The sequence below is a fragment of the Elephas maximus genome, chromosome X, assembly GCF_024166365.1.
Source record: "Elephas maximus indicus isolate mEleMax1 chromosome X, mEleMax1 primary haplotype, whole genome shotgun sequence".
Taxonomy (NCBI): Eukaryota; Metazoa; Chordata; class Mammalia; order Proboscidea; family Elephantidae; genus Elephas; species Elephas maximus.
Genome location: NC_064846.1, coordinates 161,648,184 through 161,770,079, shown reverse-complemented (window position 1 = coordinate 161,770,079; position 121,896 = coordinate 161,648,184). Strand labels below are relative to the sequence as shown.

At 44.5% G+C, this 121,896-nt stretch overlaps 1 protein-coding gene across 3 annotated transcripts; it reads right to left on the bottom strand.

The window, feature by feature from the left end:
- Positions 1-3,983: 3,983 nt before the first annotated feature.
- Positions 3,984-83,472, bottom strand: RAI2 (retinoic acid induced 2). 3 transcript variants are annotated; one of them, XM_049872098.1, is made up of 2 exons: positions 83,243-83,472; positions 3,984-5,958 (listed from the first exon to the last, which is right to left on the bottom strand). In XM_049872098.1, exon 2 carries the CDS (start codon positions 5,932-5,934, stop codon positions 4,345-4,347), a length of 1,590 nt encoding a protein of 529 aa, XP_049728055.1. In that variant the 5' UTR covers positions 5,935-5,958; positions 83,243-83,472; the 3' UTR covers positions 3,984-4,344. The 3 variants fall into 3 exon arrangements, with proteins under 3 accessions (XP_049728055.1, XP_049728054.1, XP_049728056.1); XM_049872097.1 differs by lacking the exon at positions 83,243-83,472 and adding an exon at positions 82,767-83,050; XM_049872099.1 differs by lacking the exon at positions 83,243-83,472 and adding an exon at positions 35,032-35,853.
- Positions 83,473-121,896: the final 38,424 nt, after the last annotated feature.

Sequence of the window (121,896 nt, the reverse complement as noted above, 5' to 3'; positions counted from 1 at the left end):
ATTTACAATATTTTGGAATTAATTCTTTCCCTTACCTTAGATACACCACTTACTATAGGATCAAGCATTATGTTAATTACAATGAAAGATCAATTTATCAAAATGGGCACCCTGAGGACCTCAAATCCACCCTATTTTGTCTCGCTGATGTGGAATGACAGCTATTTGACCTGGTAGCAGTGAGCTGTACTGGAAAACTGACTTTTTGATTTAATGAGGAGTAAAGTCTTCCAGAACCACCTCTAATGCTTTTTTTCCTTGCTGTTAAAGTTTTCAGCTTAGCAGCTTTTGAGTGCGGCTTTTAGAGGCTTGGCATTCTCACCCTTCAGCTTGAAACCTCCCCTTTACCATTGTACCAAGTGCTCTAGGTGTACCAGTTAACTGGGATGGGCTTGAAAATGATTGGAAAAAAATCAGTAATTCAGACTCTTCACTAATTCATACTGGCTTTTTTTGTTGTTGTTGTTCCCAAACAGTCCAAATTCCTATTGGTTCATTGGGCTTCAAACCCAATATTAAAAAAATCATTGTAAAGTCTGTATTTTTTGAGTTGTAGGTGCTTAAAAACTGAAAGCAAACAACTCTTCTGAGCCTCAGTGTCCTCATTTGTAAAATGGAATCTAAATTTGGACCTTCTGCTTTATTAATTGTGCTATTTATGAAGATAATGACTTTCTTAACATGTTGATGTTGTTAGGTGCCATCAAGTTGATTTTGACTCATAGTGACCCTATGTACAACAGAACAAAGCACTGCCTGGTCCTGCACCACCCTCACAATCTTGACATACCCTCTCAGTAATTGGCTACCTTCTTTGTCCTTCCTTCTTTCCTTCCCCCACTCCCTCCCTCTTTCCTTCCCTCCCTCACTCCCTCCTTCTTTTCTTCCTTCCCTCTTTCCTTCCTTCCTCCCTCCCTCCCTCCCTCCCTCCGTCCTTCCCTCTCTCTCGGTTTTTGTTTGGAGTCTTCACTGTTGGAGACATATTTTTCATGCTTTAAGTGTGAGAGTTTTGCCTTTGAGTTTCAACTTTGTCCTCACTGCAGAATTTCTACTCACTGTCAATGTCTTAAAAAAAAAAGTCAATGTCTTCCTTAGTTAGGATAGTAGCTGCCTCCCCTTTGAAGCGTTTTTTCCCTTCTAGATCAGCTAAGTTGTACTTTACCGGGAGAATCACTACCCCCAAAGATGGATCTTCACAATTTGTCCCCATTTTTATCACTTCTAACTGAAGTCAGCTGAAGCCATCTTGACAAATCTGAGCAAACGGCAACATTTCCAGGGGACTAATCATATTCCTAAAAGACTCTGACAGACTGTTCTTTAGGCTGGTTGGCCCAAAGCATTCTTGAAAATGAATGAGAAATTAAGTCACGAGAAAATCTGATGGCAACTCTGCATGGCCCAAACCTGAAGGTAGGTTTACTGGAGACAGTTGCGAAGGCTGGGCAATAAGAGTGGCCATGGTTGATTGACTCAAGCAGAAAAAATGATGGCGCCTGAACATTTGCCAGTGGCCAACCTTATTAACACTTTGTGAGCCCCACATGGATCACATGGGTCAGGCCAGGAACCACGGTTCCAGGCTGATGGTCCTTCTTTATAAGGTTTGCATGAAAGGCTTCCAACTTCTGACTGAGGGGTGGGGATGGAATTGAATCACCAGGAAACCCTAGGCTCACTCTAGCGACAGTCATCGACCCTTTCCCCTTTTGGCTCCCTGGCCTGCATGTAGCCAAGCAGATTCCAGCTTCCATCAAAGGCTGAAGGTGGGGGGCAGGGGCACGCAGACAGTGTCAACCACGGTACCAACACAACACCCTCTGTGTGTGCAATCTTCACAGATCTCAATGGGTGAATCTCCCAACCTGGCATCCAGTCCCCACAACTACAGCCTCTCCCCAAAGGGCCCTCAATAGTGAGGGCATGGCTGGGTGGGTAGGAGGCCTGTTCCAGAAACCCATCCCAAGGCTGGGAATGGCACATGCTGGCCAGGGTTGGCTGTGGAACCAGCCTTTTTCACTCAACCAGAGCTGACATCTGGGGAGAAAAGGGCATTTCCAGAAACAGAAAAAGGGAATTTTGTGGTTCAAGGTTTATTAGGTAATTATAGGCTACAAATGCCTTCCTTTCCACCTCTATGTCACTCAGCTTTAAGCACTTGCTTCTAAAGGGCAAATTATGAGTTTCATTCTCTCAAAGTCAGAGAATCAGCAGCTCTTCCCAGCACATTGTGAGGACAGGGGCCCTGCTGGCTGGTATAAAGGGGCTTCCTAGCACTGCAGCGGCAGCAGAAACCACCAGCATAGTGAGAAAAGGCATCAGCAGAACGGGAAACTAGAGCCCCTAGGCACGTTTGTGTTTTATTTGAAACTAGAATACGCATGCCATGCTCAGAAAACATGGCCAGAAACCCACACTGAGAATACAAATGGAAAACAACTGCACCATTTCGAGGCTGAAAGGATGGAGTCTGGCTGTGTGCTGCAGAGCTGGAAGAGTTAGCCTGACAAGAAACAGCGATCTGGTTATTTACCATCACGTGACACTTCGAAGATGAAATTTTTAACAACACAGGAAAAGAGCACGAAAAAGCAAATCCATTCTGGGTGTATGGTACGGGACCAGCTAGAAGTGTAACCCTATCCACAGAGGGCCTGGTAATAAAAGAACAGTCTCACAACTGCTTTTCCTCCTGTTCATGTTCACAGGAACAGCTGGATACATACTAATTGCAAGATGTGAAAGAGCGAGCTTTAAGTTTAAAAGCAGGCGTGCAATAATCAGCCTCTCACCAGCACAGCTTCAGACACAAGTGCGATGTGCCACCTCGCAGGCTTATTTTAAATGTACATTCCCAGTTCTTCCTTTGTGTGGGTGGCTTTATCCTGTCAGGTCAGAGCATCGCAACGGTGTCTCCTTCCAGGTGCCTCATGGCAATCTAGCAAGGAATGGCTAAGCCAGGCTTTCTCAACCACGCACTACTGACATTTGAGGCCGGATCATTCTTTACTGTGTGTGTGGGAACTCTCCTGTGCCTTGTAGGATGTCCAGCAGTACCCCTGGCCTCTACCCACTAAATGCCGGTAGCACTCTTTCAATTGTGACAACCCAAAATATCTCCAGGCAGTGCCAGATGCCCTTGGGGGCACAATCACCTCAGTTGAGGACCACTGGGCTAAACTAACAAAGAATGGCTTTCTCTTCCTTTCTCCACCCCACCCCTATCCAAGCCTGAGAAATTCATGAGACATCTCCTCATCCACCAGCAACTAACTTTCCTCCTAACCCACCATCGAGTGGCCTTCAGGAATACTTTTGACCTGCAATACTTTTCATCATTCGGAACAATGTTTTTATTGCCCTTAAAAAGAAGGTCCTTTCCAGCTAAATTCTGGATGGGGGGCAGGTTCATTTTAGAGACATTTGTTTTAGTCTATGGAACATTCAGGCACAGTATTGTACATCCAAGGGCTGTCTTGAGCTGGAAGGGGCCTCAGGTACTTGAAACTCACCTCCTCACCCCCTCCTTTTGCCCCATTTTTACAAATGAAGAAACTGAGGCCTAGAGGGGGAAGTAATTTGCTCAAGGTCGTACATACTCCTTATCCTCCTTTTATGGTGGCAAAGGAGTTCCAGGGTGGCACAAATGGTTAAGAGCTCAGCTGCTAACTGAAAGGCTGGAGGTTTGAGTTCATCCAGAGGTACCACCGAAGAAAGACCCGGCAGTCTACTTCTGAAAAATCAAGCACAGTTCTACCCTAACACACATGGGGTCACCATGGGGCAGAACTGACTCAATGACAACTAATGGCAACTAACTGGGTAACGTTATTCTTCTTTGCCCAATCAATATGCTAGAAGAACTTAGGGGTCTGTAACAGATAACTTGCTGTGCTTTACAAGCAACAGACTTTGGGCTGAACCATCCCAGTAAAGGAATGGAAATTTTAGAAATGATAGAATACTGTAGCCAATTAGTGCAAACAAACATTTATTGTGAAATATTCATCCTACCCTTTATTAGGTATTACATCATCAAAGCACTTTGTGGCAATGAAAATAGCTTTTTTTACCCCCTCTGATTCACCCAATATTCCATTAAAGCTGCAAAAAATGTGCAATCTGCTTGAAAAATAGGTTGCTCTTATTTATTCATTTGTGAAAATTCAAAAATTAAAAAAGAAAATGCTACTAGCTTACAGGGCTTCTAGAGCCAATTCGCCTTCCCTCTGCCCCACTCCTCCCCAAAATAATTAACAAAGATAATTTGTTTTAAATGCCTTTTTATAAAACCAATGCACCTTTCCCCATATTATAATCATAAAAATTTTAAAAAGCCATTATTTACTTTCTTGGAAAAAAGGTGGCCAGCCGTTGTTTTTTGATCGGGAGCATGTGGATTTCCTGGGAGTTCACTTTCTTTAACTTTATGCTCCGGTTTTTGATGGGTTTCCTAAGGGGCTCCGTATTTTCTACGGCCTCTTCTCCTTGACTGTTGATGTTGTAGCCCTGAAGCACGGAGTCTTCTCTTTTGATGGAGAAGTTTTTGGTGGACACTCCCGAGAGGCCTTTGATCTTGCCACAGAAGATGGTAGGCACAGCGTCTTCGACAGAGACAATGACCTTGGCCGCCTGACACTCGCCCACAATCTCCATGTTATTTTCGGCCTTAACCTCGCCACTGGGGTGGCTGGGCTGGCTCAGCATCTCAGGGGCATTGCTGCTGCAGATGCGGTTCTCCATCACGGTGGAGGCTTCGTGGGGTGTGGCCAGGGGGAAGGGCATTTCGGCACCACTGGGAAGTTTCTCCATCCCTGGGTGGCCTGGGCTGTCTGCTGATGCACTGTTGTCGTACAGGGTCTCAGGGGGAGGCTCAGATTTCCGGTGGGTTGCCAGTGACAGGTCTAGGACTGCATCTTCCTGGCAGATTGGGGGACTGACTTCACCGGGTTTGATCCAGGGCACTGACTTCATGGAGAGATCCAGGGCCTCATTCTCACTCCCCATCTTGATGACTGTGTGGCGGCTAAGCTGGAAATACTCTCTGGACTGGAGGAGGTCAAAGGGCTTCAGTTCCTCCTTTTCCAGAGGGGGCTGGGGGCCTTTAAAAGGGTGCAGGCTGAAGGAAGATGGTGGCTTGGGGAAACTGGGGCTGAACTTGGATTCAGAACTCTGAGGCACCGGGATGGGGATGGGAATGGGGACTGGTACAGGCAAGGGGACGATCACAGGGTAGGGCACCAAGAGGGTGGCCGGTGGGACCAAGGGGGTCAAGGGGGAGTTAAAGGACTGGGGGGGCACGGAGGGGTAGCCCGGAGGAGGCTGGCAGGGTGGGGGGCCGAGAGCACCCTGGGCAGGAAACAAATTCTGGAGCACAGCTTCAAAGGGCAGTGTGGGCTCCTGCGGCTGGCTGGGGATCCTCAGGTCCAGGAGCTGGGGCTGGGCCTCGGGGTCCTCGGCTCCCTGGAAGAGGTTGTTGTGGATGGCATTGGAGGAGCACGGGGCCTCCTGTGGCAGGACCAGAGGAGAGTTGAGGTGCTGAAAGACGTGCTGCTCAAGCACCACAGGCAGCTGCACGGGGCCCTGCGTGGTCATGACGTAGGTGGCATTCGCATTGGGGTTGAGCTCAGGCGCAGAGCTTCCCTCTACCTGCATGTGGATGGGCATCACCACCGGGCTCTCCCCGAGGCACAGGGGCTGCAGCACTGTGGCTGCCACCTTCAGAGCCATGCCGCTCTGGGATTCGGCAGGGGGGTTCAGAATAGATGGGGCTGGTACGGTCACCAGGGCCTTCTTTACCAGGTCGGTGGAGTTGATATTCCAGGCCTCGGTGGTTATTAGCTGGGCCATGCCATTCTCCAGTCTGTTATTGGCCAAGGAGGGAGGGGAGTCGGTCATGTCCATGGGGAGGTTCTGAGACTGCAGGTTGTCCATCACTTGGTGCTGAGATCACTTGGCCTGCAACACAGAACACATCACATGAGTCCTCCTCACCAGAATATTTATAATTGCCTTAAGAGCTCTCACCACATCTTTCAAAAGTTTCCGTATTTTAGTTAACCGGGAGGCACAGCCCATCTCTCACTGTATACAAACCCATTACAGATACAGCCGAATATATACGAACACACCCATAGGATCAGCGGTGAGCAGATAGTCCCAATATAACAGACAATTATGTTCTAAACACAGATGATGTAATGACGAAAGAACTAAGTGAGGTTAAACAGAGTATTTTTAAGCCTAATACTCAGCTTATATGTTTAGCCTTCAACAAAAACAAAGCTTCATTCCACATTGCTGTATTGGACAGTTAAAATATGAAGAGATTTGACTTAAGTTCAAATAAGCAGTGCAGACTTCCTTGCATTTAAGGAAATAATAAAACCCTCGTCACATCAGAATTCTATGAATATGGAAGGGCGCAATCCAAATTATTGGAAAGCACTGAAAACGCTCTCTGCAGCAATAACTCTTCCAAAATTTGATTTGATGAGCGAGATAGTGGTGCAACAGCACAAGGGCTGTCCCGGTTGTCCCATTGTCTCCCTCCTGCTGATGACATCCCCTTTCCTCTCGATCATATGAAAAGCCACTCCCTGGAGCAGGTGATGCAGGTAAGAATGACCATTGGGTCCAGTTTCCATGATCCCCCATCGGCTCATCTGTCTGCCCTGTGATCCCCTGGAACTTCTACTTGTCAAGAGGAGGGGAAGGTGATGATTCCAGGACTGGGGAGATGAAATACTGGTTGGAAACTGCAATCCTCAAAACTGTGAGAAGCGTGCTTGATGTTCGAGGCACCTCCTCAGACATCTGGCCACCTCCAGAAAGACCAGAGGGACCCGGCGCGTGTGCTTCCTGGAGGAAGCATGGCTGCAGCTGCCATGTGGCTCTCCATGGAAACGCGTCCGTATTTAGCATTGTTACCATGGAGAAGGCAGGCACCATGTCTAACTCAGGGTTGTGAGCAGCCCTGGAGTCTGGTTGGGGCTCAATAAGAATTCAGTAGTACTCAGTTTTGCTAGGTGGGTCTTGGGCAGCTCAGATTCTGGACCACACCTGTCTGATCCTTGGACAACTTTAACCCTATGGCCATCTCCTCCTCCTCTCCCCAGCTCCCAGTCACCAACACAGGCTCCAAAAACAAGGGAGAGAGGCAACCCAGGGCACCATGGACTTGGAAACAAATGCAGCCTCACTACAGGGAGGCAACTTGAACAAATGAACAACTCTGTGATACTGCCAGGCTATTAGAACATGTCAGATGCACAGAACAAGGAGTTTCTCTGATGCAGAACGAGGGGAGGGGAGGGGAAGGACGCTATGCAAACAACTTTGTGGAGACTGCCTGGTAGAAGATGCTCTTGGCAGAGTGCATGGCGGTGCCTCCCAGAGAGGGCTCTGGGGGTCTGGCTCCCTATGGGCACAGTGCCCTCTGGAAACCACTAAGGGGCCCAAGTGTGTTGACCAATAATCCCCTTGGGGCAGACAGAATGGACGCAGCCCACCTCCTGGAGGCTGACAGGGCTTGTCCCAGCTGAAGGTACTGGTTCTTCCTAAGGTGTATGCTCCCTGACTCAGTCCAGAAAATGGCCATACCTCCAATTCAGCATTCATTCATTTGCTTATCCAACAAATTGATTTGCTCAATGCCTCTACATGCCAGCACTTTGCCTGGGGGTTGGAGATGCTGTCATGAGTGGGACATGGCAAGCTCCTGCTTTCATGAAGATTATAGTCTAAGGAGGGGAGACGTCTTTGATGAGACAGAGATTTTGTTAGCATGAGAAGGCATCAATGTTATGCCAGGAGAGACCTCCCAACAGTAAGACAAAGATTTGTTGGCCACTCACACATAGTCCTGTGAAGGCCCTGAGGACCTAAGGCCTCCTCCAGCAATGAGGGCTTTCAGAAGCATCTGGCTTGTCCCTCAATGGCCAGAGCCCTTGGGGAGGGGTGAGAGAAGGCTGAAGGGGAGCTGGGTAGGGCTGGTGAAGACAAGGGCAGCAATGGTTGCAGAAGGCTCTGGCAGCCATCCCCTGGAAGTAGATTCTGAATGGCCTGAGCGGCCACTCAATGGAAGAAGTCAAGACATGTTCTGTGTCATCTCTGGGCTTCCTGTGGGTTTAGGATTGTCCAGCTGTGAGACTGTGCTTTCATAACGGGCTGCATCTGTCCACTTTCCGGAAGTGGTGGCCTCCCTCTCTCTCTGCCTCCCTCAAACTCAAGTTTCTGGATGCCTTTTCTACCTGCTCCTTGAATACACCTTCAGCTCAGGTGCCAGCTCTTACATCTCCCTGCAAATCTCACTCCCCTGCCTAGGTTCTAGGCCTTCTATTTCCTTAGAACACTCCTACTCAGAGTGTGAGGAGGGGTCCCTGGGGCACCTCCCACAGGCCCCTGTTCCTCCCACAGACGGCAAGACCTAAAATTCACTGAGCATTCACTATGTTTCAGCCCCTCCAGTAAGAATTTCCATGTACTATCTCACTTAACCCTCAGAACAACCCAGTGAGAAGGGTCCTATAATTATGCCCATTTTAGCTATGAAAAAACTGATTCTACAGGGAGGTTAAATAGCTTAAGGTGACATCAAGGTGGGATGAGAGCCCAGGTCCGATCCCAGGCTCCTTCTCCTTGGTGGGAGGTGTGGGGCCCACACTTCCACGTACTTTGCTCACTGGCAAGAGCGGTCCCTACAGCTTCTCCTTGAACACCAATGCATGTGTGTCCAGAAGTGTACAAGAGAGAGCACCTGAGCCTTAGATTCCTACAAGGCAGTGGCCATGTCTTTCCAGCAAATTCACTGAAGTGTTTGTTCTTTTATCTCCACAAGAGGCCTCCACTGTCCCCCTCACAGGGGAAGGTGCTGGAAGGTTACCAGAGTTCCTGTCCCGGGGAGTACAGCCCAAAGCAGCGATGGTTCTGTTACCTGCCTCTAGCTACCCACCCCACCCTGTCTTCCTGAGGCAGATGTCACATGGGTGGGAGGATACATCACACCCACGAGCTACAGGGAGGCCGTTAGATCTCCAGCTAGGGTTTCCCGGCCTCTGAGAAGAGGGCCTGGGTCAGATGGGAAGCAGGGCCGGCTGGGGTGCAGTGCGGTGGACAGCACATGGTATCTGGGGAGTGAAGGGAAAGGGAAACTATGGGCCAAAGGCTCACTTCCGCCTCCTCCAACCTGACAGCTTTGGACCTGCCTGACTCCTCAGCCAAAGTAGGCCCAGAAGAGCCTGTGGAGACATGGCTTGCATTCTTTCCGCCACTGACTAAGCATCACTGCCCACCAGGTGTGACACCAGGCCAGGGAGGTACCCAGATGAAGAGAGGAGCCTCTACCTTCAAGAATACACCCATTGACGTCCCCTCTTTCTCTCTGTACCTCCCTCCCCTTGCTGTCCAATCTGTCAGCAGGCCCTCCCCAACTCTGGGTCAGCACATGAAGGGGCCAGAGTGGGCACAGTGGAGGCACAGCCGAGCATTGCTGCACAGGAGCCAGCCCTAGAAGCCGCAGAGGCGCTCTGAGAATACAAAGCCACTAATGAAGTGAGGGTTCAAAGGGCAAGTCTCTTTCCCCGAGGAGGAACTGAGAAGGCAGATAATGACTAGAGAGAAGGTGGCAGCCAGTCCTCCCCACTCTGTAGTGAAGCTGCTTATTAGTGTGGGTGGAGGGTGGGCTGGGGACCTCTTCAAATCAAGGAGTGTCACAAGGGCCACTGACTAAGGCTCATGCAGAGGGGGTGTGAATTTCTTCAGAGGTGGCAGGGAGCGTTTTGTTTGGGTTTTTCAAAACATCATTTTCAAGTGGGTTTAAGTGAGGTCATCCACCCACTCTGCCTGCTACCCATGATCACTGGGGTGGGGAGGGGAGCAGGCAATCTGGATCTGTGGGTCACTGGAGACCATCATTTCCTTTGCCCTTGGCCAACTGCTGGGGCTGGTGGACTAGTGAGGAGGAGGCACTCAGAGGTTTGCCATCTCTTCCCTGGGAGGGGCTGGAGGGAGGCAGAAAGAGAAGGAGGGCGGGAGGCAGCCACTTCTGGAAGGCACAGCCCGTTATGAGAGCACAGTCTCACAGCTGGATAATTCTAAACGCACAGGAAGCCCAAAGATGGCACAGAACATGCCCTGACTTCTCCCACCGAGTGGCCTCTCAGGCCCTTCAGAATCCACTTCAGGTGGGTGGCTGCCAGAGCCTTCTCTGACTGACTGCTGCTGCCCTCGTCTTCACCAGCCCCACCCAGCTTCCCTTCAGCCTTCTCACCCCTCCCTGAGGGCTCTGGCCACTGTGAGGGACAAGCCAGAGCCTTCTGGGAGGTGCATGAACTACACTGGGGCTGGATGGAGCTTTGGGGGAAAGCCTCAGGTTCCAGGGCAGGTGGGAAGGGACTGTCTGGGGCAGTATTTGGTCTTGGAGACTTGTGGGGTCACAGAATTGTTATAACGTATTATGAACTCCCTTGTCTAATTATCATGAAAATATAATTATACGAAACCCCGCAAAGCAGCTCAAGGGGACCATGGTCAGGCAGAAGGTGGAAGGTCAGAAAACTGGTAGCCCTCATCCTGGAACTCTCTCTAGCCCCTGCCTTCACCCAGCCAACTCCTGCTCATCTGTCTGCTGAGATCTTCCCCCACCCCCACTCAGCTCCCTCAGGACCCTGACTTACCCTGTCTAGTCCTGACCCCTCTCCCCCCATACTGGGAATGCCTATTGTTTCTCCAGGAGGGAGGGACTGTCTCATCTCTATATCCCTGTACCTGGCACCCCACCTGGTGAATAGTAGGTGCTTGGGAAGTGCTTTCTGAACGAGCGAATGCATGAATGAATACCTAGGCCTTCCTGAGCCTACTGTTCTCGTCCTCAGGCTCTTGTCACAGGTCCATTTATAGACTCATGGCACGTCACGTCTGGAAGGGGCATTAAGGTTTACAATATCTCTATCCTCTTCCTGACAGCCCCTTTCTGACCCTTTTTACAAAGGAGGAAACTGAGCCCCAGAAAAGCTAACTAACTCACCCAAGGTCAATTATTATAGAGGTCACCACAGTCCTGGTGTAGAAACAGCAAAAGGCCAGGCCCACAGGCACCATGCAAAGGTAGCATAGCAACCACCCACCCTCCCTGGCCAACGGGAGACTCTGATGAGGCAGTAGGTGTGGACGGTGAAGACCCTGACAGAGATGGGGTAGGAACGAACTCACCTTGGGTTCCTGTGTTTTTTTTTCACACACCCAGAAAAAGAAAGTCAAAGGAAAGCCGCACGCATGCTGTTTTCTGCGTGAAGAATTCTGTTGGTAAGAAGCTGAACTTGGGACAAATTCTCTACTGGTCGGTCAGTGACTCGCCCCACGTTTGTGCCCTATTGGGTGCCCACTTGGTATGAGACCCTGCCCATGCCAGCTGTGCCTGCCTCTGAAGCCTTCTCCTTCCAGAGCCTTATACAAAGCACGCATTTCACCCTACAGGCTTCCACACAGATGGACATTTTATAATGAAGATTCATTTATGACTTAACTTACAAAGAGAAAATACTTGACCACTCAGATAATTTAGACTATTCTCCAGGTCCTAGAGCCCATCTATTTCCTTACTGTGGACATTTGTTTAACAGTGAGTCACACACACACACACCCATTGTCTTAGTCATCTAGTGCTGCTGTGACAGAAATACCACAAGTGGATGGCTTCAACAAACATAAGTTTATTTTCTCACAGTCTAGTAGGGTAGAAATCCAAATTCAGGGCATCAGCGCTAGGAGGAGGCTTTCTCTCTCTGTCGGCTCTGGAGGAAGGTCCTTGTCATCAATCTTCCCCTGGAGTAGGAGCTTCTCAGTGCAGGAACCCTGGGTCCAAAGGGAAGTGTTCTGCTCCTGGCACTACCTTCTTGATAGTATGAGGTCCCCTGTCTCTGCTTGCTTCTCTCTTTTTATATCTCAAAAGAGATTGGCTCAGGATACAATCTAATCTTGTAGATGATTGAGTCCTGCTCATTAACATAACTGCCTCTAATCCTGCCTTATTAACATCATAGAGGTAGGATTTACAACACATAGGAAAATCACATCAAATGACAAAATGGTGGACAATCACACAATACTGGGAATCTTGGCATAGCCAAGTTGACGCACATTTTTGAGGGACACGATTCAATCCATGACACCCATATAAGTAACCTGATACCCTCACCGGTAATGCTCTCAGCCACATCCTAAAGGTCCCAGTTGGGGTGGGAGGATCCACATTCCCTGCAGACCCTGCACCAACTCCAACTGAAGGAAGCTCTGAAAGTGGCTGTGAACACCACACTGACCTGGAACAGGGTCCCTGAAACCACCTCAGGCCAAGCCTGGTTTCTGAGATGGGAATTCAGACAAAAGCCCTGCAGCATGCTGGGAGCCCCTCTCAAAAGCCCACATCACCTCCTAGAGAGTGGCTTAATTTTATTTTGTGAATTGCAAGCATTTTCACAACAGATAAAGCTGTAAAGACAGTCACTGCTCCTGAAGACATTTTTTAGGAATGGGTACTTAGGGTACTGTAGGGAGAGGTTTAACTCATATCAACTCAAGCCAGGGGACACCGCCAGCTCTGGTGCCCCATGAGGACCTTGGGACTACCTGAGGTCTGGGCTGGATGGGGCTGGATCCCACCCCCAGAACCAGAATGTTCTAGTGCAGGCCTTAAAGTCTCCATGCCAATTCAGGTCCTAGGAATGTTCCCTTCAGCCCCAACAAGCTGGAGACGTGGCCTGCTCCCTTCTTTCATGGCTATTAGCCTCAACTTGATTTTTATATCAAGATAAATTTATTCCCCTAAAACATTCGCTTTCTTGTTTTTGTTTTTTAATATATCCTAGAAATTCTCTCAAGGTATGTATTTTCCAATTGTAAAATACTGATAGCTTTGGTTTTTGCCTATAAAAAAAATATAGACACTATCAATTATTTCAGGTCAAAATTGGATTGTTTATGTCCTTGTTAAGAAGCTCTGGTGGCACAGTGGTTAAGTGCTTGGCCGCTAACCAAAAGGTCAGCATTTCAAACCCACCAAGCGGCTCTGTGGGGAAAAGGCGTGGCAGTCTGCTTCCATAAAGATTTCAGCCTTGGAAACCCTATGGGGCAGTTCTACTCTGCCCTACAGGGTTGCTATGAGTCTGAATCGACTCCAGGAATGGATAGATGGATGATGTTTTTGTTGCTTGGGGTGGGGTCCTTGGAGCAGCAGCAGCAGCCGCCGCCCCCAGAAGCTTGCTGGAAATGCAGAATCTCAGACCATGTCCTAGACCTGCTGAATCAGAGTTTGCATTTTAGCAACGTCCCCAGGGATTCCTGCGCACATTAGGTTCTGAGATGTGGACTAGAACCCGTTCTCAATCCTGGCTGCACATTGGAACCGCCAGGGAGCTTTAAAAATACTGATAATTGGGACCACTCCCAAGATTCAGATTTAATTGGTCTGGGGTGCAGCCTGGGCATCAGGGTTTTAGAAAATCCCCCAGGTGATTCTAATGTGCAGCTCAGGGTGGGAACCCTTGGTCCAAAGGCCAGAGAACAATGCACCTGGACAGCCAGCCTTCTTCTTGGTAGCTGATCTTGCTTCTTACTTCCCAGAAAAGACTAAGCCATCAACACCCCGAACTCCCTCCCTGCTGCCTCTCTCAGCCTCTCCCAATGTTCTCCCACCCCCAGGAAGAGGTGAGGAGATTCTGGCTGACTTCCCAGAGACCTCTGCTAAGAAACCTGCCCACTTCCAATCCCACCCGATTCTGAGTCCATTTTCTGATTTCAAGTCTGTACTTAAACCACATCCTAGATGATTGACCTAATTCTGTATAAAAATCACCAGCCACTCATTATGAGTCAAATGAGAAAAGAGTAATTTTGTCCTTTAATACAATGTGAATATGGTTTTCACCATTCAGGACCTAAGCTGCACTAAGTAGCTAAAAAGTAATTCCAGCTGGGTAAAAAATGGGTTTTCTCTCCCCACAGGGTGTAATAATTGTCAATTACTTGCCCCGGTGATTAAATTTTCTGAGCTTTAAACATTAGCACAGGGCCTTTCTAGTGGAGCCATGAACATAATTACCACACGAATGTATTCCCACATTGGTTAAAATGCACAGAATACACAAAATAGTCTCCTGCCTTATGGTAGACTGCCTTTGACATCCAGAGGTATACGCAGCCCTCCAAAAGGAATAAAAAAAAAAAAAGGAATACGACTACTCAAATCAGCTTTTGAAATGAGTTCCCCAACATGTTACATCATCTATTCGAACAGTGGTGTTCATACAATTGACAAGTGCATCTAATATTTGTGAAGACGGGCTATGGAGAAGCTCTGTCAAAGAGGACAGTGTGAATCTTAGCTCTCATCTGACCTGCCCACAAATATTGGTGAAAATGGAAGAGGTGGACCCGAGCATCATAAACTGGCCTTGGACATCAGTATACTCCAAGGTTTCCCTGGGGAGCAGGGGTGAGGTCATTCCTGGGTGTGTCATGAAACTTTCATTTCTGTTCATCTTATCCGCTTATCCTTTTTTTAGGCCCATTTTTTCTGTTTCATATACAGCATATGCAATAAATAAATTTAGAGGACTTGTATATAATTTAATAATAAATAAATATACATCTGTTGAGGGAATGTTCCAAAAACAAATTTTTTTCTGATAGGAATGTAAGAATGAAAAAGTTACAACTCAGCAGGAGTGATGAAGCTCTCAAGGCCCAGCAAGACTTCCAGGGTTCCCTTGCCTGAACAAGTCTTAAGGTCACTGGTTCAGTCCAACCCTCCCATTTTGCAGACAAGGAAGCTGAGCCTCAAAGGTTAAATGACTTGCCCAAGGTCACACAGCATAGAATGCTCTGACTTCCAGACCTCCTTCCTCCAAACCACATTGCCTCACTCATGGCCTTTGTTTCACAATCCGAAGGATGCTGAGGAGCACCTGGGTCTAACACACTGACTATGGAGTCCACAGAGTCAGGCCAGGAGATCCTAAAGGGTTCCTTGCTACATCTCTATTATAACGAGCATCAAACACCAAAGTATGCTGAATGGCCTTAACCCATAAACTCACCCCAAAAGAGTTTGATGGGTGAGGAGCTTGATGAAAAAGAAGAAACACACCCTTGAGTCAGTGATGCCTAATAGACAAGTCACTGAAGTAGAAGAGATGAGATTCAAGACACACATGAACTTTTTGTGACTGTGGAAAAGTCATTTGATGTCCCTGGGACTCAGTTTCCTTATATGTAACATGAAGTACTTCTCTACTCTCCAGTAGGGTAGAAAGTCAACCCAGGCCTCCCAGGAGAGTTGTGCTTGCTGGGATGGATTCAAATGGGCCTTCTGGGAGATGCCATAGGAAGACTCGCTGGGGGCCATGCAGGATGGGTGAGGTGTGGGCAATCAAGCAGAACTGGAGGGAGCAAGGAAAGTAAACAAAGGGTGTGGGGAGATGCAGAACTGGGCTGGGGAACATTTCTGGGCTACTCCCATAACCACTGAGAAGGTTCTGCTCCCCATCCTCCAAACAAATCCACCTGCAGGGGTCTGGGGGAAGTAGTTGGGAGGGATGAACCAAGAATGGTGGGGAGGGATGAACCAAGAATGGTGAAGAGGGAGAGGTTGGAGAAAATGTGGTGACTTCTTCTGGGTGTTCTGGTTCTTCTTTAAACGAGGCCAGGAAGGAGTGAAGGTTGACAGGAAAAGAAAGGTAGGGAAACCTCTTCAGCTTCAGTCAGAGGATGGTTTGTCTCTCTTGGGGACCGAACTCCCCGCAGCAGGGCAGTGTCTGTGGTTAAAGACATTACAGCATTGGCTCAGAACCCACTACATGTCAACATACCTACTATGTGGTCTCTGCAGGATCTCAGGTTAGGCCTGGGCCTTGCCAAGTAAATAGCTGGTTGAAAAGAGAAACATTAATGCTGGACAAATCTAAAGAGTACAGAGAGAACTTCATGACTTACACAAACACTCCACAGGCTGGTTTTCTATCTGTGGCCTTCGCTGGGTTTTACCAGAGCACAAGAGGGATCTGAGAGACTGATAGGGAGGGTACCATAGGGTTGCCCTGGCTCCTTTCTCACCCAGGAAGAGAATGTTAGGTGCCTTAGTCTTTATGATCTCATTTCGTACTCACCGCTAACTTTACCCTGCCCACAGAGGACCTAATGGTGGTCCTTGGAGACTCACAGGCCTGAGTGAGGGCTGGCAGCCAGGCTGGAGTAGGGAAGTAGGTTTACATCTATTCATTTATTCATTCTTTCTAAAGATATCTCTGCAGTTACTGTGTGCCAGACATGCATATCCTATTCCTCTACCCTGATACTTTTTTCTCCATCTTTCTCGACTCAATTCTCAAGGTATTAACCAAGTCCATTTTTGCCCAGGGTTACTGGCTTTTCACAGGGCTGTTTCATGGCCCACATTTCCTACAGAGGTAAAGGAGTAAGCCTCTAAAGGAAGAATCCCTAGGCAGCTGTGGGGGAGATGTTAGTGCGAGGATGTTTCTAAGGAAGAGAAGAAATGCTTATTTCCCGGAAAGGGCTGAGCCTGAAACTAAGAGGAAAGAAGTCCCCTCCTTATGTCTTGGTCAGCCTCAGTGGAAGACAGAAGGCACACTTCAGAAGCCCAGGAGGGAATCACTGAAGAACTGCTGCTGGGGCAGAAGACACTCACCTGGACAGTGGACTGTGAGATTCGGCGAGTGCCTGCCCTGCATTCCACCCCCCAGCCTTCCACCCGATACCCAGAACCCACAAACACCATCAGGTGCTGGTGCTGGTGCCAGAGCAGCCATCTTATTCGAAGGTCTTAAGCCAGGGTCTATCATCTTAAAATACTATGGTTTGGGGAAGTTTTTTCTGGTTACAAAGAAAACTCTTAAATTTGGAATAAAGAGGGGGAAAAAAACCTACCTCTGGAAGAGAAAATACTTCTAATTAGACTGAGATACAAAGGTTACATTTTTGTTCTGGGAAAAGGACTGTTTATAATCCTGTGTCATTAGCGGGACATTTTCCAGAGACCAGTGTGCCAGAAATAGACCCTTTGAGGGGTCACTGGAAGGAAGGGGTGTAGATTTCTGAAGTACAAAGGACTGAGGTTCAGATTTTCGCTTTCCTCTAAAGCATGTGAGCCCCTCACCAAGCACTGGCATGGAGACAGTGCCAGCTTCATCCTGGGTACTGGGCCCCACAGGCGCTGTGAGAGTGGTTAGGAGGTACACGTTTTGAACCCAGGCAGGCCTGGGTTCAAATTTCAGCTCTGCCTAACTTTCCTAGTTGTGTGACCCTGGGCAAGTTAGCTCTAAGTCTCAGTTTCCCTCTGTGTAAAATTGGGCTTAAAAGCATTTGGCACAGTGCCTAGCACATGGGAAAAAAAATAATAAATCACGGCTATCAGCAGCATCATCATTGTCATTGTCATCACTGTTGTCACCACTGTCATTGTCTTCACTGTTGTTTTCATCTTCATCATTATCATTCCCATTGTCACTGCTGTCATCATTTTTATCTTCATCATTTTCATTCTTGTCATTGCCATCATCATTATCATTGTTGTCATCTTGCCGCTGGTGTCCTCATCAACATCAGATCCTTTTGGTTTTACATCCATTGGCTATGATTCCTGTGAGCATCTTGGGTAGCATTATACATGCCCTCTTTGCATCTGAATGGGTTTGTACATTCAGTTCCCAAGTTAAAACTCATTTCTTCAAAGGTTAATTTTATAACCAGTTCTTAAGGAAAGGGGAAGGCATTTACCATAGAATTAGTGTCACACTTGATGGTGAGGATTCCAGGCCAGCCCACAAAAACCCACCAAACCTCCAACATAGCTGAAACATTGAATATTTGAAATGAAAATAAAAAAACAACACTTGCAACATTAGAAATTAAAGACAATGGAAAATAATTTAAATAAATACCAAAGCCTATTTCTCATTTAGGCTAGAAGGCTAAGGGAGAAAGAAGAGGTGGCCAGAGTCTTTTACAGCTTGAATGTGGCCTTATGAGGTCTTTCAAGGGTTCTGAAATGACCACCACTGATTGGCTACTATGCATAATTTCATTTCAGATCCTATAGTTTTCCTTCTCCTTGACATAACGGCCTATGTAGCTTTCCTCTCCTACTTACCAGCAGTGATTAATTAGGGTCATTTTCTCACTCACGAGAGGAACAAAAAACAAGAGCATGGTGGAGGAGGAGAGAAAACAGGGTAAGACAAGAGGGAGACCGAAAGTAATGAGATTTTCTGAGACAATTAGGCAAGAATTGAAGGAGAGAATGGGAGGAAGAGGATTCAAAAGTATGTATAGACCCAAATGAGAAAGAGATTGCTTGGCTGGAAGAGATAAAACACAGAGAAACTGGGGAGATTGGAGGGGGCCTAGAACAGGGAAAGAAAGGATGCTGTGAGGAAAACACTGAACCAAAGGCATTCACCTGGCCAATAAGGGGATGCTACTGAGCTACAACAGCTTGGTTGCTGGAGGGAGAGGTGGGACTGCTGAGTGAAGTACTAAAACCAAAGCCAAACCTGTTGCCTTCGAGTCGATTCTGACTCATAGTGACCCTACAGGACAGAGTAGAACTGCCCCAGGTTTCCAAGGAGTGCCTGGTGGATTCGAACTGCCAACCTTTTGGTTAGCAGCCATAGCACTTAACTACTACGCCATCAGGTACATAAAAACGCGATCCAAATTTTGCGAGTTTCTCCAATGCTTTTAAAATCACCAAGTACATTCATTTGCAACTTGGCTGAAGTATCTGTCAGCCCTAGGAAAACAACATAAATGTATCTCCTTTTGATGCCTGATCTTCATTTTTGTCTTCCCCCTGCCACTCCTGAGCAGTCAGAATTTGGTTTCCTCCATAAAAATTGGGTTTTCCAGACAGAAGCAGAAAAACTCATTCTCACTGAGGTATATGATTGATAAGGCTCAAGTCAGTGATAAAGCTGTAGACAAAGAAATGAAACTTTAATTGAGGAATTTCAGATATCAGTCATGGAGAGGAAACTTTCTAACTATCTTGAGATCCTTCCACAGAAACAAGAGCCTACAACTATGACTAAGTTTCCTGGCTCCATTAAAAGGTACCTGAGGTTTTAAAAAAGGAGCAGAGGGGACATGACCTTAACCCTTAAGCACTCAGAGCTAAGAAAGGAAGTGAATGTGACCTAATTATTCATTCCTTTATAGACTCATTCAACAACCACTTCACGCACAGCCAACGGGAACCTCATGAGTATGTGCCTCCTGGATCCACAGATTTTAACAGCATAAAGACTTGTCCTTACTTTATGGTACAAGGCCCCTTACTGAATTGGCTACCTCCTGAATCTACAATTTCTGCCTTACCAGGTTTCCATACAGAAGTTACCGCCTCTTAAAGGGTGGCATCTGCACACGCGTGTGCACCCATATACATACAAATGTCAAGACCTTTGCAGTGCCACAATGAAAACTTAACGGCCATCACCAATGGTGATGAACATGGTAAGACAGGTGAAGCAGGAAGTCTGCTGGGTTTTGATGAAGTTAACTGGCTAGTTATCTAAGTTTGGGTTCCCCTACAAGCAGACTCTGAGGCAAGGATTTGACTGAAAGTAGTTTATTTGGGAGTGAAGCATTGAGGCAGGAGAAGGAAGGAAACAAATGTGTCAAACAAGTTACCAGGGTGGGCAAGTGGAGCTCAGTTCTACTGGGGAATGCTGGGAGACAGCGAAGAACACACGCTTCAGTCATCTCAACTGAAAGGTTAGGAAGTTGGATGTTGATTTACCAATCTCTCTCTATCACTGGTCAATGGCTGCTCCTGGAGAATGTGTTAATTTCTTGGCACTTCCAGCTAGCCCAGCTTGCAGGGCTGGTGTGCTCCTGAGACAAAAAAAAAGAAAGAAAGAAAGAAAGAAAATATCCTCAGGGAGAGTCATGGCTATTTGCATTAAACAGCCTTTTGTGTACACAGGTGAGTCTGAGGGGACATGGGCAGGACACCAGCAGTGCCTGCTACACCAGCCATACCCCAGAAAGTTCCTGCTATGCTTATTATACAAGGGCCTAAATGTCACTAATCCAGGCCATCACGAAGAGGTGTTTCCCCAGTGAGTGGCACCTTCTAGGACCCTGTGAAGAAGACACTGTCTTATAATCTCCAAGCGGCAGAGGAATCGGCTAGAAAGGCGCGTGACTCAAGATCTCATAAACCAGGAACACAAGGAGGTCAGAGATGACTATCTTCCCCAATGCAAAAACAGTCAAGAGATGCTCAGCTTGGCTAATGTGTTCAGTTGCTAGTATATGAGAGGCCCTCAAGAAAGTTCTCTTCATCATATTTGTACTGGCTGGAATGCAAGATGTTCCTGAGATGAGTCACAGAGGGAGTTTCTTTTCTGGTGATCATCTGTTCCAACTCAGGGACCAAAACACAATAAATAAATAAATACCACTTCTTCATCAGCTGCATCCAGCCTAATAATAATAATAATAACCTCACCCTGAGAGGTACACAGACAATGCAGGGGGAAGAGGGTAGAGAGAGTGCTCATCTTTGAAACAGGGAGCCTTCTTTCTGGAATGCTGTTTTGTTCAAAACATCTCTCTGCCTGGAGGCAAGCTCTCCCAAGAGCAAAAGAACACACTGCAAAATCTTAGGGCTGGTGAGGCTTTTGAAGTCCCTGTAAATTCATGATAATTATCTTAAATCAAGTGGTGGGAGCTAATGTAGCATAAACAATACAAAGTTGAGGTGGGGGAAGAAAAAGATAGGCTTCGAAGCCTCTGGTTAGTTGACAAGAAAGATCATAGGTGTTATTTCCTATTTCTTTATGGAAAGACTTCTGGAATGCATGTGTACACACACACACACACACACACACACACACACACACACACACACACACAGGGTAAGTAGGAATGAGACCACCTGTTGTCTCTGTAATACTCAAGGCAAATCCTCAAACCAGGATTCCCGTTGATTCCTCTTCTTCCTCACCTGCTCTACCTCATGTATTTTCTCTCAGAATTCCAGTCATCAGACCTTTATTCCTGGAGGAAGTGACATGTGAACTGTCCTTGCCACACGGGCAGGATTGCAGTAGAGGAGATGGTGGAATGGGGGGTTTTCCAGAAGCACAGGAGGAAAGGCACAAGAGGAAAGGTGTGTTGGGGGGCTGGCCAGCAGGCCGGGGTAGCCGGAGCCTACGGGTCCTGAGAGCTTAGGGGAGAGACAGGGATGCTGTGAACATCAGAGGGGTGTCAGGCTCTACCAAAGGGTATTAAAAGTTGCCCCTCAGCAATTAACCTTCTGCCTTAACAGACTAACAATGCATGTTGCCAACTCAGCCAACAGCATTCTGATGTCATCAGAGCCCCTGATGAGCAGGAGGCCATCAATTCAATAAAGAGACCATTAGGGTGGAAGGAAAAGAGTAAGTAGATTAATTTGCAGGGTTTTGCTAGCATCCTCTTCTCTCTCTCCTCACCCTCACATACATTCACAAGACAATCATAATAAACCATTTACTAAGCATTTACTTATTATGTGCCAGGCACCCCGCTAGGTATTTTCCATTCATTTTCTCATTTCAACTTCTCAGCAACCCCAGCAGATCGGTACCACCTTGGTGAGAATTGGTTTGTCGGATTCTTTGTTGTTTTTTCCAGGAACTGAGCCGCGAATCCCCAGGGAATGGTTGTTTTGGTGGGAGGGAGGGGCAGAGCTTTCCAGAACAAGAACAACATTCCCTGCAGGGAAGGCAGGCCTGAGGGATGTGGGGAAAAGAGGGGCAAAGTTTCCTGGCACCATGGAGGGGGGCAGGTGAGGGTGGGGAAGGGCACGGAGGGAGGGAGAATTGGGGGGAGGTCTTCTTATCTCTAACCAGAGCCTAAGATCCCTTCGCTGGCTTCTGCATCTGGGGCAGGACTGCCTAGCTTTGCTTTCTTGGCCTAGCTCTGCGCTTCCCCTCCAACATTTCCATGGCAGGTCAGTCATTATTGGCCCCTGAAGGAAACAGTCTGAAACAGGTTGTTCCCACTTCTTTCTAGAGCCCAACTCTTTCTTCCTACATCTCTGGACCAGCTTGCATCCCAGGCAGTAGTTCATTCCCATCCTTCCCAGGAATATTTCATCTGTGGCCTACTAGCTGCCTGTTCACTGAACTCATTGCCTTTTCTTCTTGGACTACATTTTCCAGCATCCTGTAGGTGTGGCCATGTGACTGAGTTCTAGTGAACAGAATGTGGGAGGAATTGATGTGCACAGCTTCCAGGCTTGGCTCCTAAAAACTTTCCATACGTGATCCCCCAATCTCTTTTCCCTTCCTTCAGCTTGGTGCACAGTGACCTCTTGGAAGCCACACACTGAAGCTAGTGGAGCCACAAGATGGGAGGGGCTTGCATGCCTGAATCATGGCTGGGAGGAGGACCACCTGCCATCAAGAACATATATTTTGGACTTTACGTGAGTGAGACAAAAACTTTTGTTGTGTTTGAGCCATACATTTCTTTTAATTTGATTTAACAGCAGCTCAGAGTTGACTCGACAGCAATGGGTTTTTTTTTTGGGGGGGGGGGCGGCTAGCATTACCTTAAGGAGCCCTGGTGGCCAGCATACCTGAGAACATGGCATCTTGCCAACCATAGCTCAAGGGTCTAGGGCCAGCTTTGCCTTGGTGCCCTACATACTTGATTTTCTAGGTAAAGATTGCCCATTCAAAAGTATCCAATGACAATTTAAGTTCCACCATTACCAAGTCCTTGCCTTGCATTTAACATTATTGTCCTCTTTCTGGGTTTCTCCCCGCCCCAAAAAAAATCCTTCTAAGGCGCACATTGGGTCAATGCTGTATTGGGGTGACTGTACTTTCTACACAGTAGAGGCTTTCATGTGCAAAGGTCTCATCCAAATATCTTCAGCAACCTTCACAACCAAGGAGCCCTGGTGGCAGAGTGGTTAAAGTGCTCAGCTGCTAACCAAAAGGTTGGTGGTTTGAACCCACCAGCTGCTCTGCGGAAGAAAAATATGGCAGTCTGCTTCTGTAAAGACGACTTGGTAACCGTATAGGGCAGTTCTACTCTGTCCTATAGGGTCTACTATGAGTCAAAATTCACGTGATGACAATGGCTAACGTCCACATCCACCTCAGAACATAGGCAAGGATCAAGCCCACTTTATAGATGAGAAAACCGAGACCTGTCTCAAGCCCTGCAATAAATAGCAGCACTGGCTTAAACCCATATCCACTCCCGCAAGGCTGATAAAATTCTCCCTAGAGGACATCTAGGTCAATTGGCATAATAAAATCTACTAAGAAAACATTATGCATCCCACTTTGGTGAGTGGCGTCTGGGGTCTTCAACACTACCAAGCAGCCATCTAAGATGCATCACTTGGTCTCCACCCACACGGAGCAAAGGAGAATGAAAAACGCCAAAGACACAACGTAATTATGAGCCCAAGAGACAGAAAGGGCCACATAAACCAGAAACTGCATCATCCTGAGACCAGAAGAACTAGATGGTGCCCAGCTACAACCGATGACTGGCCTGACAGGGAACACAACAGAGAACCCCTGAGGGTGCAGGAGAGCAGTGGGATGCAGACCCCAAATTCTCATCAAAACACCAGACTTAATGGTCTGACTGAGACTAGAATGACCCTGGAGGTCATGGTCCCCAGACCTTCTGTTAGCCCAAGACAGGAACCGTTCCCAAAGCCAACTCTTCAGACAAGGATTGGACTGGACTATAAGACAAAAAATGATACTGGTGAGGAGTGAGCTTTTTGGCTCAAGTAGACACATGAGACTATGTGGGCAGGTCCTGTCTGGAGATGAGATGAGAAGGCAGAGGGGGGACAAAAGCTGGGTGAATGGACACAGGGAATACAGGGTGGAGAGAGGGAATGTGCTGCCTCATTAGGGGGAGAGCGACTAGGAGTACATAGCAAGGCGTGTGTAAGTTTTTATATGAGAGACTGACTTGATTTGTAAACTTTCACTTAAAGCATAATAAAAATAAAAAAATTCCCCTAGGCCGGAGTTTCCTGACATTGGACTAGGGGCTATGATGTCTGTAATTTACGTTAAAATACATCAGCACCGACAGTGGGGCGTTTCCTGTTGGGAACTTATGTGAAGCTCTAACCAAGTCAGCCAGGATTCTAATCATGAGTGCACACCACAGGGGTGGTCAGCTCAAGTTCTATTAGGAAGCTCACATCCCATCAATACTTGAGGCTTGGCTAATGAGCACAGGGAATGGTAGAAATGTTTTTTTTGTTGTTGTGAACTTGATGACTTTAATTAGCATGATGACTGCAAGAAAAGGGTTAGGTTAGTGTTAGTCAAGATATGTGAATTGGCTAAAATATTTTAGAGGCAGTTCCCACCCTAGCGTGAACAGGGTGGAAGGATGGGGGGAAGCCCATATCTGGCACCCTCATGAATGGTTCCTGACGTTTGCCACCTAACTGGTCCCATGCTTGGCCACCGGTTTTGGAGGATTTCTGTTTTTTATGCTGACTAGAAGGTAAAAAACCTTGCCTCGGAAATGTCATATCTGCCTCGAGTGAAGCTTTTATGCAGTGTGTGGTCACAGCAGCTGAAAGGCCAGATGGCCAGGACCCCCTAGAACAGCCTTATGAACTGCTTTGTGCCTGCTGGCTACTAACGTGTCAGCTTATCAATGTCCGTATTGGTGGCACAATCTGCCTTGAGACTTGCTTCCATTATAACCAGGTTGCCAGGCTGTGGGGAAATTGCTATCCCTCCGCTCCTCAAGTTCAGGGCCTGACAGCCCATGGCTGCCCTTGTGGCTGTCACTGTGTGACTCTAAGCTCCCCATGCAGGACTTCCTCCCTTTCTCCACTCTAACCTTCATGCCTGCTCCGTTTCTCTTCCCTTGCTTTCCCTCTATGGGCCTTTGGCCTTGAGCTTGCCCTACAGCAGCTTGTAGACGCCCCTTGGGACAGAGATGATGAGTGGCAATCACGTGTACATAAAAATTGAACACTTCATTTTCCCTCCTACGAGACCTTTTCAGTGTCTGAGCAGGCGTTGACTGTCATGCTAGAAAATTCTTTAAAGTGACCTTTTTTTAAAAAAAAAATCTAACTAGGCAACCATATCACATCCATTGTTGTTAGCGGCCATCGAGTCGGCCCTAACTCACAGTAACCCAAAGCACAACAGAACCAAATACTGCCCAGTCCCGCACCGTCCTCATGGTCGGCTGCAGACTGGACCTGTGTGATCCACGGGGTTTTCACTGGCTGATTTTCAGGACAAGGTCACCAGGACTTTCTTCCTAGTCTGTCTTAGGCTGGAAACTCTTCTGAAACCTGTTCAGTATCATAGCAACACGCACACCTCCACTGACAGACAGGTAGTGCCTGTGCTTGAGGTGCATCGGCCAGGAATCAACCCTGGGTCTCCTGCATGGAAGGGAGAATTCTACCACTGAAATCACCAATGCCCTAATCCCATTTATTGTTGCTGTTATTTAGTGCCAACTCAAACAGAACGAAACACTGCCCAGTCCTGCACCATCCTCACAATCATTGTTACATTTGAACCCATGGTTGCAGCCACTGTGTTAATCCATCCTGTTGAGGGTCTTCTTTTTTGCTGACCTTCTACTTTACCAACTACATCCATTAGAATGACTAAAATAAAAAATACTACAACATCAAATGTTCGCAAGGATGTGGAGCAACTGGAAAGCTTATACACCGCTGGTAGAATGGTATGACCACTTTGGAGAACTGCCTGGCAGTTTCTAATAAAGTTAAACAATTATCTGCCTATGGCCCAGAAATTCCACTTCTAGGTATCCCCGCCTCCCCCCACCCCCGCCGCCAGGAGAAATGAAAACATATGTTCACAAAAAGACATGTACACAGATGTTCCCAGCAGTTCTGGTCATACAAGCCTCAAAATGGAAACAACCCAAATGGCTGTCAACAGGTGGATGGATAAACACACCATGGAAAACCCATACAATGGAATGATACTCAGCGATAAAAAGGAACAAACTACTGCTATACCCAATGACATGGATGCATCTCAAAAGCATGATGCTGAGTGAAAGAAGCCAGACCCAAATGTGTACATACTATAAGATTTCATTTACCCCAAGTTCAAAAACAGGCAAACATAATTTATAATGCTAGAAATTAGAAAGTAGTTGCTCTGTGAAAGGAGGAGGGGGAATCAGTTGGAAAGGGGCCTGAGGAACTTTCTGGGCGATGGGAGTGTTTTTTTTAGCCTATTTCAGGTGTTGACCACACAGGTGCATATGATTGTCAAAACTGATCCATCTGGGGGGAAAATGCAGAACAGAATTTCAAGTTCTCATGCACTCCAGACTTCCTGGAGCCATGAAGGTTGGATTAACCCCTGAAACTACTGTCCTGAGATAGTCTTTAAACCTTAAACTAAAAATATCCCCTGAAGTCTTCTCAAAACCAAACAATAGTTTAGCATAACTAGTAAAGAATGTCTGCTTTGAGCATTGTGCTCTTTTAAAAATCTATATGGGATCAAATTGACAACAGCAACTCAAAAGATTAGATAGCACCTTTAGGAGACAGTGAACTTATGTTAATAGGGGAGAAATAACTCAGAAAAGAAGGGTAAGGATGGTTATACGACTCAAAGAATGTAACCAATGTCACAAAACTGCACATGAAGAAACTGTTGAATTGGTGTATGTTCTGTTGTGTATATTCTTAACAACAACAACAAATTAAATAAAATTACAAAAAACAAACAAAAAACCGATCCGTCTGAACACTTAAGGATCAGTGCCCTGTATTTTATGGTGATGCAATGCTTAAAGCATTTGGCTGCTAACAGAAAGGACAAAGGTTAGAACCCACCAGCTGCTCTATGGGAGAAGGATGTGGCAGTCTGCTTCCGTAAAGATTACAGCTTTGGAAACCCTATGGGGCAGTTCTACCCTGTCCTATAGGGACGCTATGAGTTGGAATTGACTCGATGGCAATGGATATCCCTCAATTTAAGAAAAGAGACGCTTAAAATACTATCAAACTACTGCAAAAAAAAAAAAGAAAAAGAACCTGTTTCTGCACGCTAGCATTGTAGGTTTTGACCACCTTTGAGGAGAGATGGAGTGGAGACTGCTGGGGGCAAGGGGGTACAGGGAACTCCCAGCGCACCTGCCAGGGGCCCCCTTACCTCAGGTACCAACAAAGGAGGCATCAATGTCAGTCCCCAAACACAAACGCCCAGTGCAATAAAATAACAGAGACTCCAAAGGAAGCTGGTCCAAGAGTGTGGGATAGATATCAGGCTCTGAGCCAAAACCACTTTCCAGGAAATGCCAATATTTTCTATTTGGGAAAGGAGAGGGAGTATTAAGGCGAGCATGAGCCAAAACATGTTGGTCTTTGGACAACAATTGCTGCTCAACCGAGGAGGCCCTGAGGGAGAAGCTTCAAAGTGCTGCTACTGAGCCTTCCTCCGTGGGTCCCTGGGATGGGGCACCCATAAAAGCCCAGATGGAATGGAAAGTTGGAAGCTCCTTAAAAGGCAAAAGTCTCCTGTTTTGCATGGTGAGAGGAATCTTCTATTTCCCTTGTAAGAGGCTGGCCACAGTCTCACCCACTCTTCGTGCTTAGCCCTCAGGTAGCCAAGGAAGCCTTTATGATCTACTGACATAGGCGCGAGCTTGTGAGTCATGCCTGCTTACAAACTCTGGCATTACCCGTTGAAAACTGTGCTGCCTTGGGAAAGTACTCAGCCTCTCTGAGCTGTAGTTTTCTTGTCCATGAAACGGGGAAAATAACAACCACTTTGCTGGCAAAGGAGAAGCTGCCTGGCGCCTAGTAAATGCTCAACATAGAATCTTGTCTGGGCTCCAAAGGTCTTTCCAGATTGTCTATGCCAATTTCTCAGGTAGAGTGGGAATCCCCTCCAGCCCCATGAGCATTCATTTTGTAATTCTGAGCTCATGTGCACAAAATTTGCATAAGCACGACCCTTGGTTCATGACACTATTCCACGCATGGCCTACTTTTGTTTGTTTATTTAGTTTTAATAATGTACAATTTAAAATAACAGTCAAAAAAAAAACATTGTGGACTCATCATCCACCTCAACAACCCATGGGTCTCTCTCTGGGTTCCCTATTCTATCAGTTCCTTTGCCCATCCCTGCGCCAGGGCCACAGTGTCCTAACATACATTCTGATGGTGCTAAGTGCTAAGAAGAAAGTGTTGTTGTGTGCCGTCGAGTCACTTCCTACTCATAATGATCCTATATGACAGAGTAGAACTGTCCCATAGGGTTTCCTAGGCTGTAATATTTACAGGAACAGATGGACAGGTCTTTCTCCCATGGAGCCACTGGATGGGTTAGAACCACCAACCTTTCAGTTAGCACCTGAGCGCTGAACCATTGCACCACCAGGGCTCCTAAGAAGAAAGTAAATCAAGGTAAATGGATAGAGTGACATGGAGGAGGGGGTGGGGAAGGGACTACTTCAGGTAGGGGGATCAGGAACAGCCTCTCTGAAAGAAGGAGACATAGTGGCATAACGGCATTCCAGAGCTCCAATGAGACCTCTGTGTGTGTGTGTGTGTGTGTGTGCGCGTGCATGCGCGTGTGCATGTGCAGGAGGGAACTGAGCAAGTTTCAGAGTAGTAGGAAAAAATGGCAAGGGCTAGGTCATGTATGCCCTTCTAATTTTCATTTTACAAAGACTATCTATGTACAACCCACTTGACAGATGAGGAAACAAAGACTTAGAAAAGGTGGCTTGTCCCAGGCCACACATCTAGTTAGGGGTAGGTGTCTTAGGCTGGGTTATCTAGAGAAACAAACCAATATATGTATATATATATGTGTATATATACATATATATATATATGTATATATACACATATGTAGGTGTCAGGCTGGAAACTTCTCCTGGCTCATGTAGCTGCAGGGGTTGACAAACCCAAGATAGACAGGTCAGATGGCAGGCCAGTGGCTCACAGGCTATGGAGCCTGACAAATCCAAGACTGGCAGGTAAGACAGCAGGCTGCTGGCTCACAGGCTGCAGAGACTGATGAATTCCGAGATCAGCAGGCAATACGGCAGGCCGCTGGCTCAAATGCCAAGAACCAGAGGTCATACGATGATGAGACAAATGCAGGATCAGAGCAAGCTAGCGAGCTTTGCCAGAATGTCCATATATATACTGGATGCAGGCCACACCCCCAAGGAAACTTCCCTTACAACCGATTGGCTGATCTCATCAGATCACATCATGGAAGATGACTACATCATTATATAACTGCCAAATCTCTGATAATCACAGCCCTACCAAGTTGACACACAATCTTAACCATCACAGTCCACCCCTAGTCAACTTGGCACCTGTACACATCTACTTAAACCATACACAATCTCTAAATAATTATAAAAATTATAAAGCTATACATGCATACAATGAAAACACACTAGCCCTGTTTACATCTTATATTTTATAAGTGAAGAAAACAAAAATACATGATGTACACATGCAAGGAAAAAAATACTCATAACAATTATAGTTCTGATTTCTGCAAGTGGTCACGTGGTCATAACTGGTATTTAAAAAAAAAGTTGCCATCTAGTTGATTCTGACTCATACCCAGCCCAGTGCCGCTGAGTCGATTCCGACTCATAGCGACCCTACAGGACAGAGTAGAACTGCCCCATAGAGTTTCCAAGGAGCGCCTGGTGGATCTGACTCATAAAAAAAAAATAGTGACCCTATAATACAGAATATAACTGTCCCATAGAGTTTCCAAGGAGCACCTGGTGGATTTGAACTGCCTGATGAGCTTTTGGTTAGCAGCTGTAGCTCTTAACCACTACGTCACCAGAGTTTCCAACTGGTGTTTAGAATCACCTTATTTCACCACCCGTTCCACATTCCCTTTACCCTCAGCAAGCACCTCAGCTGGTCATGGTTCTTTGCCTGGTGCGGTGACTCAAGCCTTCATTTCTGAAGGGTATGGGCCATTAGTAGTCATATCGGAATTGGGTTGCTGTAGTTTTCCACTGACTTTAATCACAGGGCATGGTAGTACTAAGAGATACCCTAAGGTATCTCCTGTATTCCAGACATAATCTTCTTTACCTCTATTATGCAACACCAGTCTGTTTCCCCTTTGGTAGTCGGGATCAATCACATCAGCCAATATGGTAACTCCCTTCTTTGTTTGTTGATCCGGAGGCATGAGGAGCCCAAAGTGGCATTCTTAACTTCCACTTCAATGGAATCCATGTTGTGTCACCAGGTGGGAGTATTCCTTCCTTTAGAACTAAGACCTCGACCCGCAGAGCATAGGGTCGCAGGAACAGAAAGCAAAAATTTTGTGAGTGGGCCACTAGTGGAAATAGTGAGCGGCACCATTCCCATTTCCACCCCTTGATTCCCAGAACCGTGACTCCTGGTTATGGGAGAAACAGCACCATATATTGGACGCTGGTTTAGATCATACACTGCCTCCTGGAGAACACTGTCCCAAACCCGTAAAGTACTGCCACCTAGCTGGCACTGTAACTGTGTCTTTAGTAGGCCATTCCATCGTTCTGTCAAGCCAGCTGCTTCAGGATAATGGGTAACATGGTAAGACCAGTGAATTCCATGAGCGTGGGTCCATTGCTGCACTTCATTTGCTCTGAAGTGAGCCCCTTGATCCAAGGCAATGATGTGTAGGATACCATGATGGTGGATAAGGCATTCTGTGAGTCCACAGATGGTAGTTTTGGCAGAAGCAAAGTATCTATCCAGGTAAGAATGAAACACTGCTCTTTCCATGATGGAAGCAGTTCAACTGAATCAACCTGCCACAAGGTTGCTGGCTGATCATCTCGAGGTATGGTGCCATATCAGGGACTCGGTGTTGGTCTCTGCTCCTGGCAGACTGGGCACTCAGCAGTGGCTGTAGCCGAGTTGGCCTTGGTAAGTGGAAGTCCATGTTGCTGAGCACATGCATAACCTCCATCCCTGCCACCACGGCCACTTTGTTCATGAGCCCACTGAGCAATGACGGGAGTAGCTGGGGAAAGGGGATGACTGGTTTCCACAGAACGTGTCATCCTAGCCACTTGATTGTTAAAATCCTCCTCTGCTAAAGCCACCCTTGGGTAAGCATTCACATGAGACACAAATACCTTCACTTCTTTGGCCCATTCAGAGAGGTCTTCCACATACCACTTCCCCATACCTGTCTGTCACCAATTTTTCAATCATGTTCCTTCCGGGTCACTGACCATTCCGTCAAACCATGGGCCACAGCCCAAGAATCAGTATACAATTGCACATCTGGCCATTTCTCCTTCCAAGCAAAGTGAACAACCAGGTGCACTGATCAAAGTTCTGCCCGTTGGGAGGATTCCCCCTCACCACTGTCTTTCAGAGAGGTCCCAGAAAGGGGCTGCAGCACTTTCCAGTGGTGCCTGCATATCATGCAGAACCATCCGTAAACCAGGCATGAGTTTTCTCTTCTTCAGTCCACTGATCATAAGGAACTCCCTGAGAGGCCATAGATTCAGATGGGCAGAGGGCAGATAATGTGACAGGAGTGGAGACCATGGGTATTTGAGCCACTTCCTCATGCAAATTACTTGTGTCTTCAGGTCCTACTAGGGCCCAATCTCATATACATCACTTCAATTTAATGATGGAGTGCTGTCGTGCAAGTCTGACTCTGTGGGTCAGACAGTGCCCAATTCATGATGGAAGCTCAGGCTGCAGGGTGACTTGGTGGCCCATGGTTAAGCATTCAGTCTCTACTAAGGCCCAGTAACAAGCCAAAAGCTTTTTTGAGTCACTTGATAAACAGGCTGGAGTAGCACACCCAAATGAGGAATATGTTGCCTCCAAAATCTGAGGAGGCCCACCAGGCGCTATGTCTCCTCTTTTAGTTGTGTGGGGGGGGGACAGATGTAACAATTAATCCTTCACTTTAGAAGGAATATCTTGGAATGTCCCCCCGCCACCACTGGACTCCTAGAAATTTCACTGAGGTGGAAGGTGCCTGCATTTTTGTGGGATTAATTTCCCATCCTGTAGCACGCAAATGTTTAACCAATAAGTCCAGAGTCATTGACACATCTTCCTTACTAGGTCCAGTCACCATAATGTCATCAGTGTAGTGGACCAGTGTGGCATCTTGTGGAAGGGAAAGGCGATCAAGGTCTCTGTGGACTAAATTATGACACAGGGCTGGAGAACTGATATATCTCTGAGGTAGGACAGTAAAGGTGTATTGCTGGCCTCACCAGCTGAAGCCAAACTGCTTCTGATAGTCCTCTGAAACAGGTATATGGAGAAAAAGGCATTAGCCAGATCAATAGCTACATATCAGGTACCAGGAGATTAATTTGCTCAAGCAATGAAACCACATCTGGAACAGCAGCTGCAACTAGAGTCACCACCTGCTTAAGTTTTTGATAATCTACTGTCATTCTCTGAGATCCATGTGTTTTTTGCACAAGCCAAATAGGTGAGTTGAATGGGGATGTAGTGGGAATCACCACCTCTGCATCCTTCAGGTCCTTGATGGTGGCAGTAATCTCTGCAATCTCTCCAGGAATGTGGTATTGCTTTTGGTTTACTATTTTCCTAGGCACGGGCAGCTCTAATGGCTTCCACTTGGATTTTCCTACCATAATAGCCCTTATGTCACCTGTCAGGGATTCATTTTTTTTTTTCACCTGTCAGGGATTCAATGTGGGGGTTCTACCAGTTGCTGAGTATATCTATTCCAATTATGCATTCTGGAACTGGAGAAATTACTACAGCAGGGGTTCCAGAACCCAGAAGATATACTGTGAGATGAACCTGAGCTAAGAGCTCATTAACAACCTGACCTCCATATGCCCCCACTCTGATAGGTCAGCCACAGTGACGTTTTGGGTCTCCTGGAATTAGAGTCAGTTCAGAACCAGTATCCGGTAATCCCTGAAAACCTGATTATTTCCTTTTCCCCAATGAACAGTCACTCTTGTAAAAGGCTGTAGATGCCTTTGGAGAAGGTTGGGAGAAAGATTAACAGTATAAATTTTTGGCAGTGTAGTGGGGTCCTTCCTCAAAGAGACCCGGCCAGTCCTTCATTCGAGGGGTTGTGGGTCTGTAAACTGGCTCAAGTCTGGGAATTGACTGAGGGGCCATGACTCTCTGTTCTGGTAATTTAAGTTAGACTGCCATTCACTTGACCTAGAATTATTCTGCTTGTAAACATAAAGTAAATATTTAGTAAATTTCCCATCTATTTCACTCTTAGGGTTACCATGACTAAGAAGCCAATGCCATAAGTCCATATGAGTCAGGCTATTCTGATTACTGCTTTGACTCTGCTGTCCATTACGGTAACCATGCACACCTTGTCTTTGTCGATTGAGTGCCACCATTTGGCCCCTACCACCACAGGGTCCAATCAGCCCCATTGTAGTTAAGGGTATTAATTCAGTTAGGGAAGTTCCCACTGTCAAATCTGACTTACATAAAATAGCAATCACAGCAATCTTCAAGGATGCTGGGGGTCACTTTACAAATTTGTTCCTCACCATTGTGGTAAAAGGTGTGTCCTCTGGGCACCCCATGTGTGGGTTTGTGGGTATAACCTGATAAATTCACTCTAAAATGCCAATTTCTCTAAGCCTTTGGATACCTTCTTCCACAGTATACAGAGGAAGGTCTGGTACTTCAATTTGATTTAGTGTAGCCCACCACGTAATCCGTGCTTCAGAGAACCAACCAAATAAACTATTAGATCCTTTCCTAACCTCTCCAGTTGAAACAGTGAATGAAGAATCTGTGCTTAGTGGGCCCATATCAATCAACTCAGACTGATCCTACTTTATGTTCCTTGCACCATTATCCCACACCCTCTAATAGCCATTTCCACACATATTCCCCAGGTTTCTGTTTGTACATAATAGAAAAGTCAAGCAGTTCTTTTGGAGTGTAGCGCATCTCCTCCTGGGTCACACTGTGTACTTCATCTTTTGGGGCTTGCTGGAACTTAAGTCTAGGTATAGATCTAGAAATCAAAATGGGTGGTGGGGATGGGTCCTGGGAACACTCAGGAATGTCTTGTAAGGCATCTACCCCAGGTGATGCCCCAGGCAATGACTCAGATGTTGCCCAGGCTATATCTTAGACACAGGCTCTTCAGACACTGCTTGGTTAATCTCATCAGATGGAGTTGGAGAGGCTAATGGTTTTATTGGGGAGGGTGGCTTAGCAGACAAAGATGGAGTAGTCTCTTCAAATGGAAGAAGGCTTGTTCTGTTGGCAGGAGTGACTCAACAGAATTTAGGGGCTCAATGTCCCCAGCTTCCTGATTATCTGCCTATATGTTCCCATTCCAAATTTCAGGATCCCCTTTCTTCCCAGTCAATTCCCTCACTTTAACTTCAGACTCAAGACTGGAAATTTAGTTGGGATTGTAATTTAGCCACTCTTACGATAAGACTCTGATTCAGTTTTCAGCAATATTGGCTCTGTTATGACAAGAAATAAGGCTTCCTTTCTGGGCCCAAGTGGCAACTTTGAGGTCTTTTATAAGCTGTGACTCTGATGACCTGAGCTCATCTCTTTCTTTCACCACTTTTTCTAGAGAAAGTAGGACCAACCAGCCAACTTCCTTATACTTCTCATTCTGACAAAATTGTAGAAAAGTATCAAATATGCAATCACCCAGATCTTTGTTTCTTGATCTATTGGTGGTGATATTTTGCATATTAATATTGCCATCTCATGCCATGGATTTGCAGCACCTGCTTTACTGCTGGAGGCAGAGTCATCAGCACCTTTAAGACTAGTCAGACTTAAGAACCAATTTAGAAAACTTACCCTTACAATTTTGTTTCTGTAGAGCCACTCTCAATACCAAATGTCTTAGGCTCAGTTCTCCAGAGAAACAAAATCAGTGAAGACTAGAGAGAGAGAGAGAGAGAGAGAGAGAGATTTATCTCAAGGAAATGGCTCACATGGTTGTAGAGGCTGGCAAGTCCGAAGTCCGCAAGTCAGGCATCAGGATAGAGGCTTCTCCTGACTCATATAGCGGCAGGGGCTGATGAACCCAAGACAGGCAGGTCAGATGGCAGGCTACAGGCTCACAGGCTGTGGAGGCTGACGGATCCAAGATCAGCAGGTAAGACAGCAGATTCCTGGCTCACAGGCTGCAGAGGCCAACAAATTCCAAGATCGGCAGGCAATACAGCAGGCTGCTGGCTCAACTCCCAAGAACCAGAGGTCAGGTGATGATGAGCTGCATACAGGATCCAGAGCAAGTGAGTGAGCGTTGCCAGAACTTCCATATATATATTGGATGCAGGCCACACGCCCAAGGAAACTCCCCTTACAACTGATTGGCTGGTCACATCAGATCACATCACAGAAGATGACTATATCATTACATAACTGCCAAACTACATCATTACCTAACTTCCAAACTACATCATTACATAACTGCCAAGCCACTGAGAATCATGGCCCAGCCAAGTTGACACATGACTTTAACTATCACTGTAGGGTTATGGTTAGAATTCAAGGCCTCTTCTGTTCAAGGCTATGCGTACCTTCCCTAATACCACATTTCCTCTCTGAGCCCTCAAATGGTTTGAATGCCACAAAATGCCTCCAAATGGTTTTCAGGTAACGAGTGATCTAGGTGACAAATTGTATATTTAAGTTGTGTTCTTCCAAGCAGAACTACTTTACCATGAGCAAGATTATTTGAAGACTAATTAGGATTCTGACATTCTTCAAGGATAATACCTTAGGACTATGTCAAAATCCATGTGTATATTTCCAAATCATTTTCTTATTATAAGTGTTACATACTTTCAAACAAAAATCAAGGGTATGTTAATGACATTCTCTGAAATTTGACTTGGGTGCTATGATCACATAAGTAGAAGCAAGGCTTTTTCTTAATAACCTACAAATAATTGAGAAATATACAAGTAGTAGATTTTTCATGTATTTTGAAGACTTCCCTTCAGTTCAGTAAATAACAAAAATTCTTATTCCTAATAATGTGGTAATAAGTCTTTAAAGTCAGATTTTTAAAGGCTTGCCTATCCCCTTTCTTTTAAAGCTCTGAGCAAAATAAAGACAGGAGAGAGACCCATGACTAAAAATGTTTAAGTATGACCTGCGCTCCCTCTTCAACCTTCAGAGTAAATGTATTTTTCAAATCTCTTTCTGTCTTTGGCCTGCTAATCCCTTTCTTCCAGGAGGAGATTTCAGCCCCTCCATTCCCTGACTTGTCTATGGCAACAGACCCACGTGCTCTTCCCATCTTGGGTCCCCACATTGGCTCTGATACAATTGCAGAAATTATGACTCAAGAGATCAAAATAACTTGACTTCCAAGGGCCTCTGATTTCTCCCAGGAAAATAAGCAGATGCAAAGTTCTATGTATTTTCAAAGACAGATGAATTCAGGCTGTTTCTGAATCACAGGTCTGCCTAGGCTTTTCTCTACCTCTCCCTTTTCTTGGGAGTAAAGTATGCAGATGTGCCAATGTTAGTGGCAGAAGAGCCTGAAATCCCTTGGCACAGGTAAGAGCTGTCCGAGTTTAGTTCCTTCAGCTGTGTCTTCACATGACCAAAGTGTCTTGGTCATTTAGTGCTGTTATAACAGAAATACCACAAGTGGATGGCTTTAACAAAGAGAAATTTATTTCTTCACAGTAAAGTAGGCTAAAATTCCAAATTCAGTGCGTCAGCTCCAGGGGAAGGCTTTCTCTCCCTGTCGGCCTTCTCATCAATCTTCCCCTGGACTAGGAGCTTCTCCACGCAGGGACCCCAGGTCCAAAGGTCACACTCTGCTCCCGGCACTGCTTTCTTGGTGGTATGAGGTTCCCCTGTCCCTCTGCTTGCTTCTTTCTTTTATATCTCAAGAGATTGCCTCAAGACACAATCCAATCTTGTAGATGGAGTCCTGCCTCACTAACACAACTACCACCCATCCTTCCTCATTAACATCACAGAGGCAGAATTTACAAACATATAGGAAAATCATATAATACCAGGAAGCATGGCCCAGCCAAATTGATACACACATTTTTGAGGCAACATAATTCAATCCATGACACAAGGCAATTCCATCCAATGACTGCAACTCAAGTGAATCAAACTGTTGGCTCATAAGCTGTTGACTGCATCCCTTCCTACTCTCTCTGTCCTAAGCCACTGTTCGCCATCATGAAAGTGAAAATCACAGGTCTACACTCAGTCACTCCCTGTAGTCTAGTGTGAGAAAGAAAAGACAGTGCAAAAGCGTAACAAATCCAAATCCCAACTTGTAGAGAAAAGGCCCTACTAAATGAAATAGGATGGAGCTACCCCAGCTCAGCTACTGACTGGCTGTGTGACCATGAGCAAGTTCCTTAACATCTCTATGCCTCAGTTTCCTCTTCTATAGCATGAGGATGATAACAGTATATACACCATGGGGCTGTTAAGGGGAGTAAGTGAGTTAATACCTGAAAAATGATTAGAATAGCTCCTGGAATGTGGTAAACACTCAGTAGGGGTTAGCTATTGTTATTATGGAGCCCTGTGACACAGTGGTTAAGAACTGGGCTGCTAACCAAAAGGTCGGCAGTTTGAATCCACCAGTTGCTCCTTGGAAACCCTATGGGGCAGTTCTACTCTGTCCTATAGGGTCTCTTTGAGTCAGAATCGACTCGATGACGATGGGTTTGGGTTTTTTATGGGGGAGGGTTATTTTTATTATGGAGTCCCTGAGTGGTGCAAATAGTTAATGCAGTCAGTTGCTAAGTGAAAGGTTGGAGGTTCGAGTCCATCCAGAGGTGCCCAGAAAAAAGGCCTGTTGATCTACTTCCAAAAAAATCAGCCACTGGAAACCCTATGGAGCACAGTTCTTCTACTCGGATATACACAGGGTCGCTATGAGTTGGAGTGGACCTGACAGCAACTGGATTGTTATTATAACAAAAGATAGGGAGCCACAGAGACGGCTCACTGTGGAACACTGAATAAATCAGGTGATAAGCAGTTTTTCTGTGGGAACAAGTGGTCTTCTCAAACATGTGCCTGGCATGGTGCTGGCTTCCCATGGCCCATGGTGGGCAAGACATCCAGGGGAATGGTAACTGCCATCGAGTCCAAAGTGATAAGTGTTAGGTCAAGAGCAAAGGCGGTGGGAACTTGATGAAGGGTTTTCATTAGACCAGACTCCTCAGGATAAAGGATATGGAGGGATAATCAACTCTGGTTGCACAGGAGACTCAGCTGGGAGCTTTGAAAGATCTGGATGTGCAGGCTATACCTCAGACCAATGAAATCTAAATCTTCCATGGTAGGGCCCAGGCATCAGGATTTGTTAAAGCACTCAAGGTGATTCCCAATCTGCAGCCAGGGGTGAGGACCTGTCATGGATTGAATTGTGTCCCCCCAAAATGTGTATCGTGTATCAACTTGGCTAGGCCATGATTCCCAGTATTGTGTGGTTGTCCACCATTCTGTGATCTGATGAGATTTTCCTATGTGTTGTAAATCCTACCTCTATGGCATTAATGAGGTAGGATTAGAGATAGTTATGTTAATGAGGCAGGACTCAGTCTACAGGATTAGGTTTTATCTGGAGTCAATCTCTTTTGAGATATAAAAGAGAGAATTCAGCGGGGAGGAGGGGGACCTCATTACCACCAAGCAGAAGAGCCAGGAGCACATGTGTTCTTTGGACCTGGGGTGCTGAGAAGCTCCTAGACCAGGGGAAGATTGACGACAAGGACCTTCGCCCAGAGCCGACAGAGAGAGAAAGCCTTCCCCTGGAGCTGGCACCCTGAATTCGGACTTCTAGCCTCCTAGACTGTGAGAGAATAAATTTCTCTTTGTTAAAGCCATCCACTTGTGGTATTTCTGTTATGGCAGCACTACAGGACCCCTCTCCCCAAGTTTGGAATGCTGGATGGATGAACAGCTTATCCTGGCCGGTCTGGAGGAGGTCAGATACACAGTCTCCATTCTCTTTGCAGAGACAAAGAGAAAGCTCACTAAGCCCCATCCAAGGTACAACGTGATTATAATTTGTCTGTGAGTTCACAGGGCTGGTAGACAGCCTTGGTGCTGAATCAATCAGTGAGTGAATGAATGAATGAACACAGCACCATAGCAAATGTCTGCTGATACGGAAGTAAAATTCGTTTACAAATTTCTGGAGGGCAATTTAAAAGCATTCATACCCACTGACCCAGAAAATCTACTTCTTGGAATCACCCCAAGGAAATTCAGGTCCTGGCTGGCTTTTCTCCCAAGTGCCTGATTCCGATCAAAGAGAAATTCCTGAACTATAGACGTGGAAGAAGGGATACTCCAGGGAGGCTGTGTTCTTGCAATTCCACTTCTGTGGGGAGGTGGAAGAAGGGCAACCTCAGGCACCTCTCATTAGAGTTTGAGATCTGCCCATATTTTCAAATATGAACTCAGTCGAGCAGTGGCGTCACTAGGGTTGGTGTCACCCAGTGTGGTCACTCACCCCGCCCCCTGTGCTAATTACCACAATATTGTAGCTAAAACACCAGAAAATTTGACAGCATCAGCAACTATAAGAACACCAGCAGCAACGAAAACATCAAAGCATGCTCGTAGCACGTGCAGATGAAACCAAGTGATTTGAAGTATCACGGTAATTGGGTAATAATGACAGCTTTGACCAGAGTACATCACAAGGTTCAAAAAGTAAATCAGCATAGAGTTTTAGCCTATGTAGGTATGTTGCTACATGTAAGCTGGGCTCAAGAAAACGTTTTTTTGTTGTCATTGTAACTAATTTATTATAGAACATATTACATTTCTGCTGAAACACTGCACAAAAATTTTATAGACAGTCATTTTGGTGTCACCCCCTCTGAGAGTGTCACCTGGTGCAGTCCATATCCCCTGCACCCCCTTAGTGACACCACTGCAGCCGAGACTCCAGAGTCCAGCAGCCTAAGCACTGAAGAGACTGTGCTAGACAGGGGAAAGGCTACAGGAAGGTCCTGTCAGCCACTCGCCTAGGTCATAAAGAAATCACAGTAAGGCAGGGCCTAATTCTGATTTTGAGCAGAGCAGTGCTCTACCACCTCCCTCCACTCCCTCCCCCGCCACCAGGAGTTAACTGCAAAATGTGCCCCCCTGTGGTTGATGATGTGATCCAATATTGCCACCTGGTAAGAACAAAGGTATAGGCATTCTGAAGCCTTAGCCAATACACTGAAGATGGGTACTTAAGTTGGGGGAGTTAAATACCCTTGGTACTTAAAGGGTATTTAAAACCCTTTAATACCCTCAGGGTGTTTAAAACTTGGGGGAATTAAAACCCTTCCCTTCCTGAAAATGGAATAAATTTGCCTTTGAGTCCACCCTGAAGGGTGACTTCATTTGTCAAGAACCAGGGCCTGCCCCTCCGGATGGAATCTCTACCTTGCCAAAGATGAAGGACCTTTTCCACTGTGTGTGCAACAGCATTCAAATGATGGGGGCTTTGAATTAGGGGCTGGAATGAAGAAGAAACATATGACAAACATGCTTTAAACAAGTCAAACTATTCTAACTGAAGCTATTAAATGTGTCTGTATGTGTAGGCACTTCTTGGTGCTGAAGAGAAAACAGAACAATCTTTAAATTTAAAAACATTCCCTGGATAAGACCACTTATAAGAAGTTTAGTCCAGAAAAAATATTATTCTTGTGTTACAAAATCAAAGCAGTGGGGGGAAAATCAAAGGGAATGATCAGTCAGGAAAAACGTCTGGGTTCCAAAATACTGCGGGAGACCGCATAAAAAGCACGGTAATATTTAAGCTTGTGCTGAACATACTTTTTTCTACAGTCACTTTTCACCAAGTGTAAGTTAATATATGCTTTGTTAAATGCCCCTTTAAGGGATTTCCTACCATTCTTGGCCCTAAAATTTCAGGCAAGGTTAAAGGGCCGAGTTGACTTTTGGAAGTGAAAGGTCACATAGAGGACACCATCCAAACATGGCACTGAGGAGGTCACGGTTACTCCTCTGACCCCTGCCTGGCCCATTTATAAGGGCACTGTCACAGGCAGCCCCCAGCCTCAGCCATCCATTCACAATAAAGGTGGGTCATGGATCACACAGAGGCTCAGAGGCTGTGTGTGACTGAGCTGGTACTGTCCCACAATGGGCAAATCACCAAAGGGGTTGATGGCAGTCACGTAGTAACGTTTCGGGTACCAAGGACATCATCACCACCACCACCTCCATCATCGTGACCATTACAGCAAGTCTTTCACCGGAGAGATAACAAAACCAAGTAGTTTCCAAAACTGACCAGATCAGTATTAAGAAATGTTACTGAATTACTGATCCCTTTAATGTGAATTTTTTTTAATGTGAATGCCACTTGATAAAGTTCAAAAACCATGGTCTTCAGTATGAATTACACCTGAACATAAAAAGAAAATGCTTACAGTTGGACCAATAAACAACAACATGATAAATGGAGAAGAAACTGAAGTTGCCAAGGATTTCATTTTACTTGATCAACAATCAGCGCATGTAAGCAGCACTCAAGAACTCAAACAACCTATTACATTGGGCAAATCTGCTGCAAAGGACTTCTTTAAAGTGCTAAAAAGCAAAGACTACTTAGATGACTGAGGTGTGCCTGACCCAGATCATGGCGTTTTCAATAGCCTCATATGCATGCGGAAGCTGGACAATGAATAAGGCAGACAAGAAGAATTGATGCATTCAAATTATAGTGTTGGTGAAGAATACTGAATATATCATGGAGTGCCAGAAGAAGGAAAAAGTCTGTCTTGGAAGAAGTACCTCCAGAATGCTCCTTAGAAGGGAGAATGGCGAGACTTCATCTCACATACTTTGGACATGCTATCAAGAAGGACCAGTCCCTGGAGAAAAACATGATTGGTAAAATAGAGGGTCAGTGAAAAAGAGGAAGACCCTCAAGAAGTTGGACTAAGTGGCTGCAACAATGGGCTCAGACATAGCAACGATTGTGGGGATGGTGCAGGACTGGGCAGTGTTTCATTCTGTTTTATGCAAGGTTGCTATGAGTCCAGGCTGACTCAGAGGCAACCAACAACAACGTGAATGCCTATTCCTTGGTGAGACTGTATGTTCTAAAATAGACAGGGACAGCAGTTGCTCTCCACTTTTCCACTGAAACTTCTCTTGTTAAGGTCATGCTGACCTACATGTGGCCAGATCCACTGATAGATTCTCTTGGCCCTCATCTTACTCATCTCAGCAGCTTTCCACAAAGTTGACCACTCCTTCCTTCTTTTAAAACACAAATCGGATTGTCTTACTTATCTGCATAAAACTCTCCAATGGCCTCTCATTGTACTTTGAAATAAAAGCCAAGACCTACAAGCCCCTATCTGATCTGGCCCCATTTTAACCCTTCCCAGTCTCATCTCCTATCATTTTCCTCCTCAATCACAGTACTACCGCTTTTCCTAGAAGCCACCAAAGTTCTTTCCTACCTCACAGCCTTTGAACTGGCTGTTTCCTTAGCTTGGAATGCCCTTCACACAGATGGTTCCTTCTCAGCCTTTAAGAATAAAATCAAAACAATCTCCACAGAGAAGGTTCTACGCCATCTGTAATAGCCTTCCCCCTCCATCCCCGTTATTCTCGCTCCTATCACTTTGTGTGTCTTTTCTTTCAGCACCAATCACATTGGCAAATTATCTTTGTTTGTTTGTTTACTGTTTATACTCTGTTTCCTCCACCATGTCTAGAATGTAAGCTCTTTGGGGGCAGAGACCTGGCCTATCATGTTCACTGCTGTATACTCAGCACCTAGAATAACATCTGGTTCATAATGGGTGCTTAATGAACATTTGGAGGGAGGGAGGGAGGGGGGAGGGGGAGGGGGGAGGGGGAGGGGGAGGGGGAGGGGGGAGGGAGGGAGGGAGGGAGGGAGGGAGGGAGGGAGGAAGGAAGGAAGGAAGGAAATTTAGTGTTTACAACTAGTGTGCCCAAAGGCGGCTATACCTCAAATTTCTCATAAAGATGACACCATATTTTGAATAACGGGTTCAGTTTGCTTTGGCTACAGCTAATGGATACACAGAGTTGGGATGCTGTCAAACAGAATGTTGAAGCTGAGCTGGTTGTGTGATGTGGATAAAGTAACATCCAACTTGTGATGAATAAGAAACGCTGTATGGGGGCGCTAAGGCCAGATGCCGTGTTCATTGACACATTGAGGGCTTGACTTTGAGACCATACAGAAGAGCAAGGCCAGGGCAGCAAGCTCTGCCCCACGCTGCCCCTTAGGGCTGAGAGAGTCAGTGAATACTGTGATCCCCTTGCAGGCCACGGAATGACAGCTCAGAATCACTCCTAACTTACTGCTGGCCCATGGCCAAACTCTGAGTTCCTCAAGGGTAGGGGTGGGGCCTTGTTCAGCACCCAGTAAACATTTGTTGAATGCCTGTATTTAACAGGGATTTTTCATGCAGAATATTTATGCTTTATTTACAAAACACTTATACAAAGTGCTTATTATGTGCCAGGTACTCTTCTAAAGGAGCCCTAGTGGCGTAGTGGTTAAGAGCTCAGCTGCTAACCAAAAGGTCGGCAGTTAGAATCCATCAGTCGCTCCTTGGAAGCCCTGTGGGGCAGTTCTACTCTGACCAGTAGGGTCACTAGGAGTCGAAATCAACTTGACGGCAATGGGTTTACTCTTCTGAATGTTTACAGATATTCAATCCTCACAACAACCCTACAAGGGAGATACTATTACTGTCACAGTTTTACAAATGAGAAAACTGAGGCCTGAAAAGAATAAGCAACTTGCTACTAGGTGGTAGAACTAGGATTTGAACTTATGAATCCTTGGCTCCATAGTGCATGCTCTTAACCAACAGCCTATGCTATCAGAGGTCTCTAGGGACACAGCACAGGGTACCAAGGACAGGTGGGAGCAAGGGTGGCACAGAGCAAGGGTAATTCAGAATGTTGGGTACTTACTCCTTAAAGGACCCTTGGGTGGTAAAGTCCCACACGCTTTACACACTGCTTCCTGGTTCCATCTCTGCTGGCTGTGGGAAGGTGGGGTGGTGGGAACTTTGGGGGTCCTGTCACCATTTTCAACCCAGGCCCCAAACCCTTGCAGCAAATCTCGTCTTCCCTTCCTGTTTCTACTACAGGTCTAGCAAGTGGTTCTCAACCAGGGATGATTCTGCCCCCGAGGGGGCTGATTCTTCTGAAGTAAATCACCAGGCCTTTCTTCTGAGGACCTCTGGGTAGACTCTAACCACTGACCCTTCGGTCAGTAGCCAAACGCTTAACTGTTTGAACCACCCAGGGACTTTTTAATGCACAGAGTAGTCCCCTACAGCAAAGAATTATCCAGACCAAAATATCACTAGTGTCGAGGGTGAGTAACCCTGGTGTCGGACCACAGATCACTTTTCAGAGAATTAATGAATATGGTGGCAAGGCCATCAAGGGCAGGCCGCATCTGTGAATCCCTGAGAAATGCCAGCCCGGAACCTGCTTCACCTTCAAATATCTGCAGGAAAGAAGGCCAGGGCCTTCCTGCTTGCCTGCCCCTTTCTCCTGTTTCCTGACACCACATCCGATCCCTCTTGCTGAGAAGCTAAGAGCAGCCCTGGCCCACGTGGCACATAACAGAGGCTGCTAATACCCACTTCCTTTGGGAGCGTCTGAATATTCTTGGCTTGGAATTTGGTACTCACTCCTTGGGCCCTTTTTCTTAATTACGTTCTTGAGATGAAGGGAAACCTCTGTGTAGTTCAGGAACTGTCCTACCTTTGATTTCTTTCAAACGTGCCAAAGCAGAGTAGAACGGCGCTGTTCCTACAGATTTTGGAGGTCTCTGTAGAAGTGGCCCTAGGTGGACCCTGATGAGCCAGCTGGGGCAGGACCAGATCTCCAAGTCAGACTCCAGGGAAGGACCCAAGAAGATTTAGAATGCTCTTTATGGATAATAGCAAGAAGAAAACTCAGGATGAGACTTAGGATGGAAGAGAGTTGAGGGAACTAGGTGGCATGATCAACGCTGAAGGTCCAGGTTTGAATGCTGGCTCTGACCCCGAGCTCGGGAACGTGGGATCATTACTCCGCTTCTCTCCACCACCCTACTTCTCTCATCTGTGAAGTGGGCTTCACGATGCCCCTCATGAAGGTGCTGTGTGGGTCAGTGAGGGGTACTGTGAAACGGTCACACGCTGCATGTGGATTAGAATAGAGCCTCACTGAACTTCTGTTCACTCACTCGCCAACATTCATCCTTTTATTCTCTTATCACCATTCACTCTTTTAATCATCCCTGGTTAAAGGACCTGAGAGTACACGCCAATGTTCACTGCAGCACTATTCACAATAGCCAAAAGGTAGAGACAACAAAAGTGCCCATTAACAGAGGAATGGACACACAAAATGTGGTACATACACACAACGGAATATTACTCAGCCATAAAGAGAAACGAAGTTCTGATGCATGCTACCACATGGATGAACCCTGAAAGCACCATGCTGAGTGAAATAAGTCAGTCGCAAAACCCAGTCAGTCGCAAAGGGACAAATAATTGCGTGATTCCACTTATATGAAATACCTAGAATAGGCAAATCTATAGAGATTAAAGTTTATTAGCGGTTATCAGGGGTGGTGGGGGGGGAGGGGGATAAGGGGAACTCACTGCTTAGGGGACACTGAGCTTCCATTACAGGTGATGGAAAATTTGGAAATGGATGATGGTGATGGCTGAAAAGCATGATCAACATAACTAATCTCAGTGAATTGTACATATGAAGAAGGCGGAAATGGCAAATGACTTTTTATGGATGTATTTACCACAATACATAAAAAAAAAAAAAGAAAGGACTGAGAGATCCAAAAGCTATTTCTGTCTCTAGGCCACCAGCTCAGGAGTAATCAGACGTCCTGAGCACTCAGTAGAATAACAAACAAAAATATACCTTGAGAAACAACGTGTGTGACGTGATACAGAGTTATTTGAAGGCATCATACAGTTGATTTTATTTTAAAAGTGGGCTTCAGCTAGTGGATAAATGTACAATCCAGAGTCAAAGATACAATTCCATGGCCATCTGCGCAGCAAAAAAAAGAAAAAAAAAAGTCTAGGGTAGTGTAGACAGACTCCTGTCCAGAAAAATGGGCCAGACCAGCAGTTCTCAACCTGAGGAGCTTTCTCAACATAGGGATTCTCAATCTGACCCCCAAGGGCCTGACCAACGAGGTCCAGGCATGTGTGCGTCCAACCCCCCTCATCCCCCACCCCGCTGGGATTCTAAGGTCAGTTGGATTTAGCAACCTCTTGATGAGGTTTCTAAATTGTGTGAAACAATTTACCAAGTGCCAGGCGCTAACCCATGATCTTTAAATCCCTTGCAAAATCCTTAACCAACATGTTTCGCAAGCATTGTTTGAAGCTGCGTTTGCTTTTACATCTCTGAGAACATTTTTCGATACGAGATTTGTTTTACTTCCAACAAGATGCTCTACATCACTACTACCAATCAGGCAAGTTCATTTAACAGCTTTGAATCCATACTTGTAAAATTCCCCCCTTTTCCCATCCAACTTTATGTCTAAACAGTGCGGCTGATGGCCGTACAGTTCCATTTCTGAATTCCACTCTTGTGAATGCATTTCCAAAATTGTTTCAGAGTTGCTTTGTCTGGGAAAGCCAGAACTGCTGGTTTTAATAAGAACATGGTTTAAACATAGTTATCCAGGTCACTGATATTTCATGGCTTCCCAGAACCCAGACAGCACACAGCACCCAGAGTACCTTCTCTTTTTAAAACAAAACCTGCCCCCACCCAACTCCACCCTTTCCTCTTAGGAAAGGACTTGCTCCCCATTCCCTGCTCCCCGCCCGTGCCATTTTTTTGTTAAGGAAGAGTAACACGGCTTAATAGAATGAAAACTGAGGCTAGACCAAGTGAAACGTAAGTCCTGCCTCTGTATAAAACTCCTCCACACCACAAGTGGTCCACAACCGGGGCTAGCAAAGTGCGCGCGCGCAGTAGGTGCTCAACCACTAGCTGGATGGATTCAGTGATTTGAAGGAACTCTTGCACCTCCGTCTAAGAAAACACAAGCAAGAATCCAATGAGCAACTGAGACATTCCACAGCGTTCACATCTGAGAACATGTTTTATTACATAATCAACGAAGTAAAAAGAACTTTTATTTTTAGCTACTGAAGTTTGCAGGGAAGATCCAAGTCCTATTTAAACTTCCCTTTCATCCCTAACCTTCATGTGGCACTCCTATGATTTGCTTTCTTAATTCCTAAAACGACTCACTTAGAGATGGTCTCAAGTATATTTAAAACAATACAAAACAACGAAAGAAATAGGCCAGATGGCAAAAAAAAAAAAAAAAAATCATAAATCAGGACAACCCATGCTGAACAAGCTACAAAGGCAGGCATCATCAAACTGTAAAGGGAAGAGACGCGTAGTTCCTCATGGATAAGTCTCCATTATTGCCTCCTTGCAAAGGAGAGCTTAGAGCCCCTCCAGGGAAGGGCGGCTCATCCCTCCTTAACCTGTCCCAAGTTAGACTGGAAAGAGCTGCATGGATAGTTGGGAAGCCCCATGGGCCAGTACCCGGAGCAGGCAAGGTTGCTTCCCAAGCGATAGAAAAAGAAGTTTGGCAGGATCTCTGTTATAAGTGCATGATGTCAATGGTAGAGGAAGAAGAAATAATAAAAAAAAATTGCCACCCAATGTTTCTAACAGCTGGCAAAAACCATGAAAACTCCCTTCTAGAAAAATCCTGCACTCTTCCCTTTCCTACAGGCATCGATAAAAGGGCACATCTTCTAGAAACGCCATGGACTGGCCGGGGATACAAGAAAAAGAGATGCCAAACCTCAAGAGCCATCCTGCTTGGCTGCGTCTTTCACAAAGGACTAAAGGTTTAGATCTTAGCACGGAAAAAAGGGCTTGAGTTTGTGGGGGAGGGACGGTGTTTTGTTTTACTGGATCTGTCTGATGGCTGGGTGGAAAGGAAAATATTCAGAAGCCTGTTTGTATGTGTGTTTAAATAATATCAATTATTTTATATTTTTGAATTGTACTTACATATTTATATAATATAAATATATGTATATAAAATATATACATGCACACACAACCCTAGTACACTGTCTGATGCAGAGAAAACTCTCAATAGATATCTGGCCCATGAATGAATGAATGAACCTGAAGTGGGCTGGCCTTTCAGCTCTTACAACAGCTGCCATGTATTTCTAGTACATTAAACCAACAATAACTGCGCTACTGGGTTTTTTACAAGTACGTGCTGCTTCTGTTGTAGCACAACATGCAGAAAATCTGGCACTAACTTTTTCGATAATGGTGCCCTGTTTACAAACATACAGAATTATTAATCCCAATATATCATCCCTCCTGCAACACACATTTTATCTACTTGACCTGGAAAGATGCATACAGTTTGCCAGGGCATGCTTGTCAACCTGAATTTTATGGACAACTCCAAGGATTCCTTCTCACTACCCAACTGACTGCTTTTCACTGTCCAACAGGGACTCTGAGTGGGAGAAGAAAGGCAGCAGGGAGATGCCATTGGGGGTCTAGGCAGTGCAAAATAATGACATCAATAGACCAAGTCTGTCCACTTCCTCATCACTCCCCTCTTTAATCTTTGTTCCCCAGCCTTGTTGAATGTATCAGTTCGCTGTAAATTGCTTTTCAGAGCCACTTTAGAACTTTGTGAATATGCTAAGGAGATAAACAACCTGTAGTGGCTTACATGCCACTCCCATCTACTTCCCTCCGCCACTACCAGTTGTCGTACAGCCAACAGATTCATGGTAACCCCACGTGTCAGCGTAGAACTGTGCTTCGTAGGGTTTTCGATGGCTGATTTTTCAGAAGTAGAACCCAGGCTTTTCTTCCTTAGTATTATTAAGAAAAAAAATTATTAGGGCTTCCTTATTTTTAGGAGAAGAGTACGATTTTACTTCTTGGTTGGTGAGATACGACTTACTAAGGAACCATTTTCTATCTTACACCTCCTTGAGTTGTATACGCCAGAATAACGTAGCTTTGCCAATTGTTGTTAGCTGCAGTCGAGTCCATTCTGACTCATGGTGACCCCATGTACATGAGAGTAGAACTGTGCTCCAAAGGGTTTTCAATGGCTGATTTTTTTGGAAGCAGATGGCCAGGCCTTTCTTCCTAGGTGCCTTGGGTAGACTCAAACTTCCAACCTTTTGGTTAACAGCCATGTGTCAACCAGATGCACCACCCAGGGACTCCTCTGCTTCCACAGCCTCCAGTATTTTCCCAACTAAAGCACTCATTGCCTTATTGCCCCTACCAAAGCAGGCACTGCATTGTATTGTGATCATTTCTTTTAATCCCACATTTCTCACTTGAGGAAATACTCTGGAAGGGGGCAAGGATCACATCTGCCTTGTTAATTACCACTCTATCCCCCAAACCTTGCATGGTGCAAGGTCTGCATACACAAATTGGGCAAAAAGTTCTCCCTCTTCTTGGATGACCGACTGTCCTGGTTTGCCCAGACTGCGGGCTCTCCCAGCATGTGGGACTTTCAGTGTTCAAACTGGGACAGGCCCAGGCAAACCGGGATCGTTGGTCACTCTACCCTCTCCCTTCCTTTCCACACCACCAAGTCCAGCTTGCAGATCCGCCCCTCCCAGGAGTTCCCAGCCTTGTTACACCTAGATGTACAGCTGCTTGCCTCACCCATCAGCTGGAGGGAGGAGACAGCCTTCTAAGGTGACAAACCTTTGCACCCTGTTTCTGCCCAATGACAAATGCCTACCCTAGCCATAATGCCTGGTCAGCTTTTTTTATGAGTGGTTATACTGGTTTCTTTATTTCCTGATTCATAAAATGGGAAGGTGTCAGAATGATCAGGGAAGATGCCCAAATTTAAGCTGTGTCCCTGAGCCTGCCCAAAGGTGGGCATGGTGCCAGACACACAAGCACTCCAGATGAGAAACAACCACTCCATTCCCTTCCTAGCTGCCTTCAGCGCCACCCCCTCCCACCAAGTCCCACCTTCCCATCTGTTCCTAAGCTATAGATCTGACTGGCCACAGGCCCTGCTCACTTCCCTCTCCCCCACATTGGGGTTAAAGGAGGCAAGGCAATAAAGCACCTCCTCCCTTGTTCCACAATTCTGTGGGGGATCTGATCAGAGGGCATGGAGCTGGCTTGATTCTTATGGGAAAGGTAACCCAGGGCAACCCTGTCACTCGGGGTATAGAACGCTTGGGGATACGATTCTGAGTGGATTTTGCCACCAGTTTGGAACAAGTTCACCCTTCCATAGACTATCTATAAATAGACTATACCTATATAGCTATAGGTGTAGAGGGGCAGAGACTATAGACTATAGAGTCACTAGAAAATGTAAGTTGAAACCAAAGGCGAGACAAAAACTGAGAATAACCTAAGTGCCCATCCATAGAAAAATAAATATAGAAACTGTTCTATATTCATTTAATGAGACATTTTTGTTGTTTGGTGCCCTGGTGACACAGCGGTTAAGAGCTTGGCTGCTAATCAAAACGTCAGCAGTTCGAATCTACCAGCCACTCCTCGGAAGCCCTATGAGCCAGTTCTACTCTGTCCTATAGGGTCGCTATAAATCGAAATCGACTCGATGACAATGCGTTTGGGTTTTTTGGTTGTTGTTAGATGCTGTCGAATTGATTCCAACTCATACTGACCCAATGTGACAGAGCAGAACTGCCCCACAGGATTTCCTAGGTCGTTTTGAGTCGAAATTGACTCGACAGCAATGGGTTTGGTTTGTAGGGGGTGGGGGGTAATCTTTAGGGGAGCAGATCACCAGGTCTTTTTCCTGTGGGGCTGGAGCTGCTAGGTGGGTTTGAACCACCAACCTTTCGGTTAGCAGCTGAGTGCTTAACCACTGTACCACCAGGCTCCCTAACGCAATATTACAGAGGAATAAAAGAGAATGAATTATTGATACATGCAACAGTATGGATGAATCTCAAAGACATTACGTTGGGTGAAAGAAACCAGACACAGAAGACATGTTGTATGGTACATTTTATAGCCACTTCAAAAACAAGCAAAACTGATCTACGCTGTTAGAAGTCAGGGCAGAGGTTACCTTGGCAGTGGGAGGAGGGCTAGTATTGACTGGGAAGTAGACCTTTTGCAGGAATGGAAACGGTCTATATCTTGATTTGGGTGGAGGTTATACCAATGTATACATTGGCAAACATTCATTAAGTTGCACACTTAAGATTAGTTCACTTTATACACTTTATACCTGGATAAAATAAGTAAAACAAAATAAAACACAATCCCAACAATTCTTGCTTTAACCCTGATCCAGGAAGCCATGTCATTTAAGCCTAGGAAAAGCATTCTTACCCGCTCTGTAAGTACATTATTCTACCTACCTGCTTTGGCTGTCAAATTCAATTAGATGACACTGAGTGGGGTGCTTGTTCAATCTCATTTGTTAAACGTATGCTTGACAAAGGCAGCGCTGTCAATCCCAATGAAATTAGGGCTTGTCAAACAAAGAATCGGATTTTTTTTCTTTAAACACAGCTTTCTGACTTTGGGGCTCCCCCTCAAATGTCTTTCCGGCAGCTGTATCTTTCAGCCTATTAGTCAAGGGCAGGCACCCAGCCAGCTGTTTGCTGGATTCGACTTCCCGGTACACGATCATTTCAAAGGTCGTGTATATGTTAATTTACTACCTGGTTGTTATTTAAGAGGATTTTATTACATCATTTTATGTTGATTTATTCTTTCTCCCCCTCTAGGAAATTCTGGATTCAAGAGCAACCAATGGGATGCAGGGGGGCGGGTAGTTCTGGGTGAGTATGAGACTTCAAAGAAATCACTGTTGCCATTTTTCAAATTAAACATGAACACACACAAGCAATATGTTTTGGTCAGACATGATTATGATCGCCGTTGTCTGGAGCTGGAAGCAGGAAAGGGTTTAAACAAAAATTGTCCATGGTAGAGAAAAAGAATGAGCAAGAGAGATACCACAGCACAATAGCAATGCCCATACGGTGAATTTGACAACGTCTAGGTGTTTTATCATTCGACTCAATTTACTTCCTTCCTGGGGGGCAACCTAAAGACTTCCCTGTTTTATTAAAAGGCTATGCAGTTTCATTTTCTGACGGGTTCTGTGGAGCCGACTGTATTTTAAAGCTGGAATGACCTGAGACGAGAATAAAACAGCAAGAGGAAGAAAAGGAGGTTCCGAGAAGGCGGGGTGAGAGAGGCGAGCTGGCTCTTCCAAGGCAGCATATAGGAAGGGAGGAATGAGCTTCTGTGTATTTAGGCCTTCCATATGGCGGGAGTTAGAGACGAGGTTTCTGTGGTGGTGGGAGCGGGAACAGTGGGGATAAGCAAGGGAAATGACAGAGAGCCACAGAAGAGGGGACCCGGAGCGGTAAGACCCTGATAAAAGTACTTACTGGCTTCCAAATGAACATTGCGGCATCTCATTGACTTTTCACCGCACCTGGAATCTGAGAGGCCTCGCCCACATGGGCTCACGCTAGAGAAAAGAATGACTCACGCTTAAAACCATCAGCAAGTGATCACCATTGTTTCTGCTCAAACGCTACATTCAGACGCCCGTACGCTGCCATTCAGAAATCTATTAGCAGCCAAGCAAAGTCATGAACTTCCATGACCTACTTTTACCAGACGGTGGCTGCTTCTAATTCTGCAATCGGTGAAGCAGCAAAACAATTAGAAAATGTGTGTGGTGTTGGGCCAGAGAAGCCCAGGCCTATACAGCCACTGGGCCAAAGTTAATAGAATGTAACTCAAACAGCTCGTGTGCTTCTCTGTCATGCCGGTGGTGAGGCGCACAGACAATGGCGAGGCCTTCAAACCCAACGCACACTTCCTCCCTCCACCGGCCCCCAAGCCTGATGGGGGCAAGTGGATCTGTGGCCTAACATTCTCCCGCACAGCCCTTCCTGCTCCAACCCTGCCCCCCAAAGAGACAGACTCAGTTCACTCTCTGCAGTTCGACATCTCGCCCTCTTGAAATGCTATCAGCCTACAGATCACCCCAGCTCTACTGAGAGAGGTCTGCGTGTTTATCCCTCCAGAACCGCAAATTCTAACTCAACTCATTGGAGGTTATAGGTCTAACCATGGTATATACCTCTGCCCCAAGCCCCGCCCCCTCCCGTGCCCTCTCTGAAGTCATGTAGAAAAATGCCCCTCTGAGAAAAAAATCAAACAGAAAGATACCGGACAAGCTGTGCTGTGCATTGTGATTTTTCTCCCCAAAAGGATGCATCGTAGAATTCTTTTTCAGTTTTTCACACCTGTAGTACAACTACTTTGGGGCAAATCAAAAACCAAAGAGAGAAAAATCACTCAGGGGCCTTATGCCCCCCACAAATCAATTTTATTTTTTTCTTTTTCAGGGAAACAACCTATCATGGTAGAGATATTGTTTTGGTCTTTTACTATGATAAGCCATTTTCCTTGGGGCTACAGAATGGCTTGTTGTCATTGCTAGGTGCCTTGGAGTCGATTCTGACTCATAGCGACCCCATGTGACAGAGTAAAACTGCCCCATAGGGTTTTCTAGGCTGTAATCTTTATGGAAGCAGATTGCTAGCTCTTTTCTCCCGTGCAGCAGCTGGTGGATTCAGCTGGTGGATTCGAACCACCAACCTTTCAGTTAGCATCTGAGCACTTAACCACTGTGCCACCAGGGCTCCTATAGAGTGGCTTTGAATCTCCTTAAATAGCAATGGCCTTGCCCCTGGATATCTTAAATGATTCCATTTACCCACACTTTTCTGCAGTTGTACATCTACTGCACACAGCATTTCCAACAACACTCACAGAAGCAATGGAACGAAGGCTGTCTGCCTTCATTTTGCGTTCGAAATGAATTACTCTTTATTAGTGTCCTCCCCTAACCTCAACTGACCTCAAACTGCTCCCCAGCAAAAGTATCTGGTGGTGGCTTGGCTGGATCCCCCCGTGGGTGATACAAAGCGCGTCACGGAATTTTCAAAATTCCAGAACAAAATTGATGTATGGTGATGAGGAACATGTCTTCGTTTGCGATCCCCCAAAGCAGACCCTGAGACAAAGATTTGAGTGCACAGAGTGTATGTGGGAAGTTTTTGTTGCGAGCTGCCATGTAGATCACCAGGGCTCTCTTCCTAGAACATCTTAGTCTGGAAGCTCCACGGAAACCTGTCCAGCATCATACATAGCAACACGTAAGCCTCCACTGAGGAATGGGTGATGAGTGCTCAGGAGGTGCAGAACCAGCGTGGACGGTGTAACTTCTACACTGAGCCACCACTGCCCTCTACGTGGGAGGAGATCCCAGGAAACAGCAGTAGGGGAGCGGGCAAGTGAGTTCTGGAAGGGAAGGCAGCCAATCCAGGGGGCGTTAGTGAGCAGGTGAGTGCAGTGGGCAATCGGGACTCAATCCCACTGGGAGTTAAGCTCAGAGTTGTTCCCAATGGAGATATATTGGGATCTTTGGAAGTGCCATCAGCTGCTTCAGGCCCTGGGGGTTAGGACGCAGGGAGCATGCTGCAGTAACTATCTTCCAATTCCACTGTGTCATCAGTTGAGGGATGCTCCCGGGGACATAAACTCCCCAGAGCCTCTTGAGTGCCCTGTGCACAGGTCAGCCATGCTCCCACATATAGTCCAGAAGTCTCGTCCTATAGCTAGTCCAGAAGTCTCAGGGCAGGGAGCCACAGATGTCCTCAGGGAGCTCAAAGGGGCATGGAGGGGAGTGCCAGGGGAGTGTGGCTGGGGCACTGGTAGTATCTGCTATGCAGAGGGTCAAGGGTTCGGGGCTGCCAACTCCAAAAAGTCTCAAAACCGTCACTCTGCAAGTGTGGGCCTGTTTGGTCCTCCTTCTCACTCTCTGAAATCCCTCCTGGTGTCTCGAGGACAGACAACAGGCAGGATATTCCCGAGGGCCAGGCTCCCTAAAATCAAATTCGGCATCTTTACAAGTTGTCTGCACCCAGTCTTATGGGGCTACCAATGGGAAAATCATGGTGTTGAGGCCCAAATCATAGCCCACAGGGCCTGAGGCAGCTGACGGTACTTCCAAAGATGCCAATGTAAGGAGTAATTTATACACTGGAGACCCCTGGCCCTATGAATACTAAAATAAAATAAAAACCTACTGCCATGGAGTCGATTCCAACTCATGGCAACGCTAAAACACTCATAGATAATGCCTGTCTTGAAACAGAGCTCTGTATCCTAGTGAGCCTGCCTTTCTCCCAAATATTATGCTCTCTTCTCCCAAAGTTAGACTCAAGAGATGCCACATGCAAGTCTACAGCTTCATTCCTCCTGGGAAGCCTGCTACGGTAATTTGGGTTTGTTGTTGTTTTCTGATTTTTGGCAAAGGCTTTTTTTTTTTTTTTTTTTTGCAAACTATCTTCGTCAAATGCTATCACAGGCAACATTAAGACAGTTCTACATATGGCCACCAAAAGACATGTTCAAGAATGTTCATAGCAGCTTTATTTGCAATAGCCCCAAACTGGAAACCACCCAGATGTCCATCAGCAGGAGAATGGATAAACAAACTGTGATCCATCCATACAATAAGATACTACGCAGCAAGAAAAGTGAACAAACTACTGATACATGCAACAACATAGATGACTCTCAAAAGCATTATGTGAAGTGAAAGCCGCCAGAGACAGAATGCTACATATGGCATGATTCCATATATATGAAATGCTAGAACAGACAAAACTAATGTATGGAGACAGAAATCAGAATAGTAGTTGCCTCTGGGGTGTGTGGACTGTAAAGAGCTCAAAGGAGCTTTCTGCAAATATATTCTATTCTGATCTGGGGGTGGTTACATGGGTGTATACACATGTAAAATGCCATCGAGCAGGTAAGACTTGCGCACCCGGTGCACTTTACTGCCTTATCTGTACCTCAATTAGAAGGTAAACGCAAATAATAGTATAATAAGTAAAATACAATTTAAAAAGGCAGCAGCTCTCAAGAACACTGCCTCCCTCTCTCTAACCGTGCCAGGTAATGCAGTGATCAGTGGCAACTTAAGTCCTTCCCTAGAGCCTAGCCTCCTGAGGGAGAAAATGGTCAAGATGGTTCTCTTGGGTGAAGCTGGTATTTTTGCCACAGGAGACAGGAATGACACGAGGGAATACTCAAAGGGAGTGTGGCGCCTTTGCAAGGGAACATGACTGCCTCGGGGCCGGGGGGCTCATCGGTGCCCCTCAAACACATACACACCCAGCACACGAACCCACACCCCACACCACTACTGCAACACACAACATAGCCACATGGTCATACACACGTGGGACAGCGCACATCACATACAATCACATTACACAGCACAGATTCACCTACTCACACACAAACATTACGCACCACACACCACACACAGTGCACATATGCACCACATGGGCTCTCTCTCTCTCACACACACACACACACACACACACACACACACACACAGAGAGAGAGAGAGGTTCGGCTCTTAGTGCTCCAGCACTGCCTGGGTAATCATCTCCTTCCTCCGCTGCCAATCACAGCCACTGCCATCATCATTATCGTCATCATCATCGTTCCAGGAACATCCCTCATGGACAGGGACGTCTTGGAGCGCGCACACAGCTGTGCCTGCAGACAAAAACATCTGCCTGGAGCCGCCTGCTTGCCCTGCAAGCTGTCCAGGCACATCAGGTTTACCCCTGAGTCTGAGCGTGGAGTGCCATGCAACCTGCAGCTTCAGCCCCGGCCTGGAGCCTGCGGTGACATGGACACATCCTCCTCCCTCTCTCTCTGTCCTCCTGGCCACTGCCCTTCCTCCTCTGCAAGGAAGACAGTGCAGAGTGGTATCTTCCCTGGGGCTCAGATCAGCCCTGACTTTGCTGACATCACTGACCTCATTGCCAGGAGGACACAGAGAAACTGACATCTGGAAGGTGCCACCTTCTTTGTCTGGGCTGCCAGCGCCTCCTCACTGTCCATCTTTGCCATGGGCTTGGGGCGTATCTGCAACATCCTGATATTCTGGAAACCTTTTCTTCCACTCTTCTTTGTTACCTTAACTTGGAGAACTAAACCCATTGAGTCCACTTCACTATCTGAGGGCCATCTGGACCTTCTGCAGACATAGGTCTCCACATGTGGAATAAAAAGTGCCTATGACTATTTTTTTTATGACTATACCCAAAATTCCCCTCTTAGGAATATATCCTAAAGATACATGCATACCATTTTAGTCATTTAGTGCTGCTATAACAGAAATCCACAAGTGGCTGGCTTTAACAAAGAGAAATTTATTCTCTCACAGTCTAGTAGGTTACAAGTCCAAATTCAGGGTGTCAGCTCCAGGGGAAGGCTTTCTCTCTGTTGGCTCTGGAGGAAGGTCCGTGTCCTCCATCTTCCCCTGGTCGAGGAGCTTCTCAGGTGCAGGGACCTTGGGTCCAAAGGACGTCCTCTGTCCCTGGTGCTGTTTTCTTGGTGGTATGAGGTCCCCAACTCTCTACTTGCTTCCCTTTCCTTTTATCTCCTGAGAGATAAAAGGTGGTACAGGCCACACTCCAGGGAAACTCCCTTTACATTGGATCAGGGATGTGGCCTGAGCAAGGGTATTACATCCCACCCTAATCCTTTTAACCACAGGCAGAGATTATGATTTATAACACAAAGGAAAATCACAAAATGGAAGACAACTACACATGGCCTAACCAAGTTGACACATTTTTGGGGGACACAATTCAATCCATTACACATACGCATGTTCATCACAGCCCTTTTGTGTTATATAGACTGGGAACAGCCTAAAAGTCAACCAAGAGGGAAATGGTTAAGTTCATTACCATAGATTGTTACACAGACATTGCAAAGGATGACATAGGTTGGTATGTCCTGACGTGGAAATAATATTAAAGAAATTATTTAGGGGAAAAAATAAGTGACAAAGTCATGTGGTGGAAGAGAAAACAGATCTTCTATATACAAAGTAAGGAGCCCTGGTGGTGCAATGGTTAAGTGTTTAGCTGCTAACTGAAAGGTCAGCAGTTTAAACCCACTAGTGGCTCCACGGGAGAGAAATACCCAGCGATCTACTCCCATAAAGACTACAGCTAGAAAACCCTACGCGGCAGTTCTACTCTATCATGTACCGTCATTATGAGTAGGAATCAACTCAATGGCACACGACAACAATATACAAAGTGAACTAATGTTTGTTGAATGTGTGTGTGTGTGTGTGTGTTAAGAACTTAAAGAATAAAATCACACTTGTATCAGTTTTCTCTGATAAGGTTACAGAGGATTTTTCCTTTCTTTGTTTTCAATCTCTATATTATCTGCATTTTTAAATGTGTTACTTCTCCAACCAGAAACACAAAAGACTAAAAAGTTGTTTTGGAGTACTCCACACTGGTTCTCCACCTTTTCTTTTTAGTCTTGGGTTACAGACTCAGAAGCAGCTGGGTCTTGAAGCCAGACAGACCTGGGTTCCAAAGAGGCTCCAACATCTGCTGACTGTGGACGCTGGGCACGTGACTTTGCCTCCTTGAGCTTCCTTTCCTCCATCAACAAGCTTCACTGATGGCCTACTCAATGCCCACTTCTGTGCCTACCCTGAGGCAACCATGGTGAACAAAATACTCAGCCCCTTCCTACTGGGAGCTGTATCTGCATCTGCAAAATGAGGGTGACTTTGCAGGGCTCTTGAAAGGATTATTATTAACATAAATAATTCCTAGCATATATAAGGCCTTTGAAAATTATCAGCTACTTTTTTTTTTCAAAAAAAAAAAAACATCCAAAGAGTATGTCTTAGTTAGAGTAGGATGGGGCACCTAGTAAATAGCTCCAAACTTGGAATGGTTCAATTTTTTTCCAGTTGCCATCCAGTCAATTCTGACTCAGGGCAACTCCCTGTGTCGCAGAGTAGAACTATGCTCCACAGGGTTTTCAATGGCTGATTTCTCAGAAGAAAATCGCCAGCTCTTTCCTCTGGGGCACCCCTGGGTAGATTCAAACTGCCAACCTTTCAGTTAGCAGCTGAGTGCGTTAAGCATTTGCACCACCCAGGGACTTCCATTGGCTCAACAGCAGTTTATTTCTTGTTTATGTGACTGCCTAGGGTGGGAGTTCCAAGTCAGAAAGTTCTGTTGCAGGCAATTCAGTTACCCTCCCCAGGCAGAGGAGGCTCTATCATCTTTAACCATGACTTCCAAATCACTCTGGGGTTTTTCTCCATTCCAGACAGCTAGTGTGTCTTGGTCATCTAGTGCTGCTATAACAGAAATACCACAAGTGGATAGCTTTAACAAAGAGAAATTTATTTTCTCACAGTCTAGTAGGTTACAAGTCCAAATTCAGGGCATCAGCTTCAGGGGAAGGCTCTCTCTCTCTGTCGGCTCTAGAGGAAGGTCTTTCTCATTAAACTTCCCCTGGTTGAGGAGCTTCTCAGGCGCAGGAACCCCAGGTCCAAAGGACGCGCTCTGCTCCTGGTGCTTCTTTCTTGGTGGTATGAGGTCCCCGACTCTCTGCTTGCTTCCCTTTCCTTTTACCTCTTCTAAGATAAAAGGTGGTACAGGCCACACCCCAGGGAAACTCCCTTTACACTAGATCAGGGATATGACCTTAGTAAGAACCGTGTTACAATCCCACCCTGATCCTCTTTAACATAAAATTACAATCACGAAATGGAGGACAGCCACACGATAGTGGGAATCATGGCCTAAGTTAATACACATATTTTTGGGGGGATATAATTCAATCCATGACACAGTGGAAGAGAACAAAAGCATAAAGGAACAATGCCTGGGAGATTTTATGATTGGACCAGCGGTGCACACATCATTTCCACTCACATCCCATCGGCCATAACTCAGTCACTTGACCATGTGTAAAACTGAAAGGGAGGCTGGGAGAGTAGTGGTTGGATGCCCAGGAAGATGAAGAAAACAGATTTGGGGACTAACCAGCAATTGCTGCCACACTGAATTAACGGAAGAAACCCCCTCAGTGACTGTGCATGTGTGTGTCAGTGTCTAGTCTGCAAAAAGCAGGTGCCGAAGGAAGCCTTTGCTCTGGGAAGTTCAGAAGCTCGTCTTCGCTAAACTTTTCGTTTTCCAGAAGATCTCGAAGAAGACATCTTTTGAAGCCTCTTTCTTATTATCAAGGTTGCCCCGCCACCATCTGAGATAGTACTAAAAAACAGCACCAGCCCCAGCTCTGACTTTCACAAGATCTGAGATGCTGTCAAAAATAGATGCCAACTCATCAGATTCTGTCTGAAAGAGATGCCAGCATGCATATAACTCAAACTAAGAGCTGCAGACACGAAGCTGTACTGTGGGCACGATGTCACTCATCTTCCCCTAAAGAGCCTCCTATGTTAGCCAGTGAAGCCATGGGCTGAATGATGGGAACTAAGAGGAAACATAATTTTTTTCCTTCAGCTGGAACTTTGCAGAACCAATACTTACATGTCTCTCTGGCAGGGGCTTGCATTATAGATTCAGAGGGCTAGAGATTTAAACCTACAGCAGGGTTTGCGTCTGTGATCCAGGAGATTACAGAAGTCCCACCTGTGTGTGTGAGCAAGATATGTACAATGTGTTACTATTTCTTGATTCATTCATTTGTTCACTCATTCATCCAATAAATATCTATCGAATGGCTCCTCCATCAGAATCACTATGGATCCTGGACTGAGGGCACCCAGATGGAAAGCACCTTCACTGCACGGTGGAGAAGCCAGATCTGTGAACACACAACCACAATGTAGCCAGCCAGACACCTGCTGCAGCGAGAGCACATGCCATGGCGGGATGGGTGACAAGGATGCACAATGGCAGTGCCATGGCAATGGAAGCACAAGAAAGGCTATTAGAAAGGCCACTCAATTCTTCGCCACTTCTCTGATTTACCTGGCATAGAAGCTGGAAATAAATAACTCATCAGAAATCCTCTTACGCTCATGAGATGAAACAACTGGAAATGAGAAGAGGGAGGCAATGTTCTGAGGCCCCCAGGGCTCTTGATTTATGCTGTCATTGAAAAGAGAAGCGGGCAAAATGCTAGCACTACAGATGTTGGATCCCTGCTCTGTGCCAGGCATTGTGCATCCCTGTCACCCAACCTGCCAGGATGGCACTGCTGCTCACTTTATAGATGGAGCCCAGAGAGATCAAGGTGCTTTTCCCCACTAGGTAGTTATCAGCAGACTTGGGAATTTCGTTTGTTTGACTCCAAAGACTGGGCACTTTTTACCACCACCCTCCATTGCCTCCCTACCCAGAGCATCAGGGAGAGCAGACCCAGCTGACAGTGGGGGACCTATGACTTTAAAAAGACACCTAGGGAGACTCAGCAAAGCATGGTGGCAAGAGGTTGGCCCCAGGGGTCAATGCTCACCTCCTGGAAGGAATGTGAGGACAAGCTGCCATCCTTCATTCATTTATCCAATGACATTTATTAAGGAACTGCTGGGTGCCAGAGGCTGTTCTAGGTGCTGGGGAACAAGGCGGAGGAGGGGGAGAGTGGAAGAGGGAAAGGAACCGTGTCAAGATTGTTAGTCACAAATAAGAGGGAATAACACAGATACCTTTTCATTCACGATGTTGGTAATTTGAGAAAAGCAATTAAAGGAGTCTTTGAAAAAATCAATTTACTCACCAGAAGACACTGACTTGTAGAATTTACCCTCCAAACTCCTGAAGAAGATAAATGGTATAAGTATAGGAAGAAAAGACTCTAAGGACTGGAACCAATACAGTTGATGGTGGTGACCTCTGGGTGGCAGGATTACAAATGACATTTACTCTCTTCTTGTCACGTTGCCTGATTTGTAAATTTTTTTTGTGTGCTTTAACTGAAAGTTTACAAATCAAGTCAGTCTTTCATACAAAAATTTATATACACTATATATGCTATATGCTCCTAGTGGCTCTCCCCTTAATGAGACAGCACACTCCTTCTCTCCACCCTGTATTCCCTGTGTCCATTCAGCCAGCTCTGTCCCCCTCTGCCCTCTCATCTCCCCTCCAGACAGAGCTGCCCACATAGTCTCAGGTGTCTACTCAAGCCAAGAAGCTCACTCCTCACCAGTTTCATTATCTATCTTATAGTCCAGTCTAATCACTGTCTGAAGAGTTGGCTTTGGGAATGGTTCCAGTCTTGGGCTAACAGAAGGTCTGGGGACCACGACCTCCGGGCTACATTTTCTAATATAAGTATGCATCACTTTGATAATCATACAGAAACAAATTTGACTAAAAAGTTAAAGAAAGGAGAACCCTAAAGAATCAAAACATGAGGCTTCCTTAGGCTCCATCCCTTCCTCCCCTGGCATTTGGGTGGTAACTGGCCAGTCAGGCAGACAGGGTGATGCCTCACCCCTATTCTGACACCAAATGACATCTTATCTCAACACACTGCCCAATGAGCTCGTAATTCACTCACGGGAATAGCCACCAAAGGAAAACAAGTACTCATAACTGAGCTATTAGGGACTGAATCCTGAAGCTTAATTTTTCATGAGGGCATTGAACCATTTTTTGATTATGACAGGTTCACCATTTTTTTTGGAAAAGTGTTGCCGTGTAAAAGCCCATTTCCTTCCTCCGCACACTCTCCTCTGGATTTAATTTTTAGTTTATTTCCATGCACCCCTAGGAGTGGCAGAGCAACCGCACCGCTGAGCTGTCCGACCACAGTGCTCCGGGTGCTGGAAAGGAAACGGCAGCTTGGTGAGAACAGTGCTTTGGACAAATCTGAGCACACCTCAGGTTTGTGGGAGACGGCAGGCATTCCTCACAGCTGCTTTGACAGTGAGAAAGGAAACAGAAAAGCCATCCAGGCCCTCAGCAAGGAATGTGCCTGGATTCATCATCGGTCAGGTATAATCTAGAAGCCAAGGAAGAATGGTCTAGGAATGTCTCAATAGAGGGGATCCATTGCATTTTCTTTTCATTAAAGGTATTTTCCATGTTTTAGAATAAAAGAAGACGCCCATCCTCCCGCCCCCAGTGTCAAACCTAGACACGAAAATACCCTTATTCAAACTACCAGGGTCTGTGAGAAGCTTAGGTTCTTAGCCTAAGATTCTGTTTCCTGCTAGAAATATTGTTTCAGAAAAAGTAGGAGCAATGATAGAAGGGCCACAGGAAACATCTGTGTATACAAACAGACCCGTTCACCAGGAATAAAAAGGCATTATGCATGACAAAAGTCTAAATATTTTTATTAGCATAGTTTGTTAACCAAGAACTCAGAAATAAGGTTCCCTAAATGTCCCCCATCAAATTCTTTCTTTAATATTTCATTTTATTCTTACGAGAGAAGTCACTCTGAAATCTTATCTTAGATTTTAGCAATGAGTTTTCTATTAAAAGTTATTTCTTTTCCATCTCAGGCTGAGCAAAGCTCTGGGCCAAGGGGGTTAGGGAATTTGTTTCATAAAACTGACAGCTTGGCGAGCATTCAATCACTCGGCATTACACAGCCCAGGAGAACAAGTAAGTCCTTTTCTGATGCCGTTCCAGATACATTACGATGTATGTTCCACAGCTTTATTCCCGAGTTCGTACTGTTTGCCTCCTGAAGCAAAAAGAAAAGGGGACAAAATACACATCGAAAAAGACAACAAAACCTATAAGGGAGCTAAAGTAATCAATCACACTCTCATTGGGAAGTTGGAGAAAACTGTTCCTGTTGGATATGATGTTTTAGTAGCTGTGCCCGGCTTTCCTTTCCAGAAGGCCAATACATTCTGGGGACTCGCGGCCATTTTGTTGTTCTACCCTCATTCCTCAGGGTTTCCAGACATACGTTTTTGCAAGATCTGCCAGAGGCTTTCATAAGATAAGATAGGACAAACGTGGTGGCTGCCTTTGGCCAAAGCGGTGCCAACAGCAGGTGACTGACTTGCAGCCTGGGCATCATTCTGCCCCAAACACTCCCCCAGCAAAGACACAGCCTGAAAACTTCCTGTTCCACAAGGCCTAATGCAGAGCAGCTAGAGCAATGAAACCATTAAAAACTTCTGCCCCCTCCAACCACAAAGAATTATAAGGTGTTTTTTTTTTTTTTTTTGGTACTCCCACACAAAGCTACAATTACAAAAACTCCTCTGTGGGGAATCGGAGGAGAAACTGGGCTGCAGGTCTAACTGCCTCCATGAACTACTGCCTCCTTTTCCATGAGACCAGAAGTACTGAATGGTGCCCAGCAACCATTACTGAATGTTTTGATCAGGGTCTCAGTAGATGGGATCCTGATCAAAGGGGGAGAAAATATGGAAGAGAATTTCAAATTTTTACGGAATCCAGACTTCCTGGACCCACTGAGACTGGGAGAATTCCTGAATCTAATACCCTGAGATAATCTTTAAACCTTGAACCAAAATTATCCCCTGAAGTCATCGTTAAACCAAGCAACACTTTGGCTCAATTAGTAAAGAATGATTACCTTCGGCATTGCATTGTTTTAAAGAATTATCTATATGAGATCAAACTGACAACAGTAACTCTAAAGCATAGATGGGAAGTTGAGGGGGCAATGAATCGTAATAGTGGTGAAATCATTTGGGTAGAGATAACAAGAACGATGATACAACGTGAAGAATCTATGTCAGTGAACTGTACATGTAGAAACTGTTGAATAGGTGTATATCTTGCTGTGTGTGTTTTCACTGAAAATAAAATAAATGTTAAAAAAAACACTCCTATGTGAGACACAATTGATCTATGCTGTTGAAAGATGGTGGTTACCCTTGGTGAGGGGTAATGGCAGGCGTTACTCTTGGTGAGGAGTAATGAAGTTTATACAGATAAACTAGGCTATGGTTGATGAACTTTGGTGACAGTGGTTACCCTTGGGGAGGGGTAATGAAGAGCAGGGGCTTCTGGGGGCTCATGTGGTCTGTGTCTACCTCCATGTGCTGTTTGTGAAATGTCTTCAAGCTGTACACTTATGTATAACATGTGCACTTACTTTTCTGAAAGTATGTTAGGATTTTAGACAGAAATGCTAAAATAAAAATCTTTTATAATTTTTAGGACTTCCGCCATCCATACAGTTAGCTTTAAAAATCAAACACACCAAGAAAAGACTAAGCCATATCCCCCTACTGCTTAAAAATTCAGGCCTATTTAAAGGGTACGTGAAATAGAAAACTTTTTTTAAATGCGGAGACTATTATTTAAACGTTTATCCACCATGCCTTTATGCTTTGGAAAGAATATACTGTAGGCAATTTTCCTACAGCTAGTACCCATTCTTCCTACAGGGATACAGAAGGCCATTCCTCCTACAGGGATATAGAAGGTCACAAATAAGTGACAAAGCTCATTTTCACTCTTAGGCTCCTTTCAGGACATCGCCTGCCTGTCAGTTTGCTGTGCTGTTATGGCTCGTGTGTTGCTGGAAGCTATGCCATCAGTATTTCAAACACCAGCAGGGTCACACATGGTAGGCAGGTTTTTTCAGTGGACCTTCCAGACTAAGACAGACTCGGAAGAAAGGTCTGGAGATCCACTTCTGAAAATTAGCCAATGAAAATCCTATAGAGTACAGAATATCGTCTGAGGTGCTGATTTACATCATTGGGAGGCGGGGGGGACTGATCACTAGAGGACCTCCTGTGTGGTAAAGCAGAGGGCCAGAGAAGGTGGAGGAAACCCTTAATGAGATGGACTGATACAGTGGGCACAACACTGGACTTGAACATACCAATTGCCATGTTCTGTTGTACATGGGGTTGCTATGAGTCGGAGCTGACTCCCTGGCACCTAACAACAACAATATTGTTGGGGCCTTTCTTGCTCCTTCCCTATCCGAGCCATGTGGCCAAAGGCATCTCATTCTTGCTTTCTCACACCTGGCTTTACGTTTTCCTTTCTCTTTTTTTCCCCTGCACTGAATTCCGCCTAGACTACCATCCTTATTCCCACTGCTGTGTGTTCAGTCAGATGCCACCACAAGAATGAAAACTGAGTCCTTTTCCTTTGTCACCAGTGTTCTCAGATGACTGAGTCACCTTACTCACTGCTTCACTCTGCATTTCCATTTCACTAGCTTCCTATTCTAAGTGCTCCTCTGTCCCTTTGATTTCCATTTATTGAAGTTTATTTTGCAAAAGAAATAGCTGGGGATGGGAGAGAGGACGGGAAGTTTCTGAAGACTTAAAAAATTGCGATTTGGCTTCAAAAGAGTTACATGGTTAAACCTCAGCTGCTAACCAAAAGGTCAGCAGTTCGAATCCACCAGTTGCTCCTTGGAAACCCTATGGGGCAGTTCTCAGTCCTATAGGGTCGCTATGAGTCAACATCGACTTGACGGCAATGGGTTTGGTTTTTTTTTGTTGTTGTTTTATAGTTACTTCAAGAAGCCCTGGTGATGCAATGGTTAAGTGCTTGGTCACTAACCAAAAGGTCAGTGGTTCAAATCCACCGGTAGCTCTATGGCAGAAAAGACCTGGCGGTCTGCTCCTGTAAAGGTTACTGCCTACGAAACCCTGTGGGGCAGCTCTACTCTGTCCTATAGGGTTGCTATAAGTCAGAATCGACTTGGTAGCACACAACAACAACATAGTCATTTTGCAAATTAAGATCTGAATGGTCTACTCCTACAAATTACTCTGCATTTTTGCTGCCCTTAAAGAAAAAGTTAAGTCTTTTCTAGCCATGGATGCCAGAACGCATTATATAAAGACAATTTTCTCACCCAGGACCCAGTTTAAAATAATTCCATGTCTGGTTAAGGACTTGTAAGGCTCAGCTTCCAGCAGGACCAAAGAATGTGTTCATTCACCTAAAATGTCTGGGTAAGACCTGAGATGGGCAGGACAACAAGGAAGATGGCTCAATCTAATTTCTAGGAAAGCAGAATGGAGTTCTCAGTCTATTTTAAGAGAAGCATTTCATTCAGAACAAGAAGAGCAATTTAAAGGGCTTGGGATATGTTCTTGTGTTTCCTATTCCCAAGCTCCTAGTCTGCTTAGTAGTGGCATCCTCATACCAAGTTTCCAGGCTGAACTGAACTTCCAATGCTATTGGCCCCAATTAGCCAAGCTGTCCATGCAACACCTCACCTGGCAGGGAGGGTGGCTAACTTGTCCCAGTTTGCCCAGGACTGTCCTAGTTTTAAAACTCTAAGTCCCATGTCCCAGGAATCCCTTCAATCCCTACTAAAACAGGACAGTTTGTCACCCTACTGGCAGGCCTAACTGCCCCCTACCTCACCCCACCCCTGCTGGGGCCAATCAAGGCAGGAACCAGTAGGATTACGACTACCAGGGGCTGCTGACTGAAGGTACTCCTCGCTGTTGGCTAGGTCTATCCATGTTTTCCCAGAGTGGTTTTAAAGGGCTCTCTGACCCACCCATTTATTTTCATTGCATCTCCTTTGTAACCTGGGGCTCAGAGGATTACATGGGCCTGTGTCAAGATTTTTTGACCACTCACCTAGCCTGGGCTCTGCCATCCATGGCTGGTCAGGAAGAATGGGGCACAGGTACCCACTCTCTTCCCCCTCCAGAGTTCCCAGGCCCACCAAGGGGCCCAAAAGAGAGAAACCACTAAGGGACCCAAAAGAGTGAAACCAGGGTGTTTAGCTCTGGTGGCATAAATGGTTAAGTGATTGGTGGCTAACCAAAAGGTACAGATTACACCTTCAGTATGGATTATACTGCAACATGAAGAAAGCAAAAATCCTTAGTTTAGTGTAACTAGTGAAAAAGGTCTGCCTTGAGCATCATGCTCTTTTAAGAACTATCTATACGGGATCAAATTGGCAACAGCAACTTGAAAGATTAGACAGGAACCATAGGGGGCAGTGAGTTTGTGTTAATGATGGAGCAACAACTCAGAAAAAGAGGGTGAGAATGGTAGTACAACTCAAAGAGTGTAATCAATGTCACTAAACTGTTCATGTAGAAACTGTTGAATTGGTGTATGTTTTGCTATGTATAGTCTCAACAACAGCAACAAAAGAAAACCAAAATCCTCACAACTGGGCCAATAAGCAACATCATGATAAATGGAGAAAAGACTGATGTTGTCAAGGATCTCTTTTTATTTGGATCAATGCCCATGGATGCAATAGTCAAGAAATCAAACAACATATTGCACTGGGCAAATCTGCTGCAAAAAACCTCTTTAAAGTGTTAAAAAGCAAAGATGTCACCTTGAGGACTAAGGTGCAAACGACCCAAGCCATGGTATTTTCAATTGCCTCATATGCATGCGAAAGCTGGACAATGAGTGAAGAAGACCAAAGAAGAATTCATGCATTTGAATTATGGCGTTGGTGAAAAATATTGAATATTCCGTGGACTTCCAGAAGAACGAACAAGTCTGTCTTGAAAGAAGTACACCCAGAATACTCCTTAGAAGCGAGGATGGCGAGACTTCATCTCCCGTATTTTGGACATGTTATCAGGAGGGACTAGTCCCTGGAGAAGGGTATCATGCTTGGTAAAGTAGAGGGTCAGCAAAAAAAGAGGAAGATCCTCAACAAGATGGACTGATACAGTGGCTCCAACAATGGGTTCAAACATAGCAACAATTGTGAGGATGGCGCAGATCTGAGCAGTGTTTCGCTCTGTTGTACATAGGGTCGCTATGAATTGGACCTTAACAACAACAACCAAAGGTCGGTGGTTCAAACCCACCCAGCAGCTCTGTGGGAGAAAGACCCGATGATATGCTCTCACAAAGACTACAGCCTAGGAAACCCTATGGGGCAGTTCGACTCTGTCACATGGGGTCACTACAAGTTGAAATCGACTTGGTGGCAACTAACAACAACAACGCCAGCCATTACCAAGTCCCCCAGAGTCGTCTTCTTCAATATGTTGAGAATTCAGCCACTTCCCTCCCCATCCACCGCCACCCCTGCCGCACAGCTTTTCAGTCTTCCTTCCCCCAGCTTTCCCCTGCCCACTCATTCTCCACTGGGGGGAAAAAATCAAACATAAATTTGATAATGTCACTGGCCTCCTCAAAACTGTTCAGGATGAAGTTCAAGCTCTTTATCAAGACTGACAAGACCCCTCATGGTCTGGCCTCTGCCCACCTTTCCTGTTCATCTCTCATAACCTGCCCTCCCACAGTGCTTAACCTTTTGCTACCTCAGTCTCCTTGTCTGCAAATGAAAATATCTGTTTCAAAAGATTACTGTGTGATTTAAGTGAGATCACACATATTAAATTCCTGGCTTGGTGCTTCAATTCCATCTTGGATTTGCAGAACTTGGAGTTCTTCATTCCCTTCCACAGAAGTGATACAAAGGGAAGAAGGATAAGGGTGGAGCATTTGGTATTGTCCACCACGGAGGGAGGTGGCAAACAATAGGTGTCAAGGAAGGAAAGAAGATCCTGTGTGGATGGTGGATGAAGAGCCTCATGTTCTAAATATCCAAAATGGAGCTGAGATCGTGTCCAGTTGACTAGAAGAAGGTGATGAGTGATGGTGACAGAGATGAGAGGGACGGGGGTGTGGGGATCCACTGACGTGCTCATATTTGCCCAGCTCCTTTAGTGGGTAGATGGCACAGAGCTAAATGGTAGGAAGGTGGAAGTACTCAAAGCACAAGAATTTGACATTTCCCCACCAGTTAATGAGGCCAGAAGTCCTGTAACAACAGACATGAGGTCTTGAGCTCATGCCCTTTGAAGACTTGCTTCTGGAAACAGGCAAATCAGGTGACATTTGCATTTTTTTAAATTAAACTTATTATCGGCATCCAAGTACTATAGAGTACATGGCCAGGAGCCAAGGCCAGTTGAATCAGTATAGCTTGGGGTTAGAGTGAGCTTTAGGAAGGGCTGAGTGCTTAAGTGAATGAACACTGGTTTCAGACCAAATCACACACACACACACAAGATGCATGATTCTTGCTCGGGGTGTGGGGTGGGGGGGAAGCTGACATTCTATAGGAAAAAATACTGACTTGTGCACACTTCGAAAAAAGACGACTTCCACATTACTCTTTTATTTTACAAACACTCATAAGAAAAATAGCTTAATAGCGACTCTCACGAGGACCCTTCTCAGCTACTTCTTAACACGTGTATTTTTTTTTTAACAAGAACATTTTCAGCACTGCTGAAATCTAGATCAATAGTCACAGCGGCCACCATCACAGTCCCCTTTCCAGGTCTTCCTTTGTCCCCTTGCCACTCTCATGTCCTCGCCTCCAATCCTGCCCCATACCACCTGGCTTCTTGCCACCCTCATGGACAAAGACTTCACTTAGGCTGAAGAAAATGAGAGGGAAGCCCAGCTTCATTCTCCGCTTGCCTCACTCATTTCATTGTTTTCGTTACTAGTTGTCTGTTCTGTCCCCCTTTAATTACAGAGAACAGCAGGTCGGAGAGAAGATGAGTCTCTCTGTCCATGCTGTTCCCCAATAACCAGGACGGTCAGGCAACTCCTCCAGACTGTGCTTCCACTTCCACCCCACCTGGCTCTCCATCCCCTTCCAAGGAGCCCCACATTAAAATAAATGTAGTAAAGAACAACTGCCAAGGGAGTGACCACACCTAACCCTCGTAGCCTGAATAAAGCTGGGACTGGAAGACGGACATCTCCCCAGGAAAGCAGCAGGAAGGAAGCTTCTCCCAGCTGATCTGAGCCAGTGACCCTGCTCTCTGAGGAACAGGAGGCAACAGCTGTACTTCAAAATGCAGGTATTATGAGTCCTGGTGGTGCAAAGGTTAAGTGCTCAGTTGCTAACTGAATGGCTGGCGGTTCAAACCCACCCAGCCACAGCTCCCATGGAAGACCTGGCGATCTGCTTCGTAAAGATTAAACCAATGAAAACAAAACCCGTTGCCGTCAAGTTGATTCCACCTCATAACGACCCTATAGGACAGAGTAGAACTGTCCCATTGGGTTTCCTAGGCTGTAATTTTTAAGGGAACAGATCGCCAGGTCTTTTCTCCTGCAGAGCCGCTGGTGGATTCCAACCACCGACCTTTTAGTTAGCAGCTGAGCACTTAACTGCTTCGCCAGCAGGGCTCCTTCCCGTAAACATTACAGCTTGGAAACCCTATGGAGCAGTTCTACTTTGTGCCATAGGGTCACTATGAGTTGGAATCAGCTCGACGGCACGCAACAACAACAACAATAAAGGTCCAAAGACCAGCAGCATCAGCCTTCCCAAATTCTCAGGCCTCACCCCAGACCTTGTGAGTCATAAACCGTGGGTAGGGTCCAAGAATCTGTATTTAAACATGCCCTCCAAGTGATTTTGGTGCATATGAAAGTTTGAAAACCACTAGTCTGCATAACTCTTGAGAAAGGGAGGAGCTCAGCAGTTTTGGGTTGGGAGGGTGGAGGAGAGATATAAAACCAGTGGGCGTTAAGGACAGGTACAAATAAAGCAACGAACAGAGGAGTGGAATGGTGCAGAAGCCTACTCTAGAGCTGTGCTGGGCAACAGTGGCCACTAGCCACATGTAGTCATTTATATTTGAAAAATAAATAAATAAATAAATAATTGCAGGCCTCAGTCACGTTTCCAGCACTCAGCAGCTACAGGTAGCTAGGGGTTACCATATTGGACAGCACAGGCCATTTCTAGCATCATAGAAAGTTCTACTGAGCCAAGTTGTATAGAACCCCAGTTCTATCTCCTATAAGCTGTGTGACTCTGGGTAAATTACCTCTCTAAGCCTCTGGTTCCTCCCCTGTATAATGGAGCTCATAATAGACACCTATCTCATACGATTGTTATGGAGCTGGAAATAAAACAGTCTATGTAAATCACCTGGTACGGCGGCCCCACCTATAGCACGAGCTCGATAAGTTATAGGTAATATTGCTGCTGTTATGATTTTATGAGCAGTCATTGGAGATGTTTTCTGATGGAATGCACAGTCCAGATTGTCTAGGATGGACTCCTTCCACTCCATTTTGATTGCAAATTTCAGAGCTTCTGTAAGTGGCTCTATTTTCAGCAGGGCAAGCCAGCAATGCCATTCTAAAGCCATACCCATCTGCCAGCAGGCCAGAAAGGTGACATTGTAATCCAAAAGCGGTGTGCAAGAGACGTGTAGCAAGACAACAATTCTTGAAGCTAGAAAGCCTCGCTTTGCTCAAGGTTTTCCTTTTCTTTAACCACTAATACCACAATTCCTAGGAAGGTCTTACATTAGACTTGAAGCTTCGGTTTTCTTCATCTAGAAAGACCCACAAAAATCTTTCAATCCTATTGTAAACCTCCCTCCATAGAAGAAAACAAAACCCAGCCCAGAGCAACTGCACAACCCAGAGACCTTCCATGATTCCCTACTGAACGCCAGACTAGACTATAAATGGCGAACAGGAGGGGGAGAACGGAGCTGGAAAAATGGGGAAAAGGCTTCATATGTGGAGTTTTATTCTGATTAATTAGGAAACAGGGAGTTACTGAATGTTCTGGCGCTAGAGAGATGGCCCTAGAGAGATGCTTTAGCAAGAAGAAGCTGATGCAGGGGTGGGGAACAGTAGCTGGAGGAGGAACAGTAGGAGTCAGGAAGAGCAGCTAGGAGGCTGGGAAAACACCCATGTGAGCCATTTTGAGGTCTGCACTCAAGGGAGTGAGTGATGGGCAGGGTTGAAGAAAGAATGAAGGTGAGAGACCCAGAGGATGAAGGTGGGTGGAGCTCACGTGAACCGGCAGTTGATTTGACGCCGGGAGCCACGGATAAAGGGGTCTCAGCGTTGAGGATGAAAGCTCAGACATTAATGCCCAAGAGGCCACTCTGAGCCCTTCAAGCTCCTCTGAAGAAGCAATTCCACCCTGCCCGTGGGCTTTGGACACACCCAGCTCTCTGTGCGTGAGGAATCGGATTCAGACGAGTCTGAGTAAGGGACTCAGGGCAACAGTTCCAGGACTCCTCCTAGGTTGGTTTTTCCAGTTTAGGAATCATAACAGAGACTCCCCTTCCTGGTCCACTCAGGCCTCTTGGGGGAAGCCCAGACTTTCTAATGGCATGGACCAGTAACATTGCTTACAAAGTGGGGGAGGATCCAATAGGAGTTGAACAACTTTCTACTTTGTCAGATAAAGATGTTCAAATACAAATGCCATCCACTACCATGGTCATTCATAAAAGAGACTTCAACACCAAGAACAGTGGGAAAGGCCAGTTTTAGAATAAAGGGTAGTTCTGTAACATGGAAAAGGTTTTGCTTTTTTTAAAAAAGATGTTTTCATTTTTCTCCCATTTCACTGTGAACGGGTAGAAATGTCTGTTCCATCCAGGCAGTGGTCCACAAGCCTGGGCTGTGGGAACCAGTGGTTTATGTGACATTCCAAAATGGTTTCCCGTGTGGTTTGGGCTGTAAGCTTCAGCCTTGATGTCCCAAAGCTAGCTGCCTAGTTCCTAAGAGTAAAAATAAAGCTTGAGGTTTCTGGTGTGGGTGTGTCTGCCGTGGAAGGGCAGGGCAGAAGTGGTCTGTTCGAACCTTCTTAAAATGCAAGGGATAAGCTAGCTACAAAGGATCCTGGGACAAATGGGCTCAGATAGATATTTTCACATTCGATAACTTTATATTTAGTTCAGTGAGTTAGTGACTTTTTTTTATGAAAGGAAATTGCAGCCAGAGTTAATTGCTCAATCTGAAATGTATCTGGACATTGTTTAGATGTTGGAAAGGAAACAGTAACATTGCAGAATTTGAGCAGAAGGGCATTATTTTTTTTTAATTTAAACGTGAACTAATTAAAAAATTTTAGCCTGTATGTTTTTCAAAGCTTGGTGTAGCTAATCAAAAGAGCACACCTATTTTGAGCCTTCCTGGACATTTTTCTTATTTATAAAATGCAAAAGAAAATTCATCGGCACAAGCTCAATCCATTCCCCTTCATTGATTTGTTAGCCAATCAATGGCCATTGTAATCTGGAAAAAAAAAAAAAAAACCCACCAGTTTCTATGAACCTTTCCAAGGGAGGCTGTGTTACAGCTAAGCTTAATAAAGAGAAAAACAGCAAGGACCATCTGGAAAACAGTCTTCCGGAGTCGCGAAAGATAGTGGCAGCCTTTGCCCAACCTGCTATAAATAAGTGTCTCAGGGAAAGAAAAAAAAAAACCTGAATTTCAAATCTGTTTCTACTTAATACAGCTGCAATAGAGTTTATTTAGCTTTTCCCTATAGCAGGAAGACTGTTTGCATTTTTATGACAAGGGTCTAAATGTTTTTCACAGCCATTTCCATTGCCATTATTTTGAGGAACAACATACCACTCGGACCTGTCTGTTTGCTTCGGCAGCACACAGCGGCGGCCCCAGTGGCCTCTGCACCACAAAACTGGCCTCCAAAACCCAGATTTATGATCCCGTTTCCTCTCTCAGTGTTGCAACCATCACCCGAATCCTGGCCTGCAAGGGGCTGGTAACTTAGAATGACCAAGTGTCACATGCTGCAAATCAATTATTTATCCGCCTGGCCCCAGCACACTGTGGATTCCTGCCAGCGCACTGCCTCTCCCTTCACAACGACCAGGAAGACTCAAACCACTCCTCCAGCGAGGCTCCACCTCATCAGGGAAGGTAGAGTGCTGGCTTAACAAAGCCCTACGTGCTCACCTGTCCACCTTTCCTAAGCTTGCTGACCTGTCCACCTTTCCTAAGCTTGCTGAGGAATCCCTCTAAACATGACATGCTGACCTCCTCTAGATATTGCATGGCTGTAAAATAAAGTGGCCTCCATTGATTTCTGTACTGAGCACTTGTTCTGTACTGAACACTTGCTCATATAGCCCCCAAGCGCCCATTCCACCCCTAGAGATTGGCAGGGCAGGGTTCATCCCATGACACCTTCCCTGTATAAGGTATAATCCTTCTGTCTAGCCTACCAAGGGACCATCAGAAGGAAAATCGCCCTGGGCATGTCCTGGTGGTAACATTTCATCTGTGGCTCCCGACTGTGGGCATGACCAGGTTCTAGCTGCCTGAAGGGGCCCTGCTGCTGTTATTTTCCCTGGAGGAGTTTCCCAGGCAGAATTGCTACAAGGAAACAGAACTGTGCATGAGGAAAAAATTTGGGAGGGTTGGTGGGAACCACCTGAATTTCAACATCCAATAATTTTGAAAAATGCTCCCTCTACCCAATGTTGACCTTCTCTCAACAGTGCTGGATAAGTTAGAAAATCAGTGGTGGGTAAAAGGGCTGCCACAATCTGAAATGGGTCTATTACACTGTTCCAAGCCAAGCTCTCACAGGTACACTAAAGGGCTAAATTAATTGGCTCCAGCTTAAGATGCCACCAGAGCAAGGACAGTGGGGAGGGGTGGAGGGGGAGGAAGACAGCTTGGTGGCTCTGAAGTCAGGCCTGGAATCAGGTGCATATGAAAAAGAAATTAGGGAGGAATAAACCTGTTCTCTTTATGAAAAACCAGAGAAGCTGCCAGTTATTATCACGTGCTCCCATATTACCTATGGTGTATTTAATTGTCTGCCTTTAAAAAAAATCCATGCTTATACAATCTTATAGACCCTTTCGCCAACCTTAGAATTAAATCAGACACATGACCCACTTTCAACGGTTAATTTATCACCCCATGAATTGTATCTAAAAGTCAGAGGGGGAAATTGTGTCTGTTTTATTATTTCAAATTGAATTTTCTGAAAACTACAAATTACTTATGAAATTTTGGTCTAAACCAGTGGTTCTCAACCAGGGGTGATTGTGCCTCCCAGGGGACATTTGGCAATGCCAGGAGACATTTTTGGTTGTCGTACTGGGGGGTGGGGGATTATACAGGCATCTAGCAGGTAGAGGCCAGGGATGCCACTCAATATCCTACAGTGTACAGGACAGTCCCCCAAAACAAAGAGTGATCCCACCCAAAATGTCAATAGGGCCAAAGTAGAGAAACCCTGCTCTATATAAAGCCAAATTATGTTTGGCCTTGAACACACATTTTTGGCAGTTATCAAAGGGAGAAGACTCCACTTTCTTTGAAATCTATGGTGGGTTTACATATATGTTGACTAAGGACATATTTACTCCATTTCCACATAAATAAAACAGGCTCTCAGTCTCAATCTAGGGACATTAAAGAAATACTGTGACGATGGTGGGGGGAGGTACTGTGTGTTTTAAATGCAGATTTCATCAGTCTAAATGGATGGAAATTAATATCTCATAAAGTCAAGTGTTTATCTAGTTATGTTCCATTCAAAACCAAAATCAATACACTGTATCTTACTTAACCGGCAATTAGAGTTTAAAAAAAAAAAAACAAACTAAAGGAAATGCCATTCTTTCTTATTTCTTGCTAGTCTCTACACACTTCTGAGCACAAGGCATTAAAAAACAAACAAGCAAACAAAAACCTCCCCCCTCCCTTTTTTAAGATTTTTCCAGTGCATAAAAAGCTTTCTGAATCATTCTGTTTTATTTCCTGTAGATTCAGTCATTCTTTAGTGTGCAAAACATCCAGCCCATTCTCTTGGTTATGCCTGCCTGGCTCTTCAAATGCCCTCAAACTCGGATGACGAATCACATACTTTGGGCCCACTGTGCCAATTAATAGTAAGCAAAAGAATTCCACACAGTCGAGACAGGACAGTCTGCCTGGTGTGTGTGTGGGAGAGGAGAAGGGAGTTCCTGCAGCCAACTGCTTTCAGAAGGTCTTAAGGACAGGTGCTGAGATTCGGTAAAATTCCTTTAGCTATATGGCTCTGCAGTGCCCCTAGTTCAGGAATAGGCTTTGATCAGGAAAAACCTATGTTCCTAGAGTCAGCCTAGAGCTTCCAGGCTTAGCCACAAAGGAAAGAATGGCTGACAGCTACACCATTTCGACCCTTCCAGGCCACCGTCCCTTTCTCTGAATTAGAAGGCGAAAGTGGCCACACATACAAAGGCAACAACAACAAAAAACACCCCAACGCACCCAGTCTTAGCTGCCAGCGAAGCCTGAGTCTGCTGCTGAAAAAGAACAGTTGCTACACTGCAGCTGGAGAAGCTTTTCCAGGGAACTGGTAATACCCTGGCTGTTAATGAATTATTTTTCACCAGAATGTCGGCTTCTTCCTGTGCTCCAGTAAACAGTCTGCTTCTGGCATGGGAAACAAAACCAGCTCCTTCCGAGGAGTCCGAGGAGGTCAGCCAAGGGTCCCCTGTGGGGGCAGCCCCTCAGGAGCCAGAGCCACAGGCGCCTGACCTATAAATCACCACAGTCCCAAGTTCATTATTCTATCCCTTTGCATCTATTCATGGCATACCCAGCGCCTAGGGAGGAGTCCAGAAATGCCCAGCCATGGCTGTAACAATACCACAGTGCCAGCTGAAATCCTTCCCCCCAGCCTCTGGAAACTTCCTTTGGTCAGGTTTCCTCGTCTACAGCACCTTGGGTATGTGAAATTGGGCTTTCTTTCTCCCTCACAGAACTTGTATTTATTTTATTGCTCTCGTTTTCATCAAAGTCACCTGATGCCAGGCTGTTGTGGCTACAGAGTCAGCCGAAGCTTGCTATCTACATTTATGCCCCTGACACACTCTAAAGTGCTACAAGGCGATGCCATGTGGATAGTTTGCTCTAGAGCAGTGCTGTCCAATAGAAATAGACATGTAAGTCACAGTCTCTAGCAGCCACATTAAAAAAAGTGAAATTCATTTTAATCCAATATTTATTTAGCCCAATATATTCAAAACATTATCATTTTACCATGTAATCAATAAAAAAGTAATAATGAGTTTTTTTTTTTAAAGCAAGCCAGTGTACATTTTATACTTATATTATTGTTGTTGTTGGGTACCATTGAGTCCATTCCGACTCACAGCAACCCCGTGTGACAGAGCAGAACTGCCCCATAAGGTTTTCTAGGCTATAATCTTTATGGGAGCAGATCGCCCAGTCTTCCTCCTGCAGAGCCACTGGGTGTGTTCAAACCACCAACCTTTCGGTTAGCAGCCAGTGCTTAACCGTTGTGCCACATCTTAATCTGGACTAGCCACATTTCAAGCACCCAATAGCTACCTGTGTCCAGTGCCTACTGTATTGGACAGTGCAGATACAGAACATTACCATCATCATAGAAAGTTCTATTAGGCAGTACTGTACTGAAAGACCAAAAAAGCTTTTGGGAAGAGGAGTGATAGGTATAACTCAGCAGAGGCATACCTAAAGTATGGCATGTTCCCTGGGAGCCACTGGTGGGGGGGCGCCACCGAGCAGTTTCTTTTAACCCAGTATGACCCAACATCCTTCCTCAAGCACGGTAGACACAGAGGCATTGGAGGGGGGCACAAAGGGGTGCACTTGCCCCCAGCTGCAATTTGAAGGAGGCATCAGACGAGGCGCGGAATGACCAGGCGAGGCGCAGAATGACATTCCGAGGCACCACAAATATAAAGGCGCCTGATTGAGGCAGCTGGACAAGAGGGAGACGGTGTTTCTGCTGACACGTCGCCATCAAGTTCTATTCTTCTTGAAATTGAGGGGGGGACGCGATATAGAGATTACCCCTGGGTGTTCGAATGGGAGGGCACAATTTAGAGACTGCCCCTGGGTGCTCAAATTGTGGGGGCACGCAACTTAGAGACTGCCCCTGGGTGCTCATTACCCTCGCTGTGCCCCTGCAGGGGTGCAACTTCAGTGCTTGCCATAGGCGCTATTCTCCATAGCTATGCCTCTGGGTGTGAGCAAGATGTGTTCCCAAATTCTGTAATAGAATTATTGGAATTAATAATTCCAGCAGAAAAAGAAATTGGAATGTTCTAGGAGCCTTTAGTAGAGATTAAAATGGTGTGTGTGTGCGTGCGTGCGTGCGTGCGTGCGTGTGTGTGTGTGTAAGGCCCAGAGACCACGCCTAACCCAGAGACCACGCCTAACCTTGTGGGTAATGGAAACACCAGTGAGTATCATTACTACTCAAGGCATCTGTTCATTGAGCTGCCTCCATCTTAGCTGTTCTCAGTTCTCAGGGCAGGGGCTGGGCCAGAGGATCACCAAAGTCACGTACCTTCCTTCAATAACAATTCTGGGTTTGCAATCTAATTTGCTGAAGCAGATACAGAAATATGATCAAATTACGTGCGCCTGGGTCTGTGCGTGCATGTGTGTTCATGTGTGTGTGTGTTTGGCTGGAGAGAGAAGGAGGGTTGTGTGTGAAATTCACAAGCACTAACGTGGCCACCAAGACCACCTCCTCACCAGCTGCCATCAGAGCATGAGGGAGCTGGAGACTCCAGAGGCTCATCAAGAATTGTTAGCCACAAACGAGGGGCCTTGAGTCCTGAAAGAAGGAGATGCTGGGAACCCCAGCAGCTGATCAGGGGGGAGGGAGAAGTGGTAATCAGAGGCACTCTCCAAAGACAAGTGCTGCCAACTTTAAAGCAAGGATGTCACCCTGATCCCCAAATCAAGCATAATTCAGAATTCCACACAGGCTTTTGTGCATGGGAAAATGCAATTAGCCATCTTTCCCCTCCTGGAAAGCCTCTTTCTCTCAGGTCCCCACATATTCTGATTAGGGAGGCAGCCAAGTCAGAAACACCAGGATTTGGACCCTGGCTCCACCGGTAGCTCCAAAATTTCTAGAGGGTTAAAGGCCACCATCTGGGCTAAGGCACTTGGGTTGACAATTCATTTGCACAGCAAGTCCCCACCTAATTTTGCTTTTGAGTGTTTATTTATTTGAGATGGTTGAGCCAAAAACACCTCACCCACTCCTTGGTCCCACCATGGACCTCTGGCTCATTACTTAACCTGTCTGAGCCTCAGTTTCCTCATCTACAAGATGGGAATGATATTGTCCATCTCACAGGGATGTTCTAAGGATTAAATCAGGGCTTGTCAGCATGGAGCCCTGGTGGTGCAGTGGTTAAGAGCTTGGATGCCAACCTAAGGGTGGGCAGTTTGAATCCACCAGCTGCTCCCTGAAAACCCTGCGGAAGAGTTCTACTCTGTCCTATAGGGTCACTATGAGTTGGAGTTGATTGACAGCAATGGGTTTGGTTTTTGGGTTTTTGTCAGCATGGAACCACCAAGGACTAGAACTGGAGCATGAAACCAGGAACTTTGAGTCTCCAACCAAACATACCAATCTCTGAATTTCTCTCTGCCAGGTCTTCCCAGCAATGATTTATATAGCTCCCTCCCCACCACCCTTCACACCACCAGCCACATTATTTAGTCACTCATTGATTAAGCAACAGTTGGGTGTTGGGGATTCTGAGATGAAAAGGCACAATTTTTTCATCTTAAATAGTTAGGGACCTTCTTGGATCTATCTACTTAGCATACAAGCATGTACCATGGGTAAGTGGGCTAGCTCACAGGTGGGTACCATATTTTATGAATGGATAGGGGCTGAGAACTCTGACCATTGGGAGAAATAAATAAGGAACTTAGGGGAGGGACCGAGGGACATGTTGCCCCCTTTAAATCATAACCACCAAAGTCGGAAATCTGACACATGACTGGAAATTTCTCAGAGCCTCAGTTTCCTTATCTGTAAACAAATGCCTCAATCACAGGGAAGCTGTGAAGGTTTCCCACGTGTGAAATGCCTGGCAACAACTACCCTCCCCTCCCAAATCTAGGGTTTGGGGAGGAGCCAGAAATAGGCACTTGTTATTTTCTTCTTGTAGTTTCAGCACACGCTGTATGCTGTATGTGGAGATCTTTCTTCTCCATCCCGGGTCAAATGGATTAGAGGAGGCCGGTCCTGTCTTTAGCTGTCAGGTGATTAGACCGAGAGTTCTCTGTCCTCTGGCACTACAGCACTCCCAGCAACACCTTCCAGCTTTTTCTCTCTTGCATTTCAGATGGCCCTGTCTCGATGGCTCTGTTTTCCAGGTTCCTTTATTTATTTGTTTATTTTACAGTTCTTGCCCAACTCCCCACCACCACGTTCTTACACTGGGAACTGGCATCACCTGGAAAATGGTTTGCTCATTTGCTCCTGAGATGGGCAGGTGTTTCTGGGCCAAACTGCACTCCTGGAAGGCCAGGGCTTCTTTGCATATATAAAGGAACCCCTGAGTAGTTAAAAGGTCCTGTGAGCTAGTGCCAAAGCAGCTAGCACCCCAAGTTCCAGTCTGGCTTGGGTGACAGTGCCTGAGGAGCCTCGGTGATGCCCCTAGTGGGCATCTGTCAGGAGGGAGAAGCCCAATCCCAGGATACTCTCTGTGTGTGTGTGTCTGTGGTGTATAAGGGTGGGTAGCTTCTCTTTGAGTTTCTCAGAGGCAGAGAAACTGGGCTGACTCTGTGCCTCCAAGCCCAATCCTGGCTTCTGAAAGTGGTAGAGCTCCCCGTGATCACATTCGAGAAGACGTGGAGGAAAGAAACCCAACGGGTGGGAGCACAACACTGCTCTGGTCAGCGGCTCCCCGCCCACTAGCCTCGCAAGTGTCCGCTGCCATGCCACCACCCCTCTCCTGTAACAAAGGCACATTCACGCTACATTTTCAAAGTTATCAGAAGTCTCTTGGTCAATTAGCAAATAATTCTGATGACTCAAAAGGCGAAAGAAAGACATGTAGAAAACAGTGGGCAAGACTCCCTGAGAAAAGCAGAGAAAACCTTGCCCAATTCTAAGCGAAGTGACGAATTATTTTCTCCCTGCTGGCTGCTTTTCTCTCAGTTCTAAAGAGAAGCTTTCAAGAACCAGCTAAATAAAGGGATCACACCAGAGGACGCGAGATAATGCTAAATCAACAGAAACAAAGAACCCAAACGAAACAGAGCGAGCCATGAGAATACGCGGCTATCAAAACTTTGTTTGGCCGTATCTATTTATCATCGCTGCACACCCGGGCTCTGCGGAATATCATTCTGTTGATGTCACTTATCCTCAGCAAAATATTTACACATCCTTCAAAACGCCAGATGAGGGGGGCCAGCCGCGCACTGCCGCAAGCCGCCCTGCCAGCCCCATCGCCCAGTTGTGGGCAGAGCAGAAAATGGGGGCCCCAGGCGGGCAGTTCGAGCGGGGACAGGTAAGAGCCACCAACAGTTCCCGGAGCGCGGCCACCCAGGCGCTGCGCCCTACCCTGCCCACCTCTCCCCTACCTGCCTCTGCAAGCAGCAGCCACCTCCCCGATATAGTGTCCGCGCCTCCTCCTCCTCCCCCTGCCTTTCTCATTGATTAAGTTCTCAAACCATTGTTGAAGCCGGGTGGCTTCTCCCTGCAAAACTGGGCTAAATTCATTACGCTTGCCCCTGCCACAAAAGAAATATTCATAAAAGTTTGGCAGGCAGAAAGGGAGGCTGACTGCGTGCCATGGGGTGGGTGACAATTCTCTCTGCCAAAGCCACCTTCTTCCTCCTGGCCCCATCCCTCTCGCCATCCATCCGTCCTACCCCAAACCTACTCCAGGGACTTCTGAGACGGAAACACAAAGCAGCAGCTGTTTGGCAACATTTCTGCCCCTCGCCAGCAACTGTGATGGGATGCCATTTCCCCACCCAGGCGGAGCTTCCCCGGAACAATAGTCGGGCTTGAAACGGCAAACAAGCAAACACTCAGAGCACAACCCCAACCCCGAAACAGCCACCGCGGGAAGCAGCCGTGAACTCGCCGCGCGGGCAAAGGCACCGCCGAGACGCTCGCAAAAACGCAGCGACAACGCCGCTCAGTGCCTAACATGGCAGAAAGCCCGAGCCGACGCGGCCACCCGGGCTGGGCACCGGACGCGGGCCCCCGGGCGCCGGCGCGCACTCACCCGGCTCCGGGGGGCTGCGGGGCTGGCCGCGCTGCACAAAGACGAGCCCAGCGCGATCTGGCAAAAGCCAACTTTCCACCCGGCTCGCCAGGGCCGCCAGATACGTCAACAGGATCCATCTTTCGAAGGGCCTGGAAGGCGCCGGGTGCGCCGGGCCGGGTGCGGTGGCCGCGCGGGTGGAGGCGCGACCCACTCCGGGCCCCTGCCGGCTGGCCCGCCCGCGCCCCCTCCCCTGTCCGCCCGGCCAGCGCGCGGCGCCCGAACCGGGGTCGGAGCGGGCCCGGGCTTCTGCGGTGGCGCTCGGCCCGCGTCCCGCCCCGCCGGCCCGGCGCTGGCCCGGCCGCGTCCTGCCCCCGAGCAGGCCCCTCCCCGGCCGGGCCGCGGGCGCGCCCAGCCCCGTTTGCACCCCGCCGCCGCTGGCAGGTCCGGCCGGAGGGCGGGGAGCCTGACCCGCGCGGGGGCGCCGCGGCCGCTACCTCGATCGCGGCCGCCGCCTCCAGGAAGCCGCGGGCTGGTCGCGGGTGCCGGAGCTCTCGGGACTGGCCTCGCCACCGCCCGCCTGAAGGGGGTGCGCCGGGCTGGGAGCCGCCGTCGCCGCTGTCACAGAGCCGCTGTCTTCGCCGCCGCCGCCGCCGATGGTGCGTGAGTGTGTGTGCGCTGTGTCCGAGCGAGTGTGTGCTGCGTGCGGCGCCTGGCCTTTTACTATATACACGAGGGGTGGGAGGAGCGGGGAAGGGGAGGGCTTGGGGAGGCGGCGGCGGAGGGGGAGTCGAGGGGGGCGAAAGGGTACCCGAGGAGGCGGTGGCGGAGGAGGGACAGGTGATCTCGCCCACGGCGAGGGCGTGGCAGTGGGCGGCGCGAGATGGCAGGGGGAAGGGGCACCCGGGGAGGGCCGGCGGAGCGGGGACCCTGCTGCCTCCTGGCCGGCTGGGACCCATACCAGTCCTCAGGATGGTGAAGAGAGAGGGACAGACCCCAGGAGGAGAAAAGTGGCTGGCTGGTGACCGTGGGAGAGGTGGGGAGGGCCGGGCGAGCCACCTAAAATTCCAATTGTGAGCCAGGGCGAATATGCTTCACACAAAATGTGAGATTATTAAAAGCAAAATTGGTCCGGGGACGTAATCTCATTTCCTCATACTTGCCCGAGAGGTGATTCGTTTATTAATCTGATTAGCATTTGTTAAGCACCTAATGTTTGCCAGACATTGGACTAAGAACTGGAGTTACGGAGCTGATGGATAGATGGTTGCTGACCAGTAGGTAAATAATAGGTATAAGTAGTACTATTGATCATTCTAAAATTAAAAAAAAAAAACCTGAATTCTGAAAATGTTTTAAGAAAGCAGAGGATGCAACTACATTGATTTAACTGACCTCTAAAGATGTAAAGGTTTTTTTCTATTAATCAAAACAGGATGAAGATATTCCAGAGAGCAGGCAGAACAGAAATTACTTTAATCCAAGCAGAGAGCGGTAGGAATCCAGCTGCCTGTTTCAGACCCCAAGTCCCAACACTGTGCTAAGGAACCGTGACTCCCCTTTTGTGAGATATATCAACAGCAGCCTGTCTACTTTAATTAGTATGGGAACCCAAACTTGCGTTTGAAAAGTTGGATCCTCACCAGGATGTGTTGTATAGCGTGGCAGGAAGCAGGGCTGGTATGACTTTCCTGGGAACTTTTGCCTTTGTGGGTCCCTTCCTCCACACACGTGCACACACACACATACATACACACACACACACACATAAGTAAATAAAAATGACATTTTACAACTGCATTGATACAAATATATTAATATTGCATGTTAAAATATTTTCTCTGACCTACAAGGTCTTTTTTTTTTCTTCTGATTTTAAGAAATTAAAACTTTTCCATGGGCCCCTGAAAGTACTGTGGGCCCAGGCACTGTGCCACCTGTGCCTCATGGAGAAGGTGGCCCTGGTAGTACCATTCCTTGATACTGAACTTCCTCTTATGAAAAAGAAAAGTTAAATTAAAAAGCATCCAATTTACACTGGGGCAGAAAGACTGACAATGAAAGAATGGATACCAATGAATACCAACAGAAAGTACCAGTTCTTACTTGTTTCAGTCAGGTTCTTGGGGTTTTAAATCAGCCTCGAGTAATTAATGATACCTGTGGACATATTTATCTATGAATATGTCTTCAACCACTTTAGTAACCAAAGACTTCTTCTGTAGGTCTCAGAACTGTTCTGAGTGCTTGGATCAGGTCTGTGAGGTCTTGGTTGCCAAGGTTGCCAGGACCTCTCCCAAATATAACTAAAGACACAGCTGGGCAATTATAATTGGGCAAGTTCATGGATGAAAGAGCCATAAAGGTTTTGTGTGTGTTGAGGGGGTCTGTGTGTATAAGGTAGGGATTGATATCCTGGGAGGCAATTACTGGCCTCTTTCTTTTGTTGGCCTCATCACAACCCTGGGTTAATGTTTGATCCTCTCTGGCAGTCGTGAGTCATATTTGCCGCTCTTTCAGGTGCTTATGTTTTAGGGAAAGGTGACATTGATTCAGATTAATGCAAAATAAACAGACATCATGGCCACCATTCCCAAAGAAACATACAGTGGCACCTTTCTGTATGTTCAGTGTAGCTGCCCTTGCACAGGAAAGGAGAAAAGGAGACGTCCTTAAGGGCAGGTCTGGAATGTGTGTGTGTGTGTGTGTGTGTGAGAGAGAGAGAGAGAGAGAAAGAGGGAGAGATAGGATGTAGGGAGTGCTTTGGGACTGAAATAGGACATTAATATGGAAGAACTATGTTCACACCGTTAAAGGGATGCCCAAGGAAAAGAGGGAATAAAGGACATGCCCAAACAGCAGGAAAGAACAACAAAAATCTGTCAGGGTTGGCCAGGGTAATTTTTCAAATCTGCAATTCTAAAATTGGGTGATTTTAAGTAACCAAAAAAACTAAACCTGTTGCCCTCAAGTCACTTCCAACTCACAGTGACCCTGTAGGACAGAGTAGAGCTTCCCCATAGGGTTTCTTAGGCTGTAATCTTTTCAGAAGCAGATTGCCAGGTCTTTCTCTGGCCGAGCAGCTGGTGGGTTTGAACCACCAACCTTTTGGTTAGCAGCTGAGTGCTTAACCACGGTGCCACCAGGGCTTTTTGATTTTAAGTAAGGACCCCCAAATCTTTCCATCTCAGATCTGATTTTTTTTTTAATCTAAATCTTGCTTCTCTTATAGTGTCTCATAATCTAGTTTTCATGTACTGGCCAGATAAGGGATTCATTTATTTATCCAATAAACATTTAGTAAACACCTACTGTGTGCAAGTTGGTGTCTCTGAGTGGCACGAATGGTTAAGTGCTCAGCTGCTAACCAAAAGATTGGCAGTTCAAGTCTACCTAGAGATGCCTCAGAAGAAAGGCCTGGCCACCTACTTCTGAAAACTTAGCCATTGAAAACCCTATGGAGCACAGTTCTATTCTGACACAAATGGGGTTGCCACAAGTTAAAATTGAGTCCATGGCAACTGGTGGTGGTTGCAGTATGCCAGTCACTGAGCTAAGGACTGAGGTTAGAGAGATGGTTAATATATGGTTGCTGACCCCAAGGAGTTCATAGACCAGTAAATAAACAGCTACTAATACAATGTAATACTGTGTGTTACGAGATGAAGTATAAGAGGGGGAATACCTAAGGAGTAGGCCCGTTCCTGTACTGGGAAGGAATGGAGAATGGGGCAGAGCAGGGCAGCCAGAAAAGATTTTACAGAAATGGTGATGGAAGCTTCCAAAGTAACGGGAAGGGATTACAACAGGAAGGAACAGCAGGCAGCAAAGCATGAATGCAGAGCATGTTCTAGGGGCTGCAAATAGTTGTGTGAGGCTAGAATAGAGGTTGGAAGGAATAGCTGAGGAGGGAGAAAAGGAAGCAAAGGTCCCTGGTCTGTCCTGTGAAGGTGCTTTCTTGTGTTGTCAGTGGGGAGCCAGTGAATGACTTTAAGCAAGGGAGTGACAGGACAGATTTGGATGTAGGAACAATCACTCTGGTGGTTGATGTGGAGGGCTGACTGGAGGGAGGTGAACTTGACAGCAGGGAGACCAGGTAAGAGGCTGCTGCAGTGATCAGGGTTTGAATCCAGACAGCATCAGCAGAGATGAAGAGCAGGAACTTGAGTCAAGTGGTACTCAGGGTGGAGAATCAACAGGACTTAAAGGGGGAAGGAAATAGGAAGAGTTAGGGTGATTGATGCGTGGTGAATCGGGTGGCAGGGTGGGTGAGGGTGTGGTCACTGAGCTAGAGGTTCTAATAAGAGAAGCATATTTGGGGCTGGAGGTGATGAATGTCATAAGTCCCCCCAGGAGCAAATCCTGAGGCAAGGATTTGAGTACCGACAGTTCATTTGGAAGATGAAGGAAACACTGGTAGAGGAGTGGGGGAAGTGAGACAGATAAGGGATGGCAGCCAATAGGGGGTAGCTATTTTATCCAGACCAGTGCCCACTGTAGGCAACTGGAGCTTCATCCCACAGGCCAACTCTTGGACTTGATGCAATGCACCCACTTCGGAGTCATCCCACTTAGAGAGAGGAAGCTGGCTGAGGGTTATCCTGGGGGTGCTGATTTTCTGGTAGTTCTGACCTGCTGCTCAGCATTGGCAGAGGGTCCATTTCAGGTACAGAGATAAGATCCTGACAGCTGGATGTCTATGGAGCACTTTGAAAAGGTAGCATCTGAGAAAGAGGGGTGGGACAGCATCAGTGCCTACTCCAGGGAGTTCTTGAGTTTGAGGTGCCTGGTGGGTAGCCACATAGAGATGTCCAGTAGACATTTGGAAGAACAGATTTGGAGTTCAAAATCTAAGCTGGATATCTAGATTTTGGAGTTGTTAGACCATGCATATTGGTTGAAACGGTGGGCGTGAATGGGCTTTGCAGAGGATATATGTGAATTGAGAAGGTGGCTTAGTCTGTCACCTCGGGGTACGCCAGCATGATTTGACCTGACCTGCATGAACATCATTTTGGCCTTTTCAAGGGGTTCCTGAGACCTCTGAAGTTATAGGTGCCAATTTAGTGCTCATGGATGTGAAGGTCCCTGGGGGAAAGAGTCCATTGCTTTCAAGAGGTTCTTAGGGGGATCTATACTATACTGAAGTTGAATAATGTATTTAAAATTGAAGGTTTAAAAAAATTTGGGTGGTCAATAATATTTATTGAATGCTTGAGTGATTGAATGAATGAGGCCAACATTTGAAAACATGATCACAATGCAAAGGAATAAATGCTGGAAAAAACCATATTTCCGGGAGTAATTGAAGCACATAAGATTGAAATTAAACCTGGGTCTGGGAAAAGGGGTTGGAAAGCATTCAGAGAAATAGCCCATGAGAATGACATTTTTACCTGAGGAGTGTTTAGAGCCCATGGGCTAAGAGAAAGGCTTTGACTGTTTTGCTAATGTAGTCTGCATGGGGACTTTGATATTCTTCATTTGAAGATTTCATATGAACTATATTATGATCTTTGTGTAAAATTAGCAAAGACTGAATCAAAGGCTATGTGAGTTGGTCCTTCAGTTAGTCAATCAATAAACATACACTGAGAAGCTATTACTTTACAGTCCTGAGCTAAGTGCTGAACTCAAAGAATAACAGAGCATTATCCCTGCCCTGCACTGACGTCTGTCAGAGCCCAGTTGTAGCTCTGTCTAGCCTCACAGTCAGTAGAGCATTTGAGTTCATAGAGATTTTTGAGAAATGATCAAGAGTAAAAACCAAACCCATTGTAAAGTGCTTTGCTGGTGGCCATGACACTCTGCATCCCCCATTCCTCTTTCCTCACAGAACTCTGATGTTCAGGTATCCATCCCTCCCCTATGAAACCCATGTGCCTTAGAATTTGATCCCAGCTTCAAGGTAAGTGTGTTAAGAAAAATTGCATCCCCTGTGCTATAATTTGGGCCAAACAAATGAAAGGAAGGATTTTTCTAAGAGCTTACAGGTAAGTTCTTACTCTTCCAGGAAAGCATCCATTGCTCTTCCAATAGATGTGAGGATAATGTATCCCCATTTGCAACTGACTGCAAAAACATGATGCAGGTGACCATGTAATTGATCATCTAAATCAAGATACTACCAAAGGTGAAAATATTGAATGATGCAGGAAGCATCAAAAGGAGATGCGAGGAATGCACAGAGTCACTGTACCAAAAAGAATTGGTCAATACTCAACCATTTCAGGAGGTAGCATATGATCAAGAACCAATGGTATTTAGGAAGACGTCCCAGCTGCACTGAAGGCATTGGTAAAAAACAAGTCTCCAGGAATTGATGGAATACCAATTGAGATGTTTCAACAACTGGATGCAGCTCTGAATGTGCTCACTTGGCTATACCAAGAAATTTGGAAGATAGCTACCTGGCCAACTGACTGGAAGAGATCCATATTTGTGCCCATTCCAAAGAAAGGTGACCCAAGAGAATGCGGAAATTATTGAACAATATCATCAATATCACACACAAGCAAAATTTTGCTGAAGATCATTGAAAAGCATTTACGGCAGAATATCGAGAGGGAACTATCAGAAATTCATGCCGGATTCAAAAGAGGACATGGAACCAGGGATATCATTGCTGATGTCAGATGGATCCTGGCTGAAAGCAGAGAATTCCAGAAAGATGTTTACCTGTGTTTTATTGACTATGCAAAGGCATTTGACTGTGTGGATCATAACAAATTATGGGTAACATTGCGGAGCATGGGAATCCCCAGACACTTAATTGTGCTCGTGAATAACCTGTACATAGACCAAGAGGCAGTTGTTTGAACAGAACAAGGGGATACTGCATGATTTAAAGGCAGGAAAAGTGTGTGTCAGGGTTGTATCCTTTTACTGTACATATTCAGTCTGTATGCTGAGCAAATAATCTGAGAACCTGGACTATATGAAGAAGAACGGGGCATCAGGATTGGAGGAAGACTCATTAACAAACTGCATTATGTAGAACACACAACCTTGCTTGCTGAAAGTGAAGAGGACTTGGAGTACTTACTGATGAAGATCAAAGACTACAGTGTTCAGAGTATGGATTGCACCTCAACATAAAGAAAACAAAGATTCTCATAACTGGACCAATAAGCAACACCATGATAAATGGAGAAAAGATTGAAGTTGTCAAGGATTTCATTTTAATTGAATCCACAATCAACAGCCATGGCAGCAGCAGTCGAGAAATCAAACAACACATTGCATTGGGCAAATCTGCTGCAAAAGACCTCCTTAAAGTGTTCAAAAGCAAAGATGTCACCTTGAAGACCAAGGTGCACCTGACCCAAGCCATGGTATTTTCAATTGCCTCATATACACACACACAAAAGCTGGACAATGAATAAGGAAGACTGAAGAATTGACACCTTGGAATTATGGTGTTGATGAAGAATATTGAATATACTATGGACTACCAGAAGAACAAACAAATCTGTCTTGGAAGTATAGCCAGAATGCTCCTTAGAAGCAAGAATGGTGAGACTTCGTCTTATGTACTTTGGACATGTTATTAGGAGGGACCAATCCCTGGAGGACATCATGCTTGGTTAAGCCGAAAGTCAGTGAAAAAGAAGACCTCAACAAGATGGATTGACACAGTGGCTGCAACAATGGGCTCAAGCATAACAATGATCCTGAGGATGGTGCAGGACCGGGCAGTATATTGTTCTGTTGTACATAATAGGGTCTCTGTGAGTCAAAACCAATTCAATGGCACCTAACAACAACAAACCAAAAGTGAAAGGGTTGCTATTAATAAATATGTTGGGGCAAAAGCATAAACTGGGCCTTCCCAGTAAGCCAGGATATATGGTCACCCTACCATCATGCTGGGAACCAGATGTAGAGGAGCTGATGCTCAAGGCAGCACAACAAAAACAGGAAGAACCTGGGATATGACCATGTTATTGAACTTCTAGAACAACCAACACTGGAGCCACTGTACCTTGGACTTCCTGTTATATAAATTATTACATTGCTTTATAGGTTAAGCTTCTTTCAGTCAGGCCCCTATTGCTTACAGCTGAAAGCATCTTAAGACACGCATGCAATTAACGGGATGGTTTTTTGTTGTGTTTTAGTTACAGAGGAGTAAGGCCCATTCTGGAGTCAAGAAATTTAACACAACTAAGTGTAGGGAAGAAGTAGTTGGGAATTGATATTTTAATCTGACTTTAAAGACAAGAAAGAAAATAACCTAAACTAGAATGTGATTAAAGTACATGGTTCTGCAGATGGAAGGTCAGTTGTGCATGTGGCAGTTTTCATTCTTTGTTGTTGTTGTTAGGTGCCACTGAATTGGTTCCAACTCATAACGACCGTATGTACAGCAGAAGGAAACACTGCCCAGTCCTGTGACATCCTTACCTGGTGGCCTACTTCCGAAAAAAAAAAACTAGCCAGCAAAAACCTTATGAATAGCAGCAGAACATTGTCTGATACAGTGCTGGAAGATCAGTCCCTCCGGTTGGAAGTTACTCAAAATATGACTAGGGAAGAGCTGCCTCCTCAAAGTAGATAGAGTCAAACTTAATGACGTGGAAGGAGTCAAGCTTTCAAGACCTTCATTTGTTTGCTGATGTAGCTCGACTCAAAATGAGAAGAAACAGCTGCAAGTATCCATTAATAATAGGAACATGGAATGTATGAAGTATGACTCTAGGAAAACTGGACACATCAAAAACAAAATGGAACACATAAACATCAATATCCTAGGCATTAGCTGAAATGGACTGGTATTGGCCATTTTGAATCAGACAATCATATGGTCTGCTTTGCTGGGAATGAGAAATGGCATTGCTTTCATCGTCAAAAAGATCTACCCTGAAGTACATTGCTGTCAGTGACAGGATAATATCCATGTGCCTGTAAGGAAGACCAGTTAATATGACTATTACTCAAATTTACTCACCAACCACTAGGACCAAAGATGAAAAAACTGAAGTTTTTACCAACTTCTGCAGTCTGAAATTGATCAAACATGCAATCAGGATGCACTGATAATTACTGGTTATTGGAATGCGAAAGTTGGAAACAAAGAAGGATCAGTAGTTGGAAAATATGGCCTTGGGGATAGAAACGATGCTGGAGATTGCATGATAGAATTTTGCAAGACCAACGACTTCTTCATTGCAAATACCTTTTTTCAACAACATAAACGGTGACTATAAACACGGACCTTGTCAGATGGAATACACAGGAATCAAATTGACTACATCTGTGGAAAGAGACGATGGAAAAGCTCAATATCATCAGTCAGAACAAGGCCAGGGGCCGACTGCAGAACAGTCTGTCAATTGCTCATATGCAAGTTCAAGTTGAAGCTGAAGAAAATTAGAACAAGTCCTTGAGGGCCAAAGTATAACCTTGAGCATATTCCACCTGAATTTAGAGACTACCTCAAGAATAGATTTGACACATGGAACACTAATGACCAAAGACCAGACGAGTTGTGGAATGACATTAAGGACATCGTACAAGAAGAAAGCAAGAGGTCATTAAAAATACAGGAAAGAAAGAAAAGACCAGAATGGATGACAGAAGAGACTCTGAAACTTGCTCTTGAACCTAAAGTAGCTAAAACGAAGGGAAGAAATGATGAAATAAAAGAGCTGAACAGACGATTTCAAAGGGTGGCTTGAAAAGACAGAGTAAAGTAATATGATGACATGTGCAAAGACCTGGAGTTAGAAAACCAAAAGGGAAGAACACACTCAGCGTTTCTCAAGCTGAAAGAACTGAAGAAAAAATTCAAGCCTTGAGTTGCAATAATGATGGATTCTATGGGCAAAATATTGAATGACACAGGAAGCATCAAAAGACGATGGAAAGAATACACAGAGTCACTGTACCAAAAAGAATTGGCTGACATTCTGTCATTTCAGGAGGTAGCATATGATCAGGAACCGATGGTACTGAATGAAGAAGTCCAAGCCACTCTGAAGACATTGGCGAAAAGAAAGGCCATATAAATGAAACACAGGTAAACATCTTTCTGGTATTTTCTGCTTTCAGCCAAGATCCATCTGACATCAATAATGATACCCCTCATTCAACGTCCTCTTCTGAATCCAGCTTGAATTTCTGACAGTTCCCTCTTGATGTACTGCTGCAGCTCCTTTTCAATGATCTTCAGCAAAATTTCACTTGCATGTGATATTAATGATATTGTTCAATAATTTCTGTTGGATCACCTTTCCTTGGAATGCGCACAAATATGGATCTCTTCCAGTTGGTTGGCCAGGTAGCTGTCTTCCAAATTTCTTGGCATAGGCGAGTGAGAACTTTCAGCGTTGCATCCCTTTGTTGAAGAATCTCAACTGCTATCCCGTCAATTCCCGGAGCCTTGTTTTTTGCCAGTGCCATTAGTGCACCTGGGACTTCTTCCTTTAATACCATCGGCTCTTAACCATATGCTACCTCTTGAAATGGTTGAACATCACCCAATTCTTTTTGGTACAATGACTCTGTGTATTCCTTCCATCTGCTTTTGATGCTTCCTGTGTCATTCAGTATTTTGCCCGTCTAAACCAAACTAAACCCATTGCCATCAAGTCGATTCCGACTCATAATGACCCTATAGGACAGAGTAGAACTGCCCCCATAGGGTTCCCAAGGAATGGCTGGTAGAATCTTTCAATATTGCAACTCGGGGCTTGAATTTTTCCTTCAGTTCTTTCAGTTTGAGAAATGCTGAGCTTGTTTTTCCCTTTTTGTTTTCTAACTCTAGGTCTTTGCACATTTCATTATAATATTTTAGTTTGTCTTGTCTTGCTTTGGCTCTCGTGGGCTTGTTTGAATTTTCTTCAGCTTCAATTTGAACTTGCATGTGAGCAATTAATGCTGCAAGTTGCAAGGGGTTAAAAGAGTCCACAAAGTCATTCATTTTTGAACAGGACATCGATGTATAATACAAAAGAGTCTTCAATCATTTCATTTTCCTTCATCTGGGAAAACTCAAATTATAGAATTTTATACGTGGAACAATTTTATAGAAGGAGGAAGAGAGAGCAAGAGTAATGCCTCTCTTGTCTAAGATGGTCAGCATTTTTAATTGCCATCCTTTGCACTTGTGGCCTGTGTGCACCACGTCAACATCTAATTGCCCACACAAGAGTGCTTACCATCAGACCCTGCTTATTTTGGCCCTTCTCAGATGGATTCTGTCATGACTCGTCACTCCTAGGACTATCCTTGCCCAGTCACTGAGCCAGACCTCCAGTGCTTTGGGTCTGAAAGGAAGCTGTCTTCTCACATGTAAGCTTCTCCTGTCCCCAAGGTGAGTCTACTGGGCATCGCTCAGCCACAGGGCCACAGCATTCCTCACATGGCATCTTCACACATTGGGCCATCTATAAAATTAGGCTTCTACGTTTGTTTCTCTACAGAGCTCTCAAGCTTTCCGTTGGAAATGTAACTCTACCACGTAATCCAACTAACTAAATGTACCTGTCAACTCTGATGTCCACATTGCTGCGCACCCGCGATAGAGTTGGTTTCCCTTTCATCAGTGTCCTGCCTTGAAGTGACTGCCTGGAACTTGACAGGAGTGTTACATAAATTTCAGACCGCCACCATCCTTTGGAAGAAGACCAAAACCCATTGCCGTCGAGTCAATTCTGACTCATAGCGACCCTACAGGACAGAGTAGAACTGCCCCACAGGGTTTCCAAGGAACGGCTGGTGGATTTGAACTGCCTGCCTTTTGGGTAGCAGCTGAGCTCTTAACCAGTTTAACACCAGGACTCCTCAGAAGAAAGGCCTGGCGATCTACTTCCAAAAATCCAAAAATTAGTCTTCGAAAAACCCTATGGAGCCCAGTTCTACTCTGACACACATGGGAGTGCCATGAATCAGAATCATTTCCTCAGCAATTGGTACTGGGGCCAACATTCTGGATCACCTCACCCCTTCTCTCACATATCCTTGCTAGAGATTTATAGGGGTTGTTTTTGTTTTGTAAAGAACAAACATTTTACTAGCAAATAAAGATGACCTTTTGAAGAATCCAACATCATTGCTTTAGAAAAATATTCACAGTTAATGTAGAAATACTGTAGAATACAAATAATATATTCTTTTAAAAATGAATTTTTCATTATAATATTCATTTAAAAATTCAACGTAAGTGTAAAAGACTATTCTGTTTGCAATATAAATATTCAGTCATAACTACTCTTAATGATATGCATACTTCCTTCAAGTTTTTCTCTTTATAGTTGTATTTACACAACTGAAATAATATTACATATGCTTTTAGTCCCGCTTTGTCTCAATATCTTCAACTAATAAGCATTTTCCCATAGCATTCCAATAATGTTACATAATTGCAATAAACATTTTCAGTGGCTGTATACAATTTTATTAAGTGGATTCATCACCATATACTTAGGTATTCCCTTACTGTTGGAAGTGTAGACCATTCCCAAATTCTGCTGTTATAAAGAACACTGCAATTAGGATCTTTGTATATATCAATGTTCCCCATTAATAATTATTTCTTAGAATAAATACACAGCTGTAATATTTCTGTGATAGACACAGAAACTGTAACATGTTGCCAAACTGATTTACAGGTCCCTGGATGGCGCAAGGAAACCCTGGTGGCATAGTGGTTAAGTGCTACGGCTGTTAACCAAGAGGTCGACAGTTCAAATCTGCCAGGTGCTCCTTGGAAACTCTATGGGGCAGTTCTACTCTGTCCTGTAGGGTCGCTAGGAGTCGGGATTGACTTGACGGCAGTGGGTTTGGTTTTTGGTTTGGATGGCGCAAATGGTTTGTGCTTGGCTGGTGACTGAAAGGTTGGTGAGTCGAACCTACCCAGTGGCACTGTGGAAGAAAAGGCCTGGGAATCTGCTTCTGTAAAGATTACAGCCAAGAAAACCCTATGAAACAGTTCTGACATGGGGTCACCAGGAGTCAGAATTGAGTCAAAGGCACCAGACAACAACAACCAACTGATTTACAAAAAGGATATTCCATTTACCACTCCAAATATGAGGTGGGAGGGTGCCTGTCTTATAAGTAAGTACTCACCACCCTGGGACCAAAAAAAAAAAAAAAAGTCTCACATTGTTTTAAACTGTGTTTCTCTCATTACCAGGGAGGTGGACCATTTTTATTTGTGTTCTTGCTGCTTGTATGCCTAAGGGAATTGCCAGTTTATTGCCTTCACCCAATTTTTAGTTAAATTATAGTGTTTGCATCTTATCAGTGTGTATGTGTCCTTTATTTAATAAGAAATAAACACATATCATAATGACAACAAACATAGACCCCACTTTTCCATGAGTTTTGGCTACTATTTTATATAGACAAGTTTTCAATTTTTAATAAGGTCAAAATCTATCTGTCTTGTGCTTTGTGCTGTTTTCTATTATTTGAGGAAAAATTACTCTACCTTAAAGAAGTCCATTTTTATTAATTTAGAATTTTCTGCTATTTGTTTTAAAGTGGGACCCTAACTATATCATTTTTTTCCCAAGTAGTTGACCAATTGTCTGGACACTATTTAGTATGAATTTCCTTCTTAATTGATTTGTGCTTTTGAATTTAGAAAATAATAAGCTAATATTTAATAGGTTCTGTTTCTGGGCTGTCAGTTCTGTTTTGTGGCTCTGTCTCTCTTTTTTAGATTAAGCTTTTTATGTCGAGATAGTTGTAGTTTCACATGCAGTTGTAAGAAATAATTCAGAGAGGTCCCATTGTGCCCTTTACCCCATTTCCCCCAATGGTAATGACTTGCAAAATTACGGCACAATATCACAACCAGAATATTGACATTGGTACAATCCACCAATCTTATTCAGATTTCCTCAGTTTTAGTTACAATCATTGATTTGTGAGTGCATGTGTGTGTGTAATTAGTTCTATGCAATTTGTGTATCCACCACAATAGTCAAGACACAGAACATTTTTATCACCACAAGGGTCTCTTGTATTGCTCTTTTATAACCACACCCACCTCTCTTCCATTCGTTGAATTTCTGGAATAAATTCCACTTGGTCATGGTGTATAACTCTTTTTATACATTGTTTGATTCAATTTACTAATATTTTGTTGAGGATTTTTGCATCTAAGTTTATGAGCTATATTGGTATGTAGTTTTATACTATTTTGTCTAGCTTTGGTATCAGGGTAGTATTTTCCTCGTAAAATAAGTTGGGAAGTTTTCTTTTCGATTTTTTGGAAAAGATTGTGTAAAATTGGTATTAATTCTTCTTTAAATATTTGGTGGTGGTTGTATGTCATTGAGTAGATTCCAACTCATAGTGACTGTAATATTTGGTAGGACTCTGCAGTGAAACTGCCTGGGCCTAGAGGTTTCGTTTTGGGGAGTTTTAAGATCACAAATTCAATGTCTTTGATGTTTACAGGGCCATTTAGAGTGTCTGTTTTATCTTGGTTGAGTTCTGGTAGTTTGTGGCTTTGAAATGTGCTAGCATGAGGTTGTTTGTAGCATTCCCTAATTATCCTTTTAGTGGCTACAGGATCTGCAGCGATGCCTCCTGTTTCATTCCTGATATTGGTGACTATGTCTTCTCTAATTTTTGTCAGCCATACTAGAACTTTATCAATTTTCTTTTTTTTTTTTTTGAAGAGCCAGCATTTTATTTAATTGGTTTATACTGTTTTCCTATTTTCAGTTTTATCAATTCCTGCTCTTTATTATTTCCTTCCTTCTGCTTGCTGTGGTTGGGAGTCGGGAAATGCCAGGCCTGGATCATCTTCGTCTGTTGGGTCGGGGGACGATATAAGACACCCTGCTGCTGTGTTGTTCCTCCAGTCCTGGGATCCCAAACCAGCTTTCCTTTCTCTTACCACCTTTCAGAGTTCCCTTTTGGTTGCCTATTGAGTTCTTTCCATAGTTTATAATTGTACTTAGCAAGGAGGAGCAGGGTGAAACAGGTCTAAGCCATCTTGTCCAGACAAACGCGATTTTTTTAATTGTTAATGGTTTATTTTAAAACTGAAGGACAATTCAAGAAACTGATTCTTGCTGATTATTACATGATTGCTACTAAAAAACAAAAAAGTTGGCTTAGAAAGAAAGTCAATTTTTAAAAAACGATCTGCTCCAGGTGTCAGATATATCGCCGAGAGTGAGCAAAGTAAGAGATGAGAAAGATTGCATAAAACGGCCTTGAAGCCAGGAGTGGAAAGAGTGTTAAGAAGCTGAAAGGGGTTATTATTATATCTGTTTTATGATGGGATTAGAAACCAAAGGATCTGAAGCATTAGGTGGCTTGCCCAAAATTGCTTGAGCATTCGGTGGCAGGATGGTTGCTGAACTCAGGATTATGACATTCCAAGACCATGGTAACAGCACACTGTTTCCCTGGGCACTGCTTTCAAACTCCAAACAACACTTACTAGAAGATGTACTTCAACAGTGGAGTAAACCTTTTGCCTATCTGGCAAATGAACAAAACCGTGCAATGGAAACAAATGTTTACTAAATTTGACTAGTATGAAATATCTGTTTTTAATTGTCTCCAATTATCCTGCTTGGAGGGTGCTTAATTAATGTTCTTTTTAAGATAATAATCACCAAGCCAAGTGCTGACTCTTGGGGGAGAATATTAAATCATTAGTGGCATTTGGATTAGTTTGTAAAACCATTGCTTGGGTCTTTCTTTAAGCTTCTGACTTCTGGAATTCGTCCAGAGTGCTTTCTAATATGTCATATTTTTCCCGAGTTTCATTTGCCCATACTCACTTCCATATCAGCTAAACCTTTGTTCCCAATACTATATACAGGATTTCAGATAAAAGCTGACCAGTTCCTGATTAATTGGGTTTGAGTCTTTCATTAGATTTCTAAAAAAATGACTTTGAATATACATAAAAATAATTGTATATTTATATTATACATAATAGATTATAATATGTAATATAGTATAATAATACAATAAATATATATATATCTAAGTCATATACGCATATATGATTTTTTTTCAAATGACTTTTCAAAGGAATTAGGTCCATTTTTCAAGAAGAAACTCAACGCAAGAGAGAGAAAACCCTCTAGGAAAACTACCCCCAAATGAAAACAAACTGCCAATAGCATCCTGGGTGAAAATTAGATTTGCTTCACTACCAAATACAAAAAGTCTATGTCTTTTGGCAAGAGCAGTTGGACTGTGATTATTTGTTCTAATGAACCATGGGGAACCTCTCACTGTAAGCAGATTAAGGTATCTTTGGAAGCTCTATTAACACTTTCAAGTCATTAGGATGCCGTCTTCCTCCCTATCCCAAAGTTTCCTCCAGCACATTACGTGGCCTCCCAGCCTCCTGGAAAAGTTAACTGAGCCTCTAACAGTGTCCATCTTGCAGTTAGCTGATGCTTCTGCCAAACGTGTAACTGGCTTCAAGGGTCTTAGCTTCCTCCTATGTGTTTTACAGTATTTGTGGTAAAAGTTACAATGCTTTGGTAATTTGAGACCTCACCTTATAGCTGACCTTTTAAATCATGACTCTACAAGGAGGTGAGATGGCAAGGATTTGGGTAGTAATGATCAGGTTTATGAATTACCAGTGAAAGAATTAGTCTGTTAGTATAAATTATTAATCAGCTTGGAAGAATCTAGGAGTCGGATCCACAAAATATCATTCCCATGATGTACAAATGATTCACCAAGAGAAGCAATGCACTCATTTACAGGGCAAGCTCTAATATCCATAACTTTGATGCTCAGGGGAGCAGGAAGCACATCTGCCCTTGCAAACCTGCTTAGAAGCACTATTTGTAGTAGTATTCCTCCTCATTTGTTCTTCAATATTGTATTGACAACTGATGCTTCAGAATATTCCCTGTACCAAATACTGCTCTCACGTGAAGTGAACAGGTAAAAAAAGTCATTGTTAGCTTATCTGCAGTGTGGCTAGCCTGCAGTACTAAAGCAGAGAAATGATTATTTGATATTAAACAATTCTTTGATATTAAAAGAATCCGAATTATTGTAACCCAAATGTCTCCTAAATGTTAGGGGTATGATTGAGGTCAAATTAATCCAAACTTCCTGGCTCTTAACTCACCTCTTATTCAGAGTCACCAGCTTTCCAGAAAAATTCTCTCCCAAAGGAATGTTCCTGGTGGTGGTGGTGGGGTGGGGGTGGGAGGGATAGATCACAGGTTGCTCACGAACGAACATGGCAGCTGCAGACCCCACATCCACCATGGCGAGTTTCTTCCCTCTCCTGCAATGGCCTCCTCTTGTCAGTGTCATCTGCTCAAAAGTGGAGTGAAGGTCTCTCCCCAGTGTTGCTGCTAAGGGTGAGAATTCCAGCTTCCCCACCAAGTGCACTCTCCTGCCATGCTCCCTAGGCTGTTGATGATGCAGTATCAGAGAGGTCTTCTGTTTTGGGCAGCAGTCCAGAAAATGTCTCCCTTCTCCACTGTGTGACCGTCTCCCAAGTGCCAAAGCAAAAATGCTGATGTTCCATCTCACAGGAGTGTCTCAAAAAATGGCTCCTTCCATGTTGGATTGCAATACCTTTCTCCACCAGAACTCAAAACCGTGCTATCAAACCCAGCAAGGACAAAAATCTTGCCGTCTCTCTTGTCCTTATTTCTAACTTCTCTACCTTTCTCTATCTCCATACTTCATGCACCTAACTTTTCTTTCCTCCTTCAGATGAAGAACTAAGCAACTCAAGGATTCATGGACCTCAATTTGTGGAAATGCTGGCCACTCTACCACACCTCTTCCACACCCCTAGTGGTAAATGATTCACTGTAAGCTACTACATTCTTCATTGGCCTCAATCCCCCACTTGGTTTTAGCTGTTTAGACATGGCCTTTGATTCTCCAGAGAAGTGTTCTCCAAAGTATGGGGGGATCATACCCCAGGGACAAGTAAGATAATCCACTGGGGTGCGGGAAGGAAACGTCAGGATGAATAGCTAGATAGTTACATAGACTCAGGTTACCACTATTTAATACATAGATTGATACCAGTGCCCTGTCTTTGTCCATATGAGAGGGCCATATGTCTCACATGGTTCTCAAGGTGTCCTGGGGAAGGAGCGACAGTTCACAGCTCAGAGGAGTTGATAGTGGAACCCTCATGTTCCTTTCAGCCTATTGCAGAGTATTACAGTTTACATGTTCCTGGTTGGATGGCTTTATAAATTGTTATCCAATTTTAATTAATAATTCAAAATAGGCAAGTAACTAAAAAAAGTGTGAAGAAACCACAGATCAAGATTCTAGCATTAATGCTACCCCATGAAATGACTTAACTGTGCCCATGAGGAACCTGTACATAGATCAAGAGGCAGTCATTTCAACAGAACCAGGGGATACCGAGTGGTTTAAAGTCAGGAAAGGTGTGCATCAGGGTTATATCCTTTTGTCATACTTATTCAATCTGTATGCTGAGCAAATAATCTGAGAAGCTGGACTATATTAAGAAAAATGGGGCATTAGGACTGGTGGAAGACTCATTAACAACCTGCATTATGCAGATGACGCAATCTTGCTTGCTGAAAGTGAAGAGGACTTGAAGCACCTACTGATGAAGATCGAAGGCTAACAGCCTTCAGAATGGATTACACCTCAACATAAACAAAAATCCTCACAACTAGACCAATGACCAAAGTCATTAAACGGAGAAAAGATTGAGGTTGTCAAGGATTTCATTTTACTTGGATCCACAATCAAAAGCCATGGATGCAGCAGTCAAGAAATCAAACGATGTATTGCATTGGGCAAATCTACTGCAAAAGACCTCCGTAAAGTGTTAAAAAGCAAAGACGTCACCTTGAGGACTAAGGTGCGCCTGACCCAAGCCATGGTATTGCCTCATATGCATGCGAAAGCTGGACAATGAATAAGGAAGACCAAAGAAGAATTGACACCTTTGAATTATGGTGTTGGTGAAGAATATTGAATATGCCATGGACCGCCAAAAGAACGAACAGATCTGTCTTGGAAGAAGTACAACCGGAGTGCTCCTTAAAAGCGAGGATGGCGAGACTTCATCTCACATACTTTGGACATGTTATCAGGAGGGACCAGTCCCTGGAGAAAGACATCATGCTTGGTAAAGTGGAGGCTCAGCGAAAAAGAGGCAGACCCTTAATGAGATGAATTGACACAGTAGCTGCAACAATGGGCTCAAGCATAACAATGATAATGAGGATGGTGCAGGACCAGGCAGTGTTTCATTCTGTTGTACATAAGACTGCTATGAGTCCAAGCTGACTCGATGGCACCTAACAACAACATGAAACTACAAGAAAATGTCAGTGCTGACATCTCTTCTATCCTCAGTAGTAGCTCAGCATCAGCCACATTACATAAAACAACGACATTCTCATCAGATTCCTTAAAAAGATAAACATTATCAAGGAGACCATTCAAAATATATTAATAATTTTCTTCTTTTGCGCTCCCTCCAAAACAGACCCCCAAGTCAAGGATTTGGACGCAAGTATTTTATTTGGGAGGTGATTTCAGGAATCACAGTGAGAGAGTACGGAAGTAACGTGAACAGCAAGAAAAGCCACCCAAAACTCCATCCTGCCGGGGACCCTCAAAGACTGTGTGAAACTGAACTGTTTCTCTGAAGGGTGAGGAAGCTGGAGTATTTATCCACCAACTCTCATCCCTCATTGACTGAATCATTCCTGGGGTGTTAGGTCCCCAGCACTTCCAGCTCTCCTGTGCATACTGGCCACGCTCCCAGCTTTCATGCAGGGAGATATAGGAAAGTGTCACTTGTACAGGAGCTTTTTGCCAATGACTGCTAGGGTGGGCCAAGGGGATAGAATTCGGGCACTGACAATGTCTGCCACTGCAATGAACCTGGCTGATTGCATATTAGTTTTTGAGCTATTAGAAAATGATAGTAGAAAACCATCACAATTCAAAAGGCCTTTAAAAAAATCATTCATTTTATCTTTTTCCCATTCTTTCAAAATGTATTTTTGGGTAGACGTTTCATCATGTGCATAATACATTAGAGCAGTAGTATGCAGATATAATTTAGAAAGAACTATATCTGTACTGTTGGTTCATGCTCAAAATTTTTTTATTGACTAGGTGCCTGGATCAAGAAAAAAATTGTGGCGCTCACTCCTCTAAAGGGGATTAGAATCTCAGGATGGTTTATGAGCCTAACTGCAGATCTTGTAGTAACACCCCAGCCAATAGTAGAGTAATGGAACAAAGATCATAAACCCCCCTTTGTTCTCAGAGGTGTCTTACTAAGGACTCTCTCTGTTTGTTCTCGAAGTACTGTTAACAATTTGGTTGCTTCTTAACTTCTCTTTGGGCATCATGCCATTTAAAAGCAGGTTATTTTGTAGATGAAAATGTCAAAATGTAGGGTTCATGGTGGGCAGAGGAGGGGAGGAAATAACGAAAGGAGATGGTATTGAAAGGGTGGGACCCTGATGGTTCCATTCATAGCCCTCATTGTACCAAGGGACCCTGAGACAGGAATGAGCTACCTCTCATGATGTTCATCCATGATGCCCTTCATGTTGCAAAGAGTCACTTTCCTGAGAAGTGGAGTAGAGGATGGACATGGAGAGCGACAAGTATCTATTGGGTGATCAGATTGGGTTTTCTGAGTCACCTTTTAAGGAACCTTTGTCTTAAGTAGCCTGAACTGGACTAACAGAGTTTGCTAAATCAAGATGTTTCTGGAACCTGCTTTAACCATAAGTAAGTAACATATCAATGGTCTGTATCAATCATTTATAGCTTCTCCAGAATATTAAAACTCAAGCAGTGCTACAAGAGTCAGGATCATGAGCCATCTGCTGTGTTCTTCTGTTTCTGCCAGGAGAAATAAAGGACAAGTTTTGGAAAGATAAGTTTTTCTTGCAGACTAAGGCTAGAAAAATACTACCAAAACCTCAGAGTTCTGCTCAGCCACCTAACCTCAGTCAATCAGCAATTGCTTATAGAGTGACTGTGCTAGATCCTGTGGTAGATTAGAAAGGAAGAAAGGAGGGGGAAGGGAAGGAGGACGGAAGGAGGGAAGGAAGGAGAAGGGAAGGGAGAAAGGAAAGGATGGAAATCATCCTTGACCTCCTTAAAAAGTAGCCAAGCACAAACAAGGCTGCACATGGCGACTGCCAGATGAGGTGGGCAAACAAGGAAACAAAAACTGTGGTAATCAGGGAAGGATCCAGGAAGAGGTGAGATCTGAGCTAAAAAGCGTTCTCAAACTGTAGCATACACCAAAATCAGCTGAAAAAAAGGTGACTATTAAATCAGAGTTTCTGATTTGGTTGGTCTAGTACGTTCCCAGGTGATGCTGATGCTGCTGGCCTGGGGCCACAATCTGAGAATCAGTGCTCTAAAGGATTTCCGATATGGAAAAGAGAGTGTTGTCAAGGGCTGATGTGAGGAACCTGTGAAGAGGAATAAGGGGTGGGGGGACATGTTTAGGAGGATTCTGAAGTGAAAAGATTGTCTAACAGAAGAGAGAAAAGGAGGTAAAGATCCATCTAAAGATTTTGTAATTTATCCTGTAGGCAACTGGGAGTCCTTGAATGTGTTTGAGTGGTGATCTGACATGAAGGAAACTTTATTTTAGGACTATTTAAACTGTCAGTAGTATAGTCCATGGTCTGGGGCAGAGCAGAGGGAGAGAGGGAGGCCAAAAAGACATATAGGAGCTAGTGAATTTATCTAAGCTGTTAAAAAATCTATTTATATGCCATTCTTTCCAAAGAGAGGTAAGGAGAGAAATGCTTCTTAGGGTGGGGGGCGGGGGAAGTGGTGTTAAATTTTGGTGAGAAGCGTGAGCCAACATTCCTCTTGGGAAAGAAGACAGAAGCAAACAAATGGAGTCTGAGCTGTGGTCTTCCATTATTCAAGTTTTCCTAAAAAGTGACAGCATGGAAATCCTCAAGTCGGCTCTGAGGCTGTGCCAGTTTGATGGGAGAATCTGCAGATTTTCTGGCCGTAAGTTGATCTGTGATGGCCTTCAACCCAGGAGTCAGGAATTTTCTGTTTATAGTTTTGACTTAAAAAGGATCCAAATTTGCCCCACCCTGGAAGTGCATCACTAAAGGGGAATTTTCAGTGTTTAAGAATGGTTTATAATAAGGTCACATTGAAATCTTTTTTTTTTCCCGTCTCTGAAGACAAACACAATCTGTGTGACACTGATTCTATGTCAGGCAAGAGAATTGTGCTCTGAGGCCACACAATACACATACCATTGAGTGATGGCCAGGGCTCTGTTCTGAGAAGGATGCTCAGGCACAGTTCTGCATGAAGCAAAATCAATAGGGGTAAACCTGAAAACCATCTGTTGGGAACGTTTGGAAAGGTAGATGAAAGAGGAGCAGAGAGACAAGGGTGAAGACCTGGGAAGCAGTCCAAGGAAGCTCTTTCCACTATTCGAATAATTATTTAACATTGATGTAGCCATCTGTGAGGCACCAAAGTAAGCCCGCAGGCCCTGCCCGAAGGAGCTACAGCTAATATGGGGGTGGGTAAGGTGGAAAACAAACCTCTGGTATCTTGAAATGTCCCTGGGCCTTTGTTCTCTTTGGTTCCACCTCGCTAGGCAATCCTTCTTCTCTGTGGTTTTTCTCCCATTTCCTGCTTTTCTCCTTCTTTAGTCACCACCCAGCACCCTATGGGTCGAATAATAATTTAGTACAAGTTCAATTTTTTTTTCAAAATGTTCTGTAATAAAATCAGATTGCTTTTCTTCTCTGTGGCTAGAGGGGTGGTAGTCTGGTATGAATGCCCCAGTTTTAAAGGCAAGAAAAATAGGGATAAAGGATCAAGTGATTTGCTAAAGTGCAAGCAATGAAGCGCTTGGCTGCTAACCGAAAGGTTGATGGTGTGAACCCACCCAGCAATTCCTCAGGAAAAACACCTGGCAATCTGTTCCCATAAAGATTATAGCCAAGAAAACCCTATGGGGCAGTTCTACTGTGTCACATGGGGTCTCTATGAGTCAAAATCAACTTGACAGCACCTAACAATTTTTCACCCTAGCAACTGAAATAAATATAAGAGCTGGATTGCAGCAATTATTTGGGAAAGCATCATTCTTTGGGATTTTCATGTAAAGAGTGTGGTAACAGAGAAGATGGCCCTGCCAGTTTTTAATTCAGTGGAGGTTTTGGACATATTTCTAATTCCTTTGCCACATCCCTAGTTTTCTCATGCATAAAATGGAGCTAATATGATAATTAGTAACTACCTCATAGGGTTATTGTAAGGATTAAATGCCTTAAATCATGTCAAGCACCTAGAACAGTACATGGCATCTATGAAGTAATCAATAAATTTAATATTATTATAACAATAGTTACGGCAATTTTAAGGTGACAACCTCAATTTCCAAATCTTCCAAAAGTTTATACCAAACAATGCCCAGATGATGGAAATGAATCATACCGGTTTGCCTGAGAGCCTTATTGTTGTTGTTGTTAGGTGCCATCGAGTCAGTTCCAACTCATAGCGACCCTATGCACAACAGAACGAAACACTGCGCGGTCCTGTGCCATCCTTACAATCATTGTTATGCTTGAGCTCATCATTGCAGCCACTGTGTCAATCCACATCGTTGAGGGTCTTCCTCTTTTCCGCTGACCCTGTACTCTGCCAAGCATGATGTCCTTCTCCAGGGACTGATCCCTCCTGACAACATGGCCAAAGTATGTAAGATGCAGTCTCACCATCCTTGCCTCTAAGGAGCATTCTGGTGGTACTTCTTCCAAGACAGACTTGTTCGTTCTTTTGGCAGTCCATGGTATATTCAATATTCTCCGCCAACACCACAACTCAAAGGCATTAATTCTTCTTCAGTCTTCCTTATTCATTGTCCAGCTTTCACATGCGTATGATGCGATTAAAAATACCATGGCTTGGGTCAGGCGCACCTTAGTCTTCAAGGTGACATCTTTGCTCTTCAACACTTTAAAGAGGTCCTTTGCAGCAGATTTACCCAATGCAATGTGTCTTTTGATTTCTTGACTGCTGCTTCCATGGGTGTTGATTGTGGATCCAAGTAAAATGAAATCCTTGACGACATCAGTCTTTTCTCCGTTTATCATGATGTTGCTCATTGGTCCAGTTGTGAGGATTTTTGTTTTCTTTATGTTGAAGTGCAATCCATACCGAAGGCTGTGGTCTTTGATCTTCATTAGTAAGTGCTTCAATTCTTCTTCACTTTCAGCAAGCAAGGTTGTGTCATCTCCATAATGCAGGTTGTTAATGAGTCTTCCTCCAATCCTGATGCCCCGTGCTTCATATAGTCCAGCTTCTCAGATTATTTGCTCAGCATACAGATTGAATAGGTATGGTGAAAGAATACAACCCTGATGCACACCTTTCCTGACTTTAAACCAATCAGTATCCCCTTGTTCTGTCTGAACAACCGCCTCTTGATATATGTACAGGTTCCTCATGAGCACAATTAAGTGTTCTGGAATTGCCATTCTTCGCAATGTTATCCATAATTTGTTATGATCCACACAGTCGAATGCCTTTGCATAGGCAATAAAAAAAAAAATAGGCAATAAAACACAGGTAAACATCCTTCTGGTATTCTGTGCTTTCAGCCAGGATCCATCTGACATCAGCAATGATATCCCTGGTTCCACGTCCTCTTCTGAAACTGGCCTGAATTCCTGGCAGTTCCCTGTCGATATACTGCAGCAGCCGTTTTTAAATGATCTTCAGCAAAATTTTGCTTGCGTGTGAACCTTATTAAAAAAACCATAAAATAAGAGGTGGGGTTTGAGTGGATGAGTGCTCCATCACTCTCCCAGAACACTCTAGAAATTAAACCCTCATTTCAGGTAATTTTTATCAGGACTGGATGTGCCTATAGGGAAATGGGACCCAAATGTTGCAAATGTCATTCCTGCTCCGACTTACCTGAAATCATAATAGGAGCCATTTCTGTCACTAGGAGGCCAAGGGTGTACTGTGATCAGACCCTGATGTGACACCAAGTTTATCTGTGACTGCCAAGGCAATCCATCCTGCATGTCACACCTCAAAAATAAGCCCCACACATCATTTCCTCCCACGCTCTCAGCCAAGGTTGCTTTGCTCTGTTTTTTGCCTCTCTTGTTCTTTCTGTCCATCCTGATTTTTTTCGTAGTGTCCAATGCCCCTTCGAAAGCAAGCAACCCTATGTACTCACACTCCTCCACCTTCTAATGTTCATTGACATCTGGATGTCCCATAAAGCTCTACTTCCTAAACTTCTCTTAGGCAGATGGTATGTATTCTACTGGGTTTCATGGAGATCGTTGTCATCATCTACTATAATTCCTCTACCTTTTAAGAAAAACTGCCTGGAGAACTTCCACTTCTAGGAAGATGAAGTACGCAGACTTTTTCCTATTCCCTTCACTAAGCGCAACTAAAAACCCTGGGTATTATATATAAAACAGACCTAAGAAGACTCTGAAAGATAGAGGGAAGAGGGAAAATAGGCTAAGGACCTCAGGACCTGAAGAGTGACAGGGTGGCGAAGTCCCTAGGTTTTCTTTTTGCCTCATATATCCCAGACTTGCTGCTGAAGGTGCGGGCAACTCCGGCAATGCCGACAAGCACGGGGAAAAAAAAGTTCAAATAAAAGCCTACTTGCTGGCCAAAGTACCAGGAAAGGGGAGCCTAACAAAACAGAAGATCTTTAGACAATAACCACTCCACTCCACCCAAACACCACAGAAAGAACTGTGATCTCACCCCTAGAAATGCTAGCAAAGGCCAGTCGAAGAGTCTAGACTTCCACTATTGTGCAGCTGTAACAAGGCCTGCCTCCCACTGGAGTGGTGTCAGAGAAGGCCAAATAGGGACCTGGGTCTTTCATTCCTGCTGTATGGTAACAAGAACACCGTCCTACCCCCCTGCACCATTCTCAAAATCGCTGCTATGTTTGAGCCCATTATTGCAGCCACTGTGTCAATCCATCTCGTTGACGGTCTTCCTCTTTTTCACTGACCCTCTACTTTACCCTATGGGGCAGTTCTACTCTATAGGGTCACTATGAGTTGGAATAGACTCAACAGCAATTTTTTTTTTTTGGTTTCTACTTTACCAAGTATAATGTCCTTCTCCAGGGACTGGTCCCTCCTGATGGCACGTCCAACATACGTGAGATAAAGTCTCGCCATCCTCGCTTCTAAGGAGTATTCTGGCTGTACTTTTGCCAAGACAAATTTGTTTATTCTTCTGGCAGTCTTTGGTATATTCAATATTCTTCACCAACACCACAATTCAAAGGCTTCAATTCTTCTTCGGTCTTCCTTATTTATTGTCCAGCTTTCACATGCATATGAGATGACTGAAGACACCATGGCTTGGGTCAGGTACACCTTAGTCCTCAAAGGGACATCTTTGCTTTTTAACACTTTATAGAGGTCTTTTGCAGTAGATTTGCCCAATGCAATATGTTGTTTGATTTCTTGACTGCTGCTTCCATGGACATTGATTGTCGATCCAAGTAAAATGAAATCCTTGTCAATTTTAATCTTTTCTCCATTTATCATGATGTTACTTTTTGGTCCAGTTGTGAGGAGTTTTGTTTTCTTTATGTTGAGGTGTAATACATACTGAAGGCTGTGGCCTTTGGTCTTCGTCAGTAAGTGCTTCAAGTCCTTTTCACCTTTAGCTATCAAGGTTGTATCATCTACATAACGTAGCTTGTTAATGAGTCTTCCTCCAATCCTGATGCCACATTCTTGTTCATATAGTCCAGCTTCTCGGATTATTTGCTCATACCGATTGAATAGGTACAGTGAAAAGATAGAACTCTAATGCACTTTAAACCATCAACTGGTTGTCTTAGTCATCTAGTGACTAAAGAAGCTAAGAGACTAGGAAATACCACAAGTGGATGGCTTTAACAAAGAGAAATTTATTTTCTTACAGCCTAACCCAAAACCCAACCCAGTGCAATCGAGTCTAGTAGGTTATAAATCCAAATACAAGACGTCAGCTCCAGGGGAAGTCTTACTCTCTCTGTCGGCTCTGGAGGAAGGTCCTTGTTCTCAATCTTCCCCTGGTGAGCTGCTTCTCAGGTGCAGGGACCCCATGTCCAAAGGATGCGCTCTACTCCTGGTTCTGCTTTCTTGGTGGTATGATGTCCCCAACTCTCTGCTTGCTTCCCTTTCCTTTTATCTCTTGAGAGATAAAAGGTGGTACAGGCCACACTCCAGGGAAACTCCCTTTACGTTAGGGAGGTGACCTGAGTAAGGGTGGTGTTACAATCCCACCCTAATCCTCTTAACATAAAATTAAAATCACAAAATGGTGGACAACCACACAATACTGGGAATCATGGCCTAACCAAGTTGACACATATCTTTTGGAGGACACAATTAAACCCATGACACTGGTCTAAATACCCAATTAAGTGACAGAAATTGGCAGAGTTGATTACAAGAAAATAACATCAAATATAACAACATAGGTAGGTTGAAAGTAAAAGGATAGAAATGATATATTATGCAAACATTCGTCAAAAGAAAGCAGAAGTGGCTACATTAATATTAGATAAAGTGGACTCTAGAGCAAAGAAAATTACCAGAGATAGAGAAAGACACTACATAATGATAAAAGGGCAAGAATATAGCAGTAATCCTAAATATGTATGCATCAACTGTCAGAGCTGCAAAATATGTGAAGCAAAAAATGACAGAACTGAAAGGAGAAATAGACATTCATAATTATATTTGGAAACTGCAATACCCCTGCGGTGCAATGAATTAGTTAATATGGCCCTTCTAGTCATGGTCTTTGTAACTCGCATACGATGATTGAGTGGGACTATGCAAATAAGGTATATGGAACCTGTGCTGGTTGGGGTTATGTGTTGACTTGACTGAGCCATGGTTACCGGTACTGTGTGGTTGTCTTCCATTTTTATGTGTTGTAGGTCCTGACCTCTACATGTTGATGAGGCAGGATTGGTATTAGGTGTGTCTTGGCTTGCAGCCTTGTGGGAGGGTGTGACTCAAGCTCCACCCTTACTAAAGTTGCACCTTTCCCTGGGGTGTGGCCTGCATCTAAGATATATGTGTGTATCCTTACAATGCTATCTCTCTTTACATCTGATCCCACCTCTGATTAATGATCAGTTGACTTCCCCAGGGGCCTGCTGTCTGACTTGCCAATTCTGAGATTCCCCAGCCTGCACAGTCCCTTGAGCTGGCAGCCTATCATGTGACCTGATTCACCAGCTTTCCCAGCTTTGGGAGCCAGCAGCCTGTGGTCTGAACTGCTGGTTTGGGTTCATCAGCTCCTGCAGGCATGTGAATCGGGAGAATCCTATGCCTGACCCATGAACTTGGGACTTTGAGCCTCCACAACCGTGTGAGCCATTTCCTTTGTAGGTTCAGAGGTATTGCGGTGAATTAGGGAACCCAAAGACAGGAGGGAGAGTGCTGAGGGGAGAGGGAGTAGTTGATGTTAGAGATGGTGGAGTGGTACAGCAGCTTGATTAAGTTGAACATTTGGGACATCTTTAACCTCTGCCTCATAGAATCCAGCTTTGTGCTGATCCTTATAAAAGAAATTACTCATTTAATGCCTCTCTCAACAACTGATAGAACAATTAGAAAATCAGCAAGGATATAAAACTCAACACCATCAACCAACAGTATCTAATAGATGTTTCTAGAACACCCAACAACAAAAGAATACATATTGTTTTCAAGTGCCCATGGACCATATACCAAGATAGACCATATCCTGGGCCATAAACAAACCTCAACATTTGAAAGAATTAACATAATACTGAGTGTGTTCTCTAACCATAATGGAATCCAACTAGAAATCAATAACTGTAAGATAACAGGTACACCGTGGCCGCAACAATGGACTTGAGTATACCAAAAATCATGAAGATGGCACAGGACCAGGCAAAGTTTTGTTCTTTGTGCATGGGGTCACTGTGAGTTGGAGCTGACTTGACAGCAACTAACAACAACAAAGATAACAGGAAAATCTCCAAACTGTTGGAAATTAAATAACACACTTCTAAATAATCCATGTGTCAAAGAAGACACCTCAAGGGAAATAAAAATACATTGAACTGAACAAAAATGAAAATGTACATTTCAGAATATGTAGGACGCAACTAAACTAAGAGGAAAATTTATAGCACTAAATGTTTACATTAGAAAAGAGGAAAAGTCTCATCAATAATCTATGCACACATCTCAAAGACCTAGAAAAAGAAGAGCAAAATAAACCGAAAGCAAGAAGAAGGAAGGAAATAATAAGAGCAGAAATCAACAAAATTGACAACAGAAAAACAATAGTGAAAATCAATGAAACAAAGAGCTAGAGTTTTTTTTTTTAATCAATAAAATTGACAAACCTCTAGCAAGACTGACAAATAAAAAAGAGAGAAGACACAAATTAACACTATCAGGAATTAAACAGGGAATATCAAAACAGATCCATCAAAAGGGTAATAAAGAAATACTATGAACAACTCTACACACATAAATACGACAACTTAGATGAAATGGATCCAGTCCTCAAAAAGCACAAACTACCACAACTCATCCAATATGAAATAGATCATTTGAATTTCCCTATAACAATTAAGGAAATTGAATTCATAATTTTAAAATTCACCAAAAAGAAATCTCCAGGCCTAGATGGTTTCATTGGAGAATTTTACCAGCTGTTTAAAGAAGAATTAACACCAATTCTACACAATCTCTTCTAGAAAATAGTAGAGGGAATATTTCTTTCTGAAGGAACACTTCTCAATTTGTTTTATTAAACTAGTATTTCCCTGTTACCAAAACCAGACAAAGACAGTACAAAAAAGAAAACTGTATCTCTGATGATTATAGATGCAAAAATCCTTAACAATATTTTAGTAAATAAATTCAACAATTTATAAAAAGAATTATACACTATGATCAAGTGGGGCTTATTCCAAGAATGCAAGGTTGGTTAAATATTAAAAAGTCAATCAATGTAATATGCTATAACAAGCTAAAGAAGAAAAATCACACTATCATATCAATTGATGCAAAAAAAGCATTTGGCAAAAGTTGACATCCATTTATAATTTTTAAAAAATCTCAGAACTCGGAACAGAGGGGAATTTCCTCAACTTGATAAAGACTATCTTCCAAAAAACTACAGCCAACATTATACTTAATGATGAAAGACTGAATGTTTCCCCCTAAGATTAGGAAGAAGGCAAGAATGCCACTCTCATCATTCTTATTCAACATAGTACTGGAAGTTCTAGTCAGTGCAATAAGGTAAAAAAAAAAAAAAAAAAAGGATATAAAGGCATAGAGATGGGAAAGAAAGAAATGAAACTGTCCCTATTTGCAAATGACATGATTGTCTATGTAGAAAATCCCAAGAAATCTACAAAAACAAACAAACAAAATAAATTAAAAAAAAAACCTCTAGAACTAATAAGTGAGTTCAGTAAGGTGGCAGGATACAAGATAAACATATAAAAGCCAATCACATTTTTATATACTAGCAATGAACACATGGACATTGAAATTAAAAATACAATACCATTTACATTTTTTTCAAAAAATGAAATACTTATGTGTATAACAAAACATGTACAGGACTTGCATGCAGAAAACTACAAAACACTCATGAAAGGAATCAAACAACAGATAAATAAATGGAGAGATATACCTTGTCCATAGACTGAAAAATTCAACATGGAAAAGATGTCCATTCTCCCCAAACTGACGTGCAGGTTTAATCCAATTCTTATCAAAATCCCAACAAGAAATTTTTTGTAGACATAGACAGGATTATTCTACAATTTTAATGGAAAGGCAAAGGCACTAGAGTAGCTAAAACAATTTTGAAAAAGAATAATAAAGTGGAAGGAATCACTCTGCCCTGTATTAATGCTAGCTACAAAGTAGGAGCCCTGGTGGTGCAGTGGTTAAAGCGCTCAGCTGCTAACCAAAAGCTGGGCAGTTTGAACCCACCAGCTGCTCTTTGGGAGAAAGATGTGGCGGTCTACTTCCATAAAGATTGTTGTTGTTGTCGTTAGGTGCCGTGGAGTCAGTTCAGACTCACAGCGACCCTATGCACAACAGAACAAAACACTGCCTGGTCCTCCGCCATCCTTACAATCGTTGTTATGCTTGAGCTCATTGTTGCAGCCACTGTGTCAATCCACCTCATTGAGGGTCTTCCTCTTTTCCGCTGACCCTGTACTCTGCCAAGCATGATGTCCTTCTCCAGCGACTGATCCCTCCTGACAACATGTCCAAAGTATGGAAGACGCAGTCTCGCCATCCTTGCCTCTAAGGAGCATTCTGGCTGCACTTCTTTCAAGACAGATTTGTTCGTTCTTTTGGCAGTCCATGGTATATTCAATATTCTTCGCCAACACCACAATTCAAAGGCGTCAACTCTTCTTCGGTCTTCCTTATTCACTGTCCAGCTTTCACATGCATATGATGCAATTGAAAATACCGTGGCTTGGGTCAGGCGCACCTTAGTCTTCAAGGTGACGTCTTTGCTCTTCAACACTTTAAAGAGGTCCTTTGCAGCAGATTTACCCAATGCAATGTGTCTTTTGATTTCTTGACTGCTGCTTCCATGGGTGTTGATTGTGGATCCAAGTAAAATGAAATCCTTGACAACTTCAGTCTTTTCTCCATTTATCATGATGTTGCTCATTGGTCCAGTTGTGAGGATTTTTGTTTTCTTTATGTTGAAGTGCAATCCATACTGAAGGCCGTGGTCTTTGATCTTCATTAGTAAGTGCTTCAAGTCCTCTTCACTTTCAGCAAGCAAGGTTGTGTCATCTGCATAACGCAGGTTGTTAACGAGTCTTCCTCCAATCCTGATGCCCCGTTCTTCTTCATATAGTCCAGCTTCTCGGATTATTTGCTCAGCATACAGATTGAATAGGTATGGAGAAAGAATACAACCCTGATGCACACCTTTCCTGACTTTAAACCAGTCAGTATCCCCTTGTTCTGTCCGAATAACCGCCTCTTGATCTATGTAAAGGTTCCTTATGAGCACAATTAAGTGTTCTGGAATTGCCATTCTTCGCAATATTATCCATAATTTGTTATGATCCACACAGTCGAATGCCTTTGCATAGGCAATAAAACACAGGTAAACATCCTTCTGGTATTCTGTGCTTTCAGCCAGGATCCATCTGACATCAGCAATGATATCCCTGGTTCCACGTCCTCTTCTGAAACCAGCCTGAATTTCTGGCAGTTCCCTGTCGATATACTGCTGCAGCCAATTTTGAATGATCTTCAGCAAAATTTTGCTTGTGTGTGATATTAGTGATATTGTTCCATAATTTCCACATTCGGTTGGATCATCTTTCTTGGGAATAGGCATAAATATGGATCTCTTCCAGTCAGGTGGCCAGGAAGCTGTCTTCCATATTTCTTGGCATAGACGAGTGAGCACCTCCAGCGTTGCATCTGCTTGTTGAAACATCTCAATTGATATTCCATCAATTCCTGGAGCCTTGTTTTTCGCCAGTGCCTTCGGAGCAGCTTGGACTTCTTCCTTCGGTACCATCAGTTCCTGGTCATATGCCACCTCTTGATAATAGTTGAACATCGGCTAATTCTTTTTGTTTTAATGACTGTGCGTATTCCTTCCATCTTCTTTTGATGCTTCCACGTGTCTGTCAGTTGGTCGTAGTGTGGGAGCTTGCGTGTTGCTGTGATGCTAGAAGCTATGCCACCGGTATTCAGATACCAGCAGGGTCACCCACGGAGTACAGGTTTCAGCTGAGCTTCCAGACTAAGACAGGCTAGAAAAAAGGACCCGGCAGTCTACTTCTGAAAAGCATTAGCCAGTGAAAACCTTACAAATAGCAGTGGGACATTGTCTGATATAGTGCTGGAAGATGAGCCCCCCAGGTTGGAAAGCACTCAAAAGATGACTGGGGAAGAGCTGCCTCCTCAAAGTAGAGTCGACCTTAATGACGTGGATGGAGTAAAGCTTTCGGGACCTTCATTTGCTGATGTGGTGTGACTCAAAATGAGAATAAACAGCTGCAAACAGCCATTAATAATTGGAACCTGGAATGTACAAAGTATGAATCTAGGAAAATTGGAAATCATCAAAAATGAAATGAAACGCATGAACATTGATATCCTAGGCATTAGTGAGCTGAAATGGACTGGTATTGGCCATTTAGAATCGGATAATCATATAATCTACTATGCTGGGAATGACAACTCAAAGAGGAATGGTGTTGCATTCATCATCAAAAAGAACGTTTCAGGATCTATCCTGAAATACAATGCTGTCAGTGGTAGGATAATACCCATGCGCCTACGAGGAAGACCAGGTAATACGACTATTATTCAAATTTACGCACCAACCACTAGGGCCAAAGATGAAGAAATAGAAGATTTTTATCAGCTGCTGCAGTCTGAAATTGATCGAACATGCAATCAAGATGCATTGATAATTACTGGCAATTGGAATGCAAAAGTTGGAAACAAAGAAGAAGGATCAGTAGTTGGAAAATATGGCCTTGGTGATAGAAACAATGCCGGAGATCGAATGATAGAATTTTGCAAGACCAACGACTTCTTCGTTGCAAATGCCTCCTTTCACCAACATAAACAGTGACTATACACATGGACCTTGCCAGATGGAACGCACAGAAATCAAATTGACTACGTCTGTGGAAAGAGACAATGGAAAAGCTTAATATCATCAGTCAAAACAAGGCCAGAGGCTGACTGTGGAACAGACAATCAATTGTTTATATGCAAGTTCAAGCTGAAACTGAAGAAAATCAGAGCAAGTCCACGAGAGCCAAAATATGACCTTGAGTATATCCCACCTGAATTTAGAGACCATCTGAAGAATAGATTTGACGCATTGAACACTAATGACTGAGGACCAGACGAGCTGTGGAATGACATCAAGGACATCACCTATGAAGAAAGCAAGAGGTCACTGAAAAGACAGGAAAGAAAGAAAAGACCAAGATGGATGTCAGAGGAGGCTCTGAAACTTGCTCTTGAGCGTCGAGCAGCTAAAGCAAAAGGAAGAATTGATGAAGTAAAAGAACTGAACAGCAGATTTCGAAGGGCGTCTAGAGAAGACAAAGTATTATAATGACATGTGCAAAGAGCTGGAGATGGAAAACCAAAAGAGAAGAACATGCTCGGCGTTTCTCAAGCTGAAAGAACTGAAGAAAAAATTCAAGCCTCGAGTTGCAATAGTGAAGGATTCCGTAAATATTACAGCCTTGGAAACCCTATAGGGGCAGTTCTACTCTGTCCTATAGGGTTCGCTGTGAGTTGGAAATGACTCAAAGGCAATGATTTTTTTTTTTAAATCTAACTACAATAATCAGGACAGTGTGAACTGGAGGAGGGATAGATGCATAGATCAATGGAACAGAATAGAGAAACATGAAATAGACTCACATGAATATGCTCAACTGATTTTTTATAAAGGTGCAAAAACAATTCAAAAGACAGACAGACTTTTCAAGAAATGGTGCTGGAGCAGCTGGACAACTATCGGGGTGGGGCAGTGAACCTCGACTTAAACCTCACATATCATACAAAAATTAACTCAAAATGGGTCTATCATTTTACCTAAACATAAAACTATGGAACTTTTAGAAAGAAAAAAAAAAAAACATAGCATAAGATCTTTAGGACTGAGAGACTTGACACCAAAAACATGATCCATAAAAGTAAAAATTGATAAATTTGACTTTATCAAAATTAAAAACCTTTGCTCTATGAAAAATACTGTTAAGAGGTTGAAAAAACCTCTTGCAAACCACCTGTTCAACAAAGGACTAATATTTAGAATATGTAAAGAACTCTCAAAACTCAGCAGTAAAAAAAAAAATCCAATTATAAAATGAACAAAAGACATGAACAGACATTTCACCCAAGAGGATATAGAGATGGCAAATAAGCACATGAAAAGATGTTAAACATTAGGCATTAGGGAAATGCAAATTAAAACCAAAATGAGATATCACTACACACCATCAGAATGGCTAAAATAAAAAATAGTGAGAATGCCAAAAGCTGTCAAGGCTGCAGAGAAACTGGATCACTCATACCTTGCTGGTGGGGATGTAAAGTGGCACAGCTAGTCCGGAAAACATTTTTGCAATTTATTTTACAAAAGCTAAACATGGAACTAGCAAATGATTCAGCAATTGCAGTCCTGGGACTTTAACCCAGAAAAAATGACAACTTATGTTCGCACAAAAACCTGTAGGCTAATGTCCATAGTGAATTTATTCATAATATCCCCAAACTGAAAACAACCCAGATGCCCTACAATAGGTGAATGGTGAAACAAACTTTGGTACATCCAAATCAGGAAATATTGTTGTTGCTGTTGTTAGGTGCCGTGGAGTCAGTTCGGACTCAAACTGACCCCATGTACAATAGAATGATACACTGCCTGGTCCTGCGCCATGCCCACAATCGTTGTTATGCTTGAGCCCATTGTTGCAGCCACTGTGTCAATCCATCTCGTTGAGGGTCTTCCTCTTTTTCATTGACCCTGTGTTTTACCAAGCATGCTGTCCTTCTCCAGGGACTGATCCCTCCTGATAACATGTCCAAAGTATGTAAGATGTAGTCTCGCCATCCTTGCTTCTAAGGGGCATTCTGGTTGTACTTCTTCCAAAACAGTTTTGTTCATTCTTTTGGCAGTCCATGGTAAATTTAGTATTCTTCACCAACACCACAATTCAAAGGTGTCAGTTCTTCTTCTGTCTTCCTTATTCATTGTCCAGCTTTCGCATGCATATGATGTGATTGAAAATACTATGGCTTGCAGCAGGAAGAGCAGGAAAGTGGTCTTCAAAGTGACATCTTTGCTTTTCAACACTTAAAAGAGGTCTTTTGCATCAGATTTGCCCAATGCAATGTGTCTTCTGATTTCTGGACTGCTGTTTCTATGGGTGTTGATTGTGGATCCAAGTAATATGAAATCCTTGACAACTTCAATCTTTTCTCCATTTATCATGATGTTACTTATTGGTTCACTTGTGAGGATTTTTGTTTTCTTTATGCTGAGGTGTAATCCATACTGAAGGCTGTGGTCTTTGATCTTCATCAGTAAGTGCTTCAAGTCCCTTTCACTTTCAGCAAGTAAGGTTGTATCACCTGCATAATGCAGATTGGTCTTCCACCAATCCTGATGCCCCGTTCTTGTTCATATAGTCCAGTTTCTTGGATTATTTGCTCAGCATACAGATTGAATAGGTACGGTGAAAGGATGCAATCCTGACGCACACCTTTCCTTACTTTAAACCATGTAGTATCCCCTTGTTCTGTCCGAACAACTGCCTCTTGACATATGTACAGGTTCCTCATGAGCAAAATTAAGTGTTCTAGAATTCCCATTCTTTGCAATATTAACCATAATTTGTTATGATCCACAGAGTCAAATACCTTAGCATAGTCAATAAAACACAGGTAAACATCTGTCTTGTACTCTCTGCTTTCAGCCAGGATCCATCTCACATCAGCAATGACATCCTTGGTTCCAAGACCTCTTCTGAATCCAGCCTGAATTTCTGGCAGTTCCCTGTCGATATACTGCTGCAGCCAATTTTGAATGATCTTCAGCAAAATTATACTTGCATGTGATACTAATGATATTGTTCGATGATTTCCACATTTGGCTGAGTCATGTTTCTTGGGAATAGGCATAAATATGGATCTTTTCCAGTCAGTTGGCCAGGTAAGTGTCTTCCAGATTTCTTGGCATAAATGAGTGAGCACTTCCAGCGCTGGATCCATTTGTTGAAACATCTCAATTGATATTCCGTCAACTCTTGGAGCCTTGTTTTTCGCCAATGCCTTCAGAGCAGCTTGGACTTCTTCCTTCAGTACCATCAGCTCAGTAACATATGCTATCTCTTGAAATGGTTCAACGTAGACCAATTCTTTTTGGCAGGGTGACTGTATATTCCTTCCATCTTCTTTTGATGTTTCCTGCATCCTTTAATATTTTCCCCAGAGACTCCTTCAGTATTGCAACTCAGGGCTTGAATTTTTTCATTTCTTTCAGCTTGAGAAATGCTGAATGTGTTCTTCCCTTTTGGTTTTCTATCTTCAGCTCTTTGCACATGTCATTATTAATACTTTGTCTTCTCGAGCTGCCCTTTAAAATCTTATGTTCAGTTCTTTTACGTCATCATTTTTTCCTTTTGCTTTAGCTACTTGATGCTCAAGAGCAAGTTTCAGAGTCTCTTCTGATATCCATTTTGGTATTTTCTTTCTTTCCTGTCTTTTTAATGACCTCTTGCTTTCTTCATGGATGATGTCCTTGATGTTATTCCACAACTTGTCTGATCTTCGGTCATGAGTGTTCGACTCGACAAATCTATTCTTGAGATGGTCTCTAAATTCAGGTGGGATATACTCGAGGTCATACTTTGACTTTAATGGACTTGTTCTAATTTTCTTCAATTTCAACTTAAACTTTCATATGAGCAATTGGTGGTCTGTTCTGCAGTCAGCCCCTGGCCTTGTTTTGACTGATGATATTGAGTTTTTCGATCATCTCTTTCCACAGATGTAGTCGATTTGATTCCTGTGTATTACATCTGGAGAGGTCCATGTATATAGTCGCCATTTATGTTGGTGAAAAAAGGTATTTGCAATGAAGAAGTCGTTGGTCTTGCAAAATTCTATCATGCAATCCCAATCTCCGGCATCATTTCTATCACCAAGGCCATATTTTCTGACTATCGATCCTTCTTCTTTGTTTTCAACTTTCACATTCCAATCACCAGTAATTATCATTGCATCCTGATTGCATGTTCTATCAGTTTCAGACTGCAGAAGTTGGCAAAAATCTTCAATTTCTTCATCTTTGGTGTTAGTCATTGGAGCTCAAATTTGAATGATAGTTGTATTAACCGATCTTCTTTGTAGGAGTATGGATATTATCCTATCACTGACAGTGTTGTACTTCAGGATAGATCTTGAAATGTTCTCTTTGATGATGACTGCAACGCCGTTCCTCTTCAAGTTGTCATTCCCGGCATAGTAGACCATGTAATTGTCCAATTCAAAATGGCCAATACCAGTCCATTTCAGCTCACTAATGCCTAGGATATAGATGTTTATGCAGTCCATTTCATTTTTGACAATTTCCAATTTTCCTAGATTCTTACTTCTTACAGTCCACATTCTGATAGTTAATGGATGTTTGTAGCTGTTTCTTCTTGTTTCGAGTCATGCTACATCAGCAAATGATGGTCCCGAAAACTTGGCTGCATTCACATCACTAAGGTCGACTCTGCTTTGAGGAGGCAGCTCTTCCCCAGTCATCTTTTGAGTGCCTTCCAACCTGTGGGGCTTATCTTCCGGCAATATGTCAGACAACGTTCCACTGTTATTCATAAGGTTTTCACTGGCTAATTCCTTTCAGAAGTACACTGCTGGGTTCTTCTTCCTAGTCTGTCTTAGTCTGGAAGCTCAACTGAAACCTGTCCTCCATGGATGACCCTGCTGGAATCTGAATACTGGTGGCATAGCTTCCGGAATCACAGCGACACACAAGCCACCACAGTACAACAAACTGACAGGCAAGTGGGAGAAATACTACTCAGCAATAAAAGGAAAGAACTTCAGAGACAAGCAAAAATTTAGATGAATCTCCAAGAATTATGCTTAGTGACAAAAGCGAATCCCAAAATGTTACAAACTGTATGATTCCATTTATATAACATTCTTGAAATGACAAAATTATAGAAATGGAGAACAGATTACTGGTTGCCAGGGATTAAGGAGAGGCTGTGGGCAGGAGAGATTGGGTGTGGTTATAAAAGGGCAACAAAAAATATCCTTGTGGTGTTGGACTTGTTCTGTATTTTGACTGTGTCAATGTGAATATCCTAGTCGTGATATTCTACTATAGTTTTGCTGTATGTTACCATTGAGGGAAACTGAGTGAAGGGTATACAGGACTTCTATTATTTCTGAACTGCATGTGAGTCTACAATTATCTTAAATAAGACGTTTAATTTATGGGTTGGAGAGTGATGCTGGTGAGAAGTGAGCTTCTTGGATCAGGTGGACACTTGAGACTATGTTGGCATCTCCTGCCTAGAGGGGAGATGAGAGGGTGGAGGGGGTTAGAAGCTGGCAAAATGGACATG

Excerpts from the sequence above, each read along its gene's own strand:
- RAI2 (XM_049872098.1), bottom strand. The coding sequence starts at position 5,934 with ATGGACAACCTGCAGTCTCAGAACCTCCCCATGGACATGACCGACTCC.